Source organism: Bombus huntii, unplaced genomic scaffold, assembly GCF_024542735.1.
Source record: "Bombus huntii isolate Logan2020A unplaced genomic scaffold, iyBomHunt1.1 ctg00000131.1, whole genome shotgun sequence".
NCBI lineage: Eukaryota > Metazoa > Arthropoda > Insecta > Hymenoptera > Apidae > Bombus > Bombus huntii.
Window position 1 is genome coordinate 1 of NW_026099379.1, and position 144179 is coordinate 144179.

The 144179-nt window shown below is 36.2% G+C and overlaps 5 protein-coding genes and 8 long non-coding RNA genes across 32 annotated transcripts; 8 read left to right on the plus strand and 5 right to left on the minus strand.

Moving 5' to 3' along the window:
* Nucleotides 1–11449: 11449 nt before the first annotated feature.
* LOC126877189 (uncharacterized) lies at nt 11450–26234 on the plus strand (the record flags this gene model as incomplete). The annotated part of the gene is made up of 3 exons (XM_050640013.1): nt 11450–11492; nt 25070–25359; nt 25569–26234. Coding segments are annotated over exons 1-3 (999 nt in total), but the record flags the coding sequence as incomplete, so codon positions are not given.
* A 17-nt stretch (nt 26235–26251) lies between these two features.
* On the plus strand, nt 26252–27095 carry LOC126877203 (uncharacterized). The gene is made up of 3 exons (XR_007694822.1): nt 26252–26375; nt 26459–26561; nt 26635–27095. It is a non-coding gene; the product is annotated as an uncharacterized LOC126877203 (long non-coding RNA).
* A 3064-nt stretch (nt 27096–30159) lies between these two features.
* LOC126877188 (uncharacterized) lies at nt 30160–44958 on the minus strand. The gene is made up of 3 exons (XR_007694808.1): nt 43968–44958; nt 31400–31531; nt 30160–30773 (listed from the first exon to the last, which is right to left on the minus strand). It is a non-coding gene; the product is annotated as an uncharacterized LOC126877188 (long non-coding RNA).
* Nucleotides 44959–58791: 13833 nt separating this feature from the next.
* Nucleotides 58792–60331, minus strand: LOC126877196 (uncharacterized). Of its 3 annotated transcripts, XR_007694815.1 has the most exons (6): nt 60317–60331; nt 60009–60104; nt 59880–59932; nt 59310–59578; nt 59130–59226; nt 58800–58967 (listed from the first exon to the last, which is right to left on the minus strand). It is a non-coding gene; the product is annotated as an uncharacterized LOC126877196 (long non-coding RNA). The 3 variants fall into 3 exon arrangements; XR_007694814.1 differs by lacking the exons at nt 59880–59932; nt 60009–60104; nt 60317–60331 and adding an exon at nt 59654–59858 and having other exon boundaries at nt 58801–58967; XR_007694813.1 differs by lacking the exons at nt 59880–59932; nt 60009–60104; nt 60317–60331 and having other exon boundaries at nt 58792–58967; nt 59310–59647.
* Nucleotides 60332–60467: 136 nt separating this feature from the next.
* On the plus strand, nt 60468–73185 carry LOC126877195 (omega-amidase NIT2-A-like). 5 transcript variants are annotated; one of them, XR_007694812.1, is made up of 5 exons: nt 60468–61063; nt 64979–65163; nt 65564–65732; nt 66008–66719; nt 66783–67117. XR_007694812.1 is itself a non-coding variant. In XM_050640032.1 (4 exons), the coding sequence occupies exons 2-4, from the start codon at nt 65080–65082 to the stop codon at nt 72288–72290; spliced, it is 285 nt and encodes a 94-aa protein (XP_050495989.1). In that variant the 5' UTR covers nt 60468–61063; nt 64979–65079; the 3' UTR covers nt 72291–73185. The 5 variants fall into 5 exon arrangements, 4 of the variants coding, with proteins under 4 accessions (XP_050495989.1, XP_050495987.1, XP_050495990.1 ...); XM_050640032.1 differs by lacking the exons at nt 66008–66719; nt 66783–67117 and adding an exon at nt 72259–73185; XM_050640030.1 differs by having other exon boundaries at nt 66008–67117.
* LOC126877201 (uncharacterized) lies at nt 62157–64504 on the minus strand. Its single transcript, XR_007694819.1, has 3 exons — nt 63155–64504; nt 62510–62996; nt 62157–62413 (listed from the first exon to the last, which is right to left on the minus strand). It is a non-coding gene; the product is annotated as an uncharacterized LOC126877201 (long non-coding RNA).
* A 952-nt stretch (nt 73186–74137) lies between the features above and the next one.
* Nucleotides 74138–76500, minus strand: LOC126877200 (uncharacterized). The gene is made up of 2 exons (XR_007694818.1): nt 76460–76500; nt 74138–75708 (listed from the first exon to the last, which is right to left on the minus strand). It is a non-coding gene; the product is annotated as an uncharacterized LOC126877200 (long non-coding RNA).
* An 889-nt stretch (nt 76501–77389) lies between these two features.
* LOC126877191 (katanin p60 ATPase-containing subunit A-like 2) lies at nt 77390–79888 on the plus strand. Of its 11 annotated transcripts, XM_050640024.1 has the most exons (8): nt 77397–77437; nt 77511–77718; nt 77854–78051; nt 78141–78429; nt 78573–78774; nt 78833–78963; nt 79159–79358; nt 79509–79888. In XM_050640024.1, the coding sequence occupies exons 3-8, from the start codon at nt 77969–77971 to the stop codon at nt 79867–79869; spliced, it is 1266 nt and encodes a 421-aa protein (XP_050495981.1). In that variant the 5' UTR covers nt 77397–77437; nt 77511–77718; nt 77854–77968; the 3' UTR covers nt 79870–79888. The 11 variants fall into 11 exon arrangements, with proteins under 11 accessions (XP_050495980.1, XP_050495979.1, XP_050495982.1 ...); XM_050640023.1 differs by having other exon boundaries at nt 77390–77567; XM_050640022.1 differs by having other exon boundaries at nt 77390–77567; nt 77862–78051.
* Nucleotides 79889–81925: 2037 nt separating this feature from the next.
* On the plus strand, nt 81926–85156 carry LOC126877190 (uncharacterized). The gene is made up of 3 exons (XM_050640014.1): nt 81926–83048; nt 83496–84212; nt 84288–85156. Exons 1-3 carry the CDS (start codon nt 81926–81928, stop codon nt 85154–85156), a joined length of 2709 nt encoding a protein of 902 aa, XP_050495971.1.
* Nucleotides 85157–93754: 8598 nt separating this feature from the next.
* On the minus strand, nt 93755–97468 carry LOC126877202 (uncharacterized). Its single transcript, XR_007694820.1, has 4 exons — nt 97259–97468; nt 96475–97121; nt 95871–96376; nt 93755–94128 (listed from the first exon to the last, which is right to left on the minus strand). It is a non-coding gene; the product is annotated as an uncharacterized LOC126877202 (long non-coding RNA).
* Nucleotides 97469–122931: 25463 nt separating this feature from the next.
* Nucleotides 122932–127819, plus strand: LOC126877193 (venom serine protease Bi-VSP-like). 4 transcript variants are annotated; one of them, XM_050640028.1, is made up of 4 exons: nt 122932–123602; nt 125023–125220; nt 125389–125484; nt 126992–127819. In XM_050640028.1, the coding sequence occupies exons 1-4, from the start codon at nt 123500–123502 to the stop codon at nt 127012–127014; spliced, it is 420 nt and encodes a 139-aa protein (XP_050495985.1). In that variant the 5' UTR covers nt 122932–123499; the 3' UTR covers nt 127015–127819. The 4 variants fall into 4 exon arrangements, with proteins under 4 accessions (XP_050495985.1, XP_050495986.1, XP_050495983.1 ...); XM_050640029.1 differs by having other exon boundaries at nt 122938–123602; nt 127748–127819; XM_050640026.1 differs by lacking the exon at nt 126992–127819 and adding an exon at nt 125556–125805 and having other exon boundaries at nt 123258–123602.
* A 1072-nt stretch (nt 127820–128891) lies between these two features.
* Nucleotides 128892–130528, plus strand: LOC126877198 (uncharacterized). Its single transcript, XR_007694816.1, has 2 exons — nt 128892–129493; nt 129642–130528. It is a non-coding gene; the product is annotated as an uncharacterized LOC126877198 (long non-coding RNA).
* Nucleotides 130529–139180: 8652 nt separating this feature from the next.
* LOC126877199 (uncharacterized) lies at nt 139181–142909 on the plus strand. The gene is made up of 3 exons (XR_007694817.1): nt 139181–139397; nt 141047–141273; nt 142686–142909. It is a non-coding gene; the product is annotated as an uncharacterized LOC126877199 (long non-coding RNA).
* Nucleotides 142910–144179: the final 1270 nt, after the last annotated feature.

Sequence of the window (144179 nt, forward strand, 5' to 3'; positions counted from 1 at the left end):
GTATAGAAATTTTAAATGGAATAATTAATCGATTATCAGTTTCTAATAATCGAAATTGATTTATTAGTTCATAATTTAATATATATGAATCAAATTCATAATTATTAAATTCTGGATATTCATAAGATCAATATCATTGATGGCCAATAGCTTTAATAGAAAAATGAGGATTTACAATTTCATCGATATAATATAAAATTTTTAAAGATGGAAAACAAATAATTATTAAAATAATTATAGGAGATAAAGTTCAAATAATTTCAATTGTATGATTTTTTAAAAGAGTTAGATTTAAATAATTATTACATATAAAATCTATAATAAAAAATGTTGTTAAAGAAATAATAATAATTATTATTATTATAGTTAAATTATGAAAGGAAATTAAATTATCAGAATAAAAAGAATTTGAATCTTGAAATGTAAATATATTTCATGTAGAAATTTTTAATAATTAAAATTTATTTGAATTTGAAATTCATTATATAATTTTATTAAATTAATTTATTAATAAAAGATAAAAATCTTTATAATTGAATTTTACATTCAAAGCACTAATCTGCCATATTAATAATTATATATATATATATATATTATTTATTAATAAATTTTTAAATTTTAATTATTAAAAATATTTTTAATTTTATTATTTATAATTAAAGGAATTTCAATTAGTGAATGATCTAAGGGAGGATAATTGTTTAATCATTCTAAAGAAGATTGATGAAATTTAAATATAACTAATCGTTTTGAAATTAATCTTTCAAAAATAATAAAAATGAAAAATAATATTCTATTTATTGAAATTATTGCTCCAATTGATGAAATTAAATTTCAACAATAATAAGAATCAGGATAATCTGAATATCGTCGTGGTATAGATATTAAGCCTAAAAAATGTTGAGGGAAAAAAGTTATATTTACACCAATAAATATTATAATAAATTGAATTTTTAATCATTTTTTATTTAATATTAGATCTGTAATTATTGGGTATCAATGAATAAATCGAGTAATAATAGCAAAAACTGCTCCTATTGATAGTACATAATGAAAATGTCCTACTACATAATAAGTATCATGTAAAATAATATCAATTGATGAATTAGATAATATTACTCCTGTTAATCCTCCAATTGTAAATATTAAAATAAAACCAATAGATCAAATGATTGTAATATTAAAATTTATTTTTGAACCATGATAAGTTGCTAATCATCTAAATACTTTAATTCCTGTAGGAACAGCAATAATTATTGTTGCTGATGTAAAATAAGTTCGAGTATCAACATCTAATCCAACGGTAAATATATGATGAGCTCATACAATAAATCCTAGGAATCCAATTCCTAATATAGCATAAATTATTCATATTCCAGGATGACTAAGTTCTATTCGAATTAATAATCTTATTGAAGATCCAATTATTCCTGATCATATTGCAAAAATAAAATATATTATTCCAATGTTTTTATGATTAGTTGGTATTAATCATTTTTTTATTAAGATTTATAAATATAAAATTTATATAATTAATTTTGAAGATTAATAGTTTATTTAACATAAAATCTTAAATATTAATTTAATATAAATTAATTAATTAAATTTTTAATTATAATTATAATAATTTTAATTTAATTAAATTAAATAAAATTTTAAAGATTAATTTAAAAATTTTTAAATAATAAAGTATTATGTCTGAAAAAGAAATAAACTGTAAATTTATTTACAAAAATTAAAAATTTTTTAATACTATTTCAAAATTTATTTTATAATATTTAATATAGTTTAAGAAAAATATTAAATTGCAAATTTAAAGATTAAATTAATAATATTTGTATTAAATTAAATAAAATAAATATAAAAGAAAAAATAAAATTGTAATTAGAATGTAGATTTTTATATGAAAAATTTCAAAATGTATAATTATTTTACTAAATTTAAATTTTAATAAAATATATTTTAGTAAAATGAAATAATTTCATATTATAATTCTTCTTGTTAATAATAATAAAATTATTAAATTATTTCTTAAATTTAAATTTAAATTATAAATAAATTCTCATTTGAATATAAATGAAAAAAATAATGGTAAAGAGGAATATATGAATAATAAGGAAAATATGAATATATTGAAAAATTTCTAAAATTTAAATTATTTACATTATAAAAATTAAAAAAATATATTAAAGTTGAAAATATACATAAATAAATTAGAATTAATAATATGAATAAGTTTTTATTAGTATGAAGAATAAAATAAAAAAATAATGAATTAAAAATTGATGAACATCCAAATAATTTTTTTATAGAGAAGTTGTATATTTGTATATAAAGCAATGAATGTATTATTAATAAATAAAGTAAGAATTAGATATGGTGTAATGAAAGTTATTGAAGAAAAAAAAATAAATTGGAATAAATTTTATAAATGTTGAAATAATTAAAATTTGATTTCATGAAGATATATTATAAATATAAATTATTCAAAAACAAAACGGAAATAAACCAATTTTTAAAAATATAGATAAATTTATTAGAAAATTAATTATATAATTTTTAAAAATAAAAACTTGTGTATAATTTAAAGAAATAATAATAATAATAATTAATAATCTTGGAATTGATGATATTATAAAATATATGATTCTAACAATTTTATTATTTGATTTAATATTAATTATTCTAATTAAAATAATTGTCGAAAATTCTATTGATAATCATTTAATGTAAATTCTTGATGAATTTAATATAATAAAAAATAAAATAATTACTGATAAATAAGAGAATATATATATTTTATTATAAAAAATAAATGTTTATTTTTTTTTTTTTTTTTTTTTTTGAAAAAATTAAATATTGTATATAAAAATAAAATTTATATAGAAAAATTTCTATTAGTTTTTAACTTATTATATAAATAGTAATAGTATAATTTAATTATATACATAAATATTTTATCAAAATATATCTTTTATCAGACTTTTTATTACTTATATTTTTATATTTTATATAAAACTTTTTGAATTTATCGATAGGGTATGAACCTATAAGCTTAATTTAGCTTATTATATAGTTTATAAATTTAATTTTTAAAATATAATTAAATTTATTAAATTGTAATTTAATAATGATTTTAGAATTATATAGTTAATTTATAGGAATAAAAATTATTCAATTATTTATAAAAAGTTAGATATATTTTAAAAATTACTATTAAATGCAATTTAATTATTATATTTTTTTATTAACTAATACCCAAATTGTTAATAATTAATTGATATATATATATATATATAAATAAGTAACAGCGGTCAGTTTGTGAAAAGTGCTCGTTAACAAATCTTAAATTACAACGAAACGAAATTGTTCAACACCTTAAAATTGAAAATTACCGAACTAAGTAGGAAAAAGGCCACAATGTTTGTAGAACCTCGATAAGTGTTCGCCGAGACAGTTTCGACATCTGGACTACGTCGGACAATTTACGACGGATATCCGTCACATAAAAGGGGTAGAAAATAACGTAGCCGATACTCTATCTCGCATCGAAGCGATCGGAAAACCAATAGATCACCATACGCTAGCTGCAGCGCAAGAAAAGGATAGCGAGCTACGCAAAATTATCAACGCTGGCTCGAGCGCGTTGCAGCTGAGAAAAGTACGATTTCCCGATCGGTTTCAGGCAGGTTTCGGATAAGTGTTAAGAACCGGCCAACGCGCACACTACTTCGTAATATCCATATATTCTTTTATTTACGTAGCGTTATCACTGGTAAGGGGGTACTGTGGCGACAAGGACTATGGAACTTTCCAACGGCTCCGCGATACAAAGCGCTACGCTACGCCGTCGAAACGCGACACGACGCACTCAATCTGTCATCGATATCTTCACTCTCCTTCAGCCGAATTTCTCTTCAGCCGAAGGGCATACAGGCGCCAGCCACGAGGGCACTTATAACGAACGAACGTCAGTGGGGATGATATCGATGGGCAATGGAAAAAGAATCAGTTCGGTCGAAAAAATAAGCACATTCGACCACGCGAAAGACGAAAAGAAACGGGTACGCTTTTATCGAGAAATCAACCGAACGACGCTATTGTTTATCGACGTTAAGAATCAGCCGATGTTATTTGCATTATTGGTTAAATATCACCTAGTGTACTTCAGTGCCTATTACACCATTCCACCTCATATTCAAGAGATAAAAACAAAACACCATTAAAAGCTGTAACAGTTATACCTTCAGACCAGAAGAATAAGATGAGAGTATAAGTAAATGAAAAGATATGGAACATTTAAGGACACTAGATATAGCATTGCAAAGAAAGGACAACATCATACATGATCTATCACAAACGCTATCATACTTTGAGAAAAATATATTTTTTATCTTTCTTAAAATCCTTTTTAAGAAGGAAAAATGATTTGAAACAAGAACAAAAGAAACTTTCAATCATTTTTCTTCCCTTAAATCGCAGTGTAAAAATAAAGATGAAAAAAATGTTATAGCGGATTGTAAAGACAATACAATGAACGAGCATACCTTGTTGTCGCGAATTGAAACGTTGCTCGTCACCGTGCGTGTCTGATTTGACGTGTAAGACATTTCCTTGCGGAAGTTGACCCTCTAGTTGTTGGCGCGAGGTTCGCCGCTAACGGTTGCTGCGATGCTGATGATGATGTGATCATGTGTATCACTGTATGATTTACTGCTGTATCTCTGTTCACTTGATCGTCCAATGCTCGTGATCCGGCTCGAAGGACCAAATGTTACGACCGTTCGCGTAGAGACGCGATCGCGAGGGAAACGTGTGAGCGGGAGACGTAAATTTTTGCTACGATTATGATAATCGACGCCGCGAATTAGTCGTTCCCCTGTTTCGTTTAGAATAACAGAGATAGTTCAAATGATTTTAACTTTGAATTAACACAGTTAATATAAACGTGTATATTTAACGATATTTAAAGTTATAATGAATACGTCACAAATGATTTAACGATGATACAATTAGTTTGTTACAGTAATTTGACCCGATTTTATGATATTTCTCGATGTATTCGTTAGACTAAGCGACTTTGATTTTATTCGTCTGAACCTTTCGATGCATCCCGTTTGAATTCTCATTTGCCACTGACTGCCCTTCCATTTGGTCCTTTGTCTTCTCTGAGATACGACCCCCACTACGCTCGGATCACGCCACCGTTCGCGCCTATGATCACCTATACCAGCTTCTTTCTTTATGCGGATAAAATAACGCACCGAAGGCGAATAGATGTTTCTGGAACTCGCTGCTTGACGACAACTATGCGTTTATCGCTACTTTGTGTATACCTCGACGGTCATGTAAGACGATCTGTTTGCGACGGTTAGGAACACGGCCTACAGTAAGCGCCTTGGGGCGTAATAAACGGTGAGAATAGAATAATCTACAGGATTATCAACGGTGAAGTATATAAATATACTAACGTCTCAGAAAACATAATTGAAGTGAGTTGCTTAGATATGAAATTATTGTTAATAACTAAAAGAATAATAGTACAAGTTAGATTAGCAGAGAGACAAACGTGATTGTGCAGTGAGTCTAGGAAACAGGATTAAATATAAAACAAATAAAAATGGAATATGCAATACGTCCTATCCAAGAAGATTGGATACCCACTAATGCATAATAAAAGAATGTCCGCAATATTTGGAATTAAGAACAAAATTCTTAAAATAAACAACCACCATCTTTATGAACAGAGAAAATTGATTATTGAGACTAAAGAATTTTATTAAGAAACAACATGACGCTCAGAGCATAATAACTGAAGTTATAATAACCTGAGCACAACTCAAAAACTTAGCTATGACCCTTTTGTAATAACTAACAAACAAACATTTCAAACTTAATTAATTATAAACAAGCTACAGATAATTTGAAGTTAGATATGAACAAGCTTAATAACAAAATTACATAAATAGAATTTTTCTTTTTTAAATGCGACAGTTCGTAGTACAAAACAAATTTTGTTCAGGAATAAGGTTTTCTGAAAATTTCCAGCGAAAATTTTTGCAAAAATTTCCTAAAGGAATTATAATCTATGAGATAAATGAAATAAAAATACAAAAACCAACTGATATTAAAAGAAGAATGATTATTTTACAAGATAATATGAAACTGTGTAAGGGATTACATATGTAACATATTGTCCCGATGTACACATATCTGCGAAGCGACTTACTACCCTGTATATTCCAGAAACTTCTTAGTTTGCCCCAGCCTTAGCAATTTGAAACTATTTTATTAAAATTAAGAATTTTCCACATTAGATCGAACGCACTTCTTATAGGTACCAAACAGTATATATATATATAGCAAGATTTTACATACCTCTAAATTATTCACAGAAAATTAATACGGCACATAAATTAGACTTCGGATTGTAAATATTAAGAATAAATAACCGATACAGTCTCACAAAAATAGAAGGATAAAGATAGAGATAAGGGATCAAAAACAACAGTTATTTTTCAAATTTGTATGAAAAGCCCTTAAGAAAATAAGTTCCTCCTTAAATTGAAAACAGTTATATGTATAGAAATCAAACTTGCGATAAAGGTAAAAAAGATAGAAAATATGAAAATTGTATTTGTTTTTATGACTCACTTTTACATGTAGTATAATTTCCATCGCTATTTTAGCATAGAACGCTATTTTCAAACACGAATTGTTCCAACTCGATAGTCCCTTGCTTTACTGTAAACGGAAAATTCTTTCGTGTTCTCAACCAAATTTATCAAATTCCAGCAATGACACATGCTATGTGATTGTCAGTAGAACATGGAGAAATGTTTCCAGTAAAGTTTCGAGCGACTTATCGCCGATTTTCAGGAGACACTGCGACGATATCGCGTGTACAGTGCTTCTATCGGTGTTGATGCGCTTTAATACATAGTGCAAGAGAACACTAATAAGATTTCCCAGTGGGCCTGTAAATCCTTATAGATCACTCAAAAATATATCATATTGTTTGTTTCAACTACTAGCAATTTAAAACGTCGTCTACATATATTTAGAAAGTTAGCAAAGACATATATTTGTTCCTGAGCATGATTTCTATCAGTTGAGCGTTGTAGCAAAATGTCCGATACAATTCAATGTTGAATTTGTCTTTTTTTTAGGCTAGCTTGATTGGATTACAGGTAGATTTAAACGATTCGTGTGTTGCATCTCCAAGGCATCTTCGACTCATCGATACGCAGTGATACCCGGCAAACATCTAGTGGACAAGCGACGTTGCTTGCAGGCAGTTTATATACATGTTTTGGCATGTGTTGTCGGCAGGCAATGTCTACAGACGCCTATAGTCTGCCCGTACGCGCCTTAAGTTTCACTGACAGACATTGTCCGCCGATTACTACGACATCTGTCTGTGGACAATAGGCCGTCAGTGTGGAGTTATCTTTACCCGAATAATTTAAGAAATATAAAATAAACTTCAACGAAAAGTTGCTAGCTTCGATATCTTACTAATACAATGTTATCGAAATTGAATAAACCTCGTTACTGTATTTAAAAGGAAATTGCATTTATATTTCAAGTTTATAGAGACAACAACAACAACCAAACAAAGAATCGCAACGAAGAAATAAACGGATACAACAAACAGAACACTGGATCGAAGATAGAACAATAAACAAGATAGAACCAAGAAAACAACAGTAACGAAGAACCGGGGCGCAGAAAAAAGCACGAAGCGTGCGAGCTGGAGAGGAAACCTGTGACCGTCGGTGCAAGCGGTAAGCCTACAAAATGGTTGCCGAGCAGGAATAATCGGCTGGAGAGCCAACCTGCTGGGACCGAGCTATATGGTGGCAGGTATCGCGTGGCGCCAGCTAAGCGAGCTGCCGCCCGAAAGGGTAGGTTTAACTTGTCCAATGATCCGCAAGGAGAGGGCAAGTCGCGCGCCGACCATCTATGCGCGCCATTCCCAAGTCGAACGCGAACATCTAAATGCGAAGCCAGTATGCGTTTTTACTGCAGGTATGGCGCGGTCGACCAAAAGGTCGGGCCCTCAAACGCACACATTACTTGTACAATTCGAGTGCTGCAGATACGGAAAAGCAATTTATAATTTATCGTAATTTATCGTAAAGCGAATTTTGGCGCGTCGTCATAAATAGATTTTTATTTAAAACTAAATTGTTAAATATCCTTTTGTATCAATTCACATAACGTTAATAAATCAATATTAGACATATTACTCATAAATTGTACATATCTTTGTGCATATACGCATAGTTTTCGTGCATATATCAATATTTGTATATTTTATGTGTATAACTTTCATATGCTTTTCGCAAATTTTACATTCATAAACATCTGCAATCTACACGTTACGTTTTTCGTTGTATTTACAAGTACGGACATTAGATATTCTATTACATTCTTTTATTATAATCTTTTGATATATTTATAGCTGTTTAATTATTAGGTCATCCCATAAGTTCGTGCCGTTTTTCGAGAGGTTATATATGTTAAGATCGTTTACATACCTTTCAGTTTCATGAAAAAATGTAATCCCCCTCTCGTTGTACAACTTCTTCCCATTTTTCTGGTAGGTTCCGTCTCAATAAAAGTTCTCTTGTTTTTCTTTAAAATAATTTTCTATGCTATTTTTGAGAGTGTCAATATTTTCAAATTTTTTAGCTACTAAAAAGTGTTGTAATGCTCTGAACAGGTGGTAATCAGATGAGGCAATGTCTGGGGAATATGGGGGATGTGGTAAAATTTTTCAATTAGATTCAGACAATTTTTTTGTAACGCTTTTCGCGACATGCGGTTTAGCATTGTCGTGATGGAAGATAACGTTGTTCCTATTCACTAAACCTGGCCGTTTTTCAGGTAGTGCTTCCCTTAATTTTTCCAACTGAGCGCAATATTTGTCTGAATTAATGGTATCACCACTAGATAAAAGTTCAAAATAGAGTATTCCTTTATAATCCCACCATACACACAAAAGAACTTTACGTGGATGTAACCCTGGTTTTGCACAGCGTTCAGGTGGCTGATTTCGTTGGGATCAGCTACGTTTCCGTTCAGGGTTTTCGAAAAGTATCCACTTTTCATCACCAGTTACCAGGGGCGTTTAAGGAATGGTTCACGTTTATTACGTGCAATTAATGACATGCACGCTGTCGTTCGTTCAAGACGGTTCCGTTCCGTAAGTTCATGGGGCACCCAAACGTTCAACTTTGACACCATCCCCATTTTTTTTAAACACCTATGAATCGTTGTCTTAGGTATTTTCAGGACATTTGACATCTCTTGAACTGTCAAACTTGGTGATTTTTCAACAAGATCCCGAATTTTATCTCCGTCTGTCTGAGGAGGACGCCCGGAGCGTACCTCCTCTTCTAAACAGAAATTCCCAGCTCTAAAACGTTGGAGCCACTTCCTACAGGTGCGAGATGAAAGCGTATTTTCTCCGTAAACAGCATATATGTTTTTCCTGGCAATTGTTACCGAACTTTCTTTCCGAAATTCATATAACATGAGATGTCGAAAATGGATACGCATTTCACTCGTGATTTTTTACTGTTAGAAGTCACTGTGTTCACTATATTACGATCTTATGCCCACGAAGATCTACTCTAGCCTGTTCTCGATCAGCTAAGCTCAAGTGCATTGGTCCCGTATCGCCGTATGTTTAGAAATCGACACATGAAATATATACACAAAAGTGTATAAATATATACACAAAAACTTATGGGATCACCTAATATGTAAACGATTTTGAACTATTTAATTTAATAAAGACCTTAGATCGACGGATTTTAATTGCTGTCACATAATCGTTAATTCATTACTTTTCCTCCAACTGTCACGAATTTTCACAAAGTGTGTATTTCGGATCGTTAATCTCATACGGATGTAAACTTCATTTTCTTAATAATCTTGGTCAATCATGTATCACATTTTCTATAAAATCTATAAGATCAGCAAGTGCTCTAATACTTGTGAACAATCATATATCTTAATTCGTGCCTTTTGTATTAATACAGAAGCTTCATGCGAGAAAGAATTTTCGTTATAAATGTTCTCAATGTTGTAAATCGAGTTCTGCCAGAGCAACCGAGCCAAACGGACGTGTAAAACAGTGCTTTAGAAAAAGTGCGGCAAGTGGGGAAGAGAAAGTTACGAACGGCAACGCCCATAGCTAAATGGTGGAAACTCGTGTCTTCTACTAAGAAGACTACAAGCAAAACTAAAATGAAAAAGCACATCCCACCGATAAAAATAATTAACAAAGACGAACAATACTACATAAATAAAACAACAAACATATCAAAACCAAGCCAACCAATAAACGAAGAACAGGAATGCTCAGCTACAAACGAAGTTGACATGGAAACAATACCAAGCAATGAAGAGAATATTACCAATAACGAATTAACCCAACAGGATGAAAGCTGGAAGGTGGCAAGTTATAACAAGAAACGAAAAATAACAGGAAATTCAGATACAGAAAAGCAGCGATGGCTGCAAGAATTACCATTAAGAAACTCCTTCAGCTCACTTACGGAAGAAATAGACGACCCAACAACCAAAAACACAACTAAATCAACGCAAACTACAAAACCACCACCAATATTTGTCGACGCCCAGATAATAGACCCGCTTATTGATCGACTAAACGATATAGTTGGGAAGGAAAACTACACAATAAAACAAACAAAATTAGAACAAGTAAAAATTCAAATAAACACCCCAGAAAATTATAGGAAAGTGATAAAAGAATTAAAAGAAAAAACACTGTGTACCACACATACCAGCTGAAAACGGAAAGGAGCTACTACTCCGGGTGTCTATTACAATCTTTTTTCTCTACTTTACGAATAGAAGCATTTCCGTCCTTTATGTTTAATTCGACGGTATTCAGGAAGTATGTGCCAATTATGAACGAGTGTTGCATCAAGGTATCTGAAACTACATGTATCGTTACAACGTACGACTCATCATCTATCACAATATTCGTCGAAAATTCTTCGAGTGTACAATTTCTTCCGGACCCGATACCAATTTTCACATACTGATTCGCTCTCATTAAAGTTAGTTCGCTACCGGTATCGGTATTGTCGCATTTCGATACGATGTGTCCGTACTCTCTACACTTAAAGCACTTGGGTCCTCTCGACCTATTCGGGCACTCTGCACACTCATATTCTTCGTACCCGCAATTGTAACATCTCGTCTTCTTCATATCTCCAGATTGACTGGGCATCCTGCTCCTTTCAATTTTGGCTAGCTTCACAATCAATTTTGCTCTGCGATAATTCTGTTCCTCGTACATGATTAATCTCTTCTTCAATTCTTTAATGGATGTAGTAGACTTATTGTTTTCTTCATCTACTATTCCTTCTACAATATGCTCCACTTTCGCCTCCTCTTCCATATCAACATGGCTGGCTATTTCAAGCATGCGCTACATATTCAAGCATGCGGTACAATTTATATTCTAGAGAAAAATGGCGCGCCCGGGCGAATAGATGGCGTTAAACGCAATGATCCCAATTGAACTGAAAAGTCGTTATGTATTAAGGGACTTGTGTGTAGAGGATGGTTAATCGTGAGATTTATTAGACGAGATTGCCCGTTGTAGAAACCGTCAAGTATATTTTAAAATGATTAAATAAATAAGAACAGATAATGTTCGCAAAGACGCTCGTATTAACGGATTCGCTAAGACAGTGTATAACCGCTCGCTCATAACTCGTTAGTAACTGATCAATACTCGGTAGATAGTCGGTAGAGTCATAGGACGTGGCGGATCGAGAGCGACTCATGTTGTTGTGCCTCGGAACACGGACATCGCCTTGACGCACGAAACATATCGATAGGTAAACTCCGGACAAAACAAAGTCACCGTTATGGGCAATCGTCGATCTAAGATGAATTCAAATTTTCCGACCTCTCCCCCCCCCCCCCCAGTATAAATAAACGGACGTGATCGCGAGTTTGTATATACCGAGTACCTACGAATTATCGATCAATATCTACGAGTTATTATCCGAGTCATCCGAGTTATAGTTATCGAGTTTTTCGCAAGCGACCATACCCTAGCTTCGCGAATACATTTGTACGAGCGTCTCTCGACGGTATTTATATTTATTCGTATTTATTTTATTTATTCTAAATATATTTGAGGCGTTGCAGCAGCAATTTCTCGTATTCTCTAAATTATTGATCCTCACACGATCCACTACATGATCGATAACTCTTTACGATTGCGTCCGTTTAAACTGGTACACTATAAATTGGTCGGAGGAGAATCGGAAAATTCAAATTCGTCTTCGTTCGACAGTTGCACGTAGAGGCAACATAGTTTTGTCCGGAGTTTATTTATTACTACATTATGTATGTCCTAACGATATTGATACTCCGAGGCAAAAAAACAACATAATTTGAATTGTCCTCTAGCTCATGTACCGCTACGTGTACTTTCAAGGAGCAAAACTGACACAGTTCCGCTTGTGACGCGAGACGGAGATTATCGTTTCACTTCCTTTAACGCATTTTTGCCATTGAAAGACACTAATTTCTGTGACTTGCTTTATCTCTGTTATAAATCTCTCTTTATATTTAAAATTTTATAGTTTTTGTGCAAACGTAAAACGTAAGTAAATATTAATAAATATTATAATAATATAATATAATGCTATATAATAATATTAATAAATACTTCGCTATTTACTTATTTTATTTCCATTAAGGTATATTGTATTTTTCATTGCATTACTTTCATTTTTATTTAGTGTAATAATAAACGCATACGATAATATTCATTGGCATTAGTGTAATTGTAAGCTTCACTGTAAATTTAATAAAATTTATAAGAACGGAATTATTAAAAGGGTATATATGTGTAATTAAACTAGATTCTATTCTCAACGTTACTTCATTATTTTATTATTGTTTCATATAAATATTTTTTTTGAAAAATAATTTACATATGCTTCTAAGTTAAGTGTTTGTATTAATTGTTACATATGTCATAATTTCAACCACAATATTAAATTATGGTATGTATTATTAAAAAGTATAGTTTAATGTATATATTAAATACTTATGTAGTATCGTTGAGCTGTGCTCAGCGCTGTAGAGGTCGCTGTTGGGTACGGCCGCCCTTTTCCTCATTTTTTGTACCGTGGAAGAAAAATCGGACTCCTACGTTCGTAACCTAAGGCGCTAACCACTTCGTCGTCCGACACTAGTTAGTGTCGAGTGGTGCTATTTAACTATCGAGTGCCACCACAGGCCCTTCTTTCCACGATACTACACTTATAAAGAATTTATTTGTAGATTTATCGGTTGTAGGAATATCGGTACTACATCAAAGAATCGGATGAAAGCACTAATTACCAAAGATATATTGAATATACGTTGCTTGGGTGTTAAAAAATCTGTCAACGACCATTTTGGAGATACTTTGCTCAAACACCACAACCTGGCCCTTCAACTTTAACTACGCCGAAAGTTTTGAAGAGCCGAGCAAAAAGAGAGGGTTGAAGGAAAGCTGCAATTAATATTAAAAAACAACAGTCAATGTCACTTGTTGAAAAATTACGAAGGCCATTAATTCGTGACGATGACAGTAATGTAAATGTTTGTATCATATTATGATGAAATTTAAAATCTTTAATCTTACCCCAAATCTCATGTTACTGATCAATACTAACCTTTATATATAGTATCTAATAATGATACCTAAAAGATATCGGTTAATTAATATGTTGAAATCTAATCGTTTAATGTATGTACATTGTGCATATAAATTCTATTATAACGTAATTAAATATATCCTACATTTTTAGAGGAAACGTGAAAACCGATCTAAAAAAAAGGAAAAGTGCTAGAAGTAGCTCAGAAGAAGAAATAACACAAAGCCCTACAAAACATAGTGAATGAGAAAAGTGTTTTAAGCGAAACAATTTCAAGGAAGATCGCGGGTACTTCACAGACACATTCACTATAAGAGAAGATGCAATACAGCCAGAAAAGTGTTCAATGACAACAAGAAATAGTAATAGAAAGAGAACTTTTTCACAGAGTGAAAACACGAAGATGCATCAGCTAAAAGAAGAAGATGAGTCATTCCCTGAAGTGAAAAAGTTTCAAGCAAATATTCAGAAACAAGAAATTAAAAAGCGGCAAAACAGATCTATGACATTGTGTTTCGATCGCGGAGAGACGCGATCGCGAGGAAGAACGCCAACGGGAGTCGTAAATTCCCGTCACGATTAGATAATCGACGCCACGAAATGATCGATCCCCTATTTCGATTAGGATAATAGAGGTGGTTAATTGAATATGACACTGATGTAACAAGGTGTGAATGACAGTTTATTCCAACAACTTTGTGAAGAAGATAGTTACGCTGGTGCGTATGTATAAGATAAGTGACTGACTGATCTTCGGGTGTAGACCCGGTCGAAGGATGTTGTATGTTTGAAGGTTGAAGAATCAGTGATGTTCGGTGACGATGCTGTAGCGGAGGAAAGCTAAGGATGCGTGTGTCTAGCGCACGGGACCATCGGATTTGTTGTTAATTGATTAAACGAAGGTTGCTGGACTAGGAAGGGTCTTAGCTGCTCTCGATAGAAAGTTGTTATTAGGAAGCATCGTACGTGGGAAAACCCAACTTTCCCTTGTCAAGCCGTGGTAGACAATAATCTTTAGAAATGATTCAGAAAACAGATGTTTGTTGGGTCTGAAGGACCTTAGCAAGCAAATTAGTGGGATTTATGACGGGTGCTTAAGGTTATTGAGGGTACGCCGTAAGAATGAGCGGACATCTGGAGCCTGTCTGGCCCGCGGTGTATGGCCGGGTCCAGGTAGAGTGTTGCATGACGCAACATATTGAGTGAAGATGAAATACAACCATCTTCGGAGGAAGAGAGAATGCTCTATTCGATCCATTTGAACAGGCAGGCACGGACACTTCAAAACTTGTTCAACTAGGATAACTAGAACGAAAACACGAGAACAAAACACTAGAGCTATTGCATGAACAAAAGCTTTGAAAAATACAAACATTGCAGAGAAAGCGATTGCATATAAATCCGCTGTGTTAAATGTGCAGGTACACACCCCACTGACCAGTGCACTAAATCACCGGAAACCCCAACGAAGTGCATCCACTGTCAAGGTGACCATTCTGCTAACTACAAAGGCCGCTCAGCCTACAAAACCTTATGTATAAATAAGTATCCCAAGCTTAAAGCCAAAGAGACAACCAATCAAATACTCAGTCTTCCGAAATTCACTACTACTTCAATCTCCTATACTACTCCCAAACAGTACAAGGAAATCAAAATAATCCAAATAACCACAGGGACCATTCTCAAAATAATGTCTCCAATTCATAAAACACAGACAACGTCTCTAGTGTCACAGTGGCCCCGGGAATGCAGCAATAGGATAATCATATCTCACATACCTTAGCCATCGAAACAGTAACTAAGCAGTAACAGGGTCCCTATGTGACCGGTATCCAACGATAACCCCTCCACAGGAGCCAACCCCTTGATATAAAAAAACCTCCCAAGTCAGTACTCGACATTCTATTCTGTTCTGTTATAACATTCTGTATCGTTACTTTGTCAGTTTCTAATAAATTTTGTAATAACGATCATAATTGAAATACGAATCTATTAAGGAAATTCGAGGATTTGGTAATACAAATAATTGACTATATTTCACACACAACAGCTATACATCTATATTACACTCTGAAGAACGTCTTGCACGCACGCTTGTCGCCAACTGACTATCCAGAATCTTTTAACGGCTGTCTTTTGTCTCAACTAAGACCTGGACGCCCTCTGACCCTTACACACACACTCTCATGTACAGTGTAAATGTATCACTTCCCTAACAATTTTTATGATTAGATTTAAATTATTAATATTTGTATTTTTAGTAATATTAATTAGTTCTTTTATTTAATTATATAGAATCAGATATATAAATTTAAATAATAAATATTTAATTAATCGTTTTTATTATTTAATATTAATGTTTTTAATATCAATAATTTTTTAAATTTTGAGACCTAATATATTAACTTTATTATTAGGATGAGATGGTCTGGGTTTAATTTCTTATTGTTTAATTATTTATTATCAAAAATTTTTATCATTTAATTCAGGAATAATTATAGTAATTTTAAATCGTTTAGGTGATTCTAGTTTATTAATAATTATTTCTTTTTTAGTAATTTTTGGTACATGAAATTTAATTTTATATAAAATAGATTTATTAATTTTATTAATGTTCTTTTTAATAGTATTTACAAAAAGTGCACAATTAATATTTATGATGTGATTACCAGCTGCAATAATTACTCCTACTTCTGTGTCTTCATTAGTTCATTCATCAACTTTAGTTACTGCTGGAATTTATTTATTAATCAATTATGAGATAATAATTGATTTTAAATATAAAAGATTTATTTTAATAATTTCAAGAATAACAATATTAGTTTCAGGAGTTATAGCTAATTTTGAAATAGATTTTAAAAAGATTATTGCTTTATCAACATGAAGTCAATTAGGTCTTATAATAAGAATTTATTCTTTAGGAATAACAGATTTAACATTTTTACATTTATTTATTCATGCATTTTTTAAATCTATAATATTTATGTGTGTTGGAAGATTTATTCATTATATAAATGGTATTCAGAATTTTTGTTTTTATTCTGGTATATTTTATTTATATCCAATAAAAGGATTATTAATAATATTTTCATTATTAATATTATGTGGATTTCCGTTTTTAGTAGGATTTTATTCTAAAGATTTAATTGTTGAATATTATTTTTTAAATATGAAAAGAATTTTTAGTACAATAAATTTAATTTTTGGAACAATTTTTACAGTATCATATTCTTTTCGTACAATATTTATAATAATGGGAAATAATTATATAATAAATTTAATTTATTTAAATGAAGATTGTATTATAGCTGGAATTATATCAGTAATTTTAATAATTATATTAATTTTAAGAAAATTTATTTTTAATTTTTTCTTTTATCAATTAAATATTAATTTAATTTATAGTTATAAATATCTTGTATTTAAGATAATATTATTAGGATTAATATTTTTAGTATTAATATTAAATATTTATTTGAAAAAAATTAATATTTATCAAAAGATTTTTTATAATAGAATTTTTTTATAAGTTTATAATGAGTTATTTAACAAAAAATAATTTATTATGAATTTTATTTTGAAAAATGTTTAGTTGAAACATTTACAGGAAAGATTATAGGATATGTTTGTGATTTATTAGAAATACATTTTAGATTAAAAATTTCTTATTTATTATTAATATATATTTATTTATTAATATTAATAATAATTTGATTATAAATATATTTATAATTAATTATTTAATTATTATTACTAATTTATATTTAAATTAAATAAAGAGAAAGATGAACTTGTTTAATTTAAATAGCTTATACATTTAAAGCATAATATTGAAAATATTAGGGAAATTTAAAAAATTTTTGAATATTAAAAAAAAAATATTTAAAAATATTAATATGTATGTCGGATTAGCACTGGGAGTAGGGTTGTGGGCGTCAAATGAATCTTCACGGGAATTAGCCATTGATAGGGTACACGCAGGTGTAGTTTATTACAATAATAGAGTTATTACAGTCTTGACAATTGATCACGACAATTGGCACTAGTGACGATGGCCTCAGGCCCGATAACGAATCCGCGGCCAACGGGATCACAAAAGAACGTGTCGGAGATGAAAGGAAAACCGGAGCCTTCCCTTTGCAATTTTGCGAGAGTCTTCTGGTGCTTTAGCCTGGATTTTGTCATAGCTGTAATTAAGCAATTGTTGTCATTTGTAATTGTTCGATATATGTGATGGCGAGGGTGGGTTCGAGGTGGCAGCTGGTCGCCGAGCGTAGCCGCGGTCACGGGATAAACGTTTTGCCTGACGAAGGTGTGGATCGGTTGTATTGTTCTCCCTAGAAATCACATAGAATTGTACTTTAGAGATGTCGATATAATGGGACACACGTTGTATTAGGAATCAATCTCCAGACAGAAACTGCCTAGTAACGGCGTTTGAATCTTTCTCGATGTTTCCAAAGAGTATACAACAAACTTTTGACAGAAATTGCCTAGCAACAACGATTGGAACCTTCTCGATGTTTCCAGCGAGCATATAACAAACAAATGCAGTCGTATAGCGAAAAAGATTTTCATCAGATATTCATTCGTGTGATCGCCTTGGAAAGTGATACATCGAGCAATTTACCGAGTGCCTCAGCAATCGTATTTTTTTTTTTTGTGTTTAAATTATTCTACGCATAGTAAAGAGTTATCCCATTGACCGTGGATTCGTTTGGAATCATTAGTTAAACTTATCATTTGTTAATCTTATCATTCATTAAACTCAATATTCATAATATTTTGTAAAATCTTGTATATTCGCGTAAATATAATCTCTGTTTCATAAAACGATGGCTAATTCAAACGAAGAATCGTTACACGCTTTAAATTCTAATGTTAACCCGACATATATATATATATATATATATATATATATATATATACACATATATATATAATATTTTAAAATATTAATAAAAAATAATAATATTACTATAAATATTTAATTATCTATAAAATTAAATTATAAAATATTAATACTTAAATATTCTACCCTTTATTTTTAAATTGTTTAATATACAATTTTTTTTATTTTGAAAAAATGGAAATTACTATAATATAAATTGTATAATATATAATTTAAAAATTTTTTATTTATGATATATATATATTAAATTATAAAATATCAAAAATTTTAATTATATACTAATATAAATAAAAAATATTAATGATATTATAAAATTAAAAATATTACAAATTTTAAGATTGTATTTTTAATATTAATAAAAAAAATATTAATAATATTACTATAAATATTTTATTTATAATATTTAAATAAATATAATTATTAAATTATAAAAATATTAAAAATTTTTAAATTATATTTTATAGTTATATATAAATTATATAATTCTAATAAAAAGATATTAATAATATTATTATAAATATTTTATTTATAATACTTATATAAATATAGTAATTATTATTATTATTAAATTATAAAAATATTAAAAATTTTAATTTAATATATATATATGTCGGAGATGAAAGAACACCGGAGCCTTTGGAATTTTGGATAACCCCGCAACATTGTAACCTAGAGTCTACTATAGCTGTAATTGAACAATTGTAGTTATTCAACCCGATTGTAATTGTTCGAGAATTGTGATAATGAGCTTGGGCTCGAGGCGACAGTCAGTCGCCGAACGTAGCCGCGGTCACGGGATGAACGCTTTGCCTAACAAAGGTATGAAGTAATTCTATAGCTCTCCTTAAAAGAAATATTTGTGGCGACACGCGACAGTAAACATTCCAACGGTTTCTGTCCCGTGGCTCGCCACGTGCAGACCCTATTCTTCGAGTAAGATGATTGCCAGATGTCGATGCGTCTCCGCAGTACATGTTCGGCTAGCCCGAGGGCCCGTTATAAATCTTAAGGTTTAGTTAACTAAAGTCCTTCAAACAGACAAACAGTCTTTGTCCCAACTACGGGAAGATAGGGGAGACATATTTTTCAACGAGCGGCGTCTCCCACTAGCAACTTTCCCTCGAGGGCGGCTAGCATCCTTTTCTAACCACCGATATGGAGATTAACCAATTAGCAGCAACACTTTCTGAACGAAGGCTTTTCTCGACGAATCCGATGATCTCGTATCCTTAGACACACCCCGTTATAGTTTTCCTGTGTGGCATCATCGGGACGGAAAAGGCATTCTCGCCCGCGATCTCATCGATCCAAGAGTAACGCCTTCGCGATCAGTGATTATTCTCTCAGACTTAGACTTTGTGAGTACGTTCTGTTGTCATCCCGTTGACCGCGGATTCGTTATTGAACCTAGGATCATTGTCATTAGTATCTCGAGCACCTAACTACCGCGGTTACTTGTCCGGTTCTATAATAATCGTATTTGCACTAGTCAATGTCTTCTCTATTGCATAACGACAACGTGTAACCCAAACGAAGATTCGTTTCACGCCCCTAACCCTAATTCTAATGTAAACCCGACATATATATTATTTATTCATTAATACGTTCATGCTGTAATACACGAACATATGCGTTACTCTGCTACTCACGATGCATCGTAACAAGTATGCATTTTTGTATGAAAAACCGTTTATTTTCATTTTATGTTCGTTTTTAAAGTCAGATGCGATACGAAATAACGTCAGTGTTGTTTTCTGGCTGCTCGCGAACATATGATATCTATTCCATTTTCAAATTGATTTTATCTACACGCTAAAGCGAGCTGTGGAATAAATCAAACTTGCTCGAGCCTGCTTGAATCTCTGTATCATTGTATCATAATGTCAGAACTTTCACAAGCCTAAATCTTGGCAGTCTGACGATCGAGAATATTGCTATCGGAAGAATCGCTCTCATCCGTAAACAAGATATTTCCAAGGATTGCGTTATAATTTTCTTAGCGGCTAACCATCGAATATTCGTCAAACGACATAATTTCGCACACGGCGAACCTTATAACGTACACCTTTTTGGCGTATTATTTTTCCCACTTTTTTTTTTTTTTTTTTTTTATTAACGTGGAGGACACCAGGTCGCTTCTGGGAAAAAGCGGCGTGGTAGTGGACGCCAACGGACTAAAACCTCCATGATGACCGTCCCGGCAGCGATCTAGAGGGGCCCGGGAACTGGTGTGAGGGATACACCCCTCCCCCGCGCTCAATACATCCCCTAATGGAGCGATATGCGGCCACGTCACACCGCGCCTCGTCGCCGGAGCCGCCGTGCCAGACAGTCCGGTTCCCCTGCCGGGCTGATTTGCTGCCCCGGGGCGCTGAGTTGCCAGCGCCTAAGTTTGCACCCCACCGGGGGGCGCGACGGACCTAGCGCGCCTCACCGAAGCGCTTCCATGGCCTCTGCCGCGCCCTCGCCGGTCAATTCTCTCAGGGTGAGAGTATTATTTTTCTCACTGCTGCGTGTGAAACCCCTATTGGACAAACTGTTCTTTGCAATACATCGATGGATAAATACGCGCACAAACACGCAATACGTGCAATAGAATGCTCGAGGTCAATTTTGTGATCCTCTTTTTCAACAGATCTTCGCAAATCCGAAGGTGTAGAATTACCTCCCAAAGACATAAGATGACAACAAACACTTTCTTGACACACTGTATAACATTGAGGTATCCAGTTTTGCCACATACAATTTTGTCATTGTCACGTTTGACTTTGTTCATTGTAAAGTCAAATTTGCACACTCCATCTGTGAAATAGTACGAAGAAATCATAGTGACTTGTATTCCTTATGATATCATGATGCCACATAATATATAATACAATACAATAATTCGCGAACAGATCACTCGTTAATTACTTTTAAAAGAATTACCACGGAAGCTTCCTAACACGCTACCCGGGGGCTAGGGATTTATTTCGTCGATAAGTTAGGTTATTAAACTTATGTTCTTTCATTGAAGACATCGATGGACGCTGTGTTCCAGAAATCGCCAATCACACTTGGCGAAGCATAATAGTAATTTACAATAACAAATACTTAAGAATGCCTAATTTTGTTAAACATAGGGTTAAATTTACAATTATGTAAATATTACTTCTTGAAAGTAACTTCTTAATCAATTTTAACAAATTTTGTAAAATCATGTAATAAATCTTTTTATTTATCGGAATAGTTAATACACAAATAAACACTGTACATATGTCGTGACAGAAATAAAGAGAGAGTTCATATTTCTAGAATAGTCATATTTATGATAACATAAAAGCTACCATATATGCAATAATATAATTTCGCATGCGAAAAACATTTCTTTCGTTTCCATAAATCCCATGATATTCAACTTTTATCGTTGTAATCTGTGTTATTGTTTATACGTCTGTATTTATCTCTGAAAATTCTCGCTATTCAAATGAATATGAACAGAACGAAATGACGAAACCACATTGTAGCAATAACAATGCGATAGAATAACAGTTTTATATTGTGAATAGAAATAGTAACATGGTGCAAAAATGAGTAAATATACGAATTAAATTTGCTCTTAATCAACAAAACTAATTACTTATTCCAATGGTTGGCTTTGGCAAACTGATTCGACTAAGCAATTGATTACCTAATGAATCACAACAGCATAGAAATATTAGTTTGACGTCAGTAATTTCTGCACATGATTAATACATATTTGGTCAGACAAACATAACATGGCTGTGTGACTGCAAATGAAAGGTTCTATTATTTCTGTTCAATATCTCGCGTATTATATATTAGTATATAATTATAATTACGTAGTAATACAAATGGGAATAAAATATTTGGAATTCTCCATCTTCGAAGAAAGATACCAAGTTGGAAAATTGTATTTCTAATGATTTGTACCAATTTATATTTTTAACGAACGTATATACGTATCAGTATCAATGGTATACTTTAATAACGTGTGACACGTAAGGGTAGAAGTGTTTAAAATATTTGTAGACTACTTTGTTTTAGAATAATAAAATAAGAATTAAAATATTTAATTTTTTGATTCATCAAATTTAAATTTATTGTTACTCGTATCGATTCACAAAATCATAAAGGTATGTTTTGTCAATTCCACAGGATATACACCATGATAACATATTTCAAATAATTCGTCAATAAATTATTATTACAATCAATTTTTAATTAAGTAGTAGATAACAAAAAATATGGAATACAATTTTTTCACACAACGCTTTGTTTGAGAGAAAAATAAAATTGAAAATTTATCATACGCGTGTATTAAGCCAATTGCCAACCGAACATGTTCAAACTGTATTTTTTTCAAAACGGGACCTTAAGCTAAAAAGCTTTATTTCACATATTCGACTTGTTCTTGTATGTGGTATTAGCACCTAGTCGGATGCCCGCGTTATGCAGGACACCCTGATGGCGTTGAACGTGTCACGTAATTTTTGGGTTGGTCGGTGAAAATAAAATATAGTTGAGTCGTAACACAACTATTTACTTGGTTTTAATCAACCTTTATTATGAATTCAGCAATCACAATGTAACACGCACTGAATTAACATAAATCACAATTCACTCCAACCACGTTATATAAGACTTAGTTACAACAATACATTAACTACGCGACTTATAAGAGTAGAGACCGACATAGATATGTTGACTATTCTAAGGATACAGAATAAGTGAAGTTTTACTGACGATACTGTGTCTGAGGAAAGCTAGGGGTGGGTGTGTCTAAGGACACGGGACTATCGGATTTGTTGATGACAATTTTGGTTAAGGAAGTGAGGGCAGTAAACACCATCTCCGATTGGATAATAGGACGGTTGGTGGACCCGGAAGGGTTTTAGCCGCCCTCGCGAGAAAGTTGCCAACGGAACATACCAGATGTGGAGGAAACCAACTTTCTAAGCTAACACGTGGTAGACAATAAACATAAAGGGAAATTTAAGACAGGAAATACTCGCTTGGTCCGAAGGACCTTAACTATAAAAATGCCAAGGCCCCCCTGGTGGGCACTTAAGACTATTGAGGGTGCGCTCCAAGGATATGCAGACATCTGGGTGCCATCCTGTCCGTGGTGTGTGGCCTGGTCTCTGATATGAATTGACGTTACAAACGCAACGATTCAAATTGAACTGAAAAGTCGTTATGTTTTCAGAGGACTTGTGTGTAGAGGATGGTTGATCGTGAGATTTATTAGACAAGATTGCTCGTTGTTGAAACCTTCAAGTATATTTTCAAATGATTAAATAAATAATTATAGATAATGTTCGCAAAGACGGTAGATACTCGTAGATACTCATCCATAACTCTCGTGAACTCTTTACGATTGCGTCCGTTTAAACTGGTATAGTATAAACAGATCGGGGGGGGGGGGGGGGGGGGGAGTCGGAGAATTCAAATTCGTCTTTGTTCGACGGTTCGACGGTAACGTAACGGCGACATTGTTTTGCCCGGAGTTTATTTATTAATATATTATGTATGTCCTCACGATCTTGATATTCCGAAGAAAAAAAAACAACAACATGATTTGAAATGTTCTCTAGCTCATGTACCGCTACGTGTACTTTCAAGGAGCAAAACTGACACAGTTCCGCTTGTGACGCGAGACGGAGATTATCGTTTCACTTCCTTTAACGTATTTTTGTCATTGAAAGACACTAATTTCTGTGACTTGCTTTATCTCTGTTATAAATCTCTCTTTATATTTAAAATTTTATAGTTTTTGTGCAAACGTAAAACGTAAGTAAATATTAATAAATATTATAATAATATAATATAATGCTATATAATAATATTAATAAATACTTCGCTATTTACTTATTTTATTTCCATTAAGGTATATTGTATTTTTCATTGCATTACTTTCATTTTTATTTAGTGCAATAATAAACGCATACGTTAATATTCATTGGCATTAGTGTAATTGTAAGCTTCACTGTAAATTTAATAAAATTTATAAGAACGGAATTATTAAAAGGGTATATATGTGTAATTAAACTAGATTCTATTCTCAATGTTACTTTATTATTTTATTATTGTTTCATATATATATATATATATTTTTTTAATTTACATGTGCTTCTAAGTTAATAGAACTAAACACATGTGTATGTATTAATTGCTATATACGTCATAATTCCAACCATAATATTAAATTATGGTATGTATTATTAAAAAGTATAGTTTAATGTATATATTAAATATATATCATTTATTCGTAGATTTTAAATATGGATACTGGATCAAAGAAGGAGATTAAAGAAATGATTACCAAAGATATATCGAATATACATAATTATTCCTTGGATGTTAAAAAATATATTAACAACCAGCTTGAAGACACTCTGGATTATTTAATTGCTGGATGGTTTAATTGCTGAAATACCACAATCAGTCCCTGGCCCTTCAACTACAAAGAGGCCGAAAGTTTTGAAGAAAAAAGGTTATCGCCGTAAAGAGACTATCCCAGAAAATGATATTATCAATACTGATAATACAGTAACAGATTCAGCAGTACATGATAAAACAGAAAATAAAGATGTAAAAACTGGGGATGTGCTGGAAACAACAATTGACCGAACAAAAAGAAAGGCTGCAATAAAAGCTGCAATTAACATTAAAAAGCAGCAGTCAATGTCACTTGTTACAAAATTACGAAGGCTAACTCTTGATGATGACAGTAATGTAAATGTTTGTGTCATATTATGATGAAATTTAATACTTTTAATCTTACCCCATATCTTATGTTACTAATCAATACTAACCCTTATATGTAGTACCCAATAATGTTTGATATCGGTTAATTAATGCGTCAAAATCTAATTGCTTATACAATTGTATGTACATTGTGTATATAAATACTACTATAACGTTGTTAAATATTAAATTTTTAGAGGAAACGTGGAGGCCGACCTAAAAAAAAGGAAAGTGCTAGAAGTAGTTCAGATGAAAAAAACACAAAAGGTCCTACAAAACATAGTAAAACAAAAAAGAATGTTTTAAGCGAAACAATTTCAAAAGAAGATGCAATACAGCCAGAAAGGATTGAACCATTAAAGTCTTCAATGACAACAAGAGATAGTAATATAAAGAGAACTTTTTCACGGAGTGAAAACACGAAGGGTAAATATTCTAATATTATTGATGATACAGTAATTCCATCAGCAAGAAATGATATTGAAGATCCTTCAATGTGCGAGGATGCACTTGAGAAATTTACTCCTCTTATGAATTCCACGATGGACATCAATTCTACTTATACGCAGAAGATGATGGACGCTACCGCAATTGTAGAATCTTTATCACCAATAAAATCAAACGAAACGGTAGTAATTAATAAAAACTTGGCTAGTAGTATAGGAAAAAATAATGAACCTAAATTTGCATCACGGTCGCCAATAACTCTGCAGGAGGAGGTTCAGCAGCTGAATCAAGCGATTGGACTCACCGAGTTCGAAGAATTATTCGCAGAAGATGAGCCATCCCGTGAAAGGGAAATGTCTAATAGAAACATGACGAAACAGGACATTCAAAATGAAATGAAGAAAAATGTGCCCGTAAGAAGGAGAGTCGAGGCCTTTGAAAAAGAAAAAATTTCAGAAAAAGCCATTGTTCAAAAACTGGCACGAAGATCTGTCGAAAAAGCAAAAAAAATCTTATTAGCGAAACAAAAGAAGGAGACTCAGATGATGACATCGCAGGTAACATTACAAACAGTATCAAAGTATTCTTCTGTTATAAAAACACAAGCTATTATTCATTCGATATTTTATCCAAAATATAGCTCCAAACAGCAAGGTCCACTTCTGTTTTGCACAGTAAACCTGACGACGACACATCGGACGATGAAGCCAGACCAAGGCGTACAATTCCACATTAGGCGCAATGTAAGTGTTGTTTTACTTAATGAGTTAATAAACATTATAATGCATGGAGTACTCGAATTTTTATCAATTTTAGCGTACATACGCGAAAATGAACTTGCAATGCAACGATAAATTCCGAAGAAAGCAGTCTATAAATTCTTTGATAGAAGAATGTGCACACCAGATTTAACTGAAATGTTTGAAAATATAGATAGGAGTAGATTACAACGCACGTCCAGTGCAATATGGAAGACACCACCGCGTTATTCCATGATGGAAAACGAATAGAAGTTATAATTTGTTAAACTGAATGTTGTTGATTTCAAATTGTGCCTTAGAGCAGGAATACTTGCCATACCTTGCGTGTAATATAAAAATGATGTTACATTGCAACTATCGTTAAAAGATGTATGTGTTCTTAAAATATACCAATGAACGTAAGACTATTTCACTTTTTATATTTTAGAATGATCATAGGCATATATTATTTTTATTATACTAATCAAATTTTACCATTTTTTCTTATTTATATGTATCTTCTTAAGAATTAATAAATAAACCAATTAATAAATAATTGTTTTGGTACGACTTTTTAATGAGAAGTAAATTTTATTAGATTTGCCTTATTATCACTGTCGTGTAATAATTCGCGAGATACGCGTGATATAATTCGCACGATTAAATAGCACTGGTGATTTCGTCTCTTCGTGTAACGAGGAGGGTCTGGTAAATGGGTCGACCGTGGACGTTCAATCTTGTAAGAGAACAAACGGCGGCACCGTATCGTCGAGCATTTTTCTTTCGGTCAACAGCCATCCATTTTATATTTAGCACATTCGGTTGCGACGCTAAATTTTCGTTACACCACCAGTTGTTTCGTCTGAAATTCGCGTGACGTAAGTGCATTACACTCTCGCACCCGTCAGCCATTCCTGCGACCACTTCGCGTGCGTTAACTCGATAATGTTTCGTCTCTGTTACCTTGTCGCCGTTGCTGCTTGACACATCTCGCTTGCTGGACGACTGATCGATGAAAATTAAAACGGGACGCTGATTTACCGTATCGTTATTTTTGTGTCAGGTATTCTCTTTTTGCCGTTTCGGCGAATTATTTTCATTTCGAACTTTTCTAGTCTTATTGTTACGTCGATTCTTATATTTCAAGATCTAGTCTTGTACGTACGCTGGGGAGCGCTTTTATTTATTGATTCAACAAAGAATATCGTTGTAGGTGTTATACATGCGAGTAAAAGTAACGAAGTATGAGTAGTTTCACTGTAATGTTATTACATACTTCCTGATAATTTCTCGTTATTTATACCATAAGAAAGTATCAAAGAGGAACTCTTATCTCGAACGTGGATCTATTTGTCGATAATGCATGCGTGTAATACTCGAGTGTCGTTCATACAGCGTAAATATACGTGCAGATACGTAAACCTTTTATGATTTTTGTATCAAAGGCAGACCTGCTATAATACTCGCAAGTGAAATATAATTCTACGAAAGAAAATGGAGCAAAAGAGTTTCGTTGGTAATATATTCTTCCTTTTTCATCACAAGTTTCCTCTTTGTTGTGCTTCTGTTACATTATAATCCTGTTAGATTTACGCGCGTAAAATTTCACTTTGTTGCACTATATCTCATCATCGCCATCTGCCGAACACCTGTGAGAAACGCGGTTTACTTTGTCTCAAAGCGAGCAAACGTCTAATTTCACAAATTGGATTTTCATCAACAGCGAGAAGGGCATATGCGATGTAAAGGAGGCTGTAAGGGCTTCCTAGGGCTTACGGTGGTTGTCACGATGCCGGAAGTGGCGCCGAGCAGACACGTCAAGGGAGAATCAGAATCGCTATTGGGAAAACCATCACGAACATTTGTCCTTCCCGCCACCAAAATTCTATCTTCTGAGATATTTTTCGCGTTTCCGAGGTCATCGCCACTCTCCTTAACTTTGCCTTACGATGTATAATATCTCGATGTTGCGGTAGTTAGAAATTTGTATTAATTTGGAGAACCTTGCAAAAGTACGCAAATCTGCTACGATAGTCGGATAGAGAGTATCGGCAGAGATCTCTTCCTTTATCGTGAAACTCTCTCGGACAACTTAGATGCTACCAGATATCGATTCTCGCATCCAACCATTTCGTAATAAACGTAGATCATCCAAGAAATTTCTCAACTGTCATCCGTTAATTTCGCGCAACTTTTGCTTTATTTTAGCTACGTGGGAACCTATTAGTGCGCAAATGTTACCCCGAAAATGTTACTCCTCTGTGCCAAATATCGTTCACGTGTATAATCAAAGTTGCATAAAACCGCGTACAATTGCATCAGGAAATTTCTAATAATTTGCTCGTCTCGCAGGACGAAAACAGGCTCACGAAGGATCCCTCTGTCTTGGCTATCGAATGTACCGCAAGCACGTAGTTTCAAGTGTCCGTTCTCTAGAAAATTCGAAACAATTTATGGTCGATGGTCGAGTGAACGGTGCAACGGTCGAGTCGGAAAGATCAGAAAGACAAATCGTCATAGTTCGAACAGACCGGAAAGCAGAAACGCACTTCCATGATCATTTGTATCGTTGCTCGATCTGTTGCTGCTCAATGACCGACCAAGCTGTTGATTTTTCTTTTTCTGCGATGCTACTATACTCTACACTCTATGCTTTGTACCGTTCTTTTGCCCGCTATTTACCTTGTACGCGAACTTTTTATCGCTAGTGGATTGCAAAAATCCTTTTTTATCACGAATTTTACGCGACAATGCGTAGGTCAAGGTGGACGTAAGACAAAGGAAGGTGTAGATAAATAAGACAGGATGTATTTAAAAATAATAAGTTATTTATTACAGTTTATTTAATATGTATACAGGCTATTCGTATTATAGCAGCGATAGCTAGTGTTAAATTAACAATGACAGTTTCTATCGTAGTTAATATTATATTGGTTATTGGCCATGACGAAGGCGAATTTTGATAGCCCTGGTCGAGGTCGGTGGTCTGGATCTATAACAAATAATACTATATTAATATAGCAAAGAAATGTCGTAAATATCGATATCATTTGCAAGGCGATTCTTTTTGGGCATAGTGAAATTATGTTGATCAGTTTGTGGATATTAGGTTGAAATTAGATAATAAAGTTATAGATTTACCCGTTTTAAGGGATTGTTCAGGCGCCGTTAATTCACTGGATATGTCGCCCTGAAGCAGGATGTTTAAATTTTAGATCATATATTGTACTGATAGGAAGTATTTTATCGATACAATTATGAGTTTATTTGATTAAAATATCTAACGTAGTGTCTAGTCACCAAACGAATTAGTAGATCAGCCGTGAACAATGGCAGTAATTTGTATAATAACAAAGGATAAGCCAAATATAGCAGAATGACTCATCGGCTAGCGGGAGGTTGTGTCTAATTATCAAAAGCGAAAGAAATATGAAAGATCCTAGTTTGTAGGACTTGTTGACAATCAATGTCAACAATTTTTTCGTTTGGTCCATAGAATGTTTTGAGTGGGCTGTATTTCGACACACGAAATTAATAACGTAAATAAATCTTATATATTTGTTTCAAGAAATGATAGCTTGTTTGTGAGCGCTATCTTTAGACAGGTTGTTGAAAACTGGATGTTAATTCGGATTTTATATTTTCAATAACTTCGCATGAGTATTTTAGTCAAATCTAGCACGAATCGAACAGGTGAAAACAATCTATACGGCGTTCGTGCTGAGGTGGTATGGTGATAGGTGCGTAAGGAACTACTCTTGGTGTTTTTAACGAACAATAGTTTATTTAGAACTAATCAACAATCAGAGTTAACAATTAACAATTAACAATTACACTTAACAGACAACTGGTAACAACTAACAAATAACGATAGACACCGAGAGATCATTCGACGCGTTGCTATGCAAATAGTACCGAGGAGTTACACATTTAATGGCGTAAGACAGACTGCCTGTGCTTTTGTTTCGGATCGCGCAGATTCTTCCCTTCGTAGCCCATCGATATCCCCCACTAGCGTGCATTCATTAGATGTGCCGCCAGTGCTGGCACGTGTATGCTCTTCCGAGAATTCGGCGGAAAGAGTGTGAAGATATCGATGGTACATTGGGCACGTCGGTGTTGCGCTTTGGCGGCGTCGCGCTTTGCATCCGGAGCCGTTGAAAAGTTCCGTGGCCCGTGCCGCCACAGTGCTTGGCAGGTTTTTATTTTGTTTACCTAGTGGATCGGTATGATAGAGTTCGAGACATGTGGAAAGTACGGCTTCCAGGCAAGCAGGGGCTGATTCAGCGCATTAAAATAAGAAGAAAATTTCGTATAAACGTTTTCGAGTAGACGCTTGCTTTGTGTCACAGTACTTTCTTACCTATTTTTAGAGAAATTACTCGAATCGACCAGTTCCAGTTTCTATGGAAACGCGAATGCGTCGCGTCATAGATCGTCCATCTTGTTCGAACAGCTTACACGAATTTGTCGAAAATTTTGATCGTCACGTCAACTAACGTTTTATAAGTAAGAGATTTTAAACGTCCCCGTATTTAATAATCGAACGGATTCGGATCCGAAGAGCGTATTGGTCCGGAAATAAGGCCAGCACGATTTATCTATTTTCCAAGAAATCGTTCATCTGTGTAATGTTTAGCATCGCAAAATAAGCTATAAGCGGAACGTATGGTCATATTAGGCATATTATGTTATATAAAATTTTCTTCTTATTTCAGTATTCAGAATCAACCTCTGCCATATTTTCCACCTGTTCTGATTCACCTTGTATAATATATAAGAATGATAATTGCAAATATATTTATATAATAACTCTATGATAAGCGCTTAATAATACATACAGTGAACTTGTACAGAGTAACGTTTGCTGACTGTCGGAGGCACATTGTTGCTGTCTATGCAAAGACAAGTGCCCATTTCTTGTCGAAGAACTCCAGTCAATTCTAGCGTTTCACCCACATAAGTTTTCAACGCTGAAACATGAAAATATATAATCGTTATTTTTTAGCTTTGCCTCTATTTGATCTTCATCTTATCTGCTTACGCGCTTAATAATAGAACTAGGTTTGGTCTACGTAAAAAGTAACTTCTTTTTATTAAGACTCATATTTATTAGGATTTAATAAGATACAATTTATTAAGATACATGTAACGAAAGGCAGGAAGTAGTAACATTTTACGTGAATTTGCATGGATCGAATATGCTGATGTGCTTACGAATAAGAGAGTATTGATCGATAATTATTAAAACCAATTGTTTGTGACATGGGAATAAGCAAAAGTCATTTTTAAGTTTAAAGATCTTTAGTTTAGTATTGAAATGTGTTTAATGTATTTTAGCAAAAGTAGATAAAAGAGGAATATTAAAAACATTAAAAACTTAATATCTAGTTCTTGTATTGTCCAAAGTTGTGTTTTGAAGACAAAATTTGACAAAAATGATGCATATACAAATGCTATCTGTGGTCATTAATATATTTTTTCGTTATCGACAGAACATTTTCCCTTGATTTTATTGACATATTGGATTAATCACTTCTTTAAGTTACTCGTTGTTGAAACAACATCAAAATCGTATATTGTTTCATGCTAAAAAATCTACTAAATCCATTGACAGTGAAACGATATTTCGTATACGGTTCTTACAAGAATTATTATTATTTAAGACTTAGGAAAACGTATATACAGTAGCCACGCACATGTCACGTAAAATAACAAAATAAAAAAGGAATTTGAGGTAAAAAATAAAAAAAGAATACTTTATTTTTTTTCTAACATCAATACACTTTACAATCTACTTCCGAACTCTAGGCGTGACTTTCTAAGACTGACTCTTATGATTTTACTTTCGATCGGATCCGATTACTTTCTTTTGTCATCCCTCAACATCCCCACCGTCCATGCATTTGCTAGGCGTCCGCGATCGTTGCCACGTGCTTTTTCTTCTAGAACCTTCGGTGGAAGGACCGTTGGGATGTTGATGGTTCATTAGGCACTTCAGCGATATACATTGTCGCCGAGTGCTTTATCTCTATCGTGAGTCCGTCGGATTTGAAGTATGCCGGTCGTGACACACACTGTGCGTATTTCTGGCGCGCGTTTCCGTTCAGTGACAGTACTTCGGCGGACTGGATTGCCGAAGCGAAAGGGTTAAAAAAATACGATAAAATCACATGTAGCTCTCTATTTGTCTAGTCGCTTTTGTAGCAATATCACTATGTCCTCTGACATACTTGAGGTTTCTTACAATTCACAAATTAAATGAACAACTGTGCAAGCGAAATCGCTGCTGTAGAATCCCCGCTTCTGTAGAATCAGTCGTATGGATTTCAAAATTTAGTGTGTCGCCGGGATTAGCGTTATCCAAAGTACGCCACAGGAATAGAACATAAAGATATTTCTCAAAATTTGTTATTGCTGGTATGATATTGCTGAAATACAAGGCTGCAGTTTCTTAATGTCGTCAAAACATTCAGTTCTTTTTTGGTCAGTCACTTTTCGCGTGTGTCACGACCGGCATACTTCAAATCCGACGGACTGACCATAGAGATAAAGATGTGGCGGCACTCGGCGACAATGTATATCGCTGATGTGCTTAATGAACCATCAACATCCCAACGGTCCTTCCACCGAAGGTTCTAGAAGAAAGAGCACGTGGCAACGATCGCGGACGCCTAGCAAATGCATGGACGGTGGGGATGTTCAGGAATGACAAAAGAAAGTAATCGGATCCGATCGAAAGTAAAATCATAAGAGTCAGTCTTAGAAAGTCACGCCTAGAGTTCGGAAGTAGATTGTAAAGTGTATTGATGTTAGAAAAAAAATAAAGTTTTCTTTTTTTATTTTTTTACCTCAAATTCCTTTTTTATTTTGTTATTTTACGTGACACGTGCTTTGTATTGCTCTGTCGAATTTGAAAGTTTCTATTACGATAGCGGATGGTGCGAAAGACGCAAGTTTCTAGTATTTTAGAGATGTCTGAACGTCAGCTGCGTGATTATGTAACAAAAAATGGAGATATCCATTGAAATATTTTAACACGCAAGAGATTTCATGTTAAGACAATACACGCAAAGTAAATACACACGAATATAATAGTATATCCCTTTCGATGTCATTCGATTTTTGTGTCATTCATTTTTTCCCCGATATATTTGAGCGATTCGAGATAAACAGGATACACTTCTAAACAATTCCTCTCAAAAGTGGCAGGAATTAATATTTTTTCTACTGAAAACAAATAACTCTGGAAATATTGAAAATGTAAAAGAATAGGAAGCTTAAAATCCGTTCACTTGTCGATGCAATGAGCAGAACAATACATATTTGCGATAATAAGAAGAATATCTCTAATGATACTTTTAATACATCAAAAGGCAAATACTATAAAAAGATTCGACGCGCTCTTTGAATACAGCTACTATCAAGATGTATAAACATTAGTACACATAATTAGCCTAGATCGTGTCGAAGTAGTAAGTACGTATGTACTTTTGACGAATTTTTAAATTCAAAATTCTTTTGAAATCACGTTTAAAATACAGTTATTCTTAGAATATGATTTAAAATATAATCTTCTTTTTACTTTTTGCGTAATTTATTACGTAAATCATTACTAAAGAAAGTTACTTTCCAGTTGTGTTACAAAGTAATCCACTTTGTACACAGGTATGTAATAAATTGCCAGAAACTTTGATGAGAACGAACTTTTTATTAAAAAAAGTGACATCTTTCATGTATGATTTCCTCTTCAATCTAATATTTGCTTGGTAGTAGTATATCAAATATTTTTGAGCTAAAAGTAAGTAATAAATATTCGGTAGGTTTATATGCGGAATGCATAAATAATTGTTATGAGTATTGAAAGTATTACATTTTTCTGTCTACATCGTTTCGGTTCAATTTGGAAAATCTTATTCTGCGTGTGCAATTAATACCAGCAGCATGTCAACTCTAAAGTTTCATATCACGAAAAGAGTTTATGCAAAAGACGAATAAGAGTTAAGTTTGACATCGAGTAAAGAAAACCCAATTTGAAATTGATCTAACAGTGTTTTTCTAAATTATTTCTAGGTATTGTTCAATTTGTTCTTTTCTCAATATTGTTGGATTTAATTAACGCAGCGTCATATTTACGCTAATATCTGCTTGTTAAGCATAATTTTAATATATAATAACATGATCTATAACTCTTTACAATTTATATTTTATCATGGCATATGTTTTAGAATATTCTCCGGCTTCTTGTAATTTTTATTCATACCTATTCCACGTGTATCATGTTTTCTTTATTAACTTGAAACGTTTTACACGCACAGGTGTACGCGAGTACTATCAATTACACGTACATACAGAACTTCCTCAAGCTAATATTATCAACTCTAGAGCTATTAATAAATGTTCATAAAGGGGATACTTCTTCGCGACATGTAGTTTAATAGTTTATTAACACATTGACTGCCACGCGTGTTTTCAAAAAAATCTGCGTCAGGCCACGCGTACAGCAGTACCAAGCGTTCTCTGCTAGGTGCTCCTATCGATATTTTAGTAATGCGAATCGCTCAAGTGATGGTCTCAAGAATGATCTTTCGTTTCGCTTGTTCGCTACATTAAAACCGCTAGCTGTTGTCGAATATAACGAAGGAAAGTGTGGTATAGATTATTCCGATCAAATGGTTTCTTATGCCACCACAATTAGAAAAGGAATCAAATGTTACAGAAAACTTGGCATTCAATTCCTTCTGGGAATTTCTGTTGTAAACGCTTTGACGGTTTACAAAATTGCAATAAGGAAAAATATAAATATTGGAATATTGTTATTCTATAAATTTATTATTATTATGTTATTTTTATTTATTATTATTATTTATTATTATATACTGTTATTTTATAAATTCAGAAAGATAGTTATATCCACTGTATATACTACGTACATATATGTATAAAATATATGATTGTTTAGGAATATCTCTCTACTTTAAACTGTTACTAGCAAAGATACTTTGCAAGTAGCATTCTTATATGTTGGATTACAAGCTATTTCAATTAGCCTTGTAGTGAATATACTGTACAATATTTGTAATTTTAGCGAATGTCGTGATATTGTTCTGTAGGAGTACCAAAACATAGTTATCTTCTATTAGCAAATAAAATTCTATTTTTGATGAAATTTAGTAAAAAATATTAAAGTATCCGAGGAACAACTTCTTTTGCCTGCAAAAGTCACTTTGAGCAGGTGAAATCGAATCCTCAAGATTTTGATTAACTTGTGATGATCCGAGATACAGTAAAACTTTGCATCGCTCTATTGAAAAATATTTGTGCGCTAGGAATAAATCTCGAGTAAATAATGAGTTTGCTATTTTAAAGATAAAACGTGTAACAGGCATTACATGTAAGAAATACAATGCGGGCAAAATAACAGCTCACTTAACATTTCTGTTAATTTCTAAATACATAGGATTTTTCACCAGATATTAGCGCTTTTATTGGAACAAACAAATGAAAATTAACAATTCCGTGTAACATATTTCGGAGCCATATTGATCTGATATGTCAAACATATACATTGATATTTCGAAAATTAAAAATTATTTTCTAGAGTTGACATGTTGTTTTTCAGGTAAGTAAAATGTTTTTTAATGTATACTATATCTAATTTATTAAGTGTAATTACCAGTTATTTGCCCCACTTTTATAATTTCCTTTGTATATTACATACATTATAATCTAAAACGTATTTGTTCAACGTATTTGTCGTCTAATACCGATGATTTAGTCATAGACCGAATTTCTTTTACCTGTAAGTTCAATATTTTGGCAACTGAGACTAAATTAGAAGGTGTCCGTTTAATTTTTCTTCTACCTTTTCCCATAGAAAAATGTCTGAAAGTCCAAAACAGAAAAGAGAGAAATGGTCAGAGGAGAACATGAATGGGGCTTCGAAGCTACTCCTCAAAAATAAAATGGCCCAAAGACAGGTCACTGCAGCTTTCAATGTTTCAAAAACGACGAATGTGAAGTCTGGGCACACGTCGAATGCGCAGATCAAGAAAATATTAAGTATTTTCCATACGATATACATAAAAATCAAATTTGAATAAGAATATGTATACTGACATCTAGAGGACTTTTTTAAACATTATTAACCATTTAGAGCAAAAGATCAAATAATTAAATAATTGATCGGTACTGGACGACAATTTTTCGTTTCCTAGAAATTCCGACATTACTATTCTTGCACATTGTCAATTCGTCAATTCGTATTATTGAATTTCATAAAATTAATTTTCCTACTTTTATCAAGTTCCATTTGTGCTATAAAGTCACTTTGTAAATTTTCATTTTTACCAACTCTAGCACAAGGTACTGTGCGACTCTCCCCTGCATCTTATTTTGTATGTGATTCGAAATCCAAATTATTCGATATTTTTCATACCAAACTACGATAAAGATTCTTAACAACTTCTGCAAGATTACCTATACTAGCATTTATGACGTTCCTGTCTCACAAGATCAATAACCAAGCCTTTTCCTCGATTCTTTTTCTCTGATGAAACGTTAAATAGTTTTCTTCCTTCTTTCTGTCCGGATGAATTTTATCTTTTTCGTAGGTCATTGATATCTGGTCGCTTTTTTAAATTACTTTTTCCGTAGTTTTCATGTCACAATAAAGAGATTAAAAAATGCTGGATCAAAATTCTTAATGCTTTTCTCACCCACTCCGTACTGTTATCTTTCTGTTCATGTTCAAAATAGCGAATAGAGGTACATATAGAGGCGAATACCTCTGTGTTTAGTCTATTGACACCCCCTCCCTCTCGCCCCTTGATGAGGTTGACTCGTGTTAGATTACAATATCAGTTTGCCTAACAATCAGAACTACATGGAATTTTGGGGATATACAGGCTGAGTCTTCAACAGCAAACCACCTGAATAATTCTTTCAATTTTTTAAGACGCAGGGAAATGTTTGAAACAAAAGTTGTTTGGTTTCGAGGAGGCTATTACGCGATGGAAAAAGTTTTTCTCAGATGGACGCGTTTACGAGTTTTAAAGAACACTTTAATAGGCTTCGTTTTTTTTTTTAAGTGCAGCCGTGTAGTTTTGAATACCTATTTGTCCCATTGTTGCTCTTTTGAAGACGGATTTAAATATCGCGGTCATTTAAGGTCACTCAAGGTCATAAAACGTAGTAAAATAGTCCAATCGAACGTAATGTTTCAATATTCCGAAACAAAGGAAAATGGATTTACCATTTTCAAGATAAGCGGCCCGTTTATAAAACACCATTAAACTAGGAGACGCAATCAATTGGAGAAAAGATAAATTTTCTGTGACTACTTATCGTACTCGAATTCGACTCTACATCTTCGTTACTTTGTCGAAACTGATAACATTAACAAAATATTTAAAAAATGTCAAAATCGGCGGTATCTCCTTTTTTTGTAAATATTTACCGGCTATTGAATCCATTGATTCTCGATTGCCTTATCTGTTTGCTTGTGTATATCTTTTATATGTCGGAGATGAAAGGAAAGCCGAAGCCTTTCCTTGGAAATTTTGGGAACATCCTCTAGTACGTTAGCCTAGATTTTATTATACTTGTAATTGCTTAAGATTTGTAATAAGCGAGATTGGGTTCGAGGTGACAATCGGTCGCTGAACGTAGCCACGGTCACGGGATGGATGTTTTATCTAACGGAGGTCTGGAGTGGTTGTATGTGTTTTCCGAGAAATGTGGTTGTGGCGGCATGCGGCCTCGAGAGCGGGCCTAGCCACGTGTGATGTTGCCTCGGAGGTGCCGATGCAATGGGACATACATTGTATTAGTAATCAAAACTCCAGGTAGAAATTGCCTAGCAACGGCGTTTGGAACTTTCTCGATGCTTCCAACGAGTGTGCCTAGCAACGGCGTTTGGAACCTTCTCGATGCTTCCAAACGGGTATAGAAAACAAAATGCAATCGTACAGGGAGAAAAATCTCCACGAGGCTGGCATTCTTGCGATTGCCTTGGAGAGTGATATATCGAGCATTTTCGACGATCGCATTTGCGTCTAAGTTAGTTTCGCTTAGTAAGGAGTTATCCCGGTGACCGTGGATTCGTTTGAACTCAAACATTGCTAATAGTATTATTTAATTTAATTATTCGTAGATCGTATTATTCATTAGGCTTAGTGTTTGTTAGACTTATTATTAGTTGTACTTATTATTTGTTAAGCTTAGTGATAGACCTGTATATACGTGTAAATAAAATCTCGGCTTTGTGAAACGATGGCTAGTCCACATGAAGAGTCGTCGCGCGCCCAAAATTCGAATCGTGATCCGACATATATATACATAGATGGATACACAAATAAGTTTCGTCTATGGCGAGATCAATTTAGCCACCTGAGTAACCAGCTATCTTTCGAATCAACAGATACAATACCGATACAATGATACGACATGCGATGTACATACTCGAAACGTTACAGATTGAATCAATGAATTAATGAATTAATGAAGAGTAGCTGCTAATCATTGGTAGGATACACGCTTGTTAAAGATCGAAGATGTCCCTGAATTAATTAGCTTTGAAATTAAAAGGTTAGGTATGTGGGAGATTTTGCGTTTGAGGAAAATTATTCGAAGATAGCAATATGGTTGATGATACGGAAGTGTAGGGGTAATAGGGTGAATGCACCGAGCAATGTACAATAAACAATTGATAATTGGTAATAATGTATAAATAATTCGTAACGATTAAGAATAGAAGCAGATAGTAATATTTAATTAGAACCCATGTTTTTTGTTTCAACTTCCAATTTATGTTCCTTTGATAGCAAAAACTAAAATAGAATTGATTATAATAAATTTTGAATATAGAGATTGAAAATTGAAATGGTTTATCAATTGGGCTGATTTCAAACTAATCTCGTAAAAAAGTTGTAAAGAGGGGAAATATAGCTTTAAGAAATACGCAATTAGTCGAGTGTTTACGGTACGCGCCAATAACAAGACAAGCTTTTGACTTTTGGAGAAGTTGACTGTAACAAAAATATATTATATTATATTATATTATATTATGTTATATATTATATTATATATTATAGCTATAATTTTAGCAGATACTGTTTATCTATTTCGTTTTGCGTGTATTAACGTCCTCATGGTGTATCGTATAGTAATTAATGCATCAGATTATATACATATCGGTGTTTGTAGGTAACACGTTATACAGAGTGGAGAAGCAGCATCAAATTGTCACGATTGCAAAATAAAATGAGTGAACGGCTGGTGAACGAGCAAAATACTCGTACAATAACAAGTGAATGTAAAGGGAGCTCTAAATTCCAAGAAATTCCATTTTATCAGCCGAACAAAATGTATAATCTGATAATGTTTTGAGGATAGTAAGTTAGGCAGGCGAAAAAAATAGGTGTTAACGATCAAGTATAACAGATACAGTAGTAAATATTCAACAATTTTTCAACCGTAATGTATTTATACACAAATCTGCGTACTTTGTATCAAAGTTTCTGTTGAAAATGACAACGTGAGTTCGTGCTCGCCATCCATATGCAGATGCGTTAGTGATAAGAAATAGTAACTAGAGGATGATGCTAGTTACAATCGATAGATTTAATCGATAGGCTTAAGATGCTTTTTTGTTTTTATCCCTAGTTTTTGTAAGCGTGTGCAATAAAGGCTTTTTTTGGCTCAGAACGGTGTAATAGATTTATCCATTCAATAAAATAATAACTACTCTGATCTTACCTCTGAGTATAGAAATAACAACAGTTTCGATACATATATTTTTATGTACAGCATGTATAAAAAGTGTCAGGGCGTATAAGTGTCCACTAGCGTGATTTCGGAGGATCGGAGCCTCTGGATCGATTGATTCATGCAAAATTTTGTAAAAATTGACGTTTGCTGGCACCGTATGCTACTTAGCACGAGGATCAAATGGAACTTTACTGGGAAAGTATATTTGGATACCATGATGTGCAAGATATTATTCTTGTATATGTAGGATTTGTATACATTTTAATCAATTTACTTTTTTTAATCAATTTAATCCTCATTTTATCAATAAATCCAATTATTTTGCCATCTATCTCTATTACCGACTATCGAATTGTTCGTTGTTCCAAAAATGTGTTGCGCGCAATACTGGACACTATTAAATAAATTTTCATTTAAATAATTGTTTAAATGTTAAAAGACAAATAAATTATTTGCAATTTCAACAAGTTTAAATATATTATTTAAAATAATGAGATTAATTGTTATTTACAAATTTTATTTTCTATTATTCTAAAAGAAAGCTAATAAAATCAGAATCTTTGTTTGAAAGTCTTTTTTCACACAGTAGATAATTCTGTAATAATGTGAAATCACACTGATTGCTCCATTCTGTTTATCACGGGCTATCCCACCTGCTAACGAAAACTTGTTGTTTTCTCGTTAATGTCACATTGCTTACTTTCTACCTGACTGCGAAATATAAACTTGTTGCGAATAATCTCGATGTAAGACCCAATGGAATTTCAACGTCATTTCTCCAGAAAACGGTTCAATTGCGACTCATAGCTTATTTTGAAAAGTTGGCAAGTTGGTCCTCGCGATGAGTAGACGTTTGTAAAACTGTATCATCTAGAGTTGTAGAATTAGGTTGTAGAATCCGGTCAAATAAGTGTATTTTTTATATACTCTGTACATATACAGGCTTTTCCAGAATAATTCCATACCGCCAGACAGGATAAGACGTCAAACAAGAAAAAAAAAAACATTTTTCATTTTTCCAGCTTATTTTTGCGCGTAAACTTTTTTTATTTAAAACTAAAGTTTGAAATAGTTGTAGATACTCTGTCACACTGAACGTATTTCATTGTAAGCTAGCTCAAGCAGAAACAAAGCCTTATACAAGAAAACTTCATCCTCTTCCTTTGACTTACTTTTGCATACAGAAAAATCTGCAGTCTAAGTGTGCTATCCTGAGATTCCTTGATTATACATATCTTTTCTAAATTTTTCGTTTCTGTTAACAAAACTTCCATAAATGATAAAGTGCAGGTATTCCTAAAGGAAAAAAATGTAAAGAAACTAAAATTAACGCCCAAACACCCAAAATTTCAACATTAACCCGCCATATATATATTGTTAAATATGTAAATTCGCACGTTCGTGGGGAGACGCGATCTCGAGGAAGCGCGCCAACGGGAGTCGTAAATTCCCGTTGCAATTGATTAATCGACGCCACGAATCGTTCGATCCCTTATTTCTTGTGGGATAATAAGGGTAGTTAAATTGACGATAACGCTGCTATTAACAGGTTATTATATATGTCGGAGATAAAAGGAAAACCGGAGCCTTCCCTTTGCAATTTTGAGGAAGCCTTCTAATGCTTTAGCCTAGATTTTATCATAACTGTAATTAAGCAATTGTCATTTGTAATTGTTTGACATTTGTGAAAGCGAAAGTGGGTTCGAGGTGACAACTGGTCGCCGAACGTAGCCAGGGTCACGGGATAAACGTTTTGCCTGACGAAGGTGTGGATCGGTTGTATTGTTCTCCCTAGAAATCACATAGAATTGTACTTTAGAGATGCTGATATAATGGGACACACGTTGTATTAGGAATCAATCTCCAGACAGAAACAGGTCGTCCCATATAACGTAATACGTTATACCGTCATACCATATAACGTATTACGTTATAACGTTATAACGTTATAACATATAACGTAATACGTTATAACGTTATACCATATAACGTAATACGTTATAACGTCATCCCATAAAACGTAATACGTTATAACGTCATACCATTTAACGTAATACGTTATAAAGTTATATCATGTAAAGTAATACGTTATAACGTTATACCATATATCGTTACATATGTCACGACCGGCATACTTCAAATCCGACGGACTGACGATAGAGATAAAGCACTCGGCGACAATGTATATCGCTGAAGTGCCTAATGAACCATCAACATCCCAACGGTCCTTCCACCGAAGGTTCTAGAAGAAAAAGCACGTGGCAACGATCGCGGACGCCTAGCAAATGCATGGACGGTGGGGATGTTCAGGAATGACAAAAGAAAGTAATCGGATCCGATCGAAAGTAAAATCATAAGAGTCAGTCTTAGAAAGTCACGCCTAGAGTTCGGAAGTAGATTGTAAAGTGTATTGATGTTAGAAAAAAAATAAAGTTTTCTTTTTTTATTTTTTTACCTCAAATTCCTTTTTTATTTTGTTATTTTACGTGACACATACATCGACACTCTGTGTTACCACAGATTTTATACGAAATAGTGAAATTGGAAATTGAATACTGTATTCAGAGTGAAAATATAATGCTATATGGAAATGAAATAGCACTTCAAAGACTTGATAGATTTCGTTAATAAAATAAAGCAAAATAAATCTTTAATTCACTCACTACGAATTTATGGTATTGATTAAAATCAATGAATGTAGAGTTACTTCCGATTAAGGGTACAACTGTTATAAATTAAGAGCATAATTACATTGAATTAATGGGAAAATGTTGTTATAAATTATTGGTATAACTGTTAAGAATTAATGATGTAATTGTTTTAGATTAATGGCTTAAATGTTATAAATTAATGGCTTAGAAGGTATAAATGAATAGCTTAAATGTTATAAATTAATAGTTTAAATGTATAAAATAACAGTTTAAATGTTGTACATTATTGGCTTAGATGTTGAAAGTTAATAGCTTAAATGTTATAAATTAATGGCTTAAATGTTATAAATTAATAGTTTAAATGTTATAAATTAATAGCCTAAATGTTATAAATTAATAACTTAAATGTATAAAATAACAGTTCAAATGTTGTAAATTAATGGCTTAGATGTTGTAAATTAATAACTTAAATGTTATAAATTAATAGCACAAATGTTGTTGAGAATTGTGGATCTTTGAAGTCGAAATAATGTTATAAGAACACTAAATTTATACTGAGGATTAATTTTAAAATAGTAATATATTTATTTCATGGACGATTTCTTATATATTCATCGATACATACTTGCACGCGTCTCAGCACTTTCTTCTATACCCGACTCTTAACCGACTGAACAGTTTACATTCATCTGTTTTCGAGACGCCGCGCACACACATACATCCACACGCTGATGTTCACATACAAGTATCTCTACTACACATTTAACCCAGTCCAACACAGAAAATTATACATATCTCAACAAATGTTATAAATTAATAGTTTAGACGTTATAAATTAATTGCTTATATGTTATATATTAATGGCTTAAATGTTATAAATTAATAGCTTAAATATTATAAATTAATTTCTCAAGTATTGTAAATTAATGGCTTAGACGTTATAAATTACTAGTTACAATGTTGTTATTTGAAAATTTTTTTTATTTACCTTATATTTAAATTCTTCTTGGATGTTCACTGTCCGGAATTTCAGGCACGAAAGAGCTCGCGCGCGACTTCCGCGTTCCTTATATATCTTGACAAGGTGTCGAGATGTCAATCAAACGTTAACGATCTCTTGACATAGCAAAGGACGGGTTTTCCATTGTAACAAAATCAAATTGAACAATTTCTTAATTTTTATCGTAAATTGGCGCCTTCGACGATTTAATACGGTATCCATTTTTATCATTTTAATAGTTTCTACAAACTAAGACTAAATTCACACCTCCTTGATACTAGTTTTCGACTATCAATTAGTTTGAACAAAAAGGGAAAAGAGCCTAACGGCAGTCGATGACGTTACTGTGAAATATGTTATGGTATTTAAATAATCAGCCAGATAAAATTCATATTAATCATTATATTATATTATTGATATTCGTTCATTTACTCGTGCTAATTACAAAATAAAATGTTCTCTTTCCTTGAATAACACCTACATCACCGTCTGCGATATTTAAATTTCTTATTTAATGCTTATTTAAAAGTCAGGTACCTTTTTAATTCCTCTCAAGTTGAACGAGTAAATTTACTCGTTATAGTTGTAACATAAAATGGCTATTTTCTTCAATACCACTTGCATCGCTGTACGTGATACAAATATTAATTATGTATCGAATAATATGTACCAATTGGCTGTAATCGCGGTTAGGTATTTCTTCGTTTGATCTATCAAGAGATCTATTAGGCTATTAGCGAAAGACTTATTGATTCCTCAAAGATGTATCTTAACTTAAATCTTAAAGATTAACTAAATGATTATATTTGATTAGTATTCGACAGTGTCTATCATATTCAGCCATCTTCTTTTATAATTGATACTGCTCGGATCAATTATTTTATAATAAATTGCAGATTATGCCACGGTATATTATAAGATATTTGTCTATAGCTCTTTTTTTCTAATTCATTGATTTTATTATTAGTCTCGTTGGTTTTTCCTGCGAGTATCTGCTGTACGTACATTGGAAATACATAATGGATACGTACATTATATATATATTTTAAAATATAAAAATAAAAAATTAACAATACTATTATAAATATTGCTATTATAATTAATTAATAATAATTTAATTAGATAATTAAATTAAAATAATTTATAAATATTTAACGTAATAAAATAAAATTTTTTAATAAAATTGATAAAAATTGAATTATCTTGTATATAAGTATATATTAATATATAATTATTAATTTTAAATATATTAATTTTAAAATCTTTATACATACATTTAATTTTATAAAAAAATTAAAATATAAATATAAATATTTTAACTTTAAATTGAAAAAATGTATTATATATAATTAAATATTTATATATAAAAATTAATATAAATTATAAATATTTTATTATCTTGAGATATATAATTAAATTATTATTAATAATAGGTAATATTAATTTATAATTATTTATTTATTTATATATATATATACGTCGGGTTTACATTAGAATTAGGGTTAGGGGCGTGAAACGAATCTTCGTTTGGGTTACACGTTGTCGTTATGCAATAGAGAAGACATTGGGTAGTGCAAATACGATTACCATAGAACCGGACAAGTAACCGTGGTAATTAGATACTCGAGAAACTAATGACAATGATCCTAGGTTCAATAACGAATCCGCGGACAACGGGACGGTAGTCGTACGCACTCGCAAAAAATCTAAGTCGGATTCTGTGTTAATATTCGCTGACCGTAAGGAGTTAATCCTTTTTTGTCGATGAGACCGCAAGAGAGAGAGAGAGACTTTCCGACCCGGTGATACCCCAGAGGAAAAATATGACGGGGTGTGTCTAAGGACACGAGATCATCGGATTCGTCGGGGACATCCTACGTTCGGAAAGTAAGGGAAATTGACGTTGCTGCTAATTGGCCAATCTCCATATCGGTAGTTAGAAAAGGATGCTAGCCGCCCTTGAGGGAGGGTTGCTAGTGGGAGACGTCGTTCGTGGAAAAATAGGTCTCTCCTGTCTTCCCGTAACTGGGACAAAGACTGTGTATCTGTTGAAGGATTTTAGGTAACTAGATATTAGTGTTTATGACGGTCCTCGGGCTAGCCGATCACGTACTGTGGAGACGCGTCGACATCTGGTAAACATCCTGCCCGGAGAATAGGATCTGCGTGTGGCGAGCTACGGGACAGAAACCGTTGGAATGTTTACTGCCATGTACCGCTACAAATCTTTCTTTTAAGGAGAGCTATAGGATTACTTAATGCCTTTGTTAGATGGAGAGTTCGTCCCGTTGACCGTGTGACACCAATTACCTCTCAGAGAAAAGACAGCGACTCCCGACTGTCGGACCCCAACGCCGCGACGCATCTTAGTCCCCATCAGACATAAGGCCCCAACCCCGACTTTCGGACTCCTTGGAATCCACACCAAACCCCCCAACATCCCCAAGCCAGGGTGTATATAAGCCGAGACTTCACCCAGCCCGGGGAGTTCTCGTTCTAGTTGCTGTTCTTGTACAACACCCCTTTCTCTGTTCAACGTTATTCTACTGTAAGTGCCAAAGTCATAATAAAGTTCGATAAAAGAGAATTAATAGTTGGGCTACGACTCAGCTTTCTTTTCTCTCGCAACCCAAGTATCCATTTTACGTGACATTTTGGCGATCCGTGCCAGGATCCATCAACTTCAAGAAAACGAAATTACGCATTTCGGCATACGTGCATCATTGAAGATTGAGGGATCAGCGGACCTCTGCAGATCAGCTCACTTTGCGTGAAAACGACTTCTACGGAAAGCGGACTACGGTCATCACCAAAATTGAAACTGGTCACGAAAAGAAGAATATTCAGGTAAAGAACTGGATTCTTTTAAATATTATCGTACTCGTCGCAATAGCTTCGCTAGTACAGACTCCAACAACAGTACAATAACCACTATGAGCAAAAAATCAGAAGACACATCTTCTGTTAGCCCTATGGCTACTGGTGTGGATCCAAGTATTCGGGCCATACTAGACGCTATGCAGAAGCAGAACGAAATCAAGTTAAGAAAACTGTTAAAGGAGACTATTAAAGCAGCGACTAGTCGGAGTTATCAGGGTAGTTTAGTTTCTAATAATTTGAACAAAAGCTTGGAGAAAACAGACGTTACTGTAGGAAATGAAGAAATGGTTTTGAAAGAATTTTCAAAAGAATTGCAGTCTAATGTAGAAAATTCTTATGAAAAGAAAGTATCAATTGACACCGCTTCACAGGATTATATTTTCATTAAAACAGACTTAATGTTTGATGTCAATAGCTCAACAGAATACCAGAAAGAGTCTGTGAAACGAAGGAAAGAAGATATTGCAGTATTGTATAATGATTTGTCACCATCTTCGTCACAAGATACTCAAAATTTACAAGAATGGTTTGACAAAAAAAGTAAAAGTTTAGGAGAAGCAGAAAAAGATCATAACAAGAAGGATAATATTTCAATGAGAAATATTTTGGACGGCGATACAAATAAAAAAAACCAAATTGAAACGAAGGAATTAGAAGCAGTTAGTAAATCAACTGCTGAAAATGATACAAAATCAATAGACAACGTTGAACAAAATATATCATTAGAATCCATACAAAAAGCAAGAGATAATGCTTACAATAATGAACATTTGCTTATAGAAGAAGACCAAATGATGACAGCGAAAAATGCGTGTGACACTACAGAATCAAAAACTTCAGCAGATCTTATGTCGAGAAAATTAGATGCTAATACACAAGAGAAGTCTTTAGAGAATAAAGATGACAAGAATCCATCTCCATCTATGTTAGATAGTAGTAAACGGAGCAGTCGTTATAATGTTGCTGCAAAGCCTGCTACTTCGCCAAAATTTGAAGATATTGTTTATAATCAAACCAGACAATCAAACACAAATAAAATTTTGCGAAGCGCTTTAAAGACGAAATTAATCGAAGACAAGTCTGAAATAATTAATAAACAAAAGGCATCGGAAAATGTAGAAAATAAATTTGCCAAAGAAGAAAAAAGAGGTGTTAAACAAAAATCAATTTCAGATAATGAAAACGAAACAACTGATACTCGTCAACGAAGGGAAGTTCTTTTAACGAACACAGCTAGTGATAGCGATAGGTATAAATCTGTAGAAAATGATAATGCAGTAACGGGTGTAATAGCAACTGATGAAGCGAAACATAGAGGCAGACCTAGGAGATCGGATAAAGTCGAAGTTAAAAAAGATGAAGATACAAGGAAGATCCTACAAAATGAGAAGGGTGGATTAGAAGAACAAAGAAAACTCGAAGAAGATACAAAAGAAGAAACTGCAGAGACAGAAGTCAATTCAAAAGGTATATTAAATAATAAGTGCGATTTACTTGATACCGAAAGAGCTATTGAAATTAATGATACGGTTCAAGATATTAAATTTACTGAAGGTAGAAGCCGCACTCAAAATGATATGGAAGATGTAGTAGAAGATTCACAAGAATTATCTAATAAAAGTAAATTATCAGAAATAAGGATTGCACTTAACAAAATTGAATATACAAAAACTATTTTACGGAATAAAAAGAATTCATTAGAAAGAGAAAGAGGCGTAAGGGAAAAGAAGAAAATGTACAGACAGAAATTATTTAAAAAAATATATCAGATGATAAATGTGATTTGCTTTAGAAAAAAAAAATATTATCCACAAACTACATTAGGAATTTATCTATTTTAGTGAGGAGAAAGAGAAAGGATAGAGGAGTTGATCAATAGACTGTGGCTTTTGAAGCGTTTATGAAAAACTTACAATTTTAATAAAATATTCAATGTAAAGTCTTTGTTATAATATTCAAATAAATAGATGAAAAAATACTGAATTTGCATAATTACTCATGGCTTATTGATCAATCATGCGACTCGTTCAGAGGTAACTCGAGTTGTAAAGGCGACAATTTATTAAAAATGGTATATCTGACGTACGATACATTTGCTCATGTTAAACTATTTAAATAAGTATAAAAATCACGCGAAAAAAAATCTACTGAAAATAATGTTGAACTAGTTAATAATAATAAATCATATAGTGAAACACAAACCTTAAATCAAGATTTTAAGTTCAAAAAAAAAAAAAAGAAAAAAAAAGAAGAAAGAAGTTGATAAAATGACAGCAACATGTAGCAGCAGGCGAGAGAAAATAAGCCAAATTTCTAAAAGAAGAAACGATGCTCAAAAACTCGAAATTTCTCGAGTGGATATGCTAAACAACGAATTTAATGAACAGTTGAAAGAACGTGAAACAGCAATAGAAGACTTACATCAAATGTTAAAGCATCAATCGGAAATTCATAAAGTTACCTTAAATGAAGCAAGTTTGAAAATAGGAGAACTCTCTGATAAAATTAAATGTTTTAAAGGAAAAGATAGCCAGATACCGAAACGTAATGAATTACTCGAAGAAGAACAGAATAAATGGAGAAGTTTAGAAAACATGATTACAGAAAAACTTGAAGAAGAAAAATCCCGTTAGGAAACAGCTGAAGACGAAGTGAGAAAGCTTTCCAAATATAACGAGCAACTTCTAAAAGATTATCAAGAAATCCATAAAAAAAAAGAGAGAGAGAGAAAGGAAATACGCTGAGGTTGTTCATCATAATCACAGGTAAAGAATTAAACATGTACCTCAACTGAAAGATAAAATCAATCGACAGGATTTATATGCGAAGAACATAAGAACACAATATATAGAACAGCACAAGATGATCGAAAAATTGAGAGCAAAAGGAAAACGTGTGCATAATAAAGGTAAAGAGAACACATAATGTATCTCCACCAGGGGCATGATCCAAAATTAAATAATAAAATAAAAGGTTTTGTTACTGAAAAGTTAGAGAGATTTCATGACAACAAAAGCATTGCCTGTGCAGAGTGCAGTGTATCAATGTGCACTAAAAATGCAAGCAACGTGACGATTACTTTTAGAACACCACAAGCACCACGAAAACACAATCAAGACCAAACAAGATCAAGTTCAAAAGTGAAGTTACGCGAGCTTATTACTGCTAACGACCAAAAATTGAATTACGATCCCGAGCATCAACTCGCTGATCCTCAAGTAGAATGTTCCGACAAAGACAGGACGACACAAGAGTTCGAGAAGCACATAGAGGACATGAAGGAGGAAGTGAAAAAATTAGAATTGCAACTCGACGAGTTACAAAAAAAAAAAAACACACACGCACGTAAAAAGAGTTCAATCTTTTGAAATACAAATTGAAGAACTAACAATAAAATTAGAAGAAAGAACATAAGTCACAAATATGAAGTTGACTTGCTGGAACAAAAAAAAAAGGCCAAACTTAATTCATGTGTTAGTAATTCAATGGAGGAACGTGAAGCTGGAGCTAAAGATGCAAAAGAGATAAAATGTAGTTCTTGAACCACAAGGACAAATAATCTGCCCTTCAATGTGAACTAGACGAACTAAAGGGTGAATATGAAAAAGTGGGTGATTTTGGATATAAATATGAAGAAGAAACTAATAAATTGAAACTGGATTTTGAAAAATAAGAAAAATGATCCTTGTCAATGAAAATAAATTTGAAATATTGCGTAGGGTAGAAATTGAAGGTAAAGTAAAAGATATGAACGAACAAAATAATTTTCTTAGAAAAGAACTGGAAAACGTCCAAAAGCTTTCCAAAGATGTTAATAATCGCTTACTCGAGGCGAACCAAGAATTAAAAGATTCACATAGAAAACACACTCTTATTTGAAAATTGAAAGAAGAAAAAAAAACATCAGGAAGAATTAGGTGATATAATAAAACTTCATGATGAAGAAAAATATAAACTGATACAGCATTGGTGTTCTGTAGAATGTCAAACTGCCATAAAGGGTTACATTGATGGAAAAGTGCAGTAAATATTTAAATAACAATCCATGACTTCTTAAGTAATTGTAACAATCTTGATGTTTTACTATGGAACAACTAGATGAAGTGCACAGTGACATTAATAAAGTAGAATCATCGATAAAAGTAGATGTATCTTCTTCATTAATATCAGAATCAACGACTGATATTATAAAGAATGTGCATGATATTCCAGAAAATCAAAAAAAAAAAAAAAAAAAAATAAGTCACAGGAATGTACAGATAATACAATTCAAGATGGTTTAGTAGTAAATAAATGTGATGTAACAGATTTAAATAAAAACAAAAAAAAAATTTTAAAGTAAGGAAAGTAGTGAGACAGACAGCATAAAGAACGCTGCGATTAATGAAGTAGAACAAGAAATAATAAATAAGGACCCACAAATTGATGATCAATATAAAAAAAAAAAAAAAAGATGAGAAATTTCAAGAAGAGCAAGCAGAGAATACAACTGAGATTGGAGATCATTCAAGATATGCAGGTGACACATCTTTAGATAAAGAAAGTACGAACGATGTTGAAATATTTAATACAAATGAGGGTGAACAAAACATTGAGAAACACAACGTTTATACAGTGTTAAATATAGATACAGTTAGTGTTACTAATGCTCAGTGTCAAGCATTAATTAAAACACTTGGTGAAACTTTTGATGATAAAGCCCAAACATTGCATCTCACGGATACAGACACAGATTTGTCTAAACTAGTTGATAGTAGTTCAGAAGTAATGGTACTGACTGTAGAAACTACTATATATTAATGATATGAATGAAAGTACAGAAGAAAATATTGTTTTAACTGTACATGAAAAGGATGCTGTTGTAAATTCCAATGAAGAAAAAAAAATGTTTCTGCAGAACAAAAAGGAATGAAGAACGCTGAAATTGTAAATGAAGAATTTAATTCGATAGGTTAAGCACGAGAAAGTGATGGAACAATTATAGAAGTAATTTCAACAGAAATTGTGGCTCAAGAAGTTTCTGAAAATTGTAGCCAGAAATACAATTATGACATATTAAATCATACAAAGACAAGAAACGATTCTATAACTCCTATTACCTCAGGAGTAATTAGTGATCTAGAAACTGCAGATGACATTGATATTAAAGAAAAGAATAACAAGAAACAACAAATGGAAATGGCAAGATTGATCTTTTGATAGTTCACATAAAATTAATGTAGAAAAGAAAATTATTCATAATAAAATTGTCGTACTTATACATGTTGCTAATACAGAAGGAAGGAATAAATCTATAAGTGAAGCAGATAAAGTGCGCATAACTAACAAAAGAAGTGTCATTCAGGATATCTTTGATGATTGGGGCATTGAAAATGCAGAAGATGACAGTCAGTCGGTATCTAAAGCTCCAGATACTGTGGAAATTGAATTGAAAAGTTTACTAAATGACACAAAAACACGAACTATACAGGAAAGCACAGTTGTACTGGTTGAAGAAGAAATTACATGCATGGAAAAAGAACCAGTTGTAGATGCTGAAAAGGCTTTAGAAGTTGCTAAACAAAACAAAGAAATGCAAGTATCAAAGGAACAACTGGATAACAATCAAACTATAAAGAAACAACAAGATAGTATAAAACCATTACTCAAAGACCACCAAGTCATTCTATATCACAGGCTGTTAGAAAGTCTACAAAAGATTCAACACGTGATACTGCGGCATTTCGTCAAACTTAGCAAATTATCCCTATTAATCGTAGTCGAAATTTAACCAGCCAACAACCTTCACAGGTTGAAATAGCAAAAGCATATACCACGACGAAGAAGAACAAGTACAAGTCGAACCAGTCAGAGTCCAATTCCATCGCTCCATACTGAGGAAACACCAAGATTTTGGAGGACCAAAATCAATCTAAAGAGGGGGGTATGTGACATCAATCGCATCTCAACCTACATCAGTGATAATACATCGACACCCGACCTTCGGACACTTTTGGACACATCACCACCTTATCATCATAGCATACACCAAGGCTGTGACGCACCTCCGTCCACATCAGAGATAGGATATGGACCCCCGACCTTCGGACACTTTTCTACATCATAACCTACACCTAGCCCCTCAACATCCTAAAACCAAAACGTATATAAACCGAGACTTCACTCAGCTCGGGCAATTCTTGTTCCTCTTCTAGTTGCTGTACTCATACAACCCCTATTTTCGGGTTCGGTGTTATTTTGTAAGTGTTTATAATAAAGTTTTATAAAGGAAAATAAGTAGTTGGGTTACGACTCGGCCTTCTTACTACCACCCAAGTACCAACTTTACGTGACAGGAGCCGCCTCGGACCTAAGACTGATAATATAGGACTTGGGTTAAGTAGTAGAAAGGTAGTCGCGATACACTGTGTGGTTTTTAATAGTTCTTACACACGGTGTGTACGCGAACCTTTCCCACCAAACTAGATTAAGAGTGGGGCCGCTCCACTGGGATACGTCGCAAGAGAGGGTAGGAGATCCGACCGGCCTTGGATACAGTGTCCGGCCGTGGGAGGGAGGAATCCGTCTTCAATGTCTCTGCCATGTACATAGCTTTGTTTCCCCCTCCTTCCATTGTGTCTAAGGCATGAGCCTGCTAGGTAAGCCTTACTGATGAGTCCACTAGCAGGCTCTGGACGAAACACACTTTTTTTCTTCTTTTTCTCCGTCTTCCTTCATATATCCGTGATAATTGTAGGCTGCTGGCTGTAGATGTCGCTTGCCGGGGTGTAGTACTGCTGTATTTCCTTCTTATTTAGATGTCGTGGAAGAAAAATCGGACTTTGGAAAAGTACGAGGCGCCGGGATTTGAACCCGGGATCCGAACGTTTGTACTCTATGGCGCTAACCACTGCGCTGCCGTCGTCCGACACTAGTTGGTTTCGAGTGGTGAGATTTGCGTTCTCGTGTGCCGCCACGAGAGGAAATCTCAGTGTGGGTGTGCTTTCTGAACGAAGAACACGGATTCGTTGTTCACACTTTTCGTTAGGAAAGTGAGGGTGCCCATTGATTATAGCCAACGTTAATGAATGAAGATAGGAGGAGGAAGCCTCCTACCAACGTGGCTCGTGGGTGACATTGTTTATTGGAAAAATAACTACCCGCTTTCTCCGTTATTTGTAAGAGTGCGCAATAAACCTAAGCATTGTTCTAAGGACCATCCATAAACCGAAAACAGTTACAGGGTTAGAGATTCCTTCAAGCTATTAAGATTACGTCAAAGGATTAAGTTTATAGTATATAGTATGTAGTAGATCAGTATATAGTATAAAGTTTCAGACGGCGCACGGACCATCGTACGCGCCGTAACATAGAGAGTTATAAGAATATACATAAAATATAATTAAACATCGCAAAAGTAACTTAATTAGAAATGACTAGAATGTATGATGTATAATATAATGAATTCAAATTGTCTAAAAAATATTACAAATTTATAGAGATTTTACTATAAAATGTTTTTAACAGAAGCTGATACAGTTATATAGCATTTTCAAGCATTTACGAACATTAATGTACGAATTTGAAATTAGCAATATTGAAGCGCGGTACTCGGAAAGACGAATGTACATGGATAATTGTATGCACTAATCAACTATACGGTTATAATTGCATGCTTGATAGAAAAATATCATCGTAAAATTGATATGATTTCATGGAAACGCGTCTAACTTGGTATCTCGAAAGTATCTTAAGCAAACTAATTAGCGTGCCTGTTATGTCTTGTAAAATGTAAATTAACATGTAACAAAGAAACCTTCATCAATTTGATTCGCTTCAAACTGCGCAAATAAGTAGTATAAATAATATTTGTGATAGATTTGGCATCAATTCCATGTTTCCTTTAATATTTGCCTTTAGAAAGTCCAATTCGTTTCACGATTATACAAATTACTAAAAAAATGTCTATATTAGTAATTTATTTATTTTGCATTAATCGTGACATGTTAGTTGCATTATGTTATATGTAAACTACCACAGAGGAAAAATGATAATCTTTCAGTTATTAGTTTTCTGATTTTAATGTCATTTTATGAGTACTTTAACACGAGGTACTTGTAAATGAAAACAACCAATTAGGTCTAAAAACATAAGCCTGTTACCAAGACTCTTATTAAATTGAACAAGCTTTTCAAAAATCGAACGTGTACATTAACGCGAACTTATTATTTGACTGATTTGACTGATTTGACTGATTTGACTGACATCCGAAATTGGTGAGATCATATGAAATTTTGCTTTTCGCGGTTCGGTGTATAAGAACGCGTCACCGATTGCTCAACTTTCGATATAAAAAGCGCATCAAGTCTACCGGATTATCCTACAGACACGCATTAATTCGTAAGAGTTAGTCATCATCTGGATAATAATTATCTGAAGAAACTTTCAACGTGAAAATATAAAATTTTCATTGATTACATATTGCGTTCGCCATAATTGAAAAAATGGTAAACCTTCGATCTCATCTTTCTAATACACATTTTCTTTACCTCGTGATAAATAAATTCTTGGAAATTTAGGAAAATTTTCAGTGATCATTTTAAGGAATTTGACAAATTTCCAACGAGACTATGTGACACCGTTAGGTAAAAGTGATTCAAATGTAGTAGCGATATTAAACGAGAAATCTATAAAGGTGTCATTAGAAATTCTAAGAATGTCTCTGCATCTTTATCTTAGGTATTACGCCAATAGTTTTCATTACCGTGATGTAATATTTATCATGCTTATTTTGTACGTAAAACGAATCGTTGGAATATTCCCGAAGCTAACGAAGCATTTCCCAAAAGTTAAACCGAAGAAATTAACGCGAATAGTTAAGTGAAATTTTTCCATTAACTTGCTGACCAACCGGCAAATAAAAAATCATAAAAATTGTTTCAATGTGTTGAGGTCACGCATAACTTCTTTTTTCATTGACGATTACCAAACAGGTAAAATTTCGAAATTGTACGAAGGCCACGTGACCAGATCGTATTGGAATTTGAAGTGCATGGAAAAAGACAACTCGAAGTACAAACCTTGAGCTGCACTACTCGAAGTACAAACGTGAACTAATGGATGCAGAAAAGCAATTAACGCCAAACATCCGAACAACATCTTGGAGCCCGTCATTGTTCTGAAATAAAAGAAGTGACGAATTAAAAAGACGCAGGACTAATAATAATAAAGGAAACTTAGTTCGTATTATAAATTGAATTTACATCAGAAAAGAAGCACGATCAAGCGAAACAGATCGTAGAAATGACAAATATCATCGATATACGTTTCAGTGTAATTTCACTTTTGAAAATTATTTAGTTTAATACGATCGTATTCATCGCTCTGAAACTTTCATTGTGCTGCAATTTGTGCTGCGTCTTTTTAATTTCTCTATCTTTCTGTGTTTTCGGAAAAATTACTTGAAAGATTAAGAATTGCTTGCCTTATTTTATTTTCGATTAGTTAGGATTTGATTATTCCAGGTAAGGTTTATTATTTATAACAGGTTTTATCACTTGTTTATTATTTAGGAGTTTGTTATTTTAGGATTAGTACCTTTTAGGATTTCTTATCCTTCGAGTTTCTGTTTCAGATATCTAGGTCTATTTCAAGATGTTTTATTACATTAGGATTATTTATTCGATTAAGATAATTTAAGAGTTTCACAATGTACAAAGAAATAATCGCGTGAAATTTAGATTTATGCTTTAAACGTATTAAACACGCGGTAATTTCAATGTCTGTAGCCTCGAACGTGTTCTGATTAGTTGTGTCATTGTCTGTGACATTGAAATCACAAAAATCCATTGCAAGTGTGCTGTCATGCAATGTGGATGTAATTGGGTTTTTTGGGGTTAGGTTGGGGTTAGGTTGTATCATCTGATTTGTACAGTACTATTTTAACGCAAGGACAGGAAAGTTATTATATATTTCCCGTCCATTATTTGAATCGTTGTGAAGTGTAACGAATTATATTCGATTCGAGGAGATGTTAATGAATTACCCATTTCATATGTAATTACATGGAAATAAAAATCATTGCAAAAATAATTGATCTAATGACAACGGAATTTCCAATATTTTTTTGTTTCGTCACGTCTTTTTCATAATATATCTTTTATAGGTACGTGATTTATTAATCGTTCGAATGGAAATAATTATTCGTATAATATTCAAACGATTCTAGCCATAAAATAAATTAAAACGATACCTGTAATGCAATCTGCGTATGACGTCAACCTCGATCTATGCTTATACAAGAAATTTTATCAATCAATGACTAGATATACAATAATCAAATATTATAAAATTTCCTGAAAACCTTTAGGTGTTAATATTAAGGTGTTAATATCTTTAATATTTGCAAGTTATTGTTTAGCGCTAATTAGTTAGAATGTAACAAGTGGTGTACCAGAATTGAGATAACTAAGCCACACGAACAATCTTATTTAGATCTTTTTAATTTTTTAATTCTCTTTTGCTCTAATACTTCGTAAAATTAATCTTCATTAGCTACTACACTTCATAGAATAACAAGAGATAATTTTTCTTATATAACGTTTCATTCATAAAACCTATCATTAAAGTATATCTTCATAAAAATATCATTCCATACTAACGGTATATTTGGTGTCATACGAGATAACAGTTACCAGTGATTACATATGTAACTTTATAAAGATATCTCGTTTTATTATATATTAAAAGAATGTACTCATTGTTGCTATATTTCAGATGAAAAAAAAGGAGGCAACGATTTTACAGTAAAATCGTTCGTTTACAACTGATTCATTTACATTTCATGATAATACTGTGCATTCTGAATATGCTATGATTTGGTTTAAAATAATAAATAGTCCATTCTTGCATACTATTGCTCCAGCCTTACTTGTATTTTCGATATTGGTATAAATAGAAAGACAATTAATGTCGTTCGAGTCTATTTTCGGATCATTTATATTACGTTTAATCCATATAGTTATTATATGAGACATAGTATCGTAAAATTTGGAAGAATAAAACGTTCGTACAGGAAGTACATTTTATAAGAACTCCAACAAATCTGCGTGTGCACCTAAAATACAAACTGATAGTGATTGTTCATAAGTTTATATACATTATCTAATGTCAATCGAAGGTATCAATTCTTTTTCTCCATAAGAGTACTTTTTCATTTATATGTGTTCAAAAATACATGTGTTCAACCGTGAAGCATATGTCACCTACAACGAAAAAGAGTTTTCCTATACTTAATATTTCCTTTATATACCTATGAAAGTCTATTCTTCGCGTAGTATGAAATTATGAATAAATCTGGAATATTGTTCAATCTGAAAAGAAAAATAACTTATTGACATCATTCATTGATACGAGATTCAGAATGTTTGTTTTGTCTTGCAGAAAAAGAAGGCAGCCCTCCCTTTCTTTTAATGTGAAATAGAAAGCGAAAATTTGAAAACAGATTTTTTGGAAATTTACTTGCAAATATCGTTTTCAATATCGTGATTTTCTTCCCAATGGTACTGTACTTTCAAATTTTCCAGTATCCCTCTAAAAACAAAAAGTCGAACCTCGTTATTGTTAACGTAGGCATTACAAGGAAGAGAAGTATTAGAAAGCAGCTCCTTTTTATTATGGATTTCTTTATAATCATGTAAATAAGAAATTCCGGAAATTTTTTCCTAAAGAATTTAATTCTTGTGTTTTGATTGATAATTATTACACTGCATACTAACTTTTCGCATACTGTTCGCGTCTAACAATTTCCTAATAATAACTACTTCAAAATAACATATGTTCTTGCACGAATTCAAAAGTACGTATGATACAATTACAATTGATTCTAAAATAATAATTATTTAAAGATATTAAGATACTAATTAAACGTTTCACTATATTTCAAAATCTGGAACAACAAATTTTTATTTATAAAAAATGAAACTGTGTTTATATATTCTTTGTCATGATGCTATTTCTTATTACCATGTCGACATTTTTTAAAATTCATTTTGTTATCTCTACGCAATATGAAAATTCATATACTGCTTAATATTTTTTACATATTATCCATCCACCGCATGATATCTCCTGAAAAATCAAAATATTAATGTTATATTATTACAATGCTTCTTAAATTTCAATTTTTGACAAATTTGAAATCCAATATATTTTGCACAATTATTATTTATCAAAAAATTCCAAGTTAATAACTTTCTTTTCAAATGGCAAATAACATATACTTTGACTTACCTGTAAGTTTTTGTTCCTAATCATCATTTCCTCTTATAGAATATCATTATTGTTCTTATAATTACTACCAGTGTCATAGATATTGTAGTGGCTACAACTGAATTAATAGAAAATGATAAATAACTGTGTATAACACTAACACATAACTGTGTATAACAATGACACATAACTTTTACTTACATATCAGTCGATAAGGGATTACTGTGATATCCTGTTGATGTTTCTTAAGGCACTTGATTAGGTGTGATACGGTATCATTCCTTATGGTATACTGTAGATAAGTATTTTAGAAAATAACAAGAATAAATCTAAATTATTCAGAGGTTCCAGTTTCGGCTTAGACATAAATACAGGACCATTTGCAAAGAAGAAAGGGTGCGTTTCTACAGCCTCGTTATAGTAACCATGAATACCAATCTCTGAATTACTGGTTACTAAACATAAATATCCTATAAAATTTAATATATTTCTTTAATTTTTAATACATACATGAGTTAGTAGTTCTAAATTATGAATCATCCTACCTGTGATATTACGCTTTTCCTTATAATATCATCACTCGAGTGAACAACATTAAGATCATGTAAACCATGTCATCCTATCTTACTGTGAAGATACTTAGTTATGTTATCTAACATTATAAAAATATCATCAAATTCAAGTCCTTTTATTCACATCACATGGCCACGACGATCTGGTTCTTCGTTATATAATGTTCTAAAATTTGTCGTATATATAGGATGTACAAACCGTGATATCAAGGTATCAGTTCTTCCTTCCCAAGGGACAGTTTCATTAAAATTCTGATAGAATTAAAAATTAATTATTAATATTCTAACAATCATATATGTTAAATACGTTATAGTCAACGATATATACCTGAGCGAATGTAGGGGTGATTCCTTGATAATTATAAATGTCATCAGCCCACATCATTGTGCCACTTCTTTGTACTCCAGCCTCTAGATTAACAGCCTAAACAAACATACGAAATTTTATAGAAGCTGTACAAAATATAGTATATATGCGCAATATTGAAGCGTTCAAGGGGATATAAAGGTAATGTACATCACATACACGTGTACTCTCATGCAACAAAATACAATTAGATTTAATAGTATAAGCTCTTTTATTCATCATAATAGATTGGAAATTTAAGTGTCTTACGAGGGTGAGTAAAAAGTTACCCGCTCTGTCGGTGTAGAATTTATTTTAAGCAATTGTCAAAAAAGACATACATCATTTTTTGACATAATCACTCGATTTCTGTATACACTTTGTCCATTTGCCGAAGGACCTTTGTATTTTCTCATTAAAAAATGTTTTGGGCTGAGCTGCGAACCACGAATGCATCGTTGTCTTCACCTTTTCATCAGCTTTTTCGGCATCCATCTCGCACAAACTTTTTAAAATCCAAATCTGTCGTGCACTATTGCATAAGCAGAGCCGTGGCTGATTTGCAAATGATTTGCCACATTATCCAGTGTCACTCGTCTATTCCATAGAGCATAAGTTCATGAGCACGTTCAATGTTGTCATCGTGGATGTGGACGGGCGTCCAGCTGTTTTTTCATAACACTTGTGCGATCTTCTTTGAACTTTTGTGCCCATTCAAACACACTTCGTGACAAAACACTTTCTCCATAATGTGCATTAAATCTTTGATAAATATAGGCATCAAACATAACCTCCGACCACAAGAAACGAATCACAGCATCCTGCACTGTTTTCCTGCAAATCACCATTGCAAAGCGCCATTACTCGCGCAACGGTCACAAACGAATTGACGTAACACAAAGAAACCTGCGCAGCAGCACTGAACAGATATTGACGTCATACGAAGAGTGCAGATGGATCAATACGGTCGACAGAAGTTTTAACTATCTGGAGTGCGGATAAATTTTTACTGAGAGTCGTATAGGAATCTATAATCTGTAAGTACACCTTTGGCTGAATGGAAATTTCTCTTACATATAGTCAAAAATGCAGAAACTGTGTATTGAATTGGAAAGTGATAAAAAATAAGTGAAGTTTCGAGGTTGCATGTGATTGCATGAGTACACAGGACGTTTTTAGCGAATAAAAAATAATTTTGAAAGACACGAGACTTATCTTGTATTTTATGCACTCTCTGTGTCCGAATTTCCAGAAGCTCTCTATCTTATGAAGTGTTTTAGATTAGCCGGAAAATTTTGTATGTACATACAAGAAGTATACGATCTAAGTGGAATATTCCATTATTCTCTTGATACAACAGAAACGAAATTTACAGAACTTCTCAGAAAGTTGGTTTATTATTACCAAATTAATAGAATTAATATACGTTTATCATCTTTACATACCTAAGTCGTGGAGGTTTATCGTGCGTAAAAAATTAGTGTCGTTTCAAAGTTACATTTCGTACATTTTAAGCCTATAATTTGTAACGTACAAAACAATGTAAATTTGAGCTGTTTCTTATCTCCACAATAAGAAAATCCAACTTTACGTTTTTTACACAATGATATTTATGGAACAGTAATATCGTATTATTGCATCGCTTGGAGAATGAAGTCAAGGTACGATGTGACCCTAGTGTAAACGCTGGGATACCCAGCTGTGCCGCACTTATAAGCATAAGACACAATACCTATTAAATACGAGGTTAATTCATGTTGTATCAGCAGTGGTCCGCCGCGGTCAGCCTGAAAGGATCGTTAAATTTTTAATCAAAGATACTGAAATATATCGATCGAATTGTATTGAAATTATACTTATATACAGTAATAATCTTCTATTGATTTGTGTATTGAAATACTCCAATTTATAACGTACATGTTATATGTATTTTGAGCAAAACTAAGATTAGAAGGAAATTAGATTAAATACCATAACGAGGTGTGAGAAGTGGGCAAAACTATTAAATTGTGTTTATCTATTATTTTTAATGTTTAAGACGTCGATTTGATGTTAATTCGAATTGACGTGTCTTCAGATACCGTATAGTTTGTAGTAACTCTGTAACTTAATTACCGTACACGAATTATTACCTATTCGATATTCGATCATACAGCAGACGATAAGTACATACGTACAAATACTCTGAAATAGAGATTTGATAAAGACAGAAATTAAATTTTTATTCCAGTGGAATACAAATTATTAAATAATTCTATATAATTTCTATTTGAACTATACTGAACTATAAAGTTCAAACGTGTAATTTCTGCCCTAACAGTTTTTGATCTCTATCCATATTATTACTCCTATATCAATTTTTTATTTCAAGCAAAAAGATACTCTTCCTAACATGAAGTAAAAGAAAGAAATAATTCAAGTTAATAAGTAAAGTTACTACCGATAAAATCATGGCATTATTATTTAGTCTAATTGAAATGTACATTGATGTGCTGTTTAATGCCTTTAAAGTTCATTCTTTGCAGTAAATGGCTTATTATTAATCGGAAAGAAAGACATAAAACGTACCAAGTTCAGCTGGTTTACCATCGACCACCACCCTGGTATGAGAGACGTTGCTAAAACCACAGTATGGTGGTCGCAAAGCCTTATACTTATACACAGTTTTGATTAAAATTTCTCTCTTCTCTTTGTTTGGATCGTTCGGACAGCAAACGATCGTAACATTGCCCTGGTATCTGCACACTGATCGTCTATAAAAATCGGTGGCTGTACGGTACTGTATCTGCCATATTTCTTGCAGAGGTTTACATTTTCTGTAGTCAAGGCACCTGCCTTCTTGATTGTCCGGTGTGGTACATTCTGGATCAAACAATTTTAAAACATTTATACAGTTCAAAGATGCGTAAGAAAGCGACACCGATTACTCAACTTTCGAAGTAAAAAGCCGATCAAGTCCACCGGATTGCCCTACAGACACGTATTAATCCGTAAGAGTTAGTCATCATGTTGATAATAATTATCTAAAGAAACTCACGTGAAAATATAAAATTTTAATTGATTAGATATTGTGTTAGCCATACTTAAGAAAGAAAATGAAAATGAATGAAATGAAAGAAAAGGACTACCTTCAACCTCATTTTTTAAATAAACACTTTGTCAGTTTTGCGGTAAATAAATTCTTAGGAATTCAGGACAGTTTTTAGTGAATCATTTTGTTTCGACCGTTCGCGGAGAGACGCGATCGCGAGATAGCACGTCAACGAGAGTTGTAAGTTCCCGTTACGATTAAATAATCGACGCCACGAACTGATCGATCCCCTTATTTCGATTATGATAATAAGGGTAGTTCAATGAAATTCCACAGAATTAACACAAATAAATTAATGTTTATTTCAACAACTTATTAACTAGAAAGATATAAATGGAACAAAAAAAATGTAACTGCGTTTTGGTTGATAAGTAATGCGCGACATACCACATGTGTTGACGGTTCGACATCTCGAAAAGTTCTGAACGCCTTTCGATTTTTTTCGTTTTTTCTGGAAGGCGACCCCCACTACGTTCGGATCACGCCACATTCTTTTACGCGAGGTAAAATACGGGCCACGAGTCGACGTTTCTGGAAGTCGCCCTGCTTAATGAACCATGCGCTTGCCACTACAATGTTTGTTTGCCGGGCAGACACGACGATCCGTCTGCGACATTATAGTGCCGCGATCGATAGTTAAGAATATGACCTATGGTAAGCCGCACGGCGTAACATTCTCCCCCCGTTGAGAGGGTACCGATCAAACTAGCGAGGTGTGGTTGAAGTTCCCATCTTATTTCGTCACGGTGGCTATTTGTTCGGGTTTCTCGAGATCGGGTTGAATTGGCAGTGGGACAAGCCTTTTGACGCCCCGATCCAAAATGCTCTTTGCCGTCTGAACTGTAGCTGTCCGGATGACACCATCGGCGCCTGGATGAACCTTGATAACTCGGCCCAGAGGCCAATGCATGGAGGGAACGTTGTCCTCTCTGAGGATGACGATTGTGCCCTTTTGGATGCTGTGTCCACCCTTGCTCCATTTATTGCGGTTGGTTAGCTCGTTCAAATACTCCTTATGCCAGCGGTTCCAAAAATGTTGTTTAACCTGTTGGATATGCTGCCATTTGGAGAGTCGGTTCGATGGAATGTCCCTGAAATCTCGATCACGTAAGCACATTAATGAATCGCCAATGAGGAAATGTCCGGGAGTGAGGGCTAGGAGAACATTTGGATCGGTGGAGATAGAAGTTAGAGGGCGGGAATTGAGGACTGCTTCTATTTCTATGATAAGAGTATTACGGTGTTAAGCTCATATGTTTCTGTTTCTCCACTCGCGCTGCGCCATAATATCCTTTGATATTTCCGATCCTCTGGTCGTACGAGGAATTGCCGATACATTTTCTCGATGTCGCCAGTGAGTACGTACTGATGAGCGCGGAATCTAATTAATATACAAAATAAATTGTGAATTGATTCGAGAATATAGGATTTCCCCATTTTCATGATTGTCGTGATTTTTGTATAAATATATTTTTTAAGATACTAATAATTAGGTACTTATAAATTAGTATTATCAATTATTTTGCATTTATAATTCCGCCTTTAGTATAAGTGTTAATTGAAAACTAACTTTATGTTTCAAAAAGTACTAGCAAAGTCGTTGAGTAACAAGCCACTGATGCTAACACAAATAGCATTGTCGTAATTAAATATTTCTAAATATTCATTTTTCATTTTGAACCTGTAGAAACAATTTATTATATATACTATTAGCTAAGTAATTGCATATTTAATTAAGTCGAAATATAAAACTTAGTTATTTTAATAATTTAAAAAATAAAAAACTGACAAACATTTCAATTTAATTTATGGTTGGAACAAAAGACAGTTATTTTTCATTAATTGAAATATTGCAATGCAGAGTACTTTCCAAAATACGCCGAGAGTATTCCTGATGGTGAAACGAGCGTTGCTTCATCGAACGCAGCTAAAGAAAACAACATCTATGTAGTTGGTGGTACGATGCCTGAAATAGAGGGCGATAAATTGTACAATACTTGTACTATTTGGGGTCCCGATGGAACTTTGATAGCAAAACACCGAAAGGTAAGTAATATATTCCTTTATGGCTTTGAATTTGAAAATATTGGGGCGAAGAAAGTGACTCTATCTAGGAATAATTTAGGAATATACATATGTACATACGTATACTATAACCAATTCTATAATTTACGGTTTATAAAATACGTTATGATACGGGAAACGCCCATTTTTGTTGTAATGTGTTTGTGTTGTATAAATTTTTCACATACTTAAAATATTATTATACTTATTTTTTCTCCTTTTTAAACATTATTAAATGATAGGATTTTTTAATAAAAGAAAGTGATAAAAACGCTGTCAGTTATTAAATAAAAAATAATTAAAGTTTAGGAGTTGGTAACTTTGATATTAAATTACAAAAGTTGCAGCAATAGAATTAGCGACTACATTTTTATGTTATTAGGTACATCTATTCGACATCGACATTCCTAATAAGATTACTTTTCGAGAGAGTGATTCACTCAGTCCTGGTAACTCCCTAACGACGTTCGATGTGAAGGGCTGCAAAATAGGTATTGACATTTGCTATGATATTAGATTCGAGGAAATGGCACGCATTTATCGGAACAAAGGTACAGTAACTTAATCGATCAATACTTAACTAGCAAAAAATTAAATATCTTTCTTAAATATATTCTATATAAAATTAATATAATCTGTAACTCTGTATAAAAAGAAGCTTAATTTAAAAAACCAGTATATTTGCTGAAAATGAAACAAATAAAAGGAATTAAAAGCACAATAAGAGGACTGTCCTCGCATATTCAGAAATGATGGAATGTGAACCGTGCAACTACGAAGTTAATTGGTATTCGGTGGCTTCATATTTCCTGCTTCTCTGGGTTAGGTTGCCAAATGCTGATATATCCAGCGGCATTCAATATGACCACTGGACCACTGCACTGGTCATTACTTCAGCGTTCCAGAGCGAATGATAATCAATTATACGTTGCCTGCATATCACCGGCTCGTGTTCCTTAAGCAAGTTACGTCGCATGGGGACATACACAGTTGACCAATCCCTGGGGAAAGATTCTTTACGATTTGGAAACTCAAGAGAATATGGCAGTCACCGATATCAAAAAAAAAAAAAAAAAAAAAGCTGGCGAACCGTGTGTTACCACAACGAGACCCGCGATGCTATTTGTCGCTTTAAATTGTGCCGCAACTCGTTTTTGAGATCTTTGCCACGGGCGCGTTAAAATATGCTGAAAATATATTTCTGGCTTTTCTGGGGTTTAACTGAAATATGACAAATAACGTTGTAAAACATATGTACTTATGACTTACAGAGTAATTGAGTGTACAAAATATATAGTATACAAAATAGCCAGCGATTTAGGGCTTTAAAAGATCAAAAGGAAAGAAAAGAAAAGAAAAGAAGAAAGATAATATGTTGTGGCAGTCTAAGTCGATCTAAGAAAATAGATAAAGGGAGGGAGGGGCAAAGCTAGTTAATCTGGAAAGAATCCAAGCGTCAATTTCAAGCATTTACAGAGAATCAAGCGGGCTGGTTAAAGTCGTGAATTGAGCAATTATCCCGCGTTAGGTTCAATCAGGTTAGTCCCACGCGAAATTGATCCAACCATGCGAAAACGAGTGTATTCTGATTTCTGTCGCAGATACTTCTGGCTAGTGCAGTACCTACACGGTGGTTGTTGAAATAGCCGCTTCTCATCTATTTTCCGCAGCGCGGACATCATCCTTTGATCCCTTACGACTAACGAAGTTTTCGAAGATGTACGGCAGTTTGAGATTCTACTTGAAAATGATCATGATTGCGGTCTGTGTGTCGTCTGCTCTTCTTTTTGTCCTTCCGTTAAAGACTGGTAAGTTGATACTGATTAATTATGCGATCGAAACCCTATATAATGGCTACAAAAATGCCGCTAATATAATATTCCTTCTTTCTTGTATCTGTCTGCCTCTCAGGTCGTTTTACTAATTACAATAAGTAATTTCGCCTTCTTTGCGCTCCCTTTTAACGCATTGAAACTTGATCCAGTTTCGAGAAAATGAAAAATTCGTTTCTTCTCTTTGCTGATTCACGGCAAAAGCGTCGACTGTAAAAATATTTGTAGTTGCAATAGCAACAAGTATGTTTTCTCAAATAGAAAATATTGGGAGCGTACACGCTGGCAAAACAATTCATGAATAGCTCGTCCTCTGCTTGTTATTTGTTTCGATACTGTTAGCAAACAAATTCATGAAACATACTGGTATAGCGTAAAATGAACATAAAAGTTTTGCGTACACTTGAGAGCTGAACTTTGGTTGTATACGTATATTACACATATACGCACACAGTTATGTATATGTATATATGTATAGAAAATTCCTTAGAACTTTGAGCTTAATAACATATTAAAATCATTAACATTAAGGAGGTGAACTTTACTTACCAATTACCAAAGTTTCTTCCGCCAAATAATACATAAAAATTGAAAAAGATAATGTAACTAGTTTTAACTTTTTTTTGTGTTATAATTTGAATCACTCGATTTATCCGACTGAGGATGGTCGATCGCAATCTCAATGTATACGTATTCTCATCGCATGAAATAGATCACATGAGGGATTTTCAAAAGTCGATGGAATATTAATCGCGATTAATTATTTGTAGGTGTATTCTGTGCGGCTAAAGCAGTCACCTAATGAATTATTGAGTACCAGGAATGTTAGCGGTAAACAGGATTGCGGCTATGAATGATTCTCTAATGTCTATATTAGAGATGAATTTGATAATTTATCCTCATAATATGCAATCCGCTTTTAAGTGGAAATCATAATTAACAATTTCTGTTTGATTAAATATGAAGAGCAGATAAATCGATACGCTTAAATCAATATTAGAATTTCTTAACATTTTTATCAAATATTTTAGCACTGTAAAAGCGTCGTAGTAGAGAAATATTAGGTTGTTTCAAAAGTTTCTTTCGTTTTATAAGAAAGTAATAGATGTACAACATTTTTCGTTTTATATTATTTTATTGAATTACGTGTGATCCACCTTTTTCCAATTTAATGTAAAATAATATAGAATAACATAAAACAAAATATGTTGTGCATCTGTCATTTCTTTTTAAAACGAAAGAAACTTGGGACAACCTAATAGGAATTTACTTTTATTATCCATTATAAAAATGGATTGTTAATCCTCTAGGAGATACGAACAATATAATTGCAATTAATAAGGAATAAGCTAGCATAACTTAAACCAGCTTTTGCAGAAAGCTATTAGCTAAAGATGTTTATTAAACAATGACAACATGAATTTTCTTAAGTACCCCATTTGGTACTTAATCTACTTCGTAAGTACTGTGTGTCCTAGCCTTTAAAGGATGCAATTTTAACCAGAATGTTTCACATTACTTACCCGTATTATTTCCTTGTAATATAATTTATATTTACATTATCTACGTTACGTTACATTCTACGCGTTAATGTAATGTGATTTTTATTTCTAATCGAAGTTATTCAAAATTTGTAGTATCTCAATAAAAAATTAACAGCCTGCAAAAACTTCACAGAAGCATTAGTATCTTCGAAACTATTGAATTCAAATGGCTAATATTCCTTAACAATATGCACTCGACGACGTTTATCGAGAGAAGTATGTGGCGTAATAGTTAAACTTTCAATTCATATACATATATCGTTTATGAAAAAGTAGTCATTCTGCTTTTGTGATCTGTGACACACTATAAATTCTCATAAGCTAACCAACGCGTAATCTTCTGTAACGTATTAATATAATATAGTGTAATATCGAAAAATAAGGATAGAAATTTTTTTTTTCGATTACTTACAATTTATTAATATTAAATTGAATATACAAATATAAATTGGACAGAGAACGATATTTAACGGAAACTAAATGCAATACTCGTATCTATATCAAATAACTTTACAGTTATTTGACCACTCTCGTCACAACGAATCTAACACACACACACTCTCTCTCTCTAACAACTCTATCAATTCTCACGACTCTACTCTTCGACGACTCAAAACCTCTAACGACTCTACTCTTCGACGACTCAATTAGCTCTGATTCTCGCAACACGCACACTTTTCGATTCGCCTTGGATAGCGAAACCGTCCTTCTTCTAACGTTGTCTATTGTTTCCCTCATACCTATGTAAGAACTACCAACTACGTGCCTTTAGTCACGTAGGCACTCTTAAATGTAAACGAACCACAGAAACACGACGTACACGGTTTTTTTCTATTTTCAGCCGATCTCCAATCAAAGTTATTCTACGATATTACACTCGGCCTTTCCTGACAATCACATCTGCCCTCAGATGTGCTCATCATCGCTGCTCGCACTTACATCACTATCGTCGGCATTCCACCACTTCATGTGATCGGCTGCCGTGGAAGTTGTACGTGGCCCTTCGTGCTCCCCCTCTCGCTGCACTATGTATCGGTCATTTCGTAGGACTTTTATCACCCGATACGGTCCAAGAAACTTTGGATGCAGCTTTAGCCCGGGACCCTTCTGCATCCTCTCGATTGCCACTAGATCTCCCGTCCTGTACGCTGTCGCCTTCTTGCGTCTCCTGTTATACGCCCGCTTGTTTCGGATTTGGATCTCCTCAATCCGTCTCTTTGCGGCTGCACGCAGCTGATCTCGTTCCTCTTGGAACACCGCGGCCTGTTCGTCCTCGATTAGCTGACTGATCTGTGGGTCGTCCCGCAGCCTCATTCGTGTTCCGAACAACAACTGGAACGGGGCAGCGTTCGTACTTACATTGGGAGCTGCATTTAAATACCTCTGCGCTGTCTCCAGGTGTTTGAACCACTTGTCCGGCGTTGGTGCAGATAGCTTCGTCAGCAGTGGGATAAGCGTCCGGTTCACTCTTTCCACTTGTCCGTTCGCCCGCGGGATCCCAGTTGTAGTCCGAACGTGCTGTATGCCTTCCTCTCTGCAGTAGTCTTCGAAGGCGCCGGCCGTAAATGCTGTTCCGCGATCGGAAATGATTCTCCTCGGGTTCCCAAAATTCACAGACTGCTTCCTCAAGCGACTAATGACCTCGGCAGAACCCGTCGACTTGGTGGGATACAACCATACAAACTTTGTGAACGCGTCCACCACCACAAAGATATGTCGGTAACTTTTTTTTGTAGAAGGTAATGGCCCAAGGTGATCGACGTGGTAGGTGTCGAGCGGTAATTCCCCCTTGTCGATGGTATTTAGTAACCCCTCCTGTTTTCCCTGCTTTCTCTCTGCAAGGATACAGTCGATGCAACTCTGCACTACCTTTTCTACTTTTTCGCGCATTCCTCTGAACCAATAATCCCTCCTTATTTATTATTCTACGATATTACAATAGGTATGTATATCTCGACTTTGAGCAACCAATTGGTGCTAAATAAGCTTCAGTACATACTTCTTACACGTAACAAAAGACCAGTTAACATCTCTGCTCTTAAAAGAAAAACGAAAGAAGCTCTGAAAAGCTGCAGAGTTCAGGTCGAATAACACCAGCTCAGATAAATGACCCTCTAACTTACCTTTGTCCTCATCGACGTCAGTGATTTTAAAGCTAGTTATAAAGTGCACTTCTCAGCCAGCGTCCACGGCAGTCAATATTATTTAACGGGTCTTAATGCGATGTAAAAAGGGAAAAAGGAGGAAAGAAGGAGCAGGGAAGCAAAGAGAAGAAACGAATTTTTCATTTTCTCGAAACTGGATCAAGTTTCAGGTTGCTCGCCAAAGAGTCTGTAGCTAACGAGACAAGATTAGACAAACCGCGCTTTAAAATTGCCACAGAACTATAATAATCCTCGAAATCAATACGATTCGTCGATCCATCGCCTGATTAAAAAATGAGATAGGATGAAGCTCACTAGTCGGCCTTTGAACTTTCAATAGCGCTTACGGCTCGTATACTCTAGTTTGAATGCTACAATGTAAGCCAAGTCAGCTGTAACTAGCGTTCGCGTGATTGTCGCTATCTATTATTCACGCGTTACACGTTCGCCAGACAAACGCGTCTACCGGTTGACATTGTTTTCTGTCCTGAGTTTCAAAGCAATTATGTTGCTTCGTGTAATCAAATCTCGCCAAACTAACGATAAGTTCTTGTTTGATCTTACACAGTTATTAAAACTATACAAGTTAAACCAATCTAGCCTAAACAAGTAATGTCGTTATATATTCTTTTTTAAATCTATATATTGTTTAATAAATCGTGGCTAGGATATAGTAGCTGACAAGAATATTCGGACAAATATATTTGTAGAAACATTTTAGGAGTGTATTATGCATAGTGGCACTATTTAATACTGTACTGTGACTATCATGGTCGTGTTGGTATTATTCGAAACTAATCTGAAAATCTCTATGGAATTTGTAAGATATTTAGTACGAGTACTGTGCATTACTGATATGTACACAACCGAGACGAGATAACGAAGGTACTGCTCTCCATCGTTCATCGCTACGCGTTGCTAATAGCAACGTATAATGCATATATATCTCGCAAAGACCATAAAAGTACCCAATGGAACCACGTTTAATATTTTATAATAATGTCCCATTACAGTTTCGTCATTTTCAATTAATTAAACACGACCCTCTCTTTAAAAATTAGAAGATAAAATACGTAATACAAATCTACTCGAAATCTTTTAAACCTTACGGACGACTACTTATGGTCTTTAAAAGCAGCAGGGATTAGCAGAATATTAACTACGGATTTTTCTTGGACCGCAGCATGCAATATGAAATATGGTTATTAAAATGTACACTGAAAATCTCATATCCATAAGATACTCGTGCTTGTAGAATCTTGAAAATGAATTCTTAACCCAAATAGTCGACCGCGATACTCGAGAAATTTTGTGAAGCTGACGTCAATACCAATATGTACCGTCGTTGTGCTATTATTTCGTGATAAGCCGTATTGATTGCACTTCCATTTCACGGAATTAATTTTTCCACACAAAAAGTGATAACGATAATCGAAAAAAGAAAAATATACTACCACTTTTCGTATCAGCATACACAAGCGCACTCGATTTTACACGAGTATACAATTTGCAAATTCGACGGAACGATCGGATTTAATTATTTTTTCGATATTTCAGGCATCAAGTTTTATTTACACATCGAACGTTGAAATACGGCGAAATAGAAAATGTACAAACCACTCTGGACATTAATTAACTTTAAACGTTATTGATTAATTAAAGAAAACAACCATTGTGTTGATTTTTACATTTTGAAAAATTGTTATCCACTTTTGCTTTGTTTAAAAATTGAAAAAAAAATACGTTTATTGTAAGTCACGAGTATCTCTTTTATTTATTTAAACTTTAGATCAAATATTACAATTTATAAATATATCATTTATTTAGATATACTTGTAATATCTGTTTTATAAGTTTGTACAACCATTTATCTATTTATCTATTTTATTTGCACATAATCTTTATAGACTGATTTTGTAAAGAATAAAAAATTGTGATTCTATTTAAAAACGATCGTGTCAGACTCAAGTGATAAGCGATATATATTTCAGCGATATATATATATATTCAGATTTCACCATCACATAAACGGTGCTATTGGAAACGTTTCACAATAGACGTCTTATAAGCGCCTGCGATGTCCGTCATATGTAAAGCTATACCACTGAATCACGGCCGCCATTTAGTGATTAAGGTCGATCACTTAGAGTTGTTAATCCGACATAATGGCGAGCAATACATCGAAGACATTATTGGAAACACAGTTACAGTTTAATTTCATTGAGCTTATTTGCAAATAAATGTGTACAATGTATTTTAGAGGTTTTAAATATTATTGCTGACTAAACTTCGCGTCTGCGCATCATCTTTCTTTAACTTTTTTTTGCATTTTCTTATCGACGCATGAAGACGAAATGCGTAAATTTTATTATTTATTTAAACATTACTATATTGTGCTCAAAGTAGCGGAATATCGTTCTATTATCAATATATGAAGAACTAAAAGAATTAAAAAAGAATTAAAAAAATATGTAGTTCAATCAATACTTCGTGTATTTTTCTATCTCCACAAGACAATATCCGGACCAGTTACGCTTACAGTATCAACAAAGATTTGTCCAGCCATACGGAATAAGTCGTACTCAGTAGTATTAACCGCACGAACTCCAGAAACACTTTTGAAGTAAGTTTCGAACCAATAAATCCCCGAACTAAGAACTGTCATATTTCGTCTCTATTTATCGAATATTGTGAGAAAATGCAAAAAAATGAAGTTAAATAGAAAAAGTACTTGGAAACTTAAAAGAAAAAATCTCGAAAAATCTCTTAATACTTTTTACTGTCGTCTTGAGACGCACCATATGTTAAGCTTCTTCGTAGTTACAACTTTTACCGCAGATGTAACGAACTGACAAATGCTTCGAATGGCGCGCGCGCGTCAACGCCTACACTTAAATTTTAAATAAATGTTTTTAAATAAATGTTTAAAATAATACATTAAATGTATCAACTTTCTTGCGCAATTTCATTTAATTTCTTACGATATGGAGGGTTTAATTACGTTTAAGATATCTATTTGAATCTTTTAAATTCGAAGTTTTTTAAAAAATTACCTTAAACTTTATAAAATTAAATCGTTTTTCCACTTTGTTGTATCATAAAATAGTTACTTAAATTCAAACCTTACCGTCGTCTTGAAATATTCTATATTTTCCTCGTCTTAAAAAATCTCCCTACAGAAAGAATAAAGAAGAATAAAATCCCATACGTTAAATTTCGCGTGATTGATGGAATACATAACGATAACGAGAACTAACTAGCGACAACAAGCAACCATTAGCAAGGACAACTGGCGACTATAACCGTCGTCTCTATGATGTATGGCGACTAAGGAGAACAGCCAGCAACTACGGATTACATGTAACAACCAACTGCCCCACTTCTAAAAGGCAACTAACTTGCAAACCCTTTGATGGTTTCTGTAGCGTGATATACCCCTTGAACGTGGTTAAAGAATGTGGTCGCCGCTGGACGGCGGTTTGCCAGCAGAGCGATCTCGCCAATTCAAAGCTTGACATTACAAACTACCGAGAATCATTAGGCTCGTTATCGAGCATCTAGCTTTCAGAAGGTGCTTTATCATATGATATGACTTCACGATATTTTTGTAGCAAGAAGAATGGCCAACCTCTAACAAAACAAATTTTTACTAAGTGCTGCATGTGAGCTGCAGGCCGGCCTACTAGGGAAATTTGACGAATGAATAATCTAAAATATATACGAATATATTCGTTATATCATAAAATGCCCGCATTATGTTCTCTAACACCATAGAGGAAACTAAATTTATATATTAAAAAATTGGAATACCTGTTATAAGAGAGTTAATTAAATTCTAACCTATCGATGACTCCATAAAAACCTTTATTTCCTAAAAATGTATATCTTCCAAATTCTCCTTAGAAAGTATCATAGAGAAAATATGAAACCTGAAAAGTACATCACGCTGATGCCTCGATCAACCCTCGTGCTTCGCAGTCCATGTGTCCGAGCGATGAATTCCCTCCAAACAAGGAAAAACCAAAGGGAGGTCTTCTTCGAAGGACGTGAGAGGGTAAGGGAAGCAACGGGAACGATGATCACGCGATATACTGGCGGCGTACGTATAGAACGGCTGTTGCGAGAGAGTTCGCAAGAAACAAGAAGAAAAAAGGAATCGTAGGCCGACGCGACTATACGCTGTCAACGGACAGTGACTGAGCCTAACTGAAACGAACTCTGTCGCAGTATGAGCACAGGCTACGTTCGCGGGTCGATCGAACACGTTCTGCGCCTTTCCTCGGCACCAGCGTCAGAACCACCCTCGACGAGCGCAACGCACTGGTGCACCTGCAATATTAACCACTGGTCTTTCCTTTTTCGCGCGATATTATATCAGCACCTATGATACCATTTCAAAGACCGCAATCAAAACATTAAATACCGCATTAAAGCCATACAATAATTCGCAATATTCATTCGTAAACGTTATTGTATATGTGCTTAATTAATCGTTATTATGTTTCGAATGATTTACTACCTCATATTCCATAAGCAGATATATGGTTCATTTTCACCTCAAGTACGATATAATTTGTAACAAATATTTATAATTCACAATGTAAAATATTTATAATTCATTGGAAATATTTTTCTATCACGGTATAGTGGTCAAATTTCACATAAATCACAAACATATGGTAGTCAGAAGCTATACTCACGACATGACAAATCATGATGATGTCATGAAAAATGGCGTCCGTCCATATATATTCAAACGCAACGAACAAGTTCGAACTTTTCGAGAATAAACGATTTGTTCGATAACATCTGTCGCGAGCTTCTCTTCATTTAACGATAACAATTGACAACTAAAGCTCGAGAGGCTCGTAAGGATGAACAGTGACGAGTATCTAGAAGCTATGTACTCACCTGGGCAAGGAGACTCCAACACCAAGGACGTTGGAAATTTCGAGAAGCGAAGATGGAAACTGAAGTAGCACGTCAGGTCAACTCTGGCAAAAACTGCTAAAGAAAGAAAAATCCAACTAATTTGTTTCCAACAATAAAATGAAATTAATTTGTTTCACAAATTATTAACTGGATATTATTCAAAAATTATTCAAAATTCGCTTGATTGATTCACGGCCCGGGACACTTGGGTCATACCATTTTGGTAATGGACGAAAATGGCAGAAGGAAGAACGACCGTTTTTTTCATATTTCTCTTTCCCCGGGAAACGAAAGAATGCCCGAGCACCTTGTTTCATTTCTTCTCGATATCAATTTCAATCTTTTTAAACAAAATATAATCTGAACGATGAAAAGTTCATTCAAATAATGCTCCGCGCCAGACACTCAGGAAAATTAAGAAGAAACACGGAAAATTCGCGAATAAAACGGATTTCTTTGTCCCAGTGAGATAATAAACCTCGTTCACGTATTGGTTTTTAAAATCAATATATCCACCAATGTGCACTCGTTTAACAAGGGTGATGGAACGTGCCAAAAATCTCTCAAGAGGGTCTTGGGAACGGAAGAGTCGAAAATGTCACAATTATGAATGAAAAATTCGAATAGTTGCTGATTTTACAGTCGAAACCGATAAAGAACTCCAGATATTCCCCCAATTAATTTACAATAAATTCGCGAAAATGATCGATTGCTGACGTCATTGTATTCTAGAAAGATTGTAAAACGATAAGAATTTATTGAAAAAACTTATATTCGATGATAACACTTCTAATAAGAGTACTAAGAGGAGCGATTCTGTACTCACCTTCCTGCCTCGAAGTACCGAACGCAATTAACCGTCCGCCCAGGATGGAACCGTTCGGAACTTTTGTAAGTTACTGCACGGCCGCTGCTTATGGTGGAAATGTAATAGATATAAGTACAGAGCGCGTGAGCGAACTAAAAACGCGATAGAGAAGTAGAGAGAGGATGTTCCGTCCTTGTCTAATGACGCGCACTTGTACAGGAAATATGTAACAGCGGTATACGAGCAGCGTCAGTGTCCACTAGTGTGCATGCCTGATTAAACAAGAACAGGAAGTATCTATACATGGTGTTCTCTTTCTATTTCCATGTTGCATCCATCTTACTATACAGTACACACACTCAGCTATTCTATCATTATATTTGTGCGTTGCTTATGTGTGAACCAAACATTTCCATGACAACAAATCGTTTGTCTCTTGTTTGATGCTCGGTTTTCAACGGAGTTAAAAGAATTTTTTAAGAGAAACGTAATGGACGGGTTGTTTTTAAAGTAATAAACGGAAATTCTCGTATCCATTGAGAAACGATAGGCGATTTGAAAGTATCACTATGAACGGTGATTTATCGATGCAAGGTAGTATGAATAAGATATTTTATAATCTGCGAAAAAAGGTAAGGAATATTCTAGATTTTAGATTTTAGAATTTCCACGTCACAGACGAGTGTGTTTTGTTATTTGATTTGTAATATTGCTGCAGTTCTCTTAATAGCTGTTCGTTTCATGCGATACTCGCACATAGTATCTATGACTTTTGCTTCTAACAATTTTTATAATTAGGCTGTATCAAATATTTTTAACGTTCGTGTTTCATGAAAAATCATGTGTAACTCGTTGAATTCGCAAATGTAACAAAAAATTACATGAAAAACCTTATATTATTGTAATGAAAAAATAATTATATTAGGAGGAGAGTCGTATTTCGGAAAGTCATCGGAACATATTATACCTTGTATGTGATTATTTGGAACACAATGGGTGAGTATATTATAATTAAAATATATTCCTAGTTCCAATTCTTTTGAATAGTGTCAGTGACCAATCGAAATAGAAATCAGTGGACATCATGGAGAGAGAAGGCGAAACCAAATTTGAAAATTCGACATCGGTAATTCAGTAGTTAAGAATAACTCAATCGATAATGTAGATTAACTAGTTATAAACAAATATATGAAGTATAAATTCAAATTATTCTTATCCATCTAAAAATTGGAAATTAAAAAGCAGAAGACAAGAAATTATCTTCGAGGATTTATATAGTAAATACATTCTTTTGCCTGTCTTACCTAGAGATAAAACAGTTGTTTGATGGTTATCTTATAGTGTTCAGTCATTGCGAAAAATATTTTTAATTAGTTAAAAACTATAATTAATTAAAAGCTACATTTTTTTAGGTATATAGACGTTAGCGATGTATTATTCCGGGAAGCTCGTCTATCTCCCGAACATCGGGTTTGCGACAACATCGATTTGGAAATTATCGTTGCAGAGTATGAAAATTATTACAAGATGAAATTTCAAAAATATCCCATATTGTGTAAGAAAATAACTGGAAGGGAAATGACGAGGGAAGTGACAAATGCAAGCAAAACGTAAGAATTTAAATTATTTAACGATATTAAACGGTATTCAACGTATTCAACGTATCGTATTCAACGTATCGTATTACAATATGATCCAGTGTTTGTAGAAGTATTGAGACAAAAGCCAAATCTGTTAGTAAACAAGCGAGAAGTGAGCCTGTGAAAGAGACGAATCTACAGCAGAAGATAACTGATGACAATACGAATCATATTAATCTCGCAATGACAGTGACGTCAATATTCCCCAATGAGAGTGATGGACGTTCATCAGAAGAGCTATTTAACGTCCCAATGGAACAATCCATGCAATCGAAGATATTGAAATGCATTGAAAAGTTTTATTCAGATAATCCGGAATTACGAAAGATTGCTGAGGACATCTCATGCGTAAGTTATTTTCGATTAATATACGTATCGTAAAGCTTTTAAACGATAAAATTCCCGTCGATAAACCGTCCAACGTATATCGACGATGACGTGATTTCAGTAACGCTTCAAATATCAAATTACGTAACACTTACTTAATATAGAGAAGACGCCATTTTATCTTTGTATCGTCACAGGAGATCATAGTAAACAAATTAAATGTACATTGGGATGACGTTATAGGCCTAGAGGAATGTAAAACCGCTGTTAAGGAGGCCGTTGTGTATCCCCTTAAGTATCATATCTTTTTTGATGGCCCGTTTTCCCCCTGGAAAGGTATTTTGCTGTACGGCCCACCTGGTACAGGTAAGATACTCGTATTCTTTTCATTTCTGTACATGTTTACAAGAAATATACAAAACAGGGAAAACGAAGTTAGCGAAGGCAGTCGCGACAGAATGCCATTGCACCTTTTTTAACATAACTGCCAGCTCATTGGTCAGCAAATGGAGAGGCGATTCCGAGAAGTATATACGTGTAAGTTGCTTTGTCTATGTAAGTTTCTTTGTTCCTTTGTCTATGAAGGAGAGATTCTAGGTATAAAAAGATTTGATTTTATTTTTCGTCATTTATATATAAATAGAATAGTTGTTTGGAAAACGAAATGATATCATATTCGTGATGAGGCAATGAATTTAAGGAATTTCGAATATAATATTTAATGAATAATACATTTGTTAAACTGAACAGGTTTTATTTGAACTTGCCTATAGTCATTCGCCTACAATTATTTTTATCGACGAGATTGACTGGATCGCCACAAATAAAGGAGACTGTATATTGTCTGAACCTGCAAAGAGATTCAGATCAGAACTTCTTTCTAGATTGGATGGATTAGTGTCTAATGAGAATTCTAATGTAGTTCTTCTGGCTACAACTAATTCCCCTTGGTACGTATATCACGTTATTTCAATGTTTTCTAAGTAGAAAATATCGTAATATTTCTCCAAATTCCAAATATGTTATTGTGTTGTTTGAAGTATTCCTTCATTATTATTAGTATAATAGAACGATAATATTTATTGTAAATATGTTATTAGGGGCATTGATGCAGCTTTACTCAGGCGTCTCGAAAAGCAAATATACGTATCATTACCCAATGAAGTTGCTCGACTTGGTATATTCAAATTATACCTTAGCAACCACTTATTAGAAAATACAGATATTGTAAACCACATAGTAAAATGTACTGAAAGATATTCTTGTGCAGATATAAAATTGCTTTGTAAGCAAGCGTGGCTACCAGAAATAAGCCCGATATGGAGGAGACTTGAAAAGAAAGAAACACCTGTTACCACTTTGAAATATGAATTAAAAAGTTATGAAATATTAGCAAAATTGTTACAAAAAATGTCACCTACAGTTATGCAAATAGATAAATATGATACGTGGAACAAATAAATACGCAATCGTAAGGACAGATATTGAAAAATATAAATAAATGGATTATCGTTCGAGAAATCATTCGCATGTGTGTGCATGTGTGTGCGCGCATGTGTGTGCGCGCATGTGTGTCATGTGTGTCATGTGTGTGCGTGTGTGTGCGCGCACGCGCTATAGGCTAAGTTTAAAATGTTCGGTTGTATTATATCCTTGTATTATATATGTCGGAGATGAAAGGAAAACCGGAGCCTTCCCTTTGCAATTTTGAGGAAGCCTTCTAATGCTTTAGCCTAGATTTTATCATAACTGTAATTAAGCAATTGTCATTTGTAATTGTTTGATATTTGTGAAAGCGAAAGTGGGTTCGAGGTGACAACTGGTCGCCGAACGTAGTCACGGTCACGGGATAAACGTTTTGCCTGACGAAGGTGTGGATCGGTTGTATTGTTCTCCCTAGAAATCACATAGAATTGTACTTTAGAGATGTCGATATAATGGGACACACGTTGTATTAGGAATCAATCTCCAGACAGAAACTGCCTAGTAACGGCGTTTGAATCTTTCTCGATGTTTCCAAAGAGTATACAACAAACTTTTGACAGAAATTGCCTAGCAATAACGATTGGAACCTTCTCGATGTTTCCAGCGAGCATATAACAAACAAATGCAGTAGTATAGCGAAAAAGATTTTCATCAGATATTCATTCGTGTGATCGCCTTGGAAAGTGATACATCGAGCAATTTACCGGTGCCTCAGCAATTGTATTTTGTGTTTAAAATTATTCTACACATAGTAAAGAGTTATCCGGTTGACCGTGGATTCGTTTGAACCCCGGAACATTGTTAATAGCGTTAATTAAATTCATTATTCGTGAAACCTATTGTTACGCCGCCTAAAACATCTGCACGCCAGCCCGCGCGACCGGACAACAACCGGCCTGCGTAACGTCACTTCGACCCTCAATAAACCTAAGGACCCACCATAACTTTCACTTCCCTGTATTGTTTCGCCATGTGTCTTCAATCCGTTTGTCTTGAAGAATTTCTAAAGCTTAAAAATATTCTCGAAACACAGTCGGTTTAGAGAGGTCCTTGGGTTTATTAGTCGCACTTAAAACACGGAGAAAGCGGGTATGCACCCATTAGGAAAATCCGAATAGCCCTGTAATAAAACAAGCTAGGTTTTTCTCACGCACACAGTCATCTATTCACCACGATGGTAGGAGACTCCCTACTCATCCCTTCGAGCAGTAGTGCAGGTCATGACCAATCGACACCGCGGTTCGTTACCCTCACTTTTCCTAACGAAAGTGGGACCAACGAATCCGCGTTCTTTAGGCACAGGGGCACACCCACACCGAACTTTTCTTCCGTATTAAAAAAAAGAGCGACAGACAGTCTAAAAACTAACGCCTAACGCGGCAGTCTACACATAGCGCGAGAGTCGCATACTTCACGCAAATCTTTTGTCGGTTCTCGGTGTTGTCGAACATACATCTTCTCTCCTAAAAATATCATAGTGCTAAGTCCATTAATACATTAATTTCCATTATAAGAGCCCTGCTCTAGCGTACATATCTACCGCATCTTCGTGCGACAAGTTGTTAATTATTTATTTCTCTACGTCAGTGTAATCTAAGTGTTGGAAATATATAATTTATAATTCTGTGAATCACAGTGTTATACAAACTCAATCACCCCTTATTATCTCAACGGAAATCAGGGGATCGATCAATTCGTGGTGTCGATTGTTATAATCGTAACGAGGATTTACGACCCCCGTTGACGTCTCTCCTCGCGATTACGTCTCCCCGCAATTGGTCGAAATTTACAAGGTCCTTCGAGCCGGATTTCGTGCCGCCAAAAAGTGCACTGACCAGTGACTATACAGTGTCGCGTGAAATCCAAGTTCCAACCACTTAGCCAACTGATCAAGGGAACCGCCATCGGAGAGAAGCACCTCCGTCGCTCAGCATCTACACGAGCCCACGCCGCATCGTAACGATTATCAACCGAATCCCAGATCAACGTCCATTCGATCAAGGTAAGATCGTTCATATTATTAAAATCAAATATGGCCCAAGCTGAACCAATCAGCACGTTACGGCGGAGACGAGGCGCCCTAGCCCGTCGACTTGCAACCATAAGGCGCGAACTCGATGAATACGAAGCGCCTGGGAAGGCAAACAGAATCTTCCTAACATCTTGCCGCAGCTCGTTCGATGAGCTTTGGAGGAGGATACTCGAAGTTCAAGAAGAGTTAGATGTGTTAGATGAGGGGGAAGATGCGCGTGTAGATTCGTTATCGCAAGAGTATCGGGAGCTTGACATGCGGTTCCTAGGTCTCTTTGAGCAAATATCAGCAACAACCCCGTCGACTACAAAAATAGGTGAGACATGCCGGAAACCAGAGCCGACCACCGTTCCAGAGGTCCGCGTGCCCCAATTCGACGGTGCCCTCGAGAACTGGACCTATTTCTACGACACGTTCTCATCCATAGTGGACCGTAACGAAGGTTTGACGAATGTCCAAAAGTTCCAGCATCTACGCTCATCTATAACTGGACGGGCCGCACAGAGTATCCAGTCATTAGAACTCACAGAGGCCAACTATTCCATCGCGCTTGACACACTGAAGGACAAGTTCAATTGCCCCCTCCAAATCTGCATGCGCCATTGGAATTTGATGCGCAACTATCCGGAAATCAAAAAGGAAACTCCAGAAGCCCTAGAGGATTTGTTGGAAACCATCAGCGTAAATCTAAAGGCGCTCGAACACCTAAAAGAGCCCGTCACATCAAACATAGCGATGATCGAATTGATCGCGTCGAAGTTGCCCTCGTCCAGCCTGCGTAAATGGCAACGCACACTGCCCCGCCAAAAGGTGCCATCCTATCAGCATCTGATAGACTTTCTCAAAACACGGGCGAACGGGACTCAATTCCTCTCTAAAGAGAAGGAATCAAAAGGGTCAACCCACAAACACCACAGTCAGCGAACAACCATACCGCATGGGCGAACCCTTGCTACAACCAGCAGAACGGTGGTGTGTCCGACCTGCAACGGACCTCACGAGATCAGACACTGCAAAATCTTCAAGGCCAAATCAGCGACCAAACGTTTTCAGATCGTGAAGAAGGCATCGTTGTGTATAAATTGCCTAGGCACAGGACATTCGCCGACACAGTGTACATCGGGTTCGTGTCGTATCTGCGGTCACCGACACCATACTTATCTACACCGCGAACAAACCCAGGTAGACTCACGGTCGTCGGACAGTCGCTCATCGAGCGGTCGGTCGTCGGGCAGTCGCGCATCGAGCGGTCGGTCGTCGGGCAGTCGTTCATCACACAAGCGAGCCTCCACCGAACAATCACCATCGGGATCATCGAAGTCGCGGTCGTCCCACAAGTCGAGGCGAACATCCGACACTTCACGGAAGCATACATCTTCGGCTCCAAGAGGCACGAAAGAGCATGCCTCGTACGAGTCACGCTCAGCCCGGATCCAGAACACCACCCCAACCTCCTCGTCCAAGTACCAACCGGGGCAAAACTGACTATCCGAGACTACGACAGCAAGGGGGATCGGACTAACAAACACATCTGCCCACACCCCTCTGCATCATGATCTGTTGGCCACAGCACAGATCAAGGTTTTGAACAAACAGGCACAACCAATCCGAGTCCGAGCCTTACTCGACACTGGGTCGAGCATGAACTTCATGACCGACAAGCTCGCGAATTCCCTCGGTATAAAGCAAAGGAGATGTGCGATCCAGATCGGAGCCCTCGACAATTTGAGCACCACGGCAAAACGATTCACCACGGCCACAATCACGTCGACGGACGGCAAGTATAAGAAAACATTGAGATTTCTTGTTATCCCGGCCATATCGACCTTCATACCAAGCGAGCCCATCGACCCCTCGAGTCTGGGATTACCCAGAAATATTCAACTAGCCGATCCACAATTCCATTGCCCAGACCCGATCGATGTCTTACTTAGTACCGGATCAACATTTGCGTCGCTGTGCATCGGGCAGGTCAATCTGGCGCAACCAGGCGAACCTGAACTACGTCTACAAAAAACACGATTCGGCTGGGTAATCGGGGGGAGTCCCACGTCCCAAACCGCGATAAATACGTTCCACGCAACCACAACGGCTCTGCAAGAGGACCTCGCACGGTTTTGGGAGATCGGCGAGGGACCGGCCACTACTCATCTTTCGGAATCTGAACGATTATGTGAAGAACATTTCCGAAACCATGTCCGACGAACCAAGGAAGGCAGATACATCGTTGCATTACCATTCAACGAAAAGCTTTCCTCACTAGGGTCATCGAAGGCCACTGCAATGAGCAGGCTCGCCTCTCTTCATCGCCGATTCCAACGCGACAAACAATATGAAACCGCGTAATGTGCTGTGATTCAAGAATATTTAGACTTGGGTCACATGACGAAGATCAACACGGATCACGCCACCGACCACGGATATTATTTACCACATCACGGCGTGATCAAGGAATCGAGCGACACCACCAAGCTACGGGTTGTGTTCGACGGCTCAGCTTCAAGTACCACGGGAATGTCTCTAAACGACGCCCTTCATACGGGTCCGAAATTACAAGAAGACCCGAGAAACATCCTATTGAGATTCCGGTCATTTCAATATGTCCTTACCGGCGACATCGAGAAAATGTACCGTCAATTCATCCTACGTCCAGAAGATCGTCCTTATCAAAAGATTCTGTGGCGTGCCGACAACGGAGAGATCGAAACTTACCGACTCAACACCGTAACGTTCGGTCTATCCGCAGCCCCGTATCTGGCCATCCGATGTCTCAAACAGTTGGCAGAAGACGAGGGACCTCGATTTCCGAGAGCAGCGCAGATCCTACGGCGAGACTTCTATGTCGACGATGCGTTGACCGGAGCCGATACGAAGGACGAAGCCCTATCAGTCAGGAATGATCTCACGAAATTACTTAAGCTAGCCGGTCTAAATATCCGCAAATGGGCATCAAACGATCGGGATCTGCTGCGAGGGCTACCTGAGGAAGACACCAACCAGAAATTACATCTCGGTGAGTCATCCACGTTAAAAACACTCGGCGTCTTTTGGGATTCAGCCGACGATACCATACTATATTCGGTCAAGACGAACAGTGACACTTCCCGAATCACAAAGCGATCAATCAGCTCAGTCATCGCACAAATCTATGATCCACTAGGATTGCTCGCGCCGGTAATCGTTCGAGCAAAAATGATTTTGCAACAAGTCTGGACATTGAAGGTTTATTAATTACAAGAAAGTTTGTAAAAGACTGAAGTTTTACGTAAAAAGTACAAATATTCTTTCAACAAAATTAGTCAAATCACATCATTATTTATACATATTGTATATAAATAAAATATGCGGATATATTACTTTACCCTAGAATTAAAATTCAATAATATTGAAGAATCTTATTTATTCAGATTTTGTACATTATCGCTTCTAACCTCGGATAATAGAACAACAAATTAAATATTTTTAAACAAAAAAACTTTGTTCCTTTGTTTGATTTCCCTTGCTCGCGTTTCTTAACTACTTAGATATAAAATACTTACGTTTTCGAAAATTCATACTTCACAAGCTACTAAACGCTTTATCTGTTCAGAATAATTTATTGTTTTCTTAACTAGGTACATACCAAATACATCTATTAAGTTGGTACTTCTCATAATTACCAGTACATAAAGCTAAAACACTTTTGTACTATGCTTGTTATACATGGATCTAACAAATAATTTAACTTGTGCATTGTCGTTTGTATATTTTGTTACGTGTAAAATATTCTATTTCTACACTACTTACAAGTTCGATAAAGTGTACATTACACATCGTGAAATTTACATATTTTCACTTGGTTACCCTGCCCAATTCGAATATAATTCAGAACGTATGTGCTATATTTATATATTCTGCATTTGTTTTGTATATTATGTACATTGATCTGATCTTTGTAAACGCGAGTTTTACGATATTAATGAGAAATTTGCCAATTTAATGGAAGTTGTTAATTTTTTCTGGCACGTTTCACGTTAGCAGACATGTTTCTTAAGTTACAGTCGAAAAGTGTTTTTATGTAAAAGAATAGGAATGATCAAGTTATTTTAAGATGACAAGATATTTCACGTCTTCTATTTAAATATAGCGTTAAATTTTAATTCCGTCAATTCGTATATACTCATACATCGAATTTCCTTTTCTCATGTCATTTCTTTTCTTTCATTTCACATTTAATTACAAAGATAAAGTGTAAGTACGTTCCTCATAAAATTAATATCAACTGTCGCAAAATATACAAAAGTAAACTAAGAAGAGAGGTACATATTATTACACAAACTGTCGTTCATATTGCATATGTACATATTGTTTATTCGACCAATCGCGGGGAGACGTAGTCGTTAGAAGAGACGTCAACGGGGGTCGTAAATCCCCGTTACGATTATAACAATCGACACCACGAATTGATCGATCCCCTGATTTCCGTTGAGATAATAGGGGTGATTGAGGTTGTATAACACTGTGATTCACAGAATTATAAATTATATATTTCCAACACTTAGGTTACACTGATGAGCATAGATAGATAGATAATCACTTATTGCACGAAGATAAGATATATATGTACGTTAGAGCAGGGCTCTTATAATTAGATTTAGTGTATTAGTGGACGTAGCACTATAAGATATTTAGGAGAGGAAATGTATGCTCGACAATACCGAGACCGACTTTCGCGTTATGCTTAGACTGCCCCGATGGGCATTAGCGGTATACTTAGTAGTTGACTTTTCCAACGATGTAGAAGAAGTGAAGTTGAGTGACGATGCTGTGTCGGAGGAAAGCTAATGATGGGTGTGTCTAGCGCACGGGACCATCGGATTTGTTGGTGCCGATGTTAGTTAAGAGAGTGAGGGAAATAGGCTTAATGTTAATTGGTTAAACGAAGGGTCTTATCCGCCCTCGAGGGAAAGTGGTTAGTGGGAGGAAAGTTGCAGCGTACGTGAGAAAAACTAACTTTCCCTTGTCCCTCCGTGGTAGACATAGTCTTTAGAAATTCTTCGGAAACAGATGTTTGTTTGGTTTGAAGGACCTTAGCAGGCAAGTGACTCGGGTTTATGACGGGTGCTTAAGGCTATTGAGGGTACGCCGTACGGAAGAGCGGACATCTGATGTCCGTCTGGCCCGCGGTGTGTGACCTGGGCCAGGCAGAGAGTCGCCCGGCGTAACACATATGCAGTATAAAAACAATACTTTTTAGTTTTTAATCTCTTGTTTAAATATTCCTAATATCTAAATTTGTATCGGTCATTGATTCGATATAACTGCGTTTATTGGAAGTAATTAAGCTATAGCCTGCGCACAAGAGAAGAAGGAACAAACACGTATAGTATACACGCTTAAATAACAAAATTAAGTCAGTTTACGTTCAATGTGAACTTGATCAAAGTTCCAGTCTCGAATTATAGAGTTTCTTACTATCAGTTTACAAAATTCGATATTACGATTATGTACCGTATTTGAAAAACATAAAATGCTTTGTTCAATTTTAAATAAAACTAATATTTACCAAAGCGAATACGAAAAAAATGTTATCATCAAACTCAATTTTCAATTATCAAACTTAATCCAGCACAAATACAAATGTTATTCGTGCTTTTTTACTTTTACTACTTTTCAACTCTCTATAGTTCGAGATTTGAGTTCCGCTAACTTTCTTTCTACTGCGCATGCGCAACAGGAAAACTGGAATTACACGTAATAGTAAAAAATTCGAAAATCTTATCCTTTCGTGGCAGCGAAAGTAACCTAGGACTAGAGGTTCCATAACATTAATAATAATAAGGCAATAATATTAATATTAATGTAGTATCGTGGACGAAAGGCCTAAGAAATATCGGGCGAACTATGAACAATGTCGCGAGAGCCGAGGCGTCGTCGGGCCCATCAATGTGTCATCGGTCTTTTCAAGTGCATAGTTTCGTGGAAAAGACCTACGTGACCCTGGCCACGAGCGCCTGCAGAACACGTGTGCGGTGTGCCTAGGAAAAAGACAACAGAATGCGGCAACGACCAGAGAGTTAGTCGAAAAGCAGAGTGCGAGTCGAGGAGCCGAGTGCGAGCTGAGCGGAGACAGAGGTTGCGAGTGGCGTTGCCGAGAGAGTGTGGATTGCGCTGTTTTCTGTACGTTTGGCGTGAATAGTTCAGGTTGAACAACAATCGTCTTTTTCAGTCTGATTAACATCTCTATTGTCCACTCTTTGTAAACACATTATATCACGATATTACATATTTTTGGGGGCTCAGCCGGGATTGGACAAGACAGAAAACGAAACGGTTTAACAGAGCTATTCGAGCTAGTTGTGAATTTACCGGTGCGCGGTGCAGTAAAAGACGATATCGTCGACGGTTTAAGTTTGTGTAGTGTGAAAAATGGCAAACGTCGGGGACGAGCGATTGTCGGGTGAAGAGGGTTCGACGATGGAGGAGCTGAGGAGTAAGCTCGCGCGAATGAACCTCCCTATATCGGGTGCGAGGTCAGTGCTGATTGCAAGGCTGAATCGGGCGTGTAGGGCTGGACAATCGTGTCCTAAGGGATCGACGGGCGGTGAAGAGCTAACCGGTCAACGAGATCTAGGAAACGTACAGAGAGCTGAGCGTGATTGTAACGAAGATGAAGATGTTGAGAAAATGAATACGAAGGAGTTGAAGGAGCGCCTCGCTAGTTTGGGTTTAAAAACGACGGGAAGAAAAGTAGAATTACGCGCACGGCTACAAGCGGCCATGGATGGTAACGACATATCGTCGGAAGAAGAAAGCGACGACGAAAGTGAGGATGAAGATGACAAGAAAAACGCAAGAGGATACAAGAGAGATACGCGAAGGGTGTATCAGGACCGTGACGAATGTTGTCGAAGGGCATGCGTTGGTTCGACACTGAGTTTTAGAGACGTCGAAGATGCATTAGAGTCGTTTAGTGGCGACAAAGGTGAAAATGTCGAACGATGGTTCGAGTCGTTCGAGGAAGTCGCTGATACGTGCATGTGGTCGGATGGGCAGAAGGCAGTCTACGCCAGGAAGCTGCTGAAGGGATCAGCGAAAATATTCGCGAGCTTCGAGTGTCATGCCAGGACTTGGCATGAGTTGAAGAGGGGGCTAGTGAAAGAATTTTCGAGGAAAGTCAACAGTAGGCAAGTACATCAGAAACTTGAAGAAACAAAAAAGGAGAGTGATGAAGCATGTTTGGCCTACATGTACCGCATGCTCGAAATAGCCAGCCATGTGGACATGGAGGAGGAAGCAAAGGTGGAATACATAGTGGACGGAATAATAGACGACGAGAACAATAAGGCTATATTGTACGGCGCTACGTCAATCAAAGAGTTGAGGAAGAGGTTAGTGATGTACGAAGAACAGAAGAGTCGCAGAGCAAAGTCGATTGTGAAGCCGGCTAAAGCCCAGAAGAACGGGAAGCCCAGTCAATCTGTAGATGCAATGAAGAAAAGAAGATGCTTCATTTGCGATAGTGAGGATCATCTAAGTGTTAAGTGTCCGGAGAGGGGAGAAGGTGTTAGGTGTTTCGAGTGCAGCGGATTTGGACATATTGCAGCGAGGTGTACGGCACGACCGAAAGAGACTTGCGTAGTGTCAAGATCCGAAAAAGGGAAGTATGTGAAAGAAGTGGCGATAGATGACTGTAGGTTTGTGGCATTAGTGGATACGGGTAGTGATCTCACGTTCATCCGATCAGACGAGTATGCGAGGTTAGGGTCACCACCGCTAGGTAAATGCAAGTTTAAGTTCGACGGTTTTGGTTCCGCTGGCAATGAGACCTGGGGTGAATTCACTAAGGTAATGACGGTTGATGGGTGTAAACTGCCAATCACTTTGCACGTTGTTTCAAACAAAATATTGACGAAGCACGGCCTGTTGTTAGGCACTGATTTTCTGGATCAGGTAGAGTTACGGGTTAAACGGGGCGAAGTGACTTTCTTGCGGCTTGACGAACAGACTAACAAAGACGTGTCGGATGTGTTTAGAATTAACGTAGTAGAACAGACTGACGAAACAGACCTAACACACGTACAGGAACCGCATTATCGTGAAGCCATTCGGGATATTATTAAAGGGTATAGGCCGGAGAAGAAGAGAGACGTCGGGATAACCGCGAAAATAGTTCTGAAAAGCGACAAACCGGTAGCGCGAAGACCGCGAAGACTGGCGCCGAGGGGGAACGGGCAGCATGTCGACCAGGTTCAGAAATACCTGAATTCCACCGTAAACAGAAGCACAGGGAAGACTCCTTTCCAGCTACTGGTCGGGGTCGAAATGCAAGTCAGGGAAGAGGCGAAGATTAGAAAGCTGATCGACGAAGAGGGGGCCGCGAGGTTTGAAGAACAACGTCGCGAGCTACGTGAGGACGCGAAGAAGAAGATCGCCGCAACTCAAGAGGAGAATCGTCGAAGTTACAAGAAAAGAAGAAAGCGTGCGAAGCAGTACCGAAGGAAGGACCCGCACACACCTCGATTTTATGAAACCTTGGGTCCTAAACGCCGAAAGTGACGCATCTGATGACAGCGAGATAGAAGGCAACATCTGAGGGCAGATGTTATTGCAGGATGGCCGAGTGTAGTATCGTGGACGAAAGGCCTAAGAAATATCGGGCGAACTATGAACAATGTCGCGAGAGCCGAGGCGTCGTCGGGCCCATCAATGTGTCATCGGTCTTTTCAAGTGCATAGTTTCGTGGAAAAGACCTACGTGACCCTGGCCACGAGCGCCTGCAGAACACGTGTGCGGTGTGCCTAGGAAAAAGACAACAGAATGCGGCAACGACCAGAGAGTTAGTCGAAAAGCAGAGTGCGAGTCGAGGAGCCGAGTGCGAGCTGAGCGGAGACAGAGGTTGCGAGTGGCGTTGCCGAGAGAGTGTGGATTGCGCTGTTTTCTGTACGTTTGGCGTGAATAGTTCAGGTTGAATAACAATCGTCTTTTTCTGTCTGATTAACATCTCTATTGTCCACTCTTTGTAAACACATTATATCACGATATTACATTAATAATAATGTAATCGAGTACTACTAACAATATTAATAATAATAATAATAGTATGGTAATGGCAAGATACACGCGGGTATAAATTAATCATTCCTTTCGTAATATCTACGACGTCTTCGGGATATTCTTTAGAAATTACTTTATTTCTGGTCAATATTCATTAACGAGCAACTTTTCTCTCTGTTTCTTATCACGATTTTTTTCACTTCATCACAATTGTACCGTTAGAAATTATTCAAAACATTGTTAAAATGTCCATGAAATATATGCAATTGCCGTATTGAATAAGCGAGTAATGAAGTTGCTGTTTCACTGAATAAAAGTGAAATCTCCAATGCGTGTGCTCAAGTATATAAGTTAAAAAAAGATTGGTACATCAATGCCTATTATTCTTAATCAATATTCATCATTTAACAATTAGGACCGAATTTTTACAAACCAACTCTAAACCACGACCCAATTTACAAATAAAAAGATGGATGTGTAAATTAACTATCAACTATTAATCTCCAATCCTATGTGAAGATATAATGTTCGGACCAAATTTCTAAACTAACGTGGACAATTCATGCGGACTATTGGTGGTTGCTGCGCTACTTAGATCCAATGTGGCAGCCGGAAGACCAGGACTGACGCTGCCGGTTGCTTCCCGTGGCAAATGCTGCGATCTATTTAGCTTATTTCCAGGACTCGGTGGCGATCTATCTGCTGGTGTATCCGGTGGCGTAACCACGTTTCTGTGTCCGCTCACGTTCAGATGATTGTGCGTCGCCGCGATCGGAGCTGGCGATGAGAGCAACAAGGGCGGTGGAGACATTGACACGTGTCGATGATGATGATGGTGATGATAGTGTTGGTACTGTGCAGCTCGGCCGTGCGTTGCGTGGCTGGTATTTAGTTAGTTCGTCACGGGCCCGACTTTCGTTGGGCAGCCAGCATGGTGGATGGTTAACGGGCCATGTAGTTGTTGTTGCTGTTGTAGCTGGTGCTGGTTCTGGTGCTGTTGCAGCTGCTGCTGCAACGCCTTCACGGCATTCGTCTTCTCCTACGAAATAAGAATGATAGGTTAGGTTGTAGTCAGGGGCCATAACAAATTAAAAAAGTTATAATATAAGAATTTACATTTTAGTTGAAATGATTCTAGTTACGAATAAGTATTAAAGATGATTCAAATCTTTTTCGTTACCGATAACCATGGTGAAAACTCTTTTGGATTACTTTCAGCCATTGTCAATCTTATTGTCAATACTACATGCTTGAAGTAGAAGGAGGGGTACAGAGAAAAAGACTTTTTCTCAGCAAATATAATCGTTACTCAATTATTTTGTTCAACAGTTTTACAAATCTCCCAAAAATAAACGAGAATACGAAAATACACTGAATATCGTGTGTATGGTTATTTATAAAATCCCCTTGAAATAGTTGCGATCGCGGATCACATAAACAAACGAACCTGTCATTCTACAGAGTATCTTTTTCGGTGAAATTATGCAAACGTAAATGTAACTTCGGTAGAACTCCTCGAGAACTTGTAAGCTTATATCACTCTGACCCAACCAGTCCACTCTAAAGTGTATAATTTATAAAAGGGGATTATATTAATACGCGGAGGATGTGGTAGGTGGTAAGTTTTGCATATGAATGTTTGTTGATACAACGAATGGTTAAATGGAGGTTTTCATGAATGTGATAAGGACTAGATCGAATGTTTTAACACTTATAACTAGAATGCGTATTTTTATACAAGTTTGTAGTTTTACGAACATAATGAAAGAAATAAAATTTTAATCGAGATTTGTTTTCTTATATACGTATATTTTAGCGCATTTTATGCATTTTGCGCCATTTGCGTACCTTTCAATTTCGCACGAACGTATAAAGGTCAGCAATATAATTATAACGCTTCTTAAAAATGTGAAAAATCCTGGTTTCCTAAAAGCTTGCAATTGATTTCAGAAAAATTTTTATGAACTCTACCAGATAAATTATGGTAACTCTGAAAAACAAAATTTTACGATAAAATGATTTCCGGGTGAAATACACATAAAAGATGATTTAGACGTGTTTGAACGTGTTCGTTTTCTTTTTTAATAGCGATATGTTCTTACCCTCTGCCACACGAAGACGTTATGGACCATTGCGCATCCACAAAACACGATGCCAAGGCCTATGAAAACCGACGCAACGATTACCGGCGTCGAATGAAACTGGATGCATATATACAATATCATATCTGAAAGCATTGTTAGAGGATCATTATAACACGTATGCCATAACAAGCGGGACAAAGAATCAGCGCAAATATATATTCTCAATACATATAATTCTCGAAGCGTAAACTATATACATATGCTTTTAATTGAAATTTTCAATACTAGTTGCAAATTATTTTTCAATTAATTTATTATTTAAGTCTTTATATATCAATTCTCGACGAATAAATTACTTAAATTATAGAGAATCTATCTTCAGACAATAGAGAATTCAATATTTTTGGTCGTTAAGTAATTTACAAATTTCTAAAACGATTACGTTCGAAGTTTTGGACAGTATTTGAGGTTTCTAACATGACATTAAAAAAAAATAAATAAATTTTATGATATAATTAAAAAAACATTGTAGTCTATCAAAATTTCTATTCCGTCAAATTTATTAAAACGCAGTTTTCTTCTGAACAGAGTCAAAATGTCCGTCTTGAATCGAGTTCAACAGCTTAACGATCGATCGAGCGAATGATAGCTGTGTAAACTAGCATGACACAACGTAAACTTTAGATTAGATCTCGATCCATCAACCAGCCGTATTCATGCATGACATGAATATTCTGTTTCAGCTCTTTATAAATTAATCTGTTAAAACTTCCCTAAAAGACGATCATTTTTTATTTTTCTAAGAAAAATAATGACTATTCGGCGTTAAAATTAACTTTATTTCCATTGGATTTCTAAACTGATTTCATACACTCAGAGATAGTTCACAGTATCTTTTAGATTCATGCCTGAATTCAAGAAAAATTAAACGTATAACTTAAGTACTAGTATCTTTCAAAAGGTTAAAGTTGACAGAATTGAAGGAATTGGTTCTTACCAGTTAGAAAGACGGGAATGCTAATGAAAAACCCTCCGACAGCACATATCCGGCTGATGGATGATTTTTGCAGGTACTTGTTACTCCTGAAACAGACAAAATTTGAAGTGAAAGTCAGTTTCACGATTCTATGATAATTGAGCGAAATATAAAGGAACCAGTCTTTTGTTTAACAGCCAAGAATCTTTCAAAAATTCTACTGTAATTGATACTTCAAATATATTTAGTCAGACAAAGGATAATCATAATCGCAACGTTAATCTTAACTTTAATTCAAGGATCAAACAGTATCATTATACATATAAAAGTAAACATAAAGTCTATCCACATTATTGTTGTTGTTGTTGTTGTTGTTGTTGTTGTTGTTGTTGTTGTTGTTGTTGTTGTTGTTGTTGTTGTTGTTGTTGTTGTTGTTGTTGTTGTTGTTGTTGTTGTTGTTGTTGTTGTTGTTGTTGTTGTTGTTGTTGTTGTTGTTGTTGTTGTTGTTGTTGTTGTTGTTGTTGTTGTTGTTGTTGTTGTTGTTGTTGTTGTTGTTGTTGTTGTTGTTGTTGTTGTTGTTGTTGTTGTTGTTGTTGTTGTTGTTGTTGTTGTTGTTGTTGTTGTTGTTGTTGTTGTTGTTGTTGTTGTTGTTGTTGTTGTTGTTGTTGTTGTTGTTGTTGTTGTTGTTGTTGTTGTTGTTGTTGTTGTTGTTGTTGTTGTTGTTGTTGTTGTTGTTGTTGTTGTTGTTGTTGTTGTTGTTGTTGTTGTTGTTGTTGTTGTTGTTGTTGTTGTTGTTGTTGTTGTTGTTGTTGTTGTTGTTGTTGTTGTTGTTGTTGTTGTTGTTGTTGTTGTTGTTGTTGTTGTTGTTGTTGTTGTTGTTGTTGTTGTTGTTGTTGTTGTTGTTGTTGTTGTTGTTGTTGTTGTTGTTGTTGTTGTTGTTGTTGTTGTTGTTGTTGTTGTTGTTGTTGTTGTTGTTGTTGTTGTTGTTGTTGTTGTTGTTGTTGTTGTTGTTGTTGTTGTTGTTGTTGTTGTTGTTGTTGTTGTTGTTGTTGTTGTTGTTGTTGTTGTTGTTGTTGTTGTTGTTGTTGTTGTTGTTGTTGTTGTTGTTGTTGTTGTTGTTGTTGTTGTTGTTGTTGTTGTTGTTGTTGTTGTTGTTGTTGTTGTTGTTGTTGTTGTTGTTGTTGTTGTTGTTGTTGTTGTTGTTGTTGTTGTTGTTGTTGTTGTTGTTGTTGTTGTTGTTGTTGTTGTTGTTGTTGTTGTTGTTGTTGTTGTTGTTGTTGTTGTTGTTGTTGTTGTTGTTGTTGTTGTTGTTGTTGTTGTTGTTGTTGTTGTTGTTGTTGTTGTTGTTGTTGTTGTTGTTGTTGTTGTTGTTGTTGTTATTATTATTATTATTATTATTATTATTATTATTATTATTATTATTATTATTATTATTATTATTATTATTATTATTATTATTATTATTATTATTATTATTATTATTATTATTATTATTATTATTATTATTATTATTATTATTATTATTATTATTATTATTATTATTATTATTATTATTATTATTATTATTATTATTATTATTATTATTATTATTATTATTATTATTATTATTATTATTATTATTATTATTATTATTATTATTATTATTATTATTATTATTATTATTATTATTATTATTATTATTATTATTATATGTTATTCTATAATTGATTTTTATTTCTTTATTATCAATATTATTCTACTTTCTATAATGATTCAATTATAGATCTTATTTTTTGTCAATCATATTTCACTGAAAAGATCACTTTGAAAATAATCTAATAGTAAAAAATGAAAAATAATCTTTTTCTACCTTGTCTTCATTTTTTACAAACTCTGTCCACCGCCGTAAACCTATTAAATGCATGAAACGACAAAGCAAAGCTGCTTCACATAATTCCCCGCTCACGCAGTGTCAATCAGCTCACGACCGCAAACGATACTGCTAATTTCCAGCGACCACGAACGATTTCACCGTAATTGCCGGTGTGAAATTTACCAATACGTGCTCGAATTGGTCAATAATGAACAGAGCGCTCTTGCACACACTAATCTACCAACAAATAATATTGACTCAATTGAACAACAGCGCCTAGATTAACGGACAAACCGCATGTTCCAAACAGATTTACAATCACGGCAGAAAATACATGCCGTTATAGATGTTTCCTGGTCAAGACTAATTTCCACGCGTTAAGAACATTGTAACCGGAATCTAGGAAGAACTAGCACTTCCTGGAATAATACTATTGTGTCCTCGATTAATCTTTTCCCACTCATTTTCATCTCCAATTTCTCATGAGGCTAAGATTCCTGCATCTTTTATCATAATAATTTATTAATACTATTAATAAATTGAGACAATTTTACACGTCGTATTTTGCGTTATAAGATGACTTGTAATTTGTAAAATTTACCTGTAAAATTCCTTTGTTTGTTTTACCGAAGCAATAGTTGGCATTTCTATACGACAATAAGAATTTGTTAATACTAATAATTTGTAAGGTTATCATGTTATCATTCTTCTAATGGATAGTATATTATTGAAACTTTTTTTAATATTGAAACGCGATATTTTTTTGGAGAAGAAGTGCATAGTAGTAAAGAGTTGAATTCTACGGACGTAAAAAGTGGACATAACATTTTCTGTACATGGAGTCGCCTGGCCTAAACATTTTATGATTTCCGGGCAAAAAACAGACGAATCCAGCGCTGATTTTAAAGCAGCTTCATCCAAATAAGCCACAATAAGAAATTCCCACGAAACAGTTGCGTTCATCCCCTTTCGAGGTCGCCGACCTCTTTGAATGCGTTTCAAGTGCGTCGTACCAATGAAACTTCGAGTTCTAAACTAATTTCTCAGCCTTTTGCGTTAAATTTAACCTTCCGCGTTAGTGTATTTCGGACGAGCTCCTATTTTACGCTTTCGTCGACTTCACCAACGTAACACGCAGCATCCGCAAGTAAAACTGTCTCTTAAATTTGATGTGACACCGATACACGACGAGAAGAATCACAATGCCATTTTTATTCCACTTCGTTAATTTTTCGTCGTAAGGTTTAGCTGTAAATAGGATTAAAAAAATTTAGATTAACGAGGAATTTAAAATTGATCTGTTAAATCAACAATTTCCATTAGTTGTCAATAGATTTTATAAGCCTCAGATTACTGAGAAATTATACACATTGCAAAATATTTACCATTGGTTACCCACGCTACACGTAAATTTGATCAATCTACCAATGCACTAACACTGCAATAAATTTCTATTGCAACATTCCACGCTCCTTTGCCGCACCTTAAACTCCTCGCTAGATTTATTCCACCTTAAAGTGTCACATAACTCCTACGACACCGATATCAAATCTTAAACTCCACCAAATTCCAGAGAAACTTGATTTCGTCGAAAGTAAGAGATTAAATTTAAAAAGCAATTTATTTCATCTTTAAACTATCCCAAACTTCTTAAATATAATTTATATATATAAAATATTATACACTTATTGTGTGCATTATATATTTCAAGAACTTTGCAATAAAAAATAAAACTTATTACATTTAAGATATGGTTATATCGCACAGGCTCGAATATGATAAAGAGGTTAAATAAATGTCTCGAATCTCCGCAACAAACTCACACAAACCACCTAAAACACGTATACACAATGTGCATTCACTACGAACTCGACTCCCATTCCCTGCCAAAATCACAGGCATGCAGAGTCAATTTCACTGCTCGAGCTAGTTGAATAGGGAAGAAGGTCGAGAGCTGGAGTTAAGGAGCATAGTTGGTAAAGAATCGCGTGCCGCCGCGCCATTAAGATCAAGCCCACGATCTCAACAATAAATATTAGACGGTTCTCTGACCTGCATTTCGCGTGCGACTCGGGACGATTCAAAAACGCGTAAATTTCCCATGAGTCGAATCAAACGTTCGCGATTTATCGCATTTAGGTTATATCGATATTGTCCACGAGTGGAGGCATTCAAACACAGATTGCTTTGTGTCACTCTATCGTAACTGCCCGTAATACATGATAATTTAATTTCGAATTCTTTCGAATATATGCACGTAACGAAAAATTTGTATTGGTTAGTCAATTGCAGACCAACCAGTTGTTAGCCAGTGAAAATAATGTAGATAATAATAGTGAAGAATTAGCTCGAGAAGAGTAAACAAACAAGGCGCCTTAATAAAAGGCACAATGTGGGTCCGCAAAGTAGTGGGATTTCGGCGCATGCGCATTGTTTCGCATCAACTTACAATTAGACATGCACGAAAGCTTCATTTCTGCCGCATACATACTTGGATTCGCGTGCATGAAATTCACAAAGTAGGTTATTGCTTGAAAAACAGCTTTAATCGAGCGAAGCTTTTAACCAGACTGAAATCAAGTCTTGGTTTCTTTAGAAATTCAGATGGAATAAGAGAAACCTATTTTATCTGTGGATAAAGGTTAGGCTGCATCGGTTGGCTTATATGACTTTCCGGTGACTTTGAAGGGTAATACGGCGCCGGCGGTCGAGAAGGTAACTTCTCTATTAAACGAGATCTCATTGATCTCGTCTAAGCAGGAAGAGTCTGTCGGCCCTTTGATTTTATACGAGTCTTTCCATTCACGATCGTGCGAGCTGGCTACAGGCGACGACACGGACCCCCGACAAAACTGTCTGAGCCTATTCAAGGCGACGTCAAATAGTTTCACTCGGAGAGATGAATGGAGATAAGAATCACCGGAGCGTCTCTGCGCTTCGATGACAATGATATTTGGTAAATCCTCTTCTTGTTTCTCGTTTTGAAAGAAGGTTGTAAAGAAGAGTGCTACTAGATCGTCTAGGGAAATCACACGGTATATATTGCGTAATGCTATTGATTTATCAAAAATAACAAGAGGTTAAGGAGCTTTGGGAAGGTTGATTCAATTTTTTATAACCTGACATCTCTTTGAACAAATGTCTTAAGAAACGCTTGAATAAAATGTTAAAAAAAATAATAATCTTTTAATGAAATAATCATCTAAAATGAAATCTTTTCCTGTATTTTTAGACAATAAGATTTACTATATCCTACGCCATAATAAGAATCAATTTGCTATGAACTGGTATCTCGGAAATTGTAAGAATTCAGAAAATATAAGGAGGCCGGAAGAGGTAAATGAAATCCACAGAAACATTGATCCAACCTCAGCCCAGTTAGCCAACAAACTAAAATATCTCGCTGCCTTTTCTATATTTACGACCAGAACGTGGTCATTAATTGAGTCTAGCGACTGCACCGTAGACGAGTCACTGACCGATGTTGCTTTAATGGATATGCGGAAAATCACGTGTTCCAGGTTCCAGGGATATAGTTGTTTTCATTTCCGGAGAATACGGTCGACTCGCGTGTGTATACCAATCTATCTGAGGATAGGTGTTCGTTAGAATTACTAACTATATTACTTTCAACCTTGTGATTAAAATTTTTAAACGTCACTTAATAGCAATTCAGTCGAGTAAGTACAAACTTTCAAATGTCCTAATTTTCAAATCTTTATATTTTTTAATCTCAAAGATATTTTATTATTTGCCGTAGATCAAGCTTCGTGTTACCGGTACTGTAACATTACAATCCTACGAGAAGCAGAAAATAGTGAAAAAATCTGACCTAATAGATAGTAGTCAATATTCCTTTGATGCGTCTTATGCGAACCGCAGTTAGAGGAAATGCAAATAAGCTCTTGCGAAACGGTTTGCCGCACGACAAGCCTACGAACAACGCCCAATGCAAGTTCGGTGGGAGTTACAGGAAGAGGGACGTCTAAAATCAACTAGGAATCCCTATTCAATCGTCTAATTTTCGATTCCGGCATTGAACTTCCCGAAGAAAATTAAATACAATTCCGACTCGAGATTTAATTTCAGTCTCGTAGCTAATGCAATCTAATCGCGTTTGCAAAGCTACGCTTCCGGTTAGAAGCCACGCGCTTCGATCGCGTACTTTCCGCATCGGAAGCGTACGCTTCGGTACTAACCGCGTCGATTTTCAAAGGAATCATTGGACACCGGAAGAAGAAGAAGGAGTAAGAATAAAAGCACGTAAACCGGCAGGAAGTCAATCGAGACAAAATCGATATCGTTGAAAGTCGAAAAAAGACCCGAATTTAGGCTACAGTACATATTCGAATTGAATATATTCAAGGTTTAGATTTTCTTCTCCTGAAAATTATAAACATAAATGAGTCGACAAGCGATCTTGAAAAGCGTCTGTTCCATCTAGATTATGTAAATTGCGTGAATTACCGTTAGCCATAATTCATAATTTATCGAAAAAGCGCGCTTCTTCTCAACCACGCTTTCCCCTACCAGCACCGACATTATCGGCAGATCGATAAGTATCAAAATACCACAAAGATATTAATCTCATCTTTCTTCTAACCGCGAAAAAATGCCGCGCAAATGATAAAACAACAGATCAGCCAGAAACATCGAATTCTCCACGCTTCCGACTGCAAGAAGAAAAACAAAGTTATTTGTGTATGATGGAAACGTCTCTGGACGATGCTCTTGTCACAGACGAAATTCGAGCAGCTGTATATAACAAACCGAAATTCCGAACGCCTTATCGCGTGTGACCGTCCGGTCAGCATCCGTTCTCAGCCGCCTGAGTGGCATTCGATCACTCCAGCCGTTCTCCGAATTTTACACTAAGTATAAACAAAACCTTCTCCCACTCCAACGAATGGAAGAATATAAATTCTCCCTTCAAAATCATCCAGTCAGTCTAATAAAAAAATTCTTAACTAATCCAAGTATCGAAAGTGTATCATCGCGAACCGAAAAAATTGTATAAATTGAGTAAAAAATAAAAAGAACTTTATCTCCTTGTCGGAAATTAACAAGTTCCTTATTTTTTACCTTAATTTTACACGACATTTTTGGCGATCCGTGCCAGGATCTATTCACTTCAGTGCAAACGAAATTACGATTTCGGCGTACGCGCATCATTGAAGATCGAAGGATCAACGGACTCAGTGCGAATCTTTGCTACTACGAAGCCCTGCAGCAACTTTCAACGTTCCACTACGGTGAAACTAGACGAGAGGACTACGGTCAGCGCAGAGCAAGCCTACGAATAAGATTCGGAATCTAGAACCAACCAGAGAGGAAACATCCCTGAGACTCCTCAACGGTCATAGCTACTACGGTAAGCTGAAAAATCTGGATTCATTTTCACGATACCGTGTGAGAAAACCCAGTTTCTCAAGCGCTTCGAGTCCAAATAGCAACAGTAGTTCAGACTCAATAAGCTCAATTAGAATCATGCCCACATCACGAAAAGACAAAGTCGAAACTATTGAAACCGTTTCTACAAACGGAGGTACGGACAATTCGATTCGTGCCATACTCGACGTGATACAAAAACAAATTGAAATTCTTGCGCAACGTGTAGAAGAGACACAACGGACGGCCGACAGTGAAAATAAGAAGCGTGCAGCGGAAATAGAACTATTAGGCAAAAATATCTCCAAAATAAAAATAGGACGCGACGCTACTACAGAACTAGGCTCCCTTATTACTATGGACGAATCTATTGCCGCGAAAGATAGAACTTCCCCACCATGCGTTCCAATTCGAACAGAAGAAGACAACCATCCCTCTTACGAAGACCGTCCACCGCAATTCGCCTCTCCGAGCTTACGGGCCAAAGACGCGATAGTATGTATTCCGCAATTAAACGGCGAAGACAATATCGGAGTAGAAGAATTCATACGCGAAGTACGCGAATTACGAGCCATGTGTAGCGAACCCACGCTACTATTAAAAATGATCAAAATCGGGAAAATCACGGGTAAAGCCGCAATGGCCATCTGCAATATACCGATATACGAATACGGACACCTGTACGATGCCCTAAGACGAAACGTAGCCACCCAAGACTCTGTTAGAGAACATCAAGACCAGCTACGCGAAACGAGACAGCGTCACGACGAAAGTGTGCAAAGTTATATCATCAGGTTCCGCAGAGCATTCAATAAGTTACAATACAGTATAACGAACGAATACCGTGACGAAATTACTAGACGAGCTATGAACGACAGGATTTTAAAAGACTCCGTGATCGATTTTATCCGAGGCCTGAAAGGTGAAATAGGACAATTACTACTCGCCAATCCACCATACAATATCCTTGAAGCCGAAAAGAAAGCCACCGACATCGAGCGATTCTTCAGGGAAGATCGAAATCGACGACCAAAACCAATAGAACGATTACGACTCCCTGAGCAGCAACGACTAACAACCAATAATCCTAATCCGATCACTAAAAAACCAACTCCAACACCCAATCCAATGCCAAGAAGCTTCCGACAAACCGAACAAATACCACTTGCCCAAAGGACACAATTAAAATGCTTCAAATGCAACCAAATCGGACATGTCTCCAGTCAATGTAAAAATTTTCGAACACCCAGCCAATTTCCGAGACCACCAGCAGTCCACAATCTCGAGACACACAAGGAAGAAATAGAGAAACCAATAGACCAGACCTACGAATTAACGCCACAACAGGAAGACTACTCACAGTACTTTTACGATCCGACGGACAGCGACATAAATTCCTCATTGATAGCGGAGCAGGAATTAATATACTCCAGCGAAGATGCGTATTGCGACCAAGAATAACAAAAGAACGGAAATTCTCGATGGGACATTCTAAATTTAAAACCAACGAACACGCTTTGATAAAACTATTTGGCAAAACTCTAGAATTTTTTGTGGTAGAAGACAACTTTCCAATTATAGAAGACGGCATACTCGGTTTGCCAGCCCTATCTAAATTCAAATTTGAACTCTCGAATCAACAATTAAAACTTGACAATAATATACTTTTATTGCAACAGGAAAACGACGTACCTCCAAAACAAGCAGTGTCAAAAACAGTCTACCTGGAAGGAAAACCGACAACGATATGCTTTCTCAATAGTGGTGAGTGCCCAGCCAAAATGACTAATTTTATCGAAAATTCAAATACGTATGATCAAGTCTCCACGTTTAAAGATTTAGTTAGACTTTCGCATATAGAGAAAACCCTCCGTGAACCAATCGAAAAGATATTGCTGTTCTACCTCGACGTATTCAATCTAGAGACCGACTTATTACCATGCACTAATCTTGCTAAACACACAATAACGTTAAAAGAAAATAAGATCATTAACACAAAATCTTACCGACCGCCTGAATGCCATAAAGAAGAAATCAAACGACAAATGGACGAAATGCTACAAAAGAACATTATAGAACCATCTGATTCTCCTTACAATTCACCAGTCTGGGTAGTACCAAAAAAGGCAGACGCCTCAGGGAAACAGAAATGGCGAATTGTAATAGACTTCAGAAAAATAAACGAACTAACTGACCAGGACGCATATCCATTACCTGACATATACGACATACTATCCCAACTAGGCAACGCAAAATTCTTCTCAGCCCTCGATTTATCCTCCGGATTCCACCAAATCCCAATGGACATAGACTCTAAAAAGTACACAGCATTCTCCACACCACAAGGACACTATCATTACAATAGGATGCCATTCGGTTTAAAGAATGCACCTGCAACATTTCAATGCATGATGGATACCGCGCTAAGAGGACTCATAAATAAACATTGCTTCGTATATTTAGACGACATTATAATATTCGGACAGTCGATTGAAGAGCACAATAGCAACCTCGCGATAGTATTGCAACGCCTACGCGAACTCGGACTCAAAATACAGCCGGACAAATGCGAATTTCTCAAACCAGAATTAGAATATCTTGGACATATAGTAACCGCCGAAGGTGTAAAGCCAAATCCCAAAAAATTAGAAGCCGTTAGCAATTTCAAACAGCCACGTAATCCCACAGACATCAAATCGTTCTTAGGACTAGCAGGTTATTACCGTAAGTTCATCAGAAACTTTTCTAAGATCGCGAAACCATTGACCGAACTTACAAAAAAGGAGACACCATTTCATTGGACAGATAAAACCCAGGAAGCATTCCAGACATTAAAAGACAAACTCTGTTCATCACCCGTACTAAAATTCCCAGACTTTGCGAAACCATTCACATTAACGACTGACGCCAGTAACGAAGGTATAGGTGCAATCTTATCACAGGACGGACATCCATGTTGTTTTATCTCGCGAACTCTAAACCCACCGGAACGAAATTATTCCACTACAGAAAAAGAACTTTTAGCAATAGTATGGGCCGTGAAACGCCTCCGACAATATCTGTTAGGACGGAAATTCCTCATCCGAACCGATCACCAAGCACTAAAATGGTTACAGAATTGCAAAGACCCCTCATCACGCTTGATGAGATGGCGATTAAAACTAGAAGAATACGAATACGACATAGAATACACGAAAGGAAAAGATAATACTGCAGCCGACGCACTATCTAGAATACATGTTCTGACCAGACGACGCGAAAATTTGAACATAGAACTCGATAAAAAATATCACGATTGGGAAAAATCTACCTACGCGTTACCCAAAATTCTCAAAATGACTCCGAACCGTAAATCTTTCTATCAATTATCCAAAACAGAGCTAGGAAATTACGACAGAATCGAATGGTTAACTAAATTAAACGAAATTATTCATATAAACGAAAAGATAGGTATAGGCGACGACAGTTTTACAGAGACCGAAAAGAACGCGATCAAACAAATTTTACTATTCCTGAACGACACCGTAAAAGAATTAAATTTTGCATGGGAACCAATTCAAACATATAGCGACGAAGAAATAGACGAATTATTGAAAGAAAATCACGATTTAGTAGGACACCCCGGTATACAAAAGACATACGACAGCATTCGTGAACGGCACAGAGTACCAGATTTGATGAAACGTATACAACAACATATAGAATCATGCGACACCTGCCAAACATCTAAAACTACACGTATCAGACCGCGCGAAGAACCTTGTATCACCGACACACCCCTCGAACCAAACGATAAAATTGCTATGGACTTATTAGGCCCACTGAAAAAGACGAAAAAGGCAATCAGTACATTCTATCCATACATGACGAATTAACAAAATACTTAATACTCGTACCACTAAAAACTCAGCAAACGGAAACAATTTGGAACGCACTCTTGAATCATTACATTTACATCTTTTCCGCTCCAAAAAAGATATTAACTGACCGCGGACAGAATTTTATATCTAGTTTAATGCAACAGTACGAAGACGCGTTCAAAATCAAACATATCAAAACGACATCCTTGCACCCACAAAGTAACGGATCTTTAGAACGGACACACGCAGTAGTAACAGACATGTTAAAATCGATACAGCGAAATTCGGATGAAGAATGGGACGATCAACTTAACTTTGTATGCCTTGCATATAATACAATGATACACGACTCCACTGGTTACACGCCATTCAGACTCACATTCGGACACCAAGCCAATCTTCCCTCCACAATATCCAAGAGTCCCCAGCGCACATACGCAGACGAAGTCACGTTTCGCAAAAAGGAATGGGACTCTAGACTCCGAAACGCTCGCGAAACATTGATCAAAAGTAAACAGCGATATCAGCGCGATCAAACACGTAAAATTATAAAACCTCAATCAGTTTTCAAAGAAGGAGACTCCGTTTTAATACATAACGATCATAAAAGGCATAAACTTGATGCGGAACGGTTAGGACCATACACGATTGATAAAGTATGTACTCCATACTATCTGATTCAAGACAAAAAGATACACGGTAATCGTATAAAACCTTACTTTCCAGGTCGACGCTCCTCTTTGCCGGAATAGTATCCGCGCAAATAAATATTACGCCATTAGAAGGAAACTCTGTATTCGTAGAAAACATAGGAAAAGGATATTTATACAGAGATACTGCCAATAGTAGGATTAGACACTAGCGACATATACGAACAGATAAGCACAATAGAATCATATAAATTAACAATAGATTCACGTGTAATCAGCAAACAATACGTTGAAGAATTAGACGGATTACAAAATCGTATCAATAACCTAAAACAACTCGCAAAACACTTGAAAGCGTTAACACATACCCGAAGCACACGAGGTTTACTCAACATCATAGGTTCCGTATCGAAAAGTCTGTTCGGAACTCTCGACGATGACGATCTTACGCTCATAAACAATATGATAATAATAAATGATAATAATAATGATAATAATAAAATCAAGACCATAATAGCTAATCAAACAGCACTTATTAGAAAAATTATAAACTCAGAAAACCTAAGCTACTTAGAGAAATCATATAGTTATATATTAAAACTACAACAACAGGCAAATATCGATAGATTTATGTTTAAGATGATCATGAAAGTCGACACCGCGATGCAAACTTTACACTTCCAATTAGATGAAATACTTAACGTCATGATATTAGGCAAACAAGGAATAATTAGTCCACAAATACTCGACCCCGATGAATTCATAGAAAGTTACGCCAAGGCAATAGGTAGCCAGATGTACAACCCCGCGATTTCTGCCAAAACCGAACATTTTCAATTCATACTCGACATCAGTGATCTTAAAATCTTCACAATAGATTACAAAATATTTTTCAAAATCATAGTACCTTTAGTCTCTAACACAGAATGGAACATATTACAAGTATATCTTATCCCGAGTAAAAGAAATGGAGTATTTTTGGCTCCAGTAGTCGAACATTAGATATATTTAACTTCAGGTCTTTCATTTATAAACGCTGATATCGAGTATTTCAACAAACTTTGTAAGAATTGAGCCGGAACCACTATATGCAAACAAACACTACCAATCCATGACAGAAATTCAAGAACCGATTGTCGCAGCGAAATAATAAATTTCAAACCACACATTGAACATTGTCAAATAACTGTACTTAAGATTGAAGACATTAGCTTTATACCGTTCAAAACTAGCAACTGTTACATTGCGATACCAGCAAATCCGATAAAAATAGACACAATTTGCCAAACGAAACATACCTTACAAAAACTTGACAAGCCTTCCATCATAAGAGCCAACACTTCTTGCGATATATTCTACAAAGACGAACACACGCGTAAGGGCGAAACAACAAACGAAGTCAAATACGAAATCAAAACAAAAACCCTAGCGCTCAAAACAAACGATAGTTTCACTCATCTATTAGATAAACTCGAGCGAGCACCGAAAATAATAGATAATTTACAAGGCTATAAAACAACGATCGATAAAATAGGCGACGAGATAGAAACTCTTAATTTCGAACACAGAATTAAAGATATACAGTATTGGGGACTAACCACGCTCCAGATATTAGGGTACATAGCATTAGGCATACTAGGTATATATGGATTAAACAAAATAGGGGTATTCAAATGCATCAGGAAATGTATACCGAACAAATTATGTATCAATTTATTTTGCTGCCGAAATGAAACTGTAATCAACAGCCACAATGCGACAGCCCCACCAGTACCACTCACCCTGGGCTCAACACCCAACATCTATATTCCAACCAACACATACCACTCAGATGAAGAGGAGGAATCAGCTGTAATTTTCAAGCCACGTCAAGTCCGATTCCACAAAAGTCTTCTGAAGAAAACTTGAGGGAACAAGTTCAATCTAAGAAGGGGGGAATGTCACAGACGAAATTCGAGCAGCTGTATATAACAAACCGAAATTCCGAATGCCTTATCGCGTGTGACCGTCCGGTCAGCATCCGTTCTCAGCCGCCTGAGTGGCATTCGATCACTCCAGCCGTTCTCCGAATTTTACACTAAGTATAAACAAAACCTTCTCCCACTCCAACGAATGGAAGAATATAAATGCTCCCTTCAAAATCATCCAGTCAGTCTAATAAAAAAATTCTTAACTAATCCAAGTATCGAAAGTGTATCATCGCGAACAGAAAAAATTGTATAAATTGAGTAAAAAATAAAAAGAACTTTATCTCCTTGTCGGAAATTAACAAGTTCCTTACTTTTTACCTTAATTTTACACGACACTCTTAAGCGGTCGAGTGCGCGCGAGAATAGCATCGCGGATCGGCATTTCCACGGTGAGGATTGTAAAATGGTTACGCAGATGATGGATCATACGCATGGACCGTAGAGACTATCGTGAATGATGGATCAGACACACATACGCGTTCTTCGCTCTTCCGATATTCTTCGTAACAACTGCTGCGATCTCGTCATTGGAAACGATCTCGGGAAATTCAATCGAATATCGAGGAAATTTATAGAAAGCTACAGCTGTGTTCGAGTATTATTCTAGAGAAAAGTGGTTAACTCTATGAGACTAACGATACAATACGTCTCAAGATAACTTTTAGGAAAATGATTGTACCTTTAAAATTCTTTCGACACTTTTCGGTATATTCTTGTCATTGATTCTGAAAGTATTTGATTAATTTGCTGGTTAATAGGAAGTTGGTTAAAACCGAAGTTAGTTAAAGAAATAAGTAAACACGAAACCCGTGGATACTCTAGACATATGATTCTACCTGCACGCGACAAAAATATTCATGATCTGAACAAGGAAAGAAGTATTGTTAGATTCGCGTCATGCTGCAAATGAAAGATTTACAGCTCGAACCCAATTATCTGTTACATTACATTCTCGGGCACGTGTAGGCTGAACGTCATGATATATGAACACAAGTATAGAAAGAACAACATGGATATTTCGCGCGAAGAAAACGAAGCTTCACATATACAGTGTATAACCACTCGACAGTATTTGCTCACGAAAAATACGAGTTGTTAAAGTCTAACAAAAATTACGTATACAGTGGCAAAGAAGAAAACTGTTATGCCGTTTACTCTTATTTCTAATTGACAGAAAGTCGTCAACGAACAAAGAGCGCTTTTTCTTATTCTCTGTACCTTCGCGATGCAATCACAGAAATTCTCCAAAATGCTTCGTGTCGATTAAACAAAGAAAAAAAAATGGCAGCTGCTAAGAGCAAACTACCTCCGGAATTTTCTTCGTTTCTAAGTGAACCAGGAAGAAAGAAGGGAAGGGTTAATGACGCCGAAACTGAAGGGTGGCCACGGATCGTTTGAAAGGGGCCACGACAACCGTTACGATTCAGTCGCACCTGTTCCTCTTCCTAGGTTACCACGCCGAACCATTGCGCGCTTTTACGAGCGTTCCCGCGATAGTTTCCTGGCACTTGCTCGTCCTTTCAACGAAGGGTCGATCGGTTAATTTAAACTCTCGAAGGCTTTGTCCAGTCGGTAACATCGATAAGTTTAAGTCGAAATACGGATTTCTCGTAAATTCAGAATTTTATTGCCACCAGGATGTATATGGAGGCGACAGATGAAGAACACGATGTAAATTAGATTTCTTGCTTTTATAGAGAAGCAATTTTTAAATTGAACACCAGTCGTCGATCGGTTCTGTAGATCGTTTTTAATAACAAAATAAATTTGGTTAGTCCATAAAGGTTTGTTCGTGTGAATCTTCCCATAGATTATCCGTAACGTAAATACCGCTATAACCGGCTGCAGATACATTTTCCTTGAACATGTGGCGGCACTTGACAGTAAACTTCCCAACAGTTTACGTCGTTTGACGCACGACACAAAGACCCTATACCTGCGGACAAGATGATTGCCAGATGTCGATACATTCGTACCGAATATTTCCAGCTAGCCTAAGGACCGCTATAAATCTTAGGATTTATTTTAGCTAAGGTCCTCCAAAGAGACAAACAGTCTTTGTTTATCAGTCTCGAAGTCGACCACCTACCACGGGGACACACGAGAAATCTGCTATCTCTCACGTACGACGCTGCCCACTAGCAACACCCTCTCAAGGGCAGCTAGCATCCTTTTCCAACGACCAACACGAATTAGCCAATAAACATTAACGTACATTTCCCTCACTTTCCGAACCAAAGCTTTTCTCAACGAATCCGATGCCTTCGCATCCTTAGACACATCCCAACGAGTCTTCCTCCGCAGCAGCATAGCGACAAAAATGTCAGTCTATTACCGCGAGTTACCGCAGTATATCACGATCGTTATACTTACACGGCTCGAGCCGAATAATTATCTAAGCTCTCGACATCTCGTGCAATCATTGTCCGCACTCGCAGCGTATCTCGAATCGTAGCTATCCAAGCTCTATCTAATAACCGCGCATTCGCGAACCGAATACAATCGCGAATCCTGCATCAAGTGTACTCATTGACATTAGAGTGAATAAACATTTATCGTTCAAGAAATCTGAGTTTTCCTTCCGACCCTATCACGACATACCACCTCAAATTGGTGACCCCGACGTGATTATCCCCGAGTGCTCGTGAAACGTAACACAATGAATCTAAATCAGTTCGAAATGACCAATAACGCCCACTCCGCACGTACGAAGGCCGGCGGGGACAACGCAGACTCGATTAGCGCCCTTCTCCGCGTGCCACCGTTCTGGTCTGACGACGTCGACTTGTGGTTCAAGATGCTGGAAGTGCAGTTCGAAACTGCCCGGATCACTAGTGACCAAGAAAAATACCAGGTCGTCATCGCGAATCTCGACAAGTCGCACGCGAGATTAATTCGAGACGTATTCGACGCCGCACCGGCGACAGAGCGTTACGAGTACGTCAAAAAGGAGCTCATCAAGCGATTGGGAGAGTCGTACGCCAAGAGACTCTGACAGGTAATCGAGAACGAGCAAATGGGGGACAGGAAGCCCTCTCAGTTTTACCGTGATCTCAAAAGCCTAGCCACCAATTCGTTAGCAGACGATGTCATTTTCACCGTCTGGGAAGGTCGACTTCCACAGCGCATACGGAGCATCCTAGCCTCTGTACAGAACAACGATCCGGACTCCCGCATACAAATTGCCGATAACATTTACGAAGCCACCCTGGAATCAGGGCAGATCGCCGCGGCCAGCGCAGGCCGACTACCTGCGATAACCCTCCCACCTGGCCAGAATAGCGGAATAGGCGACGCCGTGGCAGCCTTCGCCAACTTGGTCACCGAGCGGGTAGCGCGAATGGACGCCCATATGAGCGAGATGCGAGCGCTAGTAGCCGAGCAAAGAAGCAATGAACACCGTAGGGCACGAGTACAATCACGCTCGCGTACACGATCCCGCCGCCGTTCGCGCCCTCGCGATACGCTGCGGCAAGACGGGCTGTGTTACTATCACACACAGTTCCGAGAAAGCGCGAGAAAGTGCACACCCCCTTGCTCCTGGAAATCGGAAAACCGGACCAGCCGTCCGTAAAAGCGGCAAACGACGACGGTTTGGCATTTCGCCGCATATTCGTAACGGACAAGAACTCGCGGATCTCCTACCTCATCGACACCGGCGCAGATGTTTGCGTATACCCGTGCAACAAGCTACACGGACACGTGAACAAAAGCGAGTACGAGCTGTTCGCGGCCAACCTGTCCCCACCTAAACCTGTCCCTACGCAGAGCATTTAAGTGGGATTTTACCGTAGCCGACGTCAAAACACCCATCATCGGCATGGATTTTCTAAGCCACTACGGGTTGCTCGTGGACTCGCGAAACAAAAGGCTTATCGATACGATAACACAGACGTCATCAAGGGGATACACCGCCACAACAGACGAAGCGTCCGACAAGACCGTCATCGGCGAATCACCATACCACCAACTCCTGGCAGAATTCCCGGACCTCACCCGCCCACCGATCTTCGGAAAAGAGAGAATTCGACACGGTATGCTACACCACATCGAAACTACACCTGGTCCACCAGTCTACAGCAAACCGCATCGGCTTGCACCTGATCGACTTAAAGAGGTAAAAGCGGAATTCGAACACATGATCGAGCAAGGCGTGATGCGACCATCGAAAAGCCCGTGGGCATCACCCTGCACGTAGTACCGAAAAAGGACGGAAACCTGCGACCATGTGGCGACTACCGTGCGTTGAACGCCCGCACCGTACCCGACAGATACTCACCGCCACATATCGAAGACTTCGCGCAACATCTGCATAGTAAGCGAATCTTTTCAAAAATCGATCTAGTCCGCGCTTACCACCAAATTCCGATTGCGTCCGAGGACATTGAAAAAATCACGATAACAACGCCTACCGGACTTCTCGAAACAACAAATATGATGTTTGGACTTCGGAACGCCACGCAAACATGTCAGCGGTTCGTCGACGAAATTATACGCGGGCTCGATATCGTCTACGCGTACATCGATGATTTTCTCATAGCCTCGGACGACGAAAACCAACATCGCGAACATTTGAAAATCTTGCTCAACCGTCTCAATAATTACGGCGTTGTGATGAACCCCACGAAATGCGAATTCGGCGTGCACGAAATCACATTCCTCGGATACTCGGTAAACCCCGACGGAATTAAGCCGCCGCCCGAAAATGTCGAAGCGATTGTAAAATTGTCGAAGCCCGCGAACGCCAAGCAACTACGTAGGTACCTCGGTATGATAAACTTCTACCGACGTTTCATACCGGGGGCCGCAAAAACACTTAAGCCGCTCAACGACCTGTTAAAAGGCGCGAAAAAGGGCAACGCGCCCATCGAGTGGTCGGAGCAGTAGGAAAACAGCTTTCGCGAATCGCAACGTGCACTCGTGGACGCCACGATGCTGGCGCATCCGATACCAGGTGCGCCTATCAGCCTCACGGTAGATGCGTCCGACTACGCAATGGGGGCAGTATTACAACAACGCGCGAATAACCAATTACAACCGCTAGGATTCGCAACGAAATCTTTGACCCCCGCTCAGCAAAAATATAGCGCGTACGATCGCGAACTACTCGCGATATACACCGCAGTCAAACATTTTCGACACGCCTGAGAAGGCAGAAACTTCACAATATAGCGACAACCGTTGCCTCGGCCCTCCTCTCTACATAGATAGCTCGTTTCGGCGTACCTTCAAAAATAACGACTGATCAAGGACGCCAGTCCGAATCAAACCTATTCAATGAACTATGCCGGTTGCTCGGCATTAAGCATTTACGCACAACAGCCTATCACCCCGCATCCAACGGAATGGTAGAGCGCCTACATCGACAATTAAAAGCAGCAATAAAATGTCACAATATGAGCAACTGGGTAGAAGTCCTACCAATTGCTTTATTAGGCATAAAAACCGCTATCAAGGAGGACCTGAACGCAACGGTAGTCGAAATGGTTTACGGTACTGGCATACGATTGCCGACAGAATTCTTCGTACCAACGAAGCAACAGGCCAACTCGGAATTCGCGAACCGTTTAAAGGAGCGAATAGAGAAAATCAGTCCTCACCCGATTACGCGACACGGCGAGAAGAAAACCTTCGTGTTCCGCGAGCTCGAAACATCACCATACGTATTTATACGCCATGACGCTCCAAGCTCTATCTTATAACCGCGCATTCGCGAACCGAATACAATCGCGAATCCTGTATCAAGTGTACTCATTGACATTAGAGTGAATAAACATTTATCGTTCAAGAAATCTGAGTTTTCCTTCCGACCCTATCACGAAATACCACCTCAAACAAATAAATCAAAATCGTAAAGTATGTTATAAATAAAATCTGACTTCACGAGGTGTTGATCCCTCATAAAAGAAGTCTTTTATATCTCGCAGATGATTCATAACATGACGTCTACTTTAACTTGTTCCTTATACCTCCTTGTCGAAAAAGTTAATAGTTTACAAATTCGAACATTACATATGTGACGGAAGAAGAGAGAGAGAGCGTTTCCTCCCCGGACTACCGGTGGACTCGTCAGTAAGGCTATGCCCGGTAGTCCCTGCCTTAGACGTAGAGCGAGTCTCGCTAGGTGCGGTATTTATATCAATCGCTCGTATATTCGACCACTAGCGAGTTAGACAGACAGACTCGTTGTCGTCGTAGCCCTCTAGTGTTGGCGGTTGGTACCCGCGGATCGCCCGGGAGGTGTTGCGCCGCGTTGATGCCTCGTCCAGTGAGCGTCCTGTTGATACCGATTCGCCACACAGCCTCCCCCTAGCGCTATAGCGTGACCTCGAAGCCTATACGATACAATCTTCAAATACGATCGTATCTTTCGTATACAAATTGATAGTTTCCACCTAACTGACAGATTTTTATACCCTTGGAAAAATAACGTCTTGACGAACAATTCACGCCAATCAACGCCAAGAATGAATCACGCAAATTCTACTGGAAGTCCTCTATTCACTTTTTCGATTTATCATCAGCTGGAAACATCAAAATTATCGGCTGGTGATTGGGAATTAATCGAAAAATAAATTACAAGCATTGAGACACGCGAGTGCCCGTTTCTTTCTCTATTTTTCTGTCTGCTTGTTGGAATATTAAGGCGCAGTCACGGCCCGCCAAATTTATTCCCGTTCCGTAGTGCCCTGTGTCGGTGAAAAAATTTGAAATGCCGGATTCGAAGGCGTGGAATGCCAACAGCCACGACAGAGAGCCCTCTTCTCTCTTTCTGGTGGAAAGACGAACGGGTGCACGCGTATGCTCGGACGCTCTGACGCACGAAGAACCGCCCGTGAACAGAAACCAGACACGCGTGTAACGTTAAACCGGGCCGTCGATGAAAAACGAACAAGACTTTCGCGACCGATGGGCGTTTTCAATGACAGATCGAATCGTTCAGTTTCACGGTTCGTTCGGGGTCACAGTAGCGTTCATCTTGGCATAAAAACGCGCTAGAGACGATTTCTCATACATTGGTTAAAGTTGATGTGTGTTTCGGCGAATTGTCGTTTGGAGGAGCGATACACCTAAAGAAACGCACATATTCATAAGAATCTACGTTTCGTATTCTTCGTATCGATATCTTTATTTTTATTGGTCGTATCATGTTCGATGTAATAGTTGGTTTTTTAGCTAGTGAATTAACAAGATTTAATAAGAAATTTAGTACAAATGCTCCATGCGTCGTGTTTGACACGTCGTTGTTAAACTCTCATTTATAGGAAATTCAAAGCTGTATTTTCTCACCCAGCTTAAACCTTACGAACTCTTTTCACGCGTTTCACCCGTCATTGAACGAAACGATGAAAACGTTCATCCATCCACGTCTCTCCAGTAATAATCCAATTAACCTGTTTCCCCAATAAGTCGAAATCCGCGATCGAAATGCGCGCCTACTTTAGGATCACGCCATCTAACAACGAAAGAAGAAAACTTCGTGAGCCAGCAACTACTTTGTCCAAAAGTGGCTTTATTCGAAAAGTCTGCTGTTCAGCGTGTTCGCGCCAGCAGCACCAGAGATCCCTTATCACGGACCATTTAAATAATGAGCCGACACTTAGCAGCGCCGCTTGTCTTTCATTCTTCTCGTGTCTCTGTGATCGTCGTCGCCGTCGTTGGTGTCGTCGTTGGTGTCGTCGTTGGACCTGTGTCATACTTCGGCTTTTTTTTCTTTCATCCTCGCGTCTCAGACTCGGTAGCGTGGTACGGAAGGAGGGACGGGCACCGAGCTTCGAGTGACAATGAGCAAGCGAAGAGGAACGGCCGTCTACTACTGGGACGCACCATTAAAGTTCGTGCTTCTTTCGGAGCACGTCTGCACACCCCAGGGCTCCTTCTCCTTCGCTAACAATGCCACTTTGTAGACTTCGCAGTTATCTTCAGCCGGACGACCTTCGGCTGAGGCTTCCTAGCTGGCGTGCACCAGAGACACTGACCGAGAACCCTCTTGCTTTTGGTCTTTCGTTGCCAGTTGACTCATTCATAGGGAACACCATTGTCGGAGAATTAGTTTCAGAACGAAGGAGAATTGTTGGTGATCTTTAGTTAATTTAGAGCGGAAGGTTTCGTAATTTGTAATTTGTAGTTTACAACAGAAATTCCTATTGTTTATTAGGGAACTTATGCCGCAGTTCCTTACATTTGAGGGAGGTCTATGGTAGAAATTTTTATGGTAGAAAAATATCGTAGGAGTCAGCCTCCATTATTAATAATACGGATACAGCTGTGCATCTTTTACTTTGTAATTTTAACACGAAAATATCCAATGATCTTCGGAATATTTGAAAACATTTTGGAAACAATTAATTTGTTAACTGTGAAGTTTATTTCCTTACATTTGGGGGAGATCTATGGTAGAAATTTTTCAGGAGCGCGAGTAACCCGGGAAATATCGTAGGATAATTAATTATTAATAATACGGATACAGCTGTGTATATTTTACTTTGTTAATAATTTTAACACGAAAATATCCAACGATCTTCGGAGTATTTGAAAACATTTTGGAAACAATTAATTTTTAACTTTTTAAAGTTTAATTTCAAAAATGCCTCTATGGGATGAGCAGGTAAAATCAAGCAATAACGAATAAACACGTCGAACGTAGTTAAATGGTTAAGAGCACAAGAAGACAGTTCTTCGCATACCCGTCGACACTCGGACTATTCCTTCTAGCTAAACAGCTCTCTAGGAGAAAATCGAGCATTCCAATTCAGCAGAATCTTGAATTGTCTGGAAGCCCCGGAAGCAAAGCAGGGGAAACAACCGTTGAGCGAAAGGACGAGGAAAAGAGAGAAAGAAGGGAAACGAGAAGCGTCCGGTGACGTTGCAATTTTAATCGTCCTCCGGTTATCTCTTCTGGGCACACTGCGATAGTGTGACACAACCGGTAATATTAACTTGGCAGACAGCTGTAAAAGTTAGTCGTGGTGATAACGTAGCATAAAGAATGGCTGTGTCCTGTGTCATCGAACGATCGATAAACCGCTAGTTATCAATGTCCAAGCTAGATCTATTGTTCAGAAAAGAAAACAAAGGATGGTCGACCACAGAAAACGGTACACTTTCTTCCCTAAAGGCCATTCAGCCAGATGTGGTTAATCGAAGCAGTAGCTCAGATGTAAACTGTCCTCTTCTCTTTACTCTTAGTTAACCAATAGTTGGGCGAGTCACCAGAAATTTACAACAGGGGCCCCAATCGGTGACCTGGAAATTCTGGGGCCTGAATACCTGTCTAACGAACACCTGTCTACTTCGATCAGTGTTTGCGTTACCGTTGCTTACCACCAGCCAAAATAAATAATTACAAAGCATGATTTAACACTAACTCTACCAGGCCTGGTCAAAAGGCCGTGTTTCAACATTTAATTTAGAATTGTACAGTCATTGTTGTTTCTTCTCTTCTTCTAACTTTATGTAGATTCTTACGTTAACAAAAATTGAGAAATTGATTAGTCGGATAATATAAGAATTTACATAAAGTTGGAGGAAGAAAAGAAACAACGACGAACGCACAATTTCAAATTAAATTTTGAAACCGGTCATTTGACCGGGTTTAGCAAGGCTAGCGTTAAGATAATAAATTCGCACTCTTATAAACCGATTTATAGAATACTGCTCCCACTATAGTAAAATGAAATATACTATAAATAGACGAAGAATTTCATATGTTGCTTAAAAACGTTTCTCGCAAAGAACCAATCTTTAATCTAAATATATGTCGGGTTTACATTAGAATTAGGGTTAGGGGCGTGAAACAAATCTTCGTTTGGGTTACACGTTGTCGTTATGCAATAGAGAAGACATTGACTAGTGTAAATACGATTATTATAGAACCGGACAAGTAACCGTGGTAGTTAGGTACTCGAGATGCTAATGACAATGATCCTAGGTTCAATAACGAATCCGCGGTCGACGGGATGATAGATGAACGTACTCACAAAATCTAAGTCGGACGCGTAATATTCACTGGTCGTAAAGAGTTACTCCTTTCATCAATGAGATCGCGAGCGAGAATGCCTTTCCCGTCCCGATGATGCCACAGAGGAAAACTATAATGGGGTGTGTCTAAGGATACGAGATCATCGGATTCGTCGAGAAAAGCCTTCGTTCAGAAAGTAAGGGAAATTGACGTTGCTGCTAATTGGTCAATCTCCATATCGGTGGTTAGAAAAAGATGCTAGCCGCCTTCGAGGGAAAGTTGCTAGTGGAAGACGCCGCTCGTTGAAAAATATGTTTCCCCTATCTTCCCGTAGTTGGGACAAAAACTGTTTGTCTGTTTGAAGGACTTTAGTTAACTAAACCTTAAGATTTATAACGGGCCCTCGGGCTAGCCGAACATGTACTGCGGAGACGCATCGACATCTGGCAATCATCTTACTCGAAGAATAGGGTCTGCGTGTGGCGAGCCACGGGACAGAAACCGTTAGAATGTTTACTGTCGCGTGTCGCCACGAATATTTCTTTTGAGGAGAGCTATAGAATTACTCCATACCTTTGTTAGGCAAAGCGTTCATCCCGTGACCGCGGCTACGTTCGGCGACTGACTGTCGCCTCGAGCCCAAGCTCATTATCACAACTCTCGAACAATTACAATCTGATTGAATAACTACAATTGTTCAATTACAGCTATAGTAGACTCTAGGTTACAATGTTGCGGGATTATCCAAAATTCCAAAGGCTCCGATGTTCTTTCATCTCCGCCATATATATATATCCAAACTCCGGAATATACTCTGCCCGTTCCCAAATCTCATTCTATGCTAATTTGATTATCTGAAATCGCAGTGCACGAGTTTCAAGATCGACAGCTAATTTCGTCCGTGTCCAATCTTCATTATTCTCTTCTTCTCTGTTATTTGTTCTCGAAACAAAAGTTACGATACGTCTCTGTAGTTGCATACATTACAATGTTAACGGCTCGTTCTCCAACATTTCGAACAGCTTGAACAAATCTCGTTCCAATGGCCTGCCAATCAAGCCTAGTTGTGGAATAACGCAACAAGCACAATATCAGCCGCATCTTCGTAGTTTGGTACATTAAAATAGTCAGTGGAATATAGTGGCATAGATTTGACTGCGAAATCCTGGGACACTCTATATAAGGAAAGGACCCTATCAAGGGAAGAACAAGATTCGAGTAAAACCTGATCGAACAGTAATATTCGTTGGAAAAACTTGTTAGATGGTAATATTTGCAGGGAAACATCGTCGCACGATTACGGTCACAAGGGAGACATGGTCACACGGTAACATTCGCAAGAAACTTTAATATGCCAATCACGCACAACGTCTGGATGCTTTAAGAAACAATGATCTTTCTATTTGCCGAAGAGCACACGACATTTTCCCACGCGAATCAAACTCGCCACGCGATAAAAGACCCGCCACTGGCCAAAAACTGAGCGAAAGAAAAAGGACGGAATTAAAGAACCGAAGAGAAAACTCAAAACGGCGTGTCCGTTGAGGGTAATCACAGTGTTACGACCGTTCGCGGAGAGACGCGGTCGCGAGGAAAACGCGTCAGCGAGAGGCGTAAATTCTCGCTACGATTCGGTGAATCGACGCCGCGAAGTAGTCGTTCCCCTGTTTCGGTTAAGATAACAGAGGTGGTTAAATGAATATGACACAGCAGGGTAAGTTATATTTCACCGTTTATTCCAACAACTTATAACGAAGGCAGTTACGCTGGTGCGTATGTACGAGATTTTTTTTTTTTATTTATTTGTTGAAATTACAATCAATTCTCTCGTTGAGAATATGTATGAGATGAATGAGTGACTGATCTGTGGGTGTGTCCTACCTGGTGGAAGGATATTGACCGTTCGAAGGATGTGAAATCAGAACTGTCTTGGGAGACGATGCTGTCTCGGAGGAAAGCTAAGGATGGGTGTGTCTAGCGCACGGGACCATCGGATTTGTTGGTGACGATTTTAGTTAGGAGAGTGAGGGAATAGGCTTCGTTGTCCACATAAGAATAGTACAACAAAATCGGTTGAGGTTAGGTTATCGTGCAGATATCGCGGCTTTTGCATTGGAAATCACGCAACTGCCAGTCTCGTCGTTCCTTGTAAACGAAAGAAAGGTATTGTAATCGGTCGGAATTAACATAAAACTAGTCGCATGCGACCATATGGCCTGAATGTTGAATAAACGAGAGTAGAGCGCGAGCTATGTGATTCTAACCGTTTAGGCGGAAACTAATGATTGTAACCAGAGCCGAGATATATGCCAATATTACGTTGCTCGACAAAGCGTATAAGATGAGGAGAGAATCGCGATAAGGTAGAACAAGAGACAGATATTCTCTACGTAAAGCAAGTCTGTCAACTAGATTGAAATCCTATAGCTATAACTACAGTGAATCCATATTCTGGCGAATTGTCTTTTCACAAATGAAGCTTCTGAAGAACGGAATTGATACAATATCTACTGTTCATTCATAACTACTGTTGTAAGAATCTATATATTTGTCTATCTATATCTATATATATCGATCTATATATATTTGTCAGAATGTCATTTTATCAAAAAACCCATCCTCTGTAATCATAGTTTAACGAAGCATAATTAATAGAAGAGGTAGAGCGTTAAGTGGAGATGATTTAATCACAGTTAAGTAGATAAATCTCTATATTAGTCTCTTTAATTAAAATGTCCTACGTTTTATTTGCGTCATTTTTTTTCTTCATCCAATTTAGAATGTTTAAATAACAATAGCCTATACAATATAATTTTATGTAAAAAAATTGATTGTACCATGTTTATTACAGATATTTAACATTTTTGTGTACATACAAAATTTAAATTATACCTCGCTTGAGAACAAAAATTCTATTTGTTTTCCTAACATGTACTAATAATTATTGATCAAAATAGAAAAAGCTGGAGGGGATTACTTAGGAAGATTACTTAGCATCTTATATTCCTGTCAAGGCTCGAACGATTTATCTTCCTTTAGATTTTCCTAAGTTTCCATTTCTCTGACTTGCTATTTTAGTTAGCTTAGTATACGTGCTATACATAGGTATGTATAGTGTCATGATCGCGACAGTCTTGAGTTACCCACGCTTTATCCTCTGTAAACTATTTATAAAAGAAGAACAAATTACATGTTAGAACTTTCATTCAATTTACCAATACAAATAATTTTAAACAAGAAAAAAGACCTAATGCAGTGGTTTCAACTTAAACATATCCAACAGTTATTTACGAATAAATAGTATAAATCTTTTAGCAACATGAAATTCGCGATATTTATTCAAATATTTATATTTACAGTGCGCCATCAGCAAAGAAAACGTGTTTATCGAAACGTGCGCTATCGATTTTATGCTTTTGCCACGCAAACAGGGAAATTGCAACGCAAAATTGAATTCGCACTGCAAAGCGTTGACGTTACGACATCAATTACATACTTCAAAAACACCGAAGGTATCACACGGAATCAGAGAGATTCTATGAGAAGTTAAACGCATAGTCACCCTATTGGGAATAGGATTGCTTTGATTCGAGCTCAAACATAGGGAAAGCTGAAAGAATCTTTTGCGGATCTTCCTTCTTCTCTACATTGGATTTTATACAAAACGACTTTAACCTTTTCAAGGAAATACGGAAATAAGGATTTTAGATAGAGAGATTTATCTGGAAGGAAATGGATAGAAAACGTAGAACCAGTTCTTGTTGGTTGAAAGATTTTTTCTCTTCGCAGAGATTCAAGCTTTAAAGAACGATCAAATATGTGCGCAGCTGACTTACGCGTGAAGTTATTATTAAAAAAAATTGTTGCATTTAAAAGGATAAATATTAATATAAATTTAAAAAAATTGTTTGTTCAATTATCATAAGTTTAATTTAAATTTAAAAAAATTGTTAGTTCAATTATCATAAGTTTAAAGATATGTAGATATTGTATTTACATATCGAAAATCAGACAGCAATATTAATTAACACACCTAGTCAAACGCACACGTACTTTAAAACCGTGCTTTAAAATCGATATTCGCTGAAACAATACATCGCTCTGCGCTTCCAATTTGTTTTCGCACGAAGAATCAGTCCACTCATTGTTACCGTCACCATCTCTACCGTAATCTATATTACTCGAATAAATTCTATATCTTGATTGGAAAATCACATATTTTAACGAACTTCCCTATTTTTTGTTTTTTATGACTTTAACTGGCAATTTCCATAATGTTCTATAACTTGACAATAGACTGATAATATTTCAGGATATATATACATACATCATGTTTTTGAGGATTCTGTAGTAAAATAATTATAGTTGGGGAATCCAACTTCCCAAACCGCGACAAACATATTTCACACATCCACGACGACTTTACAAGCAGACCCCTCGCGGTTTTGGGAAATCGATGAAGGACCCTCAATTAAACATATCTCAGAGGGCAGATCGACGATGCGAAGAACATTTCCAAGTCCACACCCGACGCACCAGCGAAGGACGATACATCGTCGCTCTACCTTTCAACGATCAGCTTCAGTCACTCGGATCCTCTAAAACGCTGGCAATTAAACGACTCGCCTCACTCAATCGCCGATTCCAGCACGACAAACGCTTCGAATCAGAATATCGAACGGTAATACAGGAATACCTGGCATTGGGACACATGACGAGGTCAATGTCAACCACTCCGACGACAACGGATACTATTTACCCCATCATGGCGTGACCAAAGCATCGAGTCAAACCACCAAACTCCGTGTAGTTTTCGACGGATCGGCACCAAGCACTACTGGAACCTCCCTAAACGATACACTTTACACAGGACCCAAGTTACAGGAAGATTTATTTTGTATATTAATTAGATTCCGGGCTCATCAGTACGTACTCACTGGCGACATCGAGAAAATGTATCGGCAATTCCTCGTACGACCAGAGGATTGGAAATATCAAAGGATATTATGGCGCAGCGCGAGTGGAGAAACAGAAACATATGAGCTTAACACCGTAATACTCTTATCATAGAAATAGAAGCAGTCCTCAATTCCCGCCCGCTAACTCCTATCTCCACCGATCCAAATGATCTCCTAGCCCTCACTCCCGGACATTTCCTCATTGGCGATTCATTAATGTGCTTACGTGATCGAGATTTCAGAGACATTCCATCGAACTCTCCAAATGGCAGCATATCCAACAGCTCAAACAACATTTTTGGAACCGCTGGCATAAGGAGTATTTGAACGAGCTAACCAACCGCAATAAATGGAGCAAGGGTGGACACAGCATCCAAAAGGGCACAATCGTCATCCTCAGAGAGGACAACGTTCCCTCCATGCATTGGCCTCTGGGCCGAGTTATCAAGGTTCATCCAGGCGCCGATGGTGTCATCCGGACAGCTACAGTTCAGACGGCAAAGAGCATTTTGGATCGGGGCGTCAAAAGGCTTGTCCCACTGCCAATTCAACCCGATCTCGAGAAACCCGAACAAATAGCCACCGAGACGAAATAAGATGGGAACTTCAACCACACCTCGCTAGTTTGATCGGTACCCTCTCAACGGGGGGAGAATGTTACGCCATGCGGCTTACCATAGGTCATATTCTTAACTATCGATCGCGGCACTATAATGTCGCAGACGGACCGTCGCGTCTGCCCGGCAAACAAACATTGTAGTGGCAAGCGCATGGTTCATTAAGCAGGGCGACTTCCAGAAACGTCGACTCGTGGTCGTTATTTTACCTCGCGTAAAAGAATGTGGCGTGATCCGAACGTAGTGGGGGTCGCCTTCCAGAAAAAACGAAAAAAATCGAAAGGCGTTCAGAACTTTTCGAGAAGTCGAACCGTCAACACATGTGGTATGTCGCGCATTACTTATCAACCAAAACGCACTTACATTTTTTTTGTTCCATTTATATCTTTCTAGTTAATAAGTTGTTGAAATAAACATTAATTTATTTGTGTTAATTCTGTGGAATTTCATTGAACTACCCTTATTATCATAATCGAAATAAGGGGATCGATCAGTTCGTGGCGTCGATTATTTAATCGTAACGGGAACTTACAACTCTCGTTGACGTGCTATCTCGCGATCGCGTCTCTCCGCGAACGGTCGAAACAAAATGATTCACTAAAAACTGTCCTGAATTCCTAAGAATTTATTTACCGCAAAACTGACAAAGTGTTTATTTAAAAAATGAGGTTGAAGGTCGTCCTTTTCTTTCATTTCATTCATTTTCATTTTCTTTCTTAAGTATGGCTAACACAATATCTAATCAATTAAAATTTTATATTTTCACGTGAAAAGTTTCTTTAGATAATTATTATCAACATGATGACTAACTCTTACGGATTAATACGTGTCTGTAGGGCAATCCGGTGGACTTGATCGGCTTTTTACTTCGAAAGTTGAGTAATCGGTGTCGCTTTCTTACGCATCTTTGAACTGTATAAATGTTTTAAAATTGTTTGATCCAGAATGTACCACACCGGACAATCAAGAAGGCAGGTGCCTTGACTACAGAAAATGTAAACCTCTGCAAGAAATATGGCAGATACAGTACCGTACAGCCACCGATTTTTATAGACGATCAGTGTGCAGATACCAGGGCAATGTTACGATCGTTTGCTGTCCGAACGATCCAAACAAAGAGAAGAGAGAAATTTTAATCAAAACTGTGTATAAGTATAAGGCTTTGCGACCACCATACTGTGGTTTTAGCAACGTCTCTCATACCAGGGTGGTGGTCGATGGTAAACCAGCTGAACTTGGTACGTTTTATGTCTTTCTTTCCGATTAATAATAAGCCATTTACTGCAAAGAATGAACTTTAAAGGCATTAAACAGCACATCAATGTACATTTCAATTAGACTAAATAATAATGCTATGATTTTATCGGTAGTAACTTTACTTATTAACTTGAATTATTTCTTTCTTTTACTTCATGTTAGGAAGAGTATCTTTTTGCTTGAAATAAAAAATTGATATAGGAGTAATAATATGGATAGAGATCAAAAACTGTTAGGGCAGAAATTACACGTTTGAACTTTATAGTTCAGTATAGTTCAAATAGAAATTATATAGAATTATTTAATAATTTGTATTCCACTGGAATAAAAATTTAATTTCTGTCTTTATCAAATCTCTATTTCAGAGTATTTGTACGTATGTACTTATCGTCTGCTGTATGATCGAATATCGAATAGGTAATAATCGTTGTTACTCGTTATGTGAGAAAAAATTACGTATATTCACAACTATGACTATTGCATTTTAGGCGCTTGGCCATGGATCGCTGCATTAGGTTTTCGTAATCCCCGAAACCCAGACAAACCACTATGGAAGTGCGGAGGTTCCCTGATATCGGCTAGGCATGTTTTGACCGCAGCACATTGTGCACATATGGATGGAATAGAAAACATACACAATCATAATATTGCCATTCTTAGATTGGTGGAGGAGGTGCCATTTTCGAGTAAGTCCTCAAATATATATATATATATATGCTATTGAGTATTACTGAAGTATCATATCCTGAAATTTCTTACTGTACACATATATTGTGTCATAAAGCATGTATAATTCTTTCTCATACTTTTGGTCATTCGTTTCCTGCATTTTCATTTATTTTTTTATTTTTCAGGGTACGTATATCCCATTTGTACGAAAGAGCCCCTACGAAAGAGCAACTTCGTCGGCTATAACCCCCTTGTTGCTGGATGGGGAGCGTTAAGATATAGTAAGTGATATCAATTTTATAATAAAATTAAACAGTTCCAGTCTTAAATATCTTTCTTATTTTCTTCGTAGGACGACCACGACGTAATGCATTAATGGAAGTACAAATGCCAGTGATTAAGAACGCCGAATGCAAAATAGCTTATTCCAAATTTCCTAATGCACCTGATATCACTGATGGTATAATATGCGCCGAACATGCTCAGGGTGGAGAGGATTCTTGTACGGTAATTAAGTTACAGAGTTACTACAAACTATACGGTATCTGAAGACACGTCAATTCGAATTAACATCAAATCGACGTCTTAAACATTAAAAATAATAGATAAACACAATTTAATAGTTTTGCCCACTTCTCACACCTCGTTATGGTATTTAATCTAATTTCCTTCTAATCTTAGTTTTGCTCAAAATACATATAACATGTACGTTATAAATTGGAGTATTTCAATACACAAATCAATAGAAGATTATTACTGTATATAAGTATAATTTCAATACAATTCGATCGATATATTTCAGTATCTTTGATTAAAAATTTAACGATCCTTTCAGGCTGACCGCGGCGGACCACTGCTGATACAACATGAATTAACCTCGTATTTAATAGGTATTGTGTCTTATGCTTATAAGTGCGGCACAGCTGGGTATCCCAGCGTTTACACTAGGGTCACATCGTACCTTGACTTCATTCTCCAAGCGATGCAATAATATGATATTACTGTTCCATAAATATCATTGTGTAAAAAACGTAAAGTTGGATTTTCTTATTGTGGAGATAAGAAACAGCTCAAATTTACATTGTTTTGTACGTTACAAATTATAGGCTTAAAATGTACGAAATGTAACTTTGAAACGACACTAATTTTTTACGCACGATAAACCTCCACGACTTAGGTATGTAAAGATGATAAACGTATATTAATTCTATTAATTTGGTAATAATAAACCAGCTTTCTGAGAAGTGCTGTAAATTTCGTTTCTGTTGTATCAAGAGAATAATGGAATATTCCACTTAGATCGTATACTTCTTGTACGTACGTACAAAATTTTCCGGCTAATCTAAAACACTTCATAAGATAGAGAGCTTCTGGAAATTCGGACACAGAGAGTGCATAAAATACAAGATAAGTCTCGTGTCTTTCAAAATTATTTTTTATTCGCTAAAAACGTCCTGTGTACTCATGCAATCACATGCAACCTCGAAACTTCACTTATTTTTTATCACTTTCCAATTCAATACACAGTTTCTGCATTTTTGACTATATGTAAGAGAAATTTCCATTCAGCCAAAGGTGTACTTACAGATTATAGATTCCTATACGACTCTCAGTAAAAATTTATCCGCACTCCAGATAGTTAAAACTTCTGTCGACCGTATTGATCCATCTGCACTCTTCGTATGACGTCAATATCTGTTCAGTGCTGCTGCGCAGGTTTCTTTGTGTTACGTCAATTCGTTTGTGACCGTTGCGCGAGTAATGGCGCTTTGCAATGGTGATTTGCAGAAAAACAGTGCAGGATGCTGTGATTCGTTTCTTGTGGTCGGAGGTTATGTTTGATGCCTATATTTATCAAAGATTTAATGCACATTATGGAGAAAGTGTTTTGTCACGAAGTGTGTTTGAATGGGCACAAAAGTTCAAAGAAGATCGCACAAGTGTTATGAAAAAACAGCTGGACGCCCGTCCACATCCACGATGACAACATTGAACGTGCTCATGAACTTATGCTCTATGGAATAGACGAGTGACACTGGATAATGTGGCAAATCATTTGCAAATCAGCCACGGCTCTGCTTATGCAATAGTGCACGACAGATTTGGATTTTAAAAAGTTTGTGCGAGATGGATGCTGAAAAAGCTGATGAAAAGGTGAAGACGACGATGCATTCGTGGTTCGCAGCTCAGCCCAAAACATTTTTTAATGAGAAAATACGAAGGTCCTTCGGCAAATGGACAAAGTGTATACAGAAATCGAGTGATTATGTCAAAAAATGATGTATGTCTTTTTTGACAATTGCTTAAAATAAATTCTACACCGACAGAGCGGGTAACTTTTTACTCACCCTCGTAAGACACTTAAATTTCCAATCTATTATGATGAATAAAAGAGCTTATACTATTAAATCTAATTGTATTTTGTTGAATGAGAGTACACGTGTATGTGATGTACATTACCTTTATATCCCCTTGAACGCTTCAATATTGCGCATATATACTATATTTTGTACAGCTTCTATAAAATTTTGTATGTTTGTTTAGGCTGTTAATCTAGAGGCTGGAGTACAAAGAAGTGGCACAATGATGTGGGCTGATGACATTTATAATTATCAAGGAATCACCCCTACATTCGCTCAGGTATATATCGTTGACTATAATGTATTTAACACATATGATTGTTAGAATATTAATAATTAATTTTTAATTCTATCAGAATTTTAATGAAACTGTCCCTTGGGAAGGAAGAACTGATACCTTGATATCACGGTTTGTACATCCTATATATACGACAAATTTTAGAACATTATATAACGAAGAACCAGATCGTCGTGGCCATGTGATGTGAATAAAAGGACTTGAATTTGATGATATTTTTATAATGTTAGATAACATAACTAAGTATCTTCACAGTAAGATAGGATGACATGGTTTACATGATCTTAATGTTGTTCACTCGAGTGATGATATTATAAGGAAAAGCGTAATATCACAGGTAGGATGATTCATAATTTAGAACTACTAACTCATGTATGTATTAAAAATTAAAGAAATATATTAAATTTTATAGGATATTTATGTTTAGTAACCAGTAATTCAGAGATTGGTATTCATGGTTACTATAACGAGGCTGTAGAAACGCACCCTTTCTTCTTTGCAAATGGTCCTGTATTTATGTCTAAGCCGAAACTGGAACCTCTGAATAATTTAGATTTATTCTTGTTATTTTCTAAAATACTTATCTACAGTATACCATAAGGAATGATACCGTATCGCACCTAATCAAGTGCCTTAAGAAACATCAACAGGATATCACAGTAATCCCTTATCGACAGATATGTAAGTAAAAGTTATGTGTCATTGTTATACACAATTATGTGTTAGTGTTATACACAGTTATTTATCATTTTCTATTAATTCAGTTGTAGCCACTACAATATCTATGACACTGGTAGTAATTATAAGAACAATAATGATGTTCTATAAGAGGAAATGATGATTAGGAACAAAAACTTACAGGTAAGTCAAAGTATATGTTATTTGCCATTTGAAAAGAAAGTTACTAACTTGGAATTTTTTGATAAATAATAATTGTGCAAAATATATTGGATTTCAAATTTGTCAAAAATTGATATTTAAGAAGCATTGTAATAATATAACATTAATATTTTGATTTTTCAGAAGATATCATGCGGTGGATGGATAATATGCAAAAAATATTAAGCAGTATATGAATTTTCGTATTGCGTAGAGATAACAAAATGAATTTTAAAAAATGTCGACACGGTAATAAGAAATAGCATCATGACAAAGAATATATAAAGACAGTTTCATTTTTTATAAATAAAAATTTGTTGTTCCAGATTTTGAAATACAGTGAAACGTTTAATTAGTATCTTAATATCTTTAAATAATTATTATTTTAGAATCAATTGTAATTGTATCATACGTACTTTTGAATTCGTGCAAGAACATATGTAATTTTGAAGTAGTTATTATTAGGAAACTGTTAGACGCGAACAGTATGCGGAAAGTTAGTATGCAGTGTAATAATTATCAATCAAAACACAAGAATTAAATTCTTGAGGAAAAAATTTCCGGAATTTCTTATTTACATGATTATAAAGAAATCCATAATAAAAAGGAGCTGCTTTCTAATACTTCTCTTCCTTGTAATGCCTATGTTAATAATAACGAGGTTCGACTTTTTGTTTTTAGAGGGATACTGGAAAATTTGAAAGTACAGTACCATTGGGAAGAAAATCACGATATTGAAAACGATATTTGCAAGTAAATTTCCAAAAAATCTGTTTTCAAATTTTCGCTTTCTATTTCACATTAAAAGAAAGGGAGGGCTGCCTTCTTTTTCTGCAAGACAAAACAAACATTCTGAATCTCGTATCAATGAATGATGTCAATAAGTTATTTTTCTTTTCAGATTGAACAATATTCCAGATTTATTCATAATTTCATACTACGCGAAGAATAGACTTTCATAGGTATATAAAGGAAATATTAAGTATAGGAAAACTCTTTTTCGTTGTAGGTGACATATGCTTCACGGTTGAACACATGTATTTTTGAACACATATAAATGAAAAAGTACTCTTATGGAGAAAAAGAATTGATACCTTCGATTGACATTAGATAATGTATATAAACTTATGAACAATCACTATCAGTTTGTATTTTAGGTGCACACGCAGATTTGTTGGAGTTCTTATAAAATGTACTTCCTGTACGAACGTTTTATTCTTCCAAATTTTACGATACTATGTCTCATATAATAACTATATGGATTAAACGTAATATAAATGATCCGAAAATAGACTCGAACGACATTAATTGTCTTTCTATTTATACCAATATCGAAAATACAAGTAAAGCTGGAGCAATAGTATGCAAGAATGGACTATTTATTATTTTAAACCAAATCATAGCATATTCAGAATGCACAGTATTATCATGAAATGTAAATGAATCAGTTGTAAACGAACGATTTTACTGTAAAATCGTTGCCTCCTTTTTTTCATCTGAAATATAGCAGCAATGAGTACATTCTTTTAATATATAATAAAACGAGATATCTTTATAAAGTTACATATGTCATCACTGGTAACTGTTATCTCGTATGACACCAAATATACCGTTAGTATGGAATGATATTTTTATGAAGATATACTTTAATGATAGGTTTTATGAATGAAACGTTATATAAGAAAAATTATCTCTTGTTATTCTATGAAGTGTAGTAGCTAATGAAGATTAATTTTACGAAGTATTAGAGCAAAAGAGAATTAAAAAATTAAAAAGATCTAAATAAGATTGTTCGTGTGGCTTAGTTATCTCAATTCTGATACACCACTTGTTACATTCTAACTAATTAGCGCTAAACAATAACTTGCAAATATTAAAGATATTAACACCTTAATATTAACACCTAAAGGTTTTCAGGAAATTTTATGATATTTGATTATTGTATATCTAGTCATTGATTGATAAAATTTCTTGTATAAGCATAGATCGAGGTTGACGTCATACGCAGATTGCATATCATTGACAGGTATCGTTTTAATTTATTTTATGGCTAGAATCATTTGAATATTATACGAATAATTATTTCCATTCGAACGATTAATAAATCACGTACCTATAAAAGATATATTATGAAAAAGACGTGACAAAACAAAAAAATATTGGAAATTCCGTTGTCATTAGATCAATTATTTTTGCAATGATTTTTATTTCCATGTAATTACATATGAAATGGGTAATTCATTAACATCTCCTCGAATCGAATATAATTCGTTACACTTCACAACGATTCAAATAATGGACGGGAAATATATAATAAGTTTCCTGTTCTTGCGTTAAAATAGTACTGTACAAATCAGATGATACAGGAAATACCCAAAAAACCCAATTACATCCACATTGCATGACAGCACACTTGCAATGGATTTTTGTGATTTCAATGTCACAGACAATGACACAACTAATCAGAACACGTTCGAGGCTATAGACATTGAAATTACCGCGTGTTTAATACGTTTAAAGCATAAATCTAAATTTCACACGATTATTTCTTTGTACATTGTGAAACTCTTAAATTATCTTAATCGAATAAATAATCCTAGATATCTGAAACAGAAACTCGAAGGATAAGAAATCCTAAAAGGTACTAATCCTAAAATAACAAACTCCTAAATAATAAACAAGTGATAAAACCTGTTATAAATAATAAACCTTACCTGGAATAATCAAATCCTAACTAATCGAAAATAAAATAAGGCAAGCAATTCTTAATCTTTCAAGTAATTTTTCCGAAAACACAGAAAGATAGAGAAATTAAAAAGACGCAGCACAAATTGCAGCACAATGAAAGTTTCAGAGCGATGAATACGATCGTATTAAACTAAATAATTTTCAAAAGTGAAATTACACTGAAACGTATATCGATGATATTTGTCATTTCTACGATCTGTTTCGCTTGATCGTGCTTCTTTTCTGATGTAAATTCAATTTATAATACGAACTAAGTTTCCTTTATTATTATTAGTCCTGCGTCTTTTTAATTCGTCACTTCTTTTATTTCAGAACAATGACGGGCTCCAAGATGCTGTTCGGATGTTTGGCGTTAATTGCTTTTCTGCATCCATTAGTTCACGTTTGTACTTCGAGTAGTACAGCTCAAGGTTTGTACTTCGAGTTGTCTTTTTCCATGCACTTCCAATTCCAATACGATCTGGTCACGTGGCCTTCGTACAATTTCGAAATTTTACCTGTTTGGTAATCGTCAATGAAAAAAGAAGTTATGCGTGACCTCAACACATTGAAACAATTTTTATGATTTTTTATTTGCCGGTTGGTCAGCAAGTTAATGGAAAAATTTCACTTAACTATTCGCGTTAATTTCTTCGGTTTAACTTTTGGGAAATGCTTCGTTAGCTTCGGGAATATTCCAACGATTCGTTTTACGTACAAAATAAGCATGATAAATATTACATCACGGTAATGTAATATCGGAATATATTAAAGGTGTAATTTTGTCCGATTAATTATAATTTATTAATAATGGATTGAAAATACAGATATTAGTTAGACAGAGAAACGATGTTTGATTAACAGGAAAACTAAATGCAACGCTCGTATTTACAACAAATAACTTGACAACTATTTGGTAACTCTCTCTCTCTCTCTCTCTCTCTCTCTCTCACTAGCAACTCTAACACTCGACAACACTCGCAACTCAATTCTAACGACTCTATGCTTCGACGTCTCGATCAACTCTGATTCTCGCAACACGCACACTTTTTGATTCGCCTTGAATAGCGAAACCGTCCTTCTTCTAACGTTGTCTATTGTTTCCCTCATATCTATGTAAGAACTACCAACTACGTGCCTTTAGTCACGTAGGCACTCTTAAATGTAAACGAACCACAGAAACACGACGTACACGGTTTTTCTATTTTCAGCCGATCTTTGGAGATCTTTGATTGGTCAAAGCTATTCTACGATATTACAATCGGCCTTTCCTGACAATCACATCTGCCCTCAGATGTGCTCATCAGCGCCGCTCGCACTTACATCACTATCGTCAGCATTCCACCATTTCATGTGATCGGCTGCCGTGGAAGTTGTACGTGGCCCTTCGTGCTCCCCCTCTCGCTGCACTATGTATCGGTCACAGCGCAGGACTTTTATCACCCGATACGGTCCAAGAAACTTCGGATGCAGCTTTAGCCCGGGACCCCTCTGCATCCTCTCGATTGCCACTAGATCTCCCGTCCTGTATGCTGTCGCCTTCTTGCGTCTCCTGTTATACGCCCGCTTGTTTCGGATTTGGATCTCCTCAATCCGTCTCTTTGCGTCCGCACGCAGCTGATCTCGTTCCTCTTGGAACACCGCGGCCTGTTCGTCCTCGATGCTACTGCTCCTCTTTCGCTCTTCCTCTATCCTCCTCTCCGTTGTTTGTTTACCCATTTCACTCTTGTCAGGGGCTTTGATCGTCGTGGCAGCATCGTGACATTTTCGTAGGCTCGGTTCGTACATGGAAGACTTTAACAACTTACCATCTACCGAGACTATGATCTCTTCTTTTTCGAAGGTCTTCACGTTCATCGTGTCCTCGACAGTCCCATCGTCGTCTTCGTCATCCACATCCTCTGTATATCGAATCTTCGTATCGATATTATTGGAGGGATTCCGCACGTGCGACTTCCCTTGTCTTTTCGTTCGCCTTGCATTCACTCTCTTCGAGTCTATCCGAAAACTTGAAACAACCCTCACACCCGCAACGCTATCCTTCTCAGTAAATTCGCAAATATCATCAACAACATCCTTAGCCAGATTCTTCCTCCTCGTGATGTTCGCTAAGTCCTCCTGCTGGCCGCAAGAATCCGACGAGGACACCATCTCTTGGTCCACTTTACCAATCACCACGTGTCTTGCCACTATTCTCCGTTCCTCCGACACTTGCTGCACAGCTGCCCGATACTTCTTCAAAACTTCTGCTAACTCTTCTTTATTTTCTTCCAATTGCGACAGTAGCTCAGTTCGTTCGCGACTAGCTACATTAACACGATCTTCTGCTTCGGAACGTTGCCGCAGTACTTCCTGCAACGAAGCCTGCGTCTCATTCGGTTCTTGCTCCAGTGCCTGTTTCGCTTTAACTGCAACTGCTCTAGCGCATTCTGCATCTTCTAACTGGTTCTTCAGCTGTCGTAAAGCTGCTTTACCCGTCGTGTCACCTTTCGATCTCTCCAGCATCGTTTGAGCGTCTCTTAGCAATGCTTTGGTTCTCTTCAAATCTCTTTTTAGCCTATGTTGCATGTCCTTAACGTGTGACAAATCCATCTCACTCGCCTGTGTCTCTACATCTATCTTGAGGACTTCCGGACACTCATCGGGATTTTCGTCCTTTATTCTACTAATAAAAGATTCTCCCCCTTTTATACTTATTTCAACAGTGTCCAAAAAGTCTGCGCCAATAATAAGCGAATGTTGCATCACTGTGTCTGGAACTACGTGTATGGTTATACAGTACGACTCATTGTCTATAATAATGTTCGTGGAAAATTTCCCGAGCGTAAAATTCCTTCCGGAACCGACACCGCCAAATCCAACGATTTCCCGACTTAATCTGGGCGCTCCGATTTTCACATGCTGATCTGCTCGCATTAGAGTCAGCTCACTACCGGTGTCTATCAACGCGCTCAATTCGAAATTTTCCATCTTAACATCCTTACCACGCCTTGTTTGTAACGACCGAAACACGCTATAAATTTTTTTTGAGGACTCACCCAAATTGTCGCAACTTGATGCGATGTGTCCGTACTCCCTACATTTGAAGCATTTAGGTCCTCTCGACTTGCTCGGACACTCCGCACACACGTGCTCCGCATCACCGCAATTGTAGCATCGCGTCTTCCTCGCATCTCCAGATCGACCGGGTTCCTTGTTCCTCTCGGTTTCGGACAGCTTCGCCACCGGCTTTACCCTGTTACTCTTCGGCTCCTCAAATTTTGTCCTCATCTCCATATCTCTTTTTATCGTTTCGTAGCGCCTGAAACGCTCTTTTAATTGCTCGATATTCCTGGCTCCGTATAGCACAGTCTTGTTCGCGACCTCGTCGGGAATGCCTTGAATAATGTAGTCTATCAAGGATTGCGTATCAACCCTTCCTTGTTTTGCAATCCCGCACATGTGATACATATATTGTTGCAGACTCTCATCTGCTTTCTTCTTTCTATGGGATAACTCGCCATGTATCTGTTGGTCGCTTACTACATTTTCAAACTCATTCCTCAACGCCTTTTTTAGCTTTGCCCAGGACTTCGCGCATCGTTTTTGTCGTACGAAGGCCTGAGCGGAGCCTGCGAGTAATTTCTTAGCATAGGCCACCATGTGGGCGTCTCACCAACCCCACACTTCTGCCATTTCCTCGAAGTCTTCCACCCACTGATTTACACTCAGCAGATCATCCCCGCTGAATTTCTCCAATGAGTCTTCCACGTCTTTAAGACTCAACATCGAACCGACGCATACCTTCTGCTGCTACTCATCGTGGTCCTGATACACCGCTCGCGTGCCTCTCCTGTATTCTCGCGCGCCTTGTTTATCGTCCTCGCCTTCACTTTCGTCGGAGCTCTCTTCTTCCGACGATACATCGTCTCCTTCTAGGGCCGCCTGTAGCCGCGCGCGTAGTACGGATTTTCTTCCCGTTACCTTCAACCCCAAGCTAACGAGACGCGCTCTCAGCTCTTTCGTCCTCAGCTTCTCGAGGTCTTCCTCTCCCTCTTGACTGCGTTCGGCTCTCTGCTTGCTTCTTAGATCTCGCTGGTTTGTTGGTTCTTCGCCACGCTTCGAATCCTTAGGAGTAGATCGACCAGGCTTGCACGCTCTGTTCAACCTGGCAACCAGCACTGATCTCGCACCGGATATAGGCAGATTCATCTGTGCGAGCTTACTCCTCAGCTCCTCCAGCGTCAAATCCTCTTCACCCGACAATCGTTCGTCTTCAACGTTTGCCATTTTATTCTATTCTTTTCTACTCCCGCACAAATAGCTCCGTTAAATCGTATCGTTTCTCTGTCTTATTCAATCCCGGACGAGCCCCCACTTGTAATATCGGAATATATTAATAATGGATTGAAAATACAGATATTAGTTAGACAGAGAAACGATGTTTGATTAACAGGAAAACTAAACGCAACGCTCGTATTTACAACAAATAACTTGACAACTATTTGGTAACTCTCTCTCTCTCTCTCTCTCTCTCACTAGCAACTCTAACACTCGACAACACTCGCAACTCAATTCTAACGACTCTATGCTTCGACGTCTCGATCAACTCTGATTCTCGCAACACGCACACTTTTCGATTCGCCTTGGATAGCGAAACCGTCCTTCTTCTAACGCATTTTTAAAACGCGATGGCGCTATCACTTTCTAAAAGCGTCGTCTTTACATTTCCGATGGCCACGGGCACATCCGACTGCCAGATATACAATGTATTATAAGAGTATCATTACCATACTTTTCATGAAAAGAGCAATTTTTCTTGATAACTATACTCTGTAACATGGATTGAAGTCGCTGATTTGATCCCTCTGATATCGTTGTCTTATGAGAGTCTCGCCTGGTCTTGATTGGTTCTGTTGACTCTTATCGTTGTGAAAAATCGATTCGTTGTGTACCTTTTTTGTATAGAGAATTATTTTGTGGTAGAATATAATGTTGTAATATTTGTGGTCTTTACTTTACTAATTTTGTCACTGAGTCGCTCTTTGGTTCGTTGAGCGATTCATATTCCGCATATATTCCGTACTTGCTTCGCTTGGTACTTTTATAATTTTCGCAGTTACAATAAAAAATTTAATTCTTAACAGATTAAAGATTTAACCTCTTGCTTTATAGTGTACAATAATTCGTTTTTTTTTTTTTGTATAGGTTATGTGATCCATAGTTTGAGTAAGTAGTACATATGTGTATATATATATATATATATATATTTACGTGACAAGCTTTCATTTCAATCTATATTTAAGATTAATATTTTATCAGTTTCTGTTCGTAACAATATCGAAGTAGTCAATAAGTTTGAAGAGTATAATTAAGGAAGCTATGAAGCAAGAGGTTAAGAACAAATTCTGAAAGAGGTTATGTACAACTCAGTAGTACTGCTTTACATTACTTTGCGAATTACTTTTCAAGCATAAAAATAGTTTAACAGCCACTTATAGTTACTTCCTTACCATTACATTCATTAAATTCGTTTGATTTTGTAAACTAAATAACCACGCTGACCAGTCTCTTATTTAAAATAGAATTATTTTGTCATATATCCAACAGTTTACTTTCTCTTCGCTTTGTCTCGTATTACGACTTTATAACGGTGTTTCTTTAAACTTTAAACGATCGTAATAAATGTATTTACGGACGATGACTGATATCTGGTCTGTCTTAAAGTTTCAACTAATTAGTGCCCCGTTACTTTGGACGTTATGAAATGTTGTATAACCAAAGACTTATCTTCTCTTTTGATAGTTGCATAAGAGAAGACTGAGCCATTGAAACGCTCGAATAGATTAGCTGATTCGCTTAACGTATTTTTACTTCCGACGAGCTAAACACAAGAGCAGAAAGCACATAAGGAATAATACAGAAACGTCAAACGTATACAGAAATATATTTCGTAAAAGCATTAGTACGTAACATGTCTTTATAATTCTATTTATGTATAGTAAAATGGCTTGTATCCATTTTCATGAATTATAACTGACATTTCAAAGCATTCATGTAGATATGTAACTCTCGTTAATTAATAATTTAACAATGCGTCATGAAACGTATCATTTTCGTTTCTTCCTTTGTTTCGTTATACACAGGAACGAATTTGTAAATAAAGATGTATAATCAACGATAACATATGACAGCGAGTATAATAACTGTCAGCAAAGGAAGAGGTCGGTAAAATGATTGTGGTTGATTTCAGTGTATCGGTAAATAAGCTTTGACAGACGTTGCCGGGGGACTCGGTGTCGGTGAAACCGCGTCGATGAAATGATTGTCAGTAATTTAAAGATAACCCAATTTATTGATCTGTCTCCCCTTCATGGCGTTGTACGTCTCTCTATAAAACATATTCTACCTCGGAGGGCTGAAAAATTTAACTTGGTCTCACTGGACTGGACTGTAAGTAAGAAAATTGAAATGCAAAATCCACGCGTGAGCGCAACGGTTTAGATCGGTTTAGAACGGTTTAGAACGGTTTAGAAAGACGTTAGATACATATAAAAGTCATAACGTAGCTATTTACACATGGGGAATATTTATTTTCGTATGAAATATTTTTGCTTCTGAATTCTCATTATAAATGTACGTCTATTTCCTACGTTAAAGTACGTCTCTGCTTTGAAAACCTTCATTTAAATATAACGGTTAACAAAATATTATTAGAGAAATATTAAAACGAGACGCTAAAAGAACATTTTAATAAAGTACAAATGATTATTTGTTCTTTGTTAAATTGCACTGCTGTAACTCTAATTTTATTAAATTCAAAATGAATCATTCATAAACTGAACCGGAATATAAAATTTTATTCCGCAAAAATCATAAAGTTGAAAGTTAGGAACGAATAACAAATGAATAACCTAGTTTCTTTAAAAGGCACGTGGTTAAGGTACGCCAATCCGCGTAATAACTTTGACACTCCAATTATTATAAAATATGTATCCTTAAGGGATTTTTTTGCGCGAATGCAAAATACTTTTCATACGTGCAACTGAATAAATGGGACGTGATTTTCAATATTTCTTTTTCTAGAATTTATAACAAAGTAACTTTTTCACAAATGTTTTCGCTAACTTTTTTACTACGTAAATGTCTTCTTTTGTAATTAATAATTTCAACATTTCTCTGAACTTTCTTCTTTGCGATAAAAAAAATATACAAAGCTTATGACGTGCTTGTTTAAAAATATTTATACGGAACAAGACTTTGAATTTGTCAGACCAATCGTCTTAACGAACGAATAAATTAAACGACTCGTAACAAAAAATTATTCCTGTCCATGTTTCTCTTTGTAAAAGTAATTCAAGGCAAGTTAGATGAATCGCTGTGTACCCTATTCGCGTAGCATGTGCTTTAACGACCAGCGTGCAAGCGTTAACGGTGTGCTTTAGTTTCTCTCTGGTTGTGTTAAGTGTTTAAGTAATGAGCATATACTCACTACGGGTGGTTTGCATGAGATCACCTGGCACCACTTCGGCTTCGAATGATAGCAGATGTAGAGACTGCAAACCGCAGGTCCCGGCACAAGCATAAGACCATGTCGAATGGTTTCTCCTTGAAAGTCAGTACAGTTGTCGTCTATAGCATCTGAAGACGATTCTCAGCTTGAATATCTTTGCCATTCGACGGTCGTACGCGCAGTTGCGTTAACCGTTTCAACGCCACTCAGCGTAATCATGCTGTACGCGTAGTGTGGTGAACTGTGTCGCGATGTTTGGTTACGATTGTCAATTCACAACGCGCTCGGTTCCGAACGTAGCTTGTCGCTAGTCATATCAGAGTTTCCTCTCGTAATTACTTTTCTTTCAAATAATCGTAAACCAAATAAAGAAAAAACTAATGTATAAATTACCTCTTGAATTGGAAAACCAATTACAGAACGTCACACAAACAAAAGGTAAAGCACGAATATTTGGCAACCTTTTGACTCTTTAGTGTAACGTTTCTGATATAGCTGATGAAGTGAAGCGTGAACGCGTTGAACGGTATGTTTCGACAAAAAAAAAAAGAGCAATCGAGTTGATCGGCACTTCTCGTAAATAAATAAACGAAGCGCTATTGCGCTTCATGGTACAATCCGATACGGATTTTTAAAACATCCCTGATACTGAAACGGCTAATAACGTTACGAAAACGATCGTGCCAGGAAATTTTTGTTCGGATCCGCAACGGATCCGCATTGCGGCTGCCACGATGCTTCTACGTAGCATTGATGCTTCATCGATGAAGCACGATTGAAATTGGATATTCGATTTCTTACTGGGGAGAGAGTTTTCATATCGTGTTTACTGTTTCACTTCGCAAGTGTGCTTTACAGTATAGGTTAGAACTTGAAATCGAGCTATTTGAGTTAAAGTCGCTTGAAGCTTGAAATGACGTTTAAAGGATATAAGAATAATAGAAGGCTAAAATTCAAAAGTGTATATACGTACATATACATTTCAATAAAAATAGCAGATAATCTCAAGTAAAAAAAGTAGATTCGCGCTAGTAAAATAGTTTCAAAATACTTGTGAAAAGTCAAACGACTTGACTAATTAAAAATGGATGTAAGAGCTTAAAGGACAAAGGCTTAAAGTATAAGAGTATCAATTAAGTAACAAATTCACAGTGACAAAGAGGTTTCCAGTCGATCGAATTCAAATAAATCGGCTAATTTGAACGAAACTTTAGATGCACGAGAAGCGACACTCGTCCTCAAAGACTACGAAAGTTCTACTGGGATGAATGAAAACTTTTGTCTGACCCGGTGTGTATACACAAGATGCGCGAATCTCGAGTACAGCTTGTATTAATTAAAGTAATTGGTTGGTTTGATCAAATTAATCGGTTTAAGCAAATCACTTTGAGTCCAATTACGGGATGTCATCGATGCTACGTTGAAATGGCGAAGACCACCAAGTAATTGATGTCCTCTGTAATTATTTGTTAATCATGCGCGGAATCAGAACGATTCGACCTCGTTCCAAAGCAAATCGTTACTAGAGTAGAGACGGGAATTAATAATTCGTGTCAATTGTTCGATCGTGTTCACAAATTCAAATGCGGTTGAGTGGCGGAAACCATTTATAACACGTCCCATACAGCGTAGATCGCATACACGTCTTAGGATGTATTTTTGGTACTTATATATACTCTATATATATTCTTACTCTATATATACTTATATGTACTCTATATATATTCTCTATCTTAGATATACCATAAAATATTTCGTGAAATCGCGTATTCGTGTCTAATGTCAGGGATTCTCTTTCCATAAGTCTGCGTTTTCTATATTATCTTTCTTCCTTATCAGTAGGCATTCTCACAATTTGTGATTAATACTGCTCGTACAGGAATGTTAGGTTTTTGACGTTGTAAAATTTCACGTGAAATAATAATGCCTATATATTGACTAATTTATCAATTAATTAAATCCGTGTATATCAAGTTTTCTATAATTTAGTACTTTCGTGTAACTACAGAAATTTGATGCAATATAAAACTTGATTAAAACAGCGATTCATTAGGAAACGAGAATAATGATGCAAATATTTTTTGTAGCCATTATATAGGGTTTCGATCGCATAATTAATCAGTATCTACTTACCAGTCTTTAACGGAAGGACAAAAAGAAGAGCAGACGGCACACAGACCGCAATCATGATCATTTTCAAGTAGAATCTCAAACTGCCGTACATCTTCGAAAACTTCGTTAGTCGTAAGGGATCAAAGGATGATGTCCGCGCTGCGGAAAATAGACGAGAAGCGGCTATTTCAACAACCACCGTGTAGGTACTGCACTAGCCAGAAGTATCTGCGACAGAAATCAGAATACACTCGTTTTCGCATGGTTGGATCAATCTCGCGTGGGACTAACCTGATTGAACCTAACGCGGGATAATTGCTCAACCCACGACTTTAACCAGCCCGCTTGATTCTCTGTAAATGCTTGAAATTGACGCTTGGATTCTTTCCAGATTAACTAGCTTTGCCCCTCCCTCCCTTTATCTATTTTCTTAGATCGACTTAGACTGCCACAACATATTATCTTTCTTCTTTTCTTTTCTTTTCTTTCCTTTTGATCTTTTAAAGCCCTAAATCGCTGGCTATTTTGTATACTATATATTTTGTACACTCAATTACTCTGTAAGTCATAAGTACATATGTTTTACAACGTTATTTGTCATATTTCAGTTAAACCCCAGAAAAGCCAGAAATATATTTGCAGCGTGTTTTAACGCGTCCCTGGCAAAGATCTCAAAAACGAGTTGCGGCACAATTTAAAGCGACAAATAGCACCGCGTATCTCGTTGTGGTAACACACTGTTCGCCAGCTTTTTAAAAGCGCTCTCCGTCTGCTTTTTCCTCTCTTCCCTGTCTCTTCGTTTTTCCTTAACAAGCGAAACCATTTTCGCGAGGACGAGAGTACGGAAATGACGTACTGGCAATTTTGTTTTGTGATAATACAAGCAGCTCGGTTTCAGTGAATTAAACTTGACCCCAAGCTTCTACTTATCTACCTTCCTTTCCTTTATTTTCCCTTCTATGTCGGTTTTGCGGTTTTCCACATTTCCATCACAATAAACCATGTTTTTTCTCGATTTTACATGTTAGCCAATGATTCACGACAAAAGCGTCGACTGTAAAAATATTTGTAGTTGCAATAGCAACAAGTATGTTTTCTCAAATAGAAAATATTGGGAGCGTACACGCTGGCAAAACAATTCATGAATAGCTCGTCCTCTGCTTGTTATTTGTTTCGATACTGTTAGCAAACAAATTCATGAAACATACTGGTATAGCGTAAAATGAACATAAAAGTTTTGCGTACACTTGAGAGCTGAACTTTGGTTGTATACGTATATTACACATATACGCACACAGTTATGTATATGTATATATGTATAGAAAATTCCTTAGAACTTTGAGCTTAATAACATATTAAAATCATTAACATTAAGGAGGTGAACTTTACTTACCAATTACCAAAGTTTCTTCCGCCAAATAATACATAAAAATTGAAAAAGATAATGTAACTAGTTTTAACTTTTTTTTGTGTTATAATTTGAATCACTCGATTTATCCGACTGAGGATGGTCGATCGCAATCTCAATGTATACGTATTCTCATCGCATGAAATAGATCACATGAGGGATTTTCAAAAGTCGATGGAATATTAATCGCGATTAATTATTTGTAGGTGTATTCTGTGCGGCTAAAGCAGTCACCTAATGAATTATTGAGTACCAGGAATGTTAGCGGTAAACAGGATTGCGGCTATGAATGATTCTCTAATGTCTATATTAGAGATGAATTTGATAATTTATCCTCATAATATGCAATCCGCTTTTAAGTGGAAATCATAATTAACAATTTCTGTTTGATTAAATATGAAGAGCAGATAAATCGATACGCTTAAATCAATATTAGAATTTCTTAACATTTTTATCAAATATTTTAGCACTGTAAAAGCGTCGTAGTAGAGAAATATTAGGTTGTTCCAAAAGTTTCTTTCGTTTTATAAGAAAGTAATAGTTGTACAACATTTTTCGTTTTATATTATTTTATTGAATTACGTGTGATCCACCTTTTTCCAATTTAATGTAAAATAATATAGAATAACATAAAACAAAATATGTTGTGCATCTGTCATTTCTTTTTAAAACGAAAGAAACTTGGGACAACCTAATAGGAATTTACTTTTATTATCCATTATAAAAATGGATTGTTAATCCTCTAGGAGATACGAACAATATAATTGCAATTAATAAGGAATAAGCTAGCATAACTTAAACCAGCTTTTGCAGAAAGCTATTAGCTAAAGATGTTTATTAAACAATGACAACATGAATTTTCTTAAGTACCCCATTTGGTACTTAATCTACTTCGTAAGTACTGTGTGTCCTAGCCTTTAAAGGATGCAATTTTAACCAGAATGTTTCACATTACTTACCCGTATTATTTCCTTGTAATATAATTTATATTTACATTATCTACGTTACGTTACATTCTACGCGTTAATGTAATGTGATTTTTATTTCTAATCGAAGTTATTCAAAATTTGTAGTATCTCAATAAAAAATTAACAGCCTGCAAAAACTTCACAGAAGCATTAGTATCTTCGAAACTATTGAATTCAAATGGCTAATATTCCTTAACAATATGCACTCGACGACGTTTATCGAGAGAAGTATGTGGCGTAATAGTTAAACTTTCAATTCATATACATATATCGTTTATGAAAAAGTAGTCATTCTGCTTTTGTGATCTGTGACACACTATAAATTCTCATAAGCTAACCAACGCGTAATCTTCTGTAACGTATTAATATAATATAGTGTAATATCGAAAAATAAGGATAGAAATTTTTTTTTTCGATTACTTACAATTTATTAATATTAAATTGAATATACAAATATAAATTGGACAGAGAACGATATTTAACGGAAACTAAATGCAATACTCGTATCTATATCAAATAACTTTACAGTTATTTGACCACTCTCGTCACAACGAATCTAACACACACACACTCTCTCTCTCTAACAACTCTATCAGTTCTCACGACTCTACTCTTCGACGACTCAAAACCTCTAACGACTCTACTCTTCGACGACTCAATTAGCTCTGATTCTCGCAACACGCACACTTTTCGATTCGCCTTGGATAGCGAAACCGTCCTTCTTCTAACGTT

Bases quoted from the DNA above. Each gene is read 5' to 3' on its own strand.
- LOC126877195 (XM_050640030.1), top strand. From the start codon at position 65,080: ATGCCTGAAATAGAGGGCGATAAATTGTACAATACTTGTACTATTTGG. The intron at 65,164-65,563 runs GTAAGTAATATA...TTATGTTATTAG, and splicing joins TGATAGCAAAACACCGAAAG to GTACATCTATTCGACATCGA. The intron at 65,733-66,007 runs GTACAGTAACTT...TCTCTGGGTTAG, and splicing joins ACGCATTTATCGGAACAAAG to GTTGCCAAATGCTGATATAT.
- LOC126877191 (XM_050640015.1), top strand. The intron at 78,430-78,572 runs GTAAGTTATTTT...TACTTAATATAG, and splicing joins TTGCTGAGGACATCTCATGC to AGAAGACGCCATTTTATCTT. The intron at 78,964-79,158 runs GTAAGTTTCTTT...TAAACTGAACAG, and splicing joins GTGTAAGTTGCTTTGTCTAT to GTTTTATTTGAACTTGCCTA.
- LOC126877190 (XM_050640014.1), top strand. From the start codon at position 81,926: ATGGCCCAAGCTGAACCAATCAGCACGTTACGGCGGAGACGAGGCGCC. The intron at 83,049-83,495 runs GTTCGTGTCGTA...TGTTGGCCACAG, and splicing joins GCCGACACAGTGTACATCGG to CACAGATCAAGGTTTTGAAC. The intron at 84,213-84,287 runs GCAGGCTCGCCT...CTGTGATTCAAG, and splicing joins ATCGAAGGCCACTGCAATGA to AATATTTAGACTTGGGTCAC.
- LOC126877193 (XM_050640026.1), top strand. From the start codon at position 123,500: ATGTGGCGTGATCCGAACGTAGTGGGGGTCGCCTTCCAGAAAAAACGA. The intron at 123,603-125,022 runs GTATGTCGCGCA...ATTGCATTTTAG, and splicing joins TCGAACCGTCAACACATGTG to GCGCTTGGCCATGGATCGCT. The intron at 125,485-125,555 runs GTAAGTGATATC...TTTTCTTCGTAG, and splicing joins ATGGGGAGCGTTAAGATATA to GACGACCACGACGTAATGCA.